This window comes from Loxodonta africana, chromosome 25 (genome assembly GCF_030014295.1).
Source record: "Loxodonta africana isolate mLoxAfr1 chromosome 25, mLoxAfr1.hap2, whole genome shotgun sequence".
NCBI classification, from domain to species: domain Eukaryota; kingdom Metazoa; phylum Chordata; class Mammalia; order Proboscidea; family Elephantidae; genus Loxodonta; species Loxodonta africana.
The window spans coordinates 37,813,732-37,916,495 of NC_087366.1; the positions used below are offsets into that span (position 1 = coordinate 37,813,732).

Sequence of the window (102,764 nt, forward strand, 5' to 3'; positions counted from 1 at the left end):
TTTGATACAGGCCTCAATCACTTTCTAATCAGATGGTGAAAATACTTTCCTACCTGTATTCTCTATAGATTCTATACCTAGTAATTGGTAGTATACATGGAGTTACTACATCAAACAGTTTCATCATGTTCAAATATAAATTTGATCATGCCACTCCCCTTTTAGAACCATATTATACCTTTAATAAATAACCAGTCCAGCTGATGTTGAGTCAGCCCTCACTCATGGTGGCTCATGGTGTGTCAGAATAGAACTGTGCTCCTTAGGGTTTTCAATGGCTGATTTTTCAGAAGTAGATTTTTTTTTTTTTTTTTAGATTGCTAGGCCTTTATTCCGAAGCACCAATACCAACCTTAAATTCTTTCTCTCTATATGTATATATATATATATATATATATATATTTATAACTTAAAAAATCTCTCCAGCAGTTGGCTCTATTTTACCTGACTCCTTTCATCTGTTTCTGCAACAAAATGGCCCCTTCTTCTTTGGGTTATTTCCAAGAACTCTCATTGCTGTTGTTAGTTGGCACCCCCATCTGGACACTTTATTTATAGATAACCTTGTTTGTTGCCATGAATCTGAGTCAACTCAAGGGGTTAAGTTTGTAACAGCAATAAGAAATGTCAGTAGAGGTATTTCAAAAACAAATGCATCAAACTGTAAGGTAGAGGTGGGGTTGGTTAAAAAGGAAGTTTACAAGGTGTTTTAGGAAACTGACAGCTATTACAAGTTTCAAGTATTTGCATAACTCGTTGTTAATTTGCTCTTAGCTAGTTTTTTTTTTTTTTTTTGGTGAAACACTGGAAACCCTGGTGGTATGGTGGTTAAGTGCTACGGCTAAGGGTTGACAGTTCGAATCCACCAGGTGCTCCTTAGAAACTCTGTGGGGCAGTTCTACTCTGTCCTATAGGGTCGCTATGACTCGACGGCACTGGGTTTGGTTTTAGTTTTTTTTTAGTCAAACACTTGTTGGCATACGAGAAAGCACAGTGATTTATGGTTCTCAGAGGCATCCCAGTGCAGAATCTCCTGGTCAGAGTAGAATCCACGAGGTCTGGATTCCAGCCACTTACTGAACAATTCTGAGATCTTTCAGTGATTCCATTTCCTCATCTGGAGGGGGCATCCCAAGCCCCCTCCACCTATATAACTAATGCGGTGATTCTCTGAGCCAGTTATAATTTTTGTTTAAACAGTCAATTATTTTTTAAAGGAATTTAAATCATCAGAAAATCTCATCTGTTTACAGATGTAGTTGCTGCCACCTTGAAACTGTCATTTTGACCCTCTCTGCTGATTAAAAATTCTCTCCAAAAGCTTCAATCAGTTGTTTGAAATATTTGCAGCATAAACATTTTTTTACATACAAAAAATTGGTTCACAAACTATATTTATAACTGGAATATTAAGATACCTGGGAAGAAATCTCAGGAACCTAAAAGAGTACCATTGCAGTTCATCCAATAGTTATTGAGTCTCTACTAAGTGCAAGATTCCAGGGCTTTAAAGCTGAAGGGGATGTTGGTGTTTTCCATCTTTTGCTACTGTACCCATTTCTCCATGACTCAGAGGGGCCTTCTTTGTAAAAGGACGTATTATCTGGCCTCTAAAATATTATAAAGCTGATATTAAACCTTGCCCCTTCATCTTCCATAAGGAAGACCAAAGGAGAATTGACACCTTCGAATTGCGGTTTTGGAGAAGAATATTGACTATACCATGGACTGCCAAAAGAATGAACAAATCTGCCTTGGAGGAAGTTAAAGAAGTACAGTCAGAATGCTCCTTAGAAGCAAAGACGGTGAGACTATGTCTCACTTACTTTCAGCATGTAATCAGGATGGATCAGTCCCTGGAGAAGGACATTATGCTTGGTAAATTAGAGGGTCAGTGAAAAAAGAGGAAGACTCTCAACCAGGTGGATTGACACAGTAGCTGCAACAATGGGCTCAAGCATAACAACAACTGTGAGAATGGTGCAGGAGCGGGCAGTGTTTCGTTCTGTTGTACGCAGGGTCATTATGAGTCGGAACCAACTGTTCGGCGCCTATCAACAACAACATCTAAAGCCAAGAAGCATCAAATGGAAAACACGTTTTGTTCCATCCTTTAGAGGGCACAGATGGCATTTTCATTTTAAATGCTTTATTTTCAAATTTTCACTATTATTTACTTCTTTGTGCATCTACTTTGAACAGATTAAAAACTATCATTAATGAAAATGTCAACTTCGTGCCCATGCGCAACCAAAAACCCCTAGGTGCACCTTACCCAATCTCTTTGTTCCTATTTAAAACATTTTTTCCTTGATCTGTGTTCTTTTTTTTTTTTCTGTCTTATAAAGTGTTGAGTAGTTGAGAGAAAAATAACTATTTTATTGTACTGATATGCTTTTCCAATTGTCATTAACGTGCCATAATTCAATGACTGTACTATTGAACATTCAGGTGCTACCACTCTCCCCTTATTTCTTATTCCTAGTTCAGCTAAAATAATCATCTGTGTGCATTTAAAATCATTCTGCCTTTGGATTATTTTCTTCTTATATTCAAAACCCAGATCTATAATCCTCAATCACAAATCATCAAAAACAAACAAACTACTATAGTATTAATGTATTGGATCCCTGGGGGAGGGGATCGATAGGGTTATCCTTTTTCTGCAGCTAAAAGTCTTTGAAGTGATTGAAACGGAAAATGTCTTTCTGACAAGAAAATGAGCACATAGGAAGTATCCTATTCAAAAAACTCATCATCCACTCTCCTGATAACAAAAAGAAAGAAAGTGGCCTCAAAACTGAAAAAGCTTTCACTGAAATACTGGTGATGGGCATTTCTCAAACCTGAGTTTTTAGTGATTACAAGAGAAAGGTGAATTTACTTCTGTTAACCTATGAAAAGTTATATTCCACAATATGTAACTTAAACTTCCCCTTCTGTTTCAACTGAATTAAACTTCTCTCCATTCTAATGGTGCCAGGTTTAACTTGCTGATGAGAAAGTATTACAGGCCTCCTCCGCTAAAACTGCTGTGTAACAGATGAGCTGTGTGGGTTGGAGCTGGTTTACGCACAGGTCCTCTGCACTATTGTTTGGCTTTGGTGCCCCCTACCTTCTCTTTTGGTTCTCTTTCATTATTTCCTGCATAATGCTCCAAAGCTCCCTAGAGAAAGTCTGATTGGATAAAAATAATTGGTGATAGCATAAGACTATCTGCATTTTAAAAGGGATCAAAATAGTGTGACAGAAAGGAATAAATTGCTAATGGTGTAATATCAGGTGGAACAAGTCTTAGATCACTCCAAATGTGCTAACTGCAACTTTTCATGTAAAAAACTAATTAATTATTACTTTCATATAGATTTGAGTATTTCATGGTCTGGAAAATGAGAACAATGAAGGAAAGTTCTCAGGTGACTACATCTTTGCAAACAGATCAGCCTCTGAAACGTTGGAGGAGAGAGGGTCGAGAATGGTTTAGCTAGCTAAGCAGGCACCTTTGTGCAAATCACTCCTAAATTAGTTACTTAAAATTTTTTAATTAAATAAGATATACATAAATTATTCATATATAAAATAAGATTGTTATGGACAAAGGTAAATTCCCCTTTAAGTATTACTTTCTCCTCATCCTGGCTCCTCCCCCATTGCCCATGGCATTATTCACCAGCCAATTGTTAATGAGTGTGGCCTGTACCCATTTAAAAAATAAAAAGCAATATTGAGGTATAATTGTCATACAATAAACTGCTAACATTTTAAATGCATAACTGAATAAGTTTTGCCATACATATACACTCATGAAATCATCACCACAATCAAGATGATAAACATATCCATCACTCCCCAAATTACCTACTGGAAATCCATCCTTTCTTCCTCATCCTCCGTCTCAGGTACCAGTTAATCAACCTTCTGTCACTATAGATTAGTTTGCAGTTTCAACAGGTTCATATAAGCGCAGTCATATATATAGGATGTACTCTTGTTTTTCTAGCCTCTGACTCAGCGTAACTGAGATTCATCCATCCTATTACGTGTGTCAGTAGTTTTCCTTTTTTTTTTTTTATTAACTTTTATTGAGCTTCAAGTGAAGGTTTACAAATCAAGTCAGTCTGTCACATATAAGTTTACATACATCTTACTCCGTACTCCCACTTGCTCTCCCCCTATTGAGTCAACCCTTCCAGTCTCTCCTTTCGTGACACTTTTGCCAGCTTCCCACTCTCTTTATCCTCCCATCCCCCCTCCAGACAGGAGATGCCAACACAATCTCAAGTGTCCACCTGATATAATTAGCTCACTCTTCATCAGCATCTCTCTCCCACCCACTGTCCAGTCCCTTTCATGTCTGATGAGTTGTCTTCGGGGATGGTTCCTGTCCTGTGCCAACAGAAGATCTGGGGACCATGGCCGCCGGGATTCCTCTAGTCTCAGTCAGACCATTAAGTATGATCTTTTTATGAGAATCTGGGGTCTGCATCCCACTGATCTCCTGCTCCCTCAGGAGTTCTCTGTTGTGCTCCCTGTCAGGGCAGTCGTCGATTGTGGCCGGGCACCAACTAGTTCTTCTGGTCTCAGGATGATGTAGGTCTCTGGTTCATGTGCCCCTTTCTGTCTCTTGGGCTCTTAGTTGTCGTGCGACCTTGGTGTTCTTCATTCTCCTTTGCTCCAGATGAGTTGAGACCAACTGATGCATCTTAGATGGCCGCTTGTTAGCATTTAAGACCCCAGGCGCCACATCTCAAAGTGGGATGCAGAATGTTTTCATAATAGAATTATTTTGCCAATTGACTTGGAAGTCCCCTTAAACCATGGTCCCCAAACCCCCGCCCTTGCTCCGCTGACCTTTGAAGCATTCATTTTATCCCGGAAACTTCTTTGCTTTTGGTCCAGTCCAATTGAGCTGACCTTCCATGTATTGAGTGTTGTCTTTCCCTTCACCTAAAGCAGTTCTTATCTACTAATTAATCAATAAAAAACCCTCTCCCTCCCTCCCTCCCTCCCTCCCCCCTTTGTAACCACAAAAGTATGTGTTCTTCTCAGTTTTTACTATTTCTCAAGATCTTATAATAGTGGTCTTATACAATATTTGTCCTTTTGCCTCTGACTAATTTCGCTCAGCATAATGCCTTCCAGGTTCCTCCATGTTATGAAATGTTTCAGAGATTCGTCACTGTTCTTTATCGATGCGTAGTATTCCATTGTGTGAATATACCACAATTTATTTACCCATTCATCTGTTGATGGACACCTTGGTTGCTTCCAGCTTTTTGCTATTGTAAACAGAGCTGCAATAAACATGGGTGTGCATATATCTGTTTGTGTGAAGGCTCTTGTTTCTCTAGGGTATATTCCGAGGAGTGGGATTTCTGGGTTGTATGGTAGTTCTATTTCTAACTGTTTAAGATAACGCCAGATAGATTTCCAAAGTGGTTGTACCATTTTCCATTCCCACCAGCAGTGTATAAGAGTTCCAATCTCTCCACAGCCTCTCCAACATTTATTATTTTGTGTTTTTTGGATTAATGCCAGCCTTGTTGGAGTGAGATGGAATCTCATCGTAGTTTTAATTTGCATTTCTCTAATGGCTAATGATCGAGAGCATTTTCTCATGTATCTGTTAGCTGCCTGAATATCTTCTTTAGTGAAGTGTGTGTTCATATCCTTTGCCCACTTCTTGATTGGGTTGTTTGTCTTTTTGTGGTTGAGTTTTGACAGAATCATGTAGATTTTAGAGATCAGGCGCTGGTCGGAGATGTCATAGCTGAAAATTCTTTCCCAGTCTGTAGGTGGTCTTTTTACTCTTTTGGTGAAGTCTTTAGATGAGCATAGGTGTTTGATTTTTAGGAGCTCCCAGTTATCGGGTTTCTCTTCGTCATTTTTGGTAATGTTTTGTCTTCTGTTTATGCCTTGTATTAGGGCTCCTAGAGTTGTCCCTATTTTTTCTTCCATGATCTTTATTGTTTCAGTCTTTATGTTTAGGTCTTTGATCCACTTGGAGTTAGTTTTTGTGCATGGTGTGAGGTATGGGTCCTGTTGCCTTCTTTTGCAAAGGATATCCAGTTATGCCAGCACCATTTGTTAAAAAGACTATCTTTTCCCCAATTAACTGACACTGGGCCTTTGTCAAATATCAGCTGCTCATACGTGGATGGATTTATATCTGGGTTCTCAATTCTGTTCCATTGGTCTATGTGCCTGTTGTTGTACCAGTACCAGGCTGTTTTGACTACTGTGGCTGTATAATAGCTTCTGAAGTCAGGTAGAGTGAGGCCTCCCACTTTCTTCTTCTTTTTCAGTAATGCTTTGCTTATCCGAGGCTTCTTTCCCTTCCATATGAAACTGGTCATTTGTTTCTCTATCACCTTAAAAAATGACATTGGAATTTGGATTGGAAGTACGTTATATGTATAGACGGCTTTTGGTAGAATAGACATTTTTACTATGTTAAGTCTTCCTATCCATGAGCAAGGTATGTTTTTCCACTTAAGTATGTCCTTTTGAATTTCTTGTAGTAGAGCTTTGTAGTTTTCTTTGTATAGGTCTTTTACATCCTTGGTATTTTATCTTCTTGGGGGCTACTGTGAATGGTATTGATTTGGTTATTTCCTCTTCGGTGTTCTTTTTGTTGATGTAGAGGAATCCAAGTGATTTTTGTATGTTTATTTTATAACCTGAGACTCTGCCAAAGTCTTCTATTAGTTTCAGTAGTTTTCTGGAGGATTCCTTAGGGTTTTCTGTGTATAAGATCATGTCATCTGCAGATAGGGATAATTTTACTTCCTCCTTGCCAATCTGGATGCCCTTTACTTCTTTGTCTAGCCTAATTGCCCTGGCTAGGACTTATAGCACGATGTTGAATAAGAGCGGTGATAAAGGGCATCCTTGTCTGGTTCCCGTTCTCAAGGGAAATGCTTTCAGGTTCTCTCCATTTAGAGTGATATTGGCTGTTGGCTTTGCATAGACGCCCTTTATTATGTTGAGGAATTTTCCTTCAATTCCTATTTTGCTGAGAGTTTTTATCATAAATGGGTGTTGGACTTTGTCAAATGCCTTTTCTGCATCAATTGATAAGATCATGTGGTTTTTGTCTTTTGTTTTATTTATGTGATGGATTACATTAATGGTTTTTCTGATATTAAACCAGCCTTGCATACCTGGTATAAATCCCACTTGATCGTGGTGAATTATTTTTTTGATATGTTGTTGAATTCTATTGGCTAGAATTTTGTTGAGGATTTTTGCATCAATGTTCATGAGGGATATAGGTCTATAATTTTCTTTTTTCGTAATGTCTTTACCTGGTTTTGGTATCAGGGAGATGGTGGCTTCATAGAGTGAGTTGCATAGTATTCCGTCATTTTCTATGCTTTGAAATACCTTCAGTAGTAGTGGTGTTAACTCTTCTCTGAAAGTTTGGTAGAACTCTGCAGTGAAGCTGTTCCGGGCCAGGGCTTTTTTTGTTGGGAGTTTTTTGATTACCGTTTCAATCTCTTTTTTTGTTATGGGTCCATTTAGTTGTTCTACTTCTGAATGTGTTAGTTTAGGTAGGTAGTGTTTTTCCAGGAATTCATCCATTTCTTCTAGGTTTGCAAATTTGTTAGAGTACAATTTTGCATAATAATCTGATATGATTCTTTCAATTTCAGTTGGGTCTGTTGTGATGTGGCCCTTCTCGTTTCTTATTTGGGTTATTTGTTTCCTTTCCTGTATTTCTTTAGTCAGTCTGGCCAATGGTTTATCAATTTTGTTAATTTTTTCAAAGAACCAGCTTTTGGCTTTGTTAATTCTTTCAATTGTTTTTCTGTTCTCTAATTCATTTAGTTCAGCTCTAATTTTTATTATTTGTTTTCTTCTGATGCCTGATGGATTCTTTTGTTGCTCACTTTCTATTTGTTCAAGTTGTAGGGACAGGTCTCTGATTTTGGCTCTTTCTTCTTTTTGTATGTGTGCATTTATTGATATAAATTGGCCTCTGAGCACTGCTTTTGCTGTGTCCCAGAGGTTTTGATAGGAAGTATTTTCATTCTCATTGCATTCTATGAATTTCCTTATTCCCTCCTTGATGTCTTCTATAACCCAGTCTTTTTTCAGGAGGGTATTGTTCATTTTCCAAGTATTTGATTTCTTTTCCCTAGTTTTTCTGTTATTGATTTCTAGTTTTATTGCCTTGTGGTCTGAGAAGATGCTTTGTAATATTTCGATGCTTTGGACTCTCTGCAAAGGTTTGTTTTATGACCTAATATGTGGTCTATTCTAGAGAATGTTCCATGTGCACTAGAAAAAAAAGTATACTTTGCAGCAGTCGGGTGGAGAGCTCTGTATAAGTCAATGAGGTCAAGTTGGTTGATTGTTGTAAGTAGGTCTTCCGTGTCTCTATTGAGCTTCTTACTGGATGTCCTGTCCTTCTCCGAAAGTGGTGTGTTGAAGTCTCCTACTATAATTGTGGAGGTATCTATCTCACTTTTCAATTCTGTTAAAATTTGATTTATGTATCTTGCAGCCCTGTCATTGGGTGCATAAATATTTAATATGGTTATGTCTTCCTGATCAATTGTCCCTTTTATCATTATGTAGTGTCCTTCTTTATCCTTTGTGGTAGATTTAAGTCTAAAGTCTATTTTGTCAGAAATTAATATTGCTACCACTGCTCTTTTTTGCTTATTGTTTGCTTGATATATTTTTTTCCATCCTTTGAGTTTTAGTTTGTTTGTGTCTCTAAGTCTAAGGTGTGTCTCTTGTAGGCAGCATATAGACGGATCGTGTTTCTTTATCCAGTCCGAGACTCTCTGTCTCTTTATTGGTGCATTTAGTCCATTTACATTCAGTGTAATTATAGATAAATAAGTGTTTAGTGTTGTCATTTTGATGCCTTTTTATGTGTGTTGTTGACAATTTCATTTTTCCACATACTTTTTTGTGCTGAGACGTTTTTCTTAGTAAATTGTGAGATCCTCATTTTCGTAGTGTTTGACTTTATGTTTCTTGAGTCGTTACGTTTTTCTTAGCTTTTATCTTGAGTTATGGAGTTGTTATACCTCTTTGTGGTTACCTTATTATTTACCCCTATTTTTCTAAGTAAAAACCTAACTTGTATTGTTCTATATCGCCTTGTATCACTCTCCATATGGCAGTTCTATGCCTCCTGTATTTAGTCCCTCTTTTTGATTATTGTGATCTTTTACATATTGACTTCCGTGATTCCCTGTTATGAGTATTTTTTTTTAATTAATCTTAATTTGTTTTTGTGATTTCCCTATTTGAGTTGATATCAGGATGTTCTGTTTTGTGACCTTGTGTTGTGCTGGTATCTGATGTTATTGGTTCTCTGACCAAACAATATCCTTTAGTATTTCTTGTAGCTTTGGTTTGGTTTTTGCAAATTCTCTAAACTTGTGTTTATCTGTAAATATCTTAATTTCGCCTTCATATTTCAGAGAGAGTTTTGCTGGTTATATGATCCTTGGCTGGCAGTTTTTCTCCTTCAGTGCTCTGTATATGTCGTCCCATTCCCTTCTTGCCTGCATGGTTTCTGCTGAGTAGTCTGAACTTATTAATTCTCCCTTGAAGGAAACCTTTCTTTTCTCCCTGGCTGCTTTTAAAATTTTCTGTTTATCTTTGGTTTTGGCGAGTTTGATGATAATATGTCTTGGTGTTTTTCTTTTTGGATCAATCCTAAATGGGGTTCGATGAGCATCTTGGATAGATATCATTTCGTCTTTCATGATGTCAGGGAAGTTTTCTGTCAGGAGTTCTTCAACTATTTTCTGTCTTCCCTCCCTGTTCTGGGACTCCAATCACACGCAAGTTATCCTTCTTAATAGAGTCCCACATAATTCTTAGGGTTTCTTCAATTTTTTTAATTCTTTTATCTGATTTTTTTTCAGCTATGTTGGTGTTAGTTCCCTGGTCCTCCAGATGTCCCAGTCTGCATTCTAATTGCTCGAGTCTGCTCCTCTGACTTTCTATTGCATTGTCTAATTCTGTAATTTTATTGTTAAACTTTTGGATTTCTACATGTTGTCTCTCTATGGATTCTTGCAACTTATTAATTTTTCCACTATGTTCTTGAATAATCTTTTTGAGTTCTTCAACAGTTTTATCAGTGTGTTCCTTGGCTTTTTCTGCAGTTTGCCTTATTTCATTTGTGATATCTTGAAGCATTCTGTAAATTAGTTTTTTATATTCTGTATCTGATAATTCCAGGATTGTATCTTCATTTGAGAAAGATTTTGATTCTTTTGTTTGGGGAGTTGGAGAAGCTGTCATGGTCTGCTTCTTTATGTGGTTTGATATGGACTGCTGTCTCCGAGCCATCACTGGGAAACTAGTTTTTCCAGAAAATCCGCTAAAAACAAATACAGTCAGATCCCTATCAGAATTGCCTTTGGATTATAACCGCCACCTTGTTCCCTGTAAGGATGAAAGTCTGAGATTTGGATCATATATGCTTGGCTGTAGCTGGTTCTGTGTTTTTAGTCCAATTAGGGGTGGATTTTTGGTCCCTGGGTTTTTTTTTTGTTGTTGTTGTTCCTTTTCTCAGGCCGAAAGAGTGGGTTAGGAAAAGACCAAAAGAAAAAAAAAAGGGGGGGGGGAAGGAGCAAAGCCGCAGTGGATCCGGAGCCGTTCTCCCTCTGGCTCAGGCAATTCCAATGTTAATGAAGCCGCCTGGGAAGGGTGGGGGAGGGATCAGAGAGATAGGAGAGTAGCACCTCAGAATATAGCCAGAGTTGCTTGTCTTGCTTGGAATGACTATTATATCTGAGATTCCCGCAGGGCGTGTCGCCTATGTGTGCTGGCTGTGTGGAGATTGCCCCCGGGGGTCTGGCCCTCTGAAGCCACCCGCTGCCAGTTCAAATCCTAGTGTCAAGGTTCCCCTGCTGGGACGCTTTACTCCTGGCTCCAAAATCAGTTGTTGCCTCCCAGGGACTTCTTGTCCCGCCAGCCGAGTTGCCGCTAGGCTGGGCCCCCTCCCGGGGTTAGTTCAGGGGAATGGAGCAGCTCTCCGTGCTTGTGCCATGCCAGCACCCAGTCAAAATCCCGGCAGGACGGTTCCCCGGCTGGGACGCTGCTCTCCCAGCTCCAAGACCAGTCACTGCCTCCCGGGGAGTTCTCCCACCGGCTGTGTCGCCACGCCGCCTGCGCGAACCGGCTGGGCCCCCTCCCGGGGTGAGTTCGGGGGGTAGGGCTGGGCCCCTTGTTTGCACCGTCAGCTCCCCTGGGCTTTGCCCTAAATCAGGAGCCAAAGGTTACCTGAGTGGGATGCTGGCTCCAGGCTCCGAAAACAATCGCTGCTTCCCCGTATTTGTTCGTTTTCCGTCTCTAAATCTGTGTTTGTTGTTCAGGGTTCGTAGATTGTTATGTACTTGATCGATTCACTTGTTTTTCCCAGTCTTTGTTGCAAGAGGGATCTGAGGTAGCGTCTACCTAGTCCGCCATCCTCCTCAACCTCCCAGTAGTTTTCCTTTTATTGCTGAATAGTATTCCATTGTAAACATATGTCACAGTTTATCCACTCACCTGTTGATGGACACTTGGGTTTTTTCTTTTTTTCAGTTTGGAAATACTACAAATAAAGCTGAGTGAACATTTGTATACAAGCCTATGTATGGACATAATGCTTTTTTAAATCCTGGGTAAATGCATAGAAATAGAATAGCAAGAACACATGGTAGGTGTATATTTATATTTTTAAGAAACTGCCAAATGGTTTTCCAAAGTGCTTGTACTCTTTAACATGGCAACCATTAAGTTATGGGAGTTCCAGTTCCTCCACATCTTTGCCAGCACTTGATATGGTTAGTCTTTTTAATTTTAGCCATTCAAATAAGTGTTTAGTAGCATTTTATTATGGTTTTAATTAGAATTTTCCAAAAGACTAGTGACGTTGAGCATCTATTCATGTGCTTATTTGCTATCTTCTTTGATGAAGTGTCTCTTCAAATGTTCTGTCCGTTTTTATTGGGTTACTCGAGTCCTTATAATTGAGTGTTGGGGGCTCATGTTTTGGATGAAAGTCCTTTGTCAGATATATGTTTTGCAAATATTTTTTCCCAGCAGTGGCTTGTCATGTCATTAACCTAACAGTTTCTCTAGAAAAGCAAAAGTTTTACAATTTGATGAAGCCCAATTTTTCAATGTTTTCCTTTAGGTATGGTATTTTTTAGTATTCTAAGAAATTTTTGCCAAACCTGCTATGGATTGAATTCTGTCCCCCCAAGGTGTGTATCAACTTGGCTAGGCCATGATTCCCAGTATTGTGTGACTGTCTACCATTTTGTCATCTAACGTGATTTTCCTATGTGTTGTAAATCCTACCTCTATCATGTTAATGAGGCAGATTAGAAGCAGTTATGTTAATGAGGCAAGAATCAATCTACAAGATTAGGTTGTATCTTGAGTCAATCTCTTTTGACATATAGGAGAGAAGTGAGCAGAGAAACAGGGGGACCTCACACCACCAAGGAACTAGTGCCAGGAGCAGAGCGTATCCTTTGGATCTGGGATTCCTGCACTGAGAAGCTCCTAGACCAGGAGAAGATTGATGACAAGAAACTTCTCCCAGAACCGACAGAAAGAGAAAGCATTCCCCTATAGCTCGCACCCTGAATTTGAACTTCTAACCTCCTAGACTGTGAGAGAAGAAATTTCTCTTGATTAAAGCCACCCAGTTGTGGTATTCTGTTATAGCAGCACTAGGTAACTAAGACAAAACCCAAAGTGACAAAAATTTTCTGTTTTCTTTTAGAAGTTTTATAGTTTTAGGTTATACAACTGTGTACAAGTCTTCATATGGACATATGTTTTCATTTCTCTTGGGTGAATAACTAAGAGTGAAATAGTTGGATTGTATGCTAGGTGTACATTCAGTTTTTAAGGAAACTGCCAAGCTGTATCATTTCTGATTTTGTCGTACCTCCTTCATTGGTTCATTAGCTATAACTCTTGGTTGTGTTATTTTGGCGGTAGCTTTAGAGTTTATTGTATATATCTTTAACACATCAGGGCCCAGCTTTGTGATATTATAACAATTCATGTGTAAGAACCCTAGAAGAGTATACTTACATTTCACCCCTCCAGGCTTTCGAACAATTGTCATAAATTTTACCTGTACATATGTTACAAACCCCACATACATTGTTATAATTTTTCCTTTTAAAATATAGTAGCTTTTAAGTAGAATTTAATAATAAGAAAATATCCCTTGTTATTTACCCATACATTTATCATTTCTGGTGCTCTTCATTCTTTTGTGTAAATCCAGATTTCCATCTGGTATAATTTTCTGTGGCCTTGAGGGACTTCTTTTAACATTTCTTATAGTGCAGTTCTGCTGGAGATTAATCGTTTCAACTTTCGTATGTTTGAAAAAAGTCTTCATTTTGTCTAAAGTTTTGAAAGATATTCCCACTGGATGTACAATTCTAGGTTAACAGTTTTGTTTTGTTTTTCCCCCGGTTCTTTAAAGATGTTGCCTCACTGTTTCTGATGAGAAATATGCTGTCATTCTCATTTTTGTCCTTCTATCCACAATGTGTCTTTTTTCCTCTGCCTTAAGATTTTCTTTTTAACACTGGTTTTGAGCAATTTAATTATGCTGTGCCTTCGTGAAGTTTTCTTCGTGTTTCATGTGTTTGGGATTCATTGAGCTTTTTGGATCTGTGCGTTTAGGGTTTTCATCAAATTAGGAAAACTTTCAGCCATTATTTCTTCAAGCATTTTTTTTGGCTCTCTCCCTTTTCTCACTTAGAGATTCCAGTTACATGGATATTTGGCTACTGGCTATTGTCCCATAGCTCTTTTTATTTTTAAAAATTCTTTTTTCCTAGTTTCAATTTCAATAGCTTCAATTACTATTTCTTCAAGTCACTAATCTTTTTTTCTGCAATGTCTTATCTGTCACACCCAGTGTATTATTATTTTTTTAATCTAAGGTATAATTTTAATCTCTAGAAGTTCTATTTTGGGTTTTTTTTTTCTTTTAAATCTTCCATGTCTATGCTTAGCTTGTTGAACACATGAAATACAGTTATAGTAAAGTTTTAATGTCCTTCTCTGCTGATCTTAATACCTCTGTCAGTTCTGGGTCAGTTTAAGCTAATTATTCTCCTCATTATGAGTCACATTTCCCTGCTTCTTGTGTGCCCAGTGATCTTTGTATCCCAGACTTTGTGAACTTACCAGTTTTAGAACTGCCTAACTTTTCATCATTTAAATGTCTCCATCATATATCGAATTCCAAAAAGATGCATGGGTCTATGTCTTGAATTTTTCTATTCCATTCATCTTTTTTACTTTTTTTGTGCCAATACTGTTTTAATTACTATTGCTTTATGTATATATGTAATATGTTGCTATCTACAAGGCAAACCCGCTCTCCTTGTTATTCTTTTTCAAAATTATCGTGAATTTACCCTTCCATATGAATTTTGCAATCAGCTTCATGTTCCAAGAACATGTTGTTAGTTTGATGGGGTTTGCAGCGAATCTATAGATTAGGGAATCGTGATGACCTTTACAATATTGAAACTTTCTATCCGCTAACCTTGTGGAGCTCTCCGTGGACTCAGGTCTCGATCTATGTTCAGGAAAGCTTTGTAGTTTTTGCAATAACGCTCTTGCACAGCCTCACTGAATTTATTTCTAAGTACTTTATAGCTTTATATGCTGCTTAAATAGGTTTTTTTTTTTCTAATTGGTTATAGTTGATGTATAAGAAAGCTATAGGTTTCTGATATGTTGAGCTTTTTTACTCTTTTTTGTAAATTGTGCTTTAAGTGAAAGTTTACCTTTCAAGTTAGTTTCTAACACAAAAATTTACACACACATTGTTACGTGACCCTAGTTGTTCTCCCGATAATGTGACAGCACACTCCTTTCCACCCTGGATTTCCTGTGTCCATTGAACCAGCTCCTGTCCGTTTTTGTCTTCTCATCTCGCCTCCATACAGGAGCTGCCCATTTACTCTCATGTATCTATCTGAGCTAAGAAGCACTTGTCTTCATGAGTGTCATGGATTGAATTATGTACCCCCCCCCCCAAAATGAGTGTATCAACTCGGTTAGGTGATGATTCCCAGTGTTCCGTGGTTGTCCTCCATTCTGTGATTGTAATTTTTGGTAAAGAAGATTAGGGTGGGATTGCAACTCCCTCACCAGGTCACATCCCTGATTCAATGTAAAAGGAGTTTCCCTTGGGTGTGGCCTGCACCATCGTTTATCACTTAAGAGATAAAAGGAAAGGGAAGCAAGCAGAGGGTGGGGAACCTAATACCACCAAGAAAGCAGTGCCAGGAGCAGAGTGCATCTTTTGGACCTGAGGTTTCTGTGCTGAGATACTCCCAAACCAAGGGAAGACTGATGCATCACAAGAACCTTCCTCCAGAGCTGACAGAGAGAAGAAGCCTGCCCCTGGAGCTGATGCCCTGAATTTGGACTTGTAGGCTACTAGACAGTGAGTGATAGAATAAATTTCTTTTTGTTAAAGCCACCCACTTGTGGTATTTCTGTTATAGCAGCACTAGATGACTAAGACAATGAGTATCGTTTCATGTTTTATAGTCCAGTCTAATCTTTGTCTGAAGAGTTGGCTTTGGGAATGGTTTCAGTTCTGCGCTAACAGAGAGTCCAGGGCCATGTCTTCTGGGGTCCCTCCAGTCTCAGTCAGACCATTAAGTCTGGCCTTTTTACTAGAATTTAGTTCTGCACCTCACTTTTCTCTTTCTCTCTCAGTGACTCTCTGTTGTGTTCCCTGTCAGAGTGGTCATTGGTGGTAGCTGGGCACCATCTAGTTCTTCTGGTTTCAGGCTGACAGAAACCCTTGTTATGTGGCTCTTTCTGTCTCTTGGGCTAATATTTTCCTTGTGTCTTTGGTGTTCTTCATTCTTCTTTGCTCCAGGTGGGTTGGGACCAATTGATGCATCTTAGATGGCCGCTTGCTAGCTTTTAAGACCCCAGACTCCACTCACCAAAGATGCATTGAGCTTTATTTCTCCACTAAGCTAAATTCTACTTGGATCCACAATCAACAGCCATGGAAGCAGCAGTAAAGAAATCAAAAGACGCATTGCATTGGGCAAATCTACTGCAAAGGACCTCTTTAAAGTGCTGAAAAGCAAAGATGTCATCTTGAAGACAAAGGTGCGGCTGACCCAAGCCATGGTATTTTCAATTGCGTCATATGCATGTGAAAGCTGGACAATGAATAAGGAGAACCAAAGAAGACTTGACACCTTTGAATTGTGGTGTTGGCAAAGAATATTGAATATACCATGGACTGCCAGAAGAACGAACAAATCTGTCTTGGAGGAAGTACAACCAGAAAGCTGCTTAGAAGCAAGGATGGTGAGACTGCGTCTTACATACTTTGGACGTGTTGTCAGGAGGGATCAGTCCCTGGAGAAGGACATCGTGCTTGGCAAAGTACAGGGTCAGCAGTAAAGTGGAAGACACTCAACTAGGTGGATTGACACAGTAGCTGCAATAGTGAGCTCTAGTATAACAATGATTGTAAGGATGGCACAAGACCGGGCAGTGTTTTGTTCTGTTTTGCATAGGGTCTCTATGAGTTGGAACCGACTTGACAGTACCTAACAACAACAAGCTAAATTCACTTATTAGTTCTAACAGTTCTCAGTTGACTCACTTGAATCTAAGTGCACGTTCTTGTTTTAGCTCAGAATAAGTTTGGAATCTCAATTGAATTGTTTTCTTTAAATGATGAATGACTTCATGGATTCCTGAATCACCAACCTGAGCCTGTGTTCTGCAATCTGGGGATCTAAAACACAGGAAACTATGCTGTCTTGGGTTGACTGTGCCATTTTTAATTGATCACTGATAACATCAGGTTTTCTCCTGATTTGCCCTTTTCCTCAAACAGCAAAAACCAAACAAAAACTCCCCTAGCTGACTTCAGTTAGTTAGGTTTCAGGATTTAATACATAAAGTTCATCTCTTCGACCACATTTGGTCTCAAAATCTGGAGCAAGATCTACACTGCTATATATGAAGGTATTCAGTAAGAAGGCGCTGGAAATGTACAATAGCACCTGAGATCCGGGCACCAGGATATACCTCCTAGTGGGTGGATGACTATCCTGAGGGTGGAGGAGGATCTCTAGAATAAGTGCTACCTGCACTGTGGCACCTTTCACCCTTTTACATTTCACAGTGGCACCTTTCACTGCCATTCCCACCCATGGCATTCTAAGTGTTTTTACCAATATACGATACTGAGAATCACCAACACTCTACCATTCTCTTTATGGGAAACCAAACATAGTACAAAAACTGTGGTTTTCTAGCTCATGCTTCTTTTTGTCTGTTTGATTCTGTTTTATGATACCCTCAAAAATGGCAAAACTATAGAGGCAGAAGATACATCAGTGGTTGCCAGGGACTAGGAGTGGAGGAAGGGATTGACTACAAAGGGCACAAAAGAATTGGGTAGGGGCTGAGAAAATGATTCTCTGTCTTGATTATGGTTTCATGGCTGTATGAGTTTGTCAAGGCTTATAGGGCTGCACACTAAATTGGCAAATTTTACAACGATAAACAAGATGGATACAACCCTCCCCTTTGGGACCTTATATTCTCATAGAGATGAATCCCAGCAAACTGGCATTGATGACCTTCAGTGGTAATCATTAAGAAAGTGCTAAGTGCAGGGGGAGATGGAAACTGAGGAAGGGCTTCCAAATTAGAGAGAGGCAGAGCAGACATTGTTTGGGTACTTACACTAGGGAAAGCCTCAGCCAAAGGTGTGAACTAAAGTGTCAAAGCCCCACAGCCACATGGCAGGTTAGCTGACTCCGCCTTACTTCAGGAAGTGTGCTCTGCCCAGGCTTAACTAAAGCTTAGCCTGAGAACCTGACTGAAAAGGGCTTGTGGGACCAGGAGTGTCCAGCAGTCTTGAGATGTGATGGGGTCCCGAGAGTGTATTTGTGGCCAGTGAGGAGGAAGACTGTCTTAGTCATCTAGCTCTGCTATAACAGAAATACCACAAGTGGATGGGTTTAACAAAGAGAAATTTATTCTCTCACAGTCCAGTAGGCTACAAGTCCAAATTGAGGGCGTCAGCTTCAGGGGGAGGCTTTCTCTCTGTCAGCTCTGGAGGAAGGTCCTTGTGATGCATCAGTCTTACCTTGGTCTGGGAGCATCTCAGCGCAGAAACCTCAGGTCCAAAGGACACGCTCTGCTCCTGGCACTGCTTTCTTGGTGGTATGAGGTCCCCCACTCTCTGCTTGCTTCCTTTTCCTGTTATCTCTTGTCAGATAAAAGATGGTGCAGGCCACACCCCAGGGAAACTCCCCTTAAATTGGATCAGGGAGGCGGCCTGATGAGGGTGTTATAATCCCACCCTAATCCTCTTTAACTTAAAATTACAATCACAAAATAAAGGACAGCCACAGAATACCAGGAATCATGGCCTAACCAAGTTAACACACACATTTGGCAGGGGTAGGGACATAATTCAATCCATGACAAAGACTGAGAAGTAATCCTGGCATCACAGGATTGCCAGAGTCCAGAGATATCATCCCTTTCAGCGGTTCCACCACCATCTTTGCATACACAGGACAACTAAGGTCTAGAGAGGGGCAGTGGCTTGTCCAAGGACAACTACAAAGGCACAGGAGTCCAGGTCTTCTGAGTGCTTCATGACTGCAAAAGGGTTTTTCTGAGGTTGGGAGCTGAGGGAAATTCAGCCAAGGGAAAGGAAGACATCAACTAAAGATTAATGAACTGGAGGCTCAGTTACAGACCAGGATCTTTCTCCCATGGAGTGGCTGGAAGGTTTGAACTGGCAACTTTTCCATTAGCAGCTGAGTGCTTTAACCACTGTGCCACCAGGACTCCTTAGGGAAAGATTAGACCAGACACAAAGATCTGAGGCTGTGGATAGAGCCTGACCCCCCTCTGTGAGCCTTAGGTACGTAGAGACCTTGTTGTGAGAAGAATACCAACACATTTTGCTTAGTGCTTGTCATGGATTGAATTGTGTCCCCCTAAAATATCTGTAAACTTGGCTAGGTCATGATTCCCTTGTATGATTGTATGATTGTCTACCTTTTTATCATCTGATGTGATTTCCCTATGTGTTATAAATCCCATCACTATGACGTAATAAGATAGATTAGCGGCAGTTATATTGATGAGGTCTACAAGATTAGATAGTGCCTTAAGCCAATCTCTTCTGAGATTAAAAGAGAGAAGTGAGCAGAGAGACAGGAGGACCTCATACCACCAAGAGAGCAGTGCCAGGAGCAGGGCATGTCCTTTGGACCTGAGGTTCCTGTGCTGAGATGCTCCCAGGCCAAGGGAAGACTGATGACAAGGACCTTCCTCCAGAGCTGACAGACAGAGAAAGCCTTCCCCTGGAGCCGGCACCCTAAATTTGGACTTGTAGCCTACTGAACTGTGAGAGAACAAATTTCTCTTTGTTAAAGCCATCCACTTGTGGTATTTCTGTTATAGCAGAACTAGATGACTAAGGCAGTGCTTTACCTAGGGAGACTGTACGTCTTTATGGTGAGCTATGTGATTTAACAGGCTCTCTTTTTTTCCCATATTTTTCTGTTTTTATCAGTTATACATGCACGAAGGCTAAGCAGTCACATAGTTTTACAAGACTTATGAAAAACAGCAGTTCTCTACCACCCTCCCCAGAGGAAATCACTTTTAGCTAATTATTCTGGCGTGTATCTCCCTGTCTCTAAGCTGATGTTGTTGTTGTTAGTTGCATCAAGTCAATTCCATCTCACAGTGAGCCCAAGTGTGCAGCGTAGAATGGCTCCTAGTTCATGCTTCTTAAGGGGTAAATAATTCAAAGTAAACTGCTGTGAGTAGGGAAGAGAGATTTAATCTTCTGTACGTAGATTTTTTTTTTTTTATGTAGAAGGGCATTGCATAAACAAGAAGTAGAGGAATCTTTAAGAATTATTCATGCTTAATATTTTTGGGTAATATTAAATATATCACCAGAATGCTATGCCTCTGTCAAACTGGAATCAAATTAGCAAAAAAGGTGTAAAATTTTACAATTTTTTTTTAGCCTCTCTGTTAATATTTTGAAACATACCATCCCAGGTTGTTTTTATGCATACAAGCAAATAAATCTATAAGGTAATCAGTTTTGTGTGTCTTAACAGACAATAAAAGAACCTTCTAAATTTTCAGATGTGATTTTCCCCCCCATTTGGACCAGGATGTAAATTCAGCTCTGTAAAAAATTACAGTGTAGTGTAAACATAAGATGGTCTCTCAGTCTGCAATCTCTTCTTGCTCAATTCTGTCCTACACACAGCTAGCTGCCAGGCCAGTAATCCCTCCAAAACACCAATTTTCTTACTCTACTTACTTTTTTTTTTTTTTTTTTTTTAAAAACTAGCTTCCTGGCTTCCTGTTGCCTAAAAACAGTTTAAAATGCTTTTGTCTGGCATTCAAGGCTCTCTATAATGTGGACCCTCCTAGACTCTTCACCCTGCCCCGTTTCTTGCACCATTTACCAGCTGTGTGATCTTGGGCTAGATCATTTCTGAAAAAAATTCCATGGCATCTCCTTGCCTTATTGGTTTATTCTAACAATGCTCTGGAAGTCCATTCTGGAGTCACATGCTAACCCCTGGAGTCAGGGTGACATTGCCACCATCTAATTGCATGAACTGAGAATGGTGGTTCTCCAGAAGAAAACTGGGGTGCTATTATGAGAAATTAAATGGCAAGACAACAGATATCCAACTACAGTTGCTTAGCACTTAACACACTCTGGATATCATTTAACAAACATTCGTTCCAAAAATGAGGAGACCTACTAACTGATCATTAGTTCTAATTTGGATCTCTTCTGCCACACACAATTCCATAGGGTATGTCAAGCAAATTCAACTGTAGGTACTGTCCCATTCTGGGACATTGAGCATCTCCTGTGTTTCTAAATCCATATGTTATCACTGCAGTTCTAGCCACTGTTAAGTAGGTGAGACCCAGACCCTGTCTGGGAATCCGATTTGCTGAGTTCATCTGTATACAACTTACACACCCTTTCAGATAAAGGAGTATGTGATTCAATACATAAGTTTTTATCTTAGATTACCAAAATTTAACTGTAGCTACCTAGCAAAATGGTATAAAAATGAACAAAAACAACATATTCCATAATGAATGAAGTAAAATATATTTTGAGTTTCTGTTTTCCACATGCAGTGCTGGTGGTGCAGTGGTTAAGAGCTCGGCTGCTAACCAAAAGGTCAGCAGTTTGAATCCACTAGCTGCTCCCTGGAAACCCTCTGGGGCAGTTCTACTCTGTCCTATAAGGTCGCTACGAGTCAGAATCGACTTGACAGAAGTGGGTTTGGTTTCCACATTTGAAGATGACATTTCTAATAAGTGTCATTATCTGTTTGTGAAAAGACATGAGACCAACAGTCTTTTCTGTGTTTAAGACTGTAGCCATGAATTAAGTTGTCAGTGTGCCCAAGAGTTTCCATGGCAAATTATTGGTCTGATGGTCATCACCATCAAGCCATTTTGCTTCCATACATCTTTAGTGCCTTCATCCCACACTCACCTCCTTCCTGGTTTACATTTTCATTATCCCAGCAGCAGTGGTGATTCAGTGGTAGAATCCTTGCCTTCCACTAGAGAGACCCAGGAATGCACCACGTGAGCAGCTACCACCCATATGTCAGTGGAGGCTTGCATGTTGCTATAATGGTGAATGGGTTTCAGTGGAGCTTTCAGAGTAAGGCAGACTAGGAAGGCATGGTGATCTAATTCCTAAAATCAGCCAAAACCCTATGAATCACAACAGTCCGATCCCATTGTTGCCATGAGTCAGGTGCCAACTCAACGGCAGCTAACAGCATAGTGAAACAAGATTTGCAAATCCCTCTTGACCATAAACTCCTAAGAGTCAGGAACTTCTCCCTTTGGTTTGTCCAGGGCTTGGCATTTTGTCTGGTGCATGGGGGAAAGGGGACCTAAAAAAATTACCTTAATGAGTGCTACCAACCAATCCCTTGATCCATGCTATGCACAAACACTGTAATAAATATTTATTGATTTCTTGTAACAGAAGCAGTAGAAGTTTCTCTCAATAGACTAAATTTACATAAAAGAATGAAGGTATGAAGGTAGCTGGTTTATTTGTGCCTGCTATATTGCAGCCGTGGATTAGCTATTTTTATTTACAAGTTATTTCATTGAATTCTGACAATCCTGAAAATTCTAATGGACTCACAGATACTTGGTGACTTGCTCAAAGTAACATAAAGTAGTGGTGACAGACCCACAAGTCAAAGCCAGCATGCCTGACTCCATCATTACCACGTCCCATTATTCTCACTTATTGAAAAAGAAAAAATGGCCATCACTCAAAGAGCAGTGTGGCAATGGAAGTATAAAATTTAACACATGACTTTGAAATTCATGAGTATTTGGGTACTAATAAGAAAGGTTGGAAATATGCATTTTAAAGAGTGTTTAAAACACACTTTGTGCAGCAATAGAAGCAAAAAAAAGGGTATAATGTGACAGCAAATTGAGTGCATGGGGGTCCTTTGGAAGCTCCAGTAGATGAGAATTAAAAAATATATATATACATATATATATGTTACAAAATAATTACCTTTTCTTATGGATTGAATTGTGTCCCCTCAAAATATGTGTTGTAAATTCTAATCCCTATACTTGTGGTTATAATCCCATTTGGGAATGGGTTTCCTTTACTATGTTAATGAGGCAGTATTGGTATAGGGTGTGTTTTAAATTAATCTCTTTTGAAATATAAAAGCAGATTAAGCAAGCAAGCACAAATGGTGAGGAAGATACATACCACACGATTGCCAAGGAATGGAATGGAAGCTAAAAAGAGGCAAGTACTTTCCTCGGAGTGAACAGAGAGAGTCTTCCCCTAGAACCAGTGTGGTAAATTCAGACTTCTAGCCACCAAACTGTAAGAAAATAAATTTGTTTGTTAAAGCCACCCACTTGCGGTATTTCTGTTATAGCAGCACTAGATAATTAAGACAGCATTTGGTACCAGAGAGTGGGGTGCTGCTCTAACAAATACCTAAAATGTGGAAATGATTTTGGAATTCGGTAATGGGCGGAGGCTAGAAGAGTTTTAAGGTGCCTACTAGTAAAAGTCTCAGAGAATATATATGGAGCCATCAACAGAATGCTGCTAGACATGTGGACATTAAATGTCCTTCTGGTGACGCTTTAAAAGGAAGTGAACATGTGACTGGACAGTGGATAACTTTGTACTGAGTCAATCTTCCTTTAAAAACAGTTAAGCTTAAAATGCATTTCTGCCACCCGTGTTGCATTTGATGTAATGAAGAATGGTATAGGGTTGCTATGAGTCCAAATCAACTCGAGGGCATTGAGTTTTTGTGTGTGTGTGTTAGTGGTACAGGTTTAAAGTAAACCAGTCTTAGAGCAATACTTGAGGTTGTGTTGCTAACCAGATAGTCCAACTTGACCTCTGGTTCCTGATGACCAATTTCAGAAATGATTCCATTTTCATGTAAAGTACAGAAAGAACCACAAAAAACAACCTCCAGATGGACTCAAGAGAAAGTACCCTTAAAAAAAAATTTCCGTTCCTATCAGAAGGCAGACCAAGAGGAAATTTATCCTCCCACCCACAAATTCCCCAGTAAGCTTTCATCTAGCGGTTTTCACTCTCTTTAGACAGGAAGCGGGCACCCTCTTCTCTGAACCACTTGTTTCTTCAATGGCACATTTCAGAGAATAAGACACCCATCTCAAGAGTGCCATGGGCCTCCGGACCACTAAACAAATGGGCAGGGGCACCAAGCAGCCCCCTGCTCACCAGGAGGGTAAGTAGTCATTTGCTAAGTGTTTCCATGCGTTTTCCAGAGCCGAGTTTTTAGCCAGAGGTACTCTTGAATGATACTGCTGCATTGTCCGCTAAAAGATGTCTCTTTCAGACTGATTTTTGTCCTTCTGTTCTTACCGAGGAAGGCAACAGATTATTTAAAAACATTTCAAAGATTCCCATTAAATTGCCTGTAACCCTTGTTTCTTAGACTTATGATTGACAATGGGCTTCGTTAAAATATAACAATTTAAAATGTATTCTTAATATATATAAATATAAATTCCGATCTATGCTCATTTAAATAATTGGTATAAAATCACTTTTAAATTAAACCTTCATTTTTTTTTTTTAAGACCAATTTTTCTTTTGGTTCCTCATTTCCGAAGAGAACCCAAAGCTGTTTTCTAGGGAGGCTGAGCATGCACCAGGCATCTTCTTTTCCACCCTCTTTGTGTAGCACTTACCCTGGAGGTCATGTAATAACTAATGCCAGAGAAAAATCAAAATAGAAATTATTAGCGTGTGCCATCATGCAGCGGCATACTCTCTGCCTAAAGATCAGGAAATCGTTTAAATATCAGATTGCCGGCGGGCATCTCAGCCCAGGCCTGTATACGTGAAGTTCAGGTGTCCTTGGCTGAGAGGGCGTGATTAGAAAGCCAGCAAAGCCACTCGCGGCTGCAGCAGTGTTTTGAGACCAGTAACTCCCTCGCAGCCGGTCCGGGGCTGTAACCGCCTGAACCCATCGGCGGGATCTGCCGCGGGGGACCTGGGCTTGGGGCAGGACGTGCGCCCCGGACACTGGGCAGCGGTCCCGCGCCCGGCCCGGGTCCTCCGCACCCGGCTCCCGCCCGCGCCTCTGGGGGAGGGACGGGGGGACACGCGGAGAGGGGCTTTGCTAATTGCCAAAGCAGGAAGTGAGAACGAGGAAGAAGCCGGCGGAGACGCAGGAAGGAGGAGCTGGAGCAGGAGGAGAGCGCAGAACCGCGGCGGTTTTCTCGGGCGCGTAGGGGAAGCAGGACTTTCCATCCCGGGCGCGCCGCTCTCCTCCCGCGTCCCGGAGGCCGCCCACCCCCGCTTGGGCGCTCGTCGGCTCCACCCCGCCCCCATGGCCTCTCCAGACGACCCTCTGCGCGCAGGTAAAGTGACACCGCGCCCTCCTCTGGAACAGGGACCGCGGGCCGAGAGCTGCGCCAGGCGCCCTGCGCCTGCGGCGGGGCTGTCGAGCCGAACCTCCGGGCCACCCGCGGGGACCCCGGGACGAGCTGGACCCCGGCCGCTCGAGGTGGGGCGGACTGGGGCAGCCGCGGTGCCCGGGCCCGTGAGCGCGGCGTGAGCCTTCCCACCCGCGAGCGGCCGCTGGTCACCGCCTCCGCCCCGCGCCCCCCGCAGTCCCTGCCCCTAGTCACCCCACTCGCGCCCAAGACGCCACTTCCCTTTTTTTCCACGCTGCGGCCTCAGCCGCTTTTGTTCTGGACCGGGGGTGCCAGGTTGAAACAAGTCCAGCAAACCTCTCTGGCAGAAAAGAACACAAGGGTTGGATTTCATTTTCTTTCTCCTGGGCTCTCTCACCATTCACATGCCTTATTTCTCCCTTCCACTCTCCTTTTTGTCACTTTTATTACATGGTTTTGTTATTCTGAATATTGGCCCTCGAAACTGTTTCATAAACTAACATCCACAGGACCAAAAGGCGGACCCCACCTATGGGATCCCACCTGTGGTGGCCTTTGATGAGAATGGCCTCAAGTTGCTGCCCTTATTTTAAAATATTGTTTGTTTGTACCTGAAGCTGGATTCAAGATTTTTCTTTAATCTCTCACCTGAACTTAAAATCCTTTTCAGATTTTGCCCTCCAGTAATTCTATATCCTTGCTCCCCCGTAGCCTAGGCCCCATACACACAGGTGGATGAATGATACATCTCCCAGAGGTCTTTTTTCTGGTTTTGTGGTGGTTGGAAACTAGGGAAAACTGTATAGAATGAGATATATCTGTGTAGAAAAATGTGTTTCCTCTTTCATTTCTTGGCCTTGGGCAGGGACAGAGCTTGAATGTTGCATAGCTAATTTGTGGCTTGAGCAGTTAGGCAAAGGGGTTGTGGCTGGAGGTGAGTTAAAAGACTAAATCAGTCAGCTAATTTGGTGCCCTGTGTTGGGTTTGAGGCAGTTTCCTAGAGACTTCAAAGAAAGATCTAAATGCTTCTTCAAATGGGGGATGGTAAACATTTTATCAGTTGGAGATGGAAAGTAAATTAACTGTCTGGGTATCTCCCTGCCCCCCACCCCTGCACCCATTGTTTGGAAAAATAGAAGGGGAGATAAAGGGAGAGTTTCTCCCCACTCCCACCCCTACTCTCACCCCCTCATCCACCTCCTCTTCTGAGAACCTAGTTGACAGGGTGCCAAGAGGTATTAGGCCAGATTTCATGTACAGTGCTCTCAGATTTCATTAACTGATGATGCTGGTGACGATTCAAAAATATTTCAATAGGGACATATTGAATGGGGAAAAAATGTGAAATCTTGTGCCTGGGCTCCCTGAAATCACACTGCACCAGAGAAGGTGGGGCAGGGAGACACAGCTTGGCAGCAAGACAATGTACAAAAAGCCTCTGTAAGTCACTAATGTGATGAGGCCCCATGTTGTGAGCTGCCCCCCATGGCAACCCTATGCACAATGAAAAGAAATGCTGCCTAGCCCCGTGCCATCCCCATGATGGGTTGGGGATTGAACCGCTGTGATCCATTGGCTGATTTTTGGAAGTAGATCTCCAGGGCTTTCTAGTCTGTCTTAGTCTGGAAGCTCTGCTGAAACCTGTTCAGCATCATAGCAACCTGCAGGACTCCATTGACAGATGGCTGTTCATGAGGTGCACTGGGTGGGAATTGAACCTGGGTCTCCCGCATGAACGGTGAGAATTCGACCACCAAACCACTGATATCCCGATGAGGCCCCCAGATGGGCTAATATGATCTCAGATGGCAGTGAGAATTACTGGCTGTGGAATTCAGGTGATGGCACTCTTAGTCTACTGTGCCCAGCCAGAACAGATGTACATTAAGTCTGGAATACATGGGCAACCTGGAACAAAGGAACTTACAAATCTCAGCATATGTGGAATAATGGAGAGAACAGAGGCTAAGATAATAGGGAGGGTGTCCTACAGAATGCGTTTGTCTCCTGGACTTTAAGGGGTGGAACTCAAACCAGTAGGTGTAATCTTTGGGGAGAGAGCGACTTTGGTTTCACACCAAGAGGAGGGAGGCCTCCTAAGGTTGTGATCTCCCATCCCTGGGCAGAGATGCTGAAGAACAAATTCAGGCGTCTGAAAAGATGAACACAAGGTCCGTTCCCACTCTGAGATTCTGTCAATAAAATGAGGGTTCCTTCATTAAAACAAAACCCAAAAACCCTTCCCCTTTCTAACATTTCACTCAGTTTCTGCAGCCTGCAGGACACACACACCAACACCTTCCATTCCTATCATGAAACCACAGATGATGCCAATGTGTGGAACATGTTAAATGCAATTTTTACTTCTCCACCTCAGACCCCAGACGCTCCTGATATCTTATACTCACCACCCAGTAGTTGTTTTCATGCCTGCTCTTGCCTTCTGCCTATCTGTTCTCCAGAAAGGTGGCCAGGGTGGTCTTTTTTAATTATGGTTAAGTACATTTAACAAAAAGTTTGTCCTTTTAACAGCTTTTAAGTGTACAATTCAGTGATGTTAGTTACATTCACCATGTTGTGCTACACCATCCGTTCCCAAAAGTTTTTCATCACTCCAAACAGAGACTCAGTACCCCTTAGTGATAACTCCCATTCCCTCCTCCCCCCAGCCCCTGGTAACCACTATTAAACTTAGGTCCATATGCATTTTTCTATTCTATATACTTCATGTAAGTGGGATCATACAATATTTGTCCTTTTGTGTCTGACTTATTTCACTCAGCATAATGTTTTCCAGCTTCATCCATATTGTGGCCAGTATCAGGACTTCATTCCTCTTTATGGCAGAGTAATATTCCATTGTGTGGATATACCACATTTTATTTATTCATTCATCTGTTGATGGACATTTGGGTTGTTTAAACCTTTTGGTTACTGTGAATAGTCCTGCAGTGAATATTGGTGTACACATACCTGTTTCATTCTCTGCTTTCAAGTCTTCAGGGTATATACCTAGGAGTGGGATTGCTGGGTCCAGAGTGATCTTTAAAAACAAGCCAGACCCTGTCATCCCTCCACTTAGAATCCTGCCCTGACTTTCCAACAAACTCTCAGTCTTTAAGTGGTTTCTATATTCTATAGGATTGAACCCTACTTATCTCTCCAACCAGCTCACACCCTATTCTGCTCACCGCCCTCTGCTCGGCAGCCACGCTTCCTCCTTTTGTCTGCTTGAAAGCCCTTGTACCCTCCTGCCCCTGGGCCTTTGCACCTCTCTCCCATCCCTCTTCCTCCCAGTTAATCCATACTTATCCTTCTGATTTCAGTTCAGAAGAGATCAGATCAAACTGCATGTTACACACTCTCAGTGTACCGTGTGCCTTTCCTTTTTAGCCCTTGTCACGATTTCTAGCCGTGATTACTTGATTAGTGTCTCTCTCCTCACTAGACTGTGAGCTCCTTGACATAGCCCATGTCTGTTTTGCTCAGCTGCACAGTAGACAGCATGTAGAAGTCCTGGGTAAATAGTATTATTTCAATAAATGAATGAAAGGTATAAAATACAAGCATGTATGCTTCTAAACTGTAGGCAAAAAAAAAAAAAGTTCTTCCCATGTTATTATCTTAGGAGCTTATTCATCAAGTCTGATGTGTTAACTGAGTTTACCTTGTAACATTAAAAAAAAGAGAAAAGATGTTTTTATCTCCACATACATATAATAAAGGTAAATGAACTATTATACTACGTTATGAGTTGTCTTAGTTATCTGGTGCTGCTGTAACAAAAATACCACAAGTGGATGGCTTTAACAAACAGATTTATTCTCTCATAGTCTAAGAGGCAAAAAGTATAAATTCAGGGTGCCAGTTCTAGGAGAAGGCTTTCTCTCTCTGTTGGCTCTGGGGGAAGGTCCTCATCATCAGTCTTCACCTGATCTAGGAGCTTCTCTACAGAGGGACCCCAGGTCCAAAGGACACGCTCTGCTCCTGGCAGTACTTTCTTGGTGGTATAAGATCCCTCTGTCTCTCTGCTCGCTTCTCTCTTTTATATCTCAAAGTGGTTGACTCAAGACACATCTAATCTTGTAGACCGAGTCCTGCCTCATTAACATGACTGCCTCTAATCCTGCCTCATCTTAGAGGTAGGATATACAACACATAGGAAAATCACATCAGATCACAAAATGGTGGCTAATCACACAATACTGGGAATTATGGCCTAGTCAAGTTGACACATTTTGGGGGGACACCGTTCAATCCATAACATGAGTTTAATATTAAAAAAAAAAAAACTTTTTCACATTATGAAAATAAACAGGACTGTGGAGGTCACATGGGAGGGAAAAAAACCAGTCATGCCAGGAACCGTGTAGCTGTCACTCTTTATCTTTACCACTAATAAACAATCTAACCTCGAATGAGCCAGAGTTGTCTGTCAAAAGCGAATACAATCTGGTTTGTGTTCAAACAAAGAAAGAGGCTTTAAAAGTCTAGGTTGAGGAGGTGGTACGATTTGTTGCTTCATTGCAATGAGCTAAACTGCCCATGGCCACAGAGCACACCAGGCCTGTTCTCCCTTTGTTCTGGCGATTGCTTGTTTTCCTGGTGCAGCAGTGCCGCTGTCTGGGAACCCTGGCCTTGGGGACAGCTGAGGACGGCCCCTTTGGTGGCATCTCCTCTCTAGCTGCCACTCCTAGCCCTCCTGACCTCCTGAGCACTGAGTGTTCAGACTGACCAGAGCAGCAGCCTGCCCCTAGTCAAACCGCAGGAGCACTGAGGGCAGTAACCCGGACCCAGCAGGGAACCACTTCCAGGAACACCCTTATTTTAAAAGCTGCACTGGTTAGGTTCTTTTTCCGCACCCACCAAGAGAGTGGGGGCAGTTTGTGGTTTTCCTTTCTCCCTTCTTCCCACTCTCCTTCTTTCTCTATGGGGTTTTCCAGTGCTTGCTTCTTTTCCTTGTATTATAATGCCTCTGCTTTCTCAGTTTTCTTCCATTTCCCTTTGTGTGGTCTCTTCCCTCCCTGCCCTTCCACTCTCCTCTGCAGTTCCACCCCCTTTGGAAAGGAACAACCCTGGCTGACCCTTCAGAAGCACCATTGGCCGCCCTCTGGAAGAGTCACGCTTGGGAGTGTGCTTTCTTGATCCCTGTGCCTTCCCCAGCTTTTTCAGCCCCTGCTCTGAGGCCTGAGGATGGCAGAGAGGGGCTGCTGCAGAAGACACTCGGCTGCCCTCTGCTCTGAGCAGAAGAACTAAATAATGTATCAGCACAGCCATGTGGCCCTGCTGTGGCTCCGCGAGCTTCTGTGATCCCGAATGTGGGCTTCTTTATCACCAGTAATAGAAACAGCTCTAGATCAAAAGAAAGCAATGGTACCAAAAAAAAAAAAGGAAAATGAAAAAAAAATTAACTCTGAAGTCAGTAGTTCGAAGAATTGCCTTTAACTCCTTACAGAAGGTACCAGGCCCTCCCGTTGTTGGCTCCTGATACCTGGGGAGCTGGGAAGCCCTGACAAGCTTCCCTCTTCGTTTTCTCTGAAAGGACATCTTTAGAGGAGACGTTTGAATTTCTTTTGAGAAGCTGCCACTAGAACTAAAACTGAACCAACTGCTGTTGAGTAGATTCTGACTCGTGGACACCCCAGGTGTGCCAGAGGAGTACTGTGCTCCAAAGGGTTTTCAATGGCTGTGATCTCTTAGAAATTAGATTGCCAGGTCTTTCTTCTGTAGTGCCACTGGGTAGACTCGAACCTCCAGCCTTTCAGTTAGCAGCTAAGTTAGTTAACCCGTTGTCCCACCAGGGGCTCCTAGGAACTAAAAAATACCTAGCCAATTACTGTTGATTTCTACTCGTGGCAACTCATGTGTGTCAGTAGAACTGTGCTCCGTAGGGTTTTCAGTGGTTGAATTTTTAGAAGCAGATTGCCAGACCTTTTTTCTGAGGAGCTTCTGGGTGGATTCAAACCACCAATCTTTCAGTTAATCGCCTAATTCTTAACTTGTTGCACCATCCAGGGACTCCCTCTAGGAACTACTGCCCCTTGTCTGCTGTGGCTAATAAAGGGAGACAAGAGAAAGTGACAGGCAGCTCCGGACACATGAACGTGTCTGTGTTGGACAATTGCTGACCATTCCTTCTGGGAAGGCTGCTGGCTGCAGTGCTGGGTTCCCAGCCCCTGTGAGGTCAGGCAAGCTTGCCCTCCCCCAGGAGTATCTGTCAGGTGGTCAGTGCGTGGGGCACACTTCGAGAACCTCGGGAGAGGAAAATATACACACTCTGAAGTCAGACCCAGATCCAAATTCTGGTGCTTCCAGTTACCGCATGACCTTGGGCACTCAGTATGTAAAAAGAGAATACTTACACCTTTGTCAGGGTTACCCTAAGGATGACCTGAGACTGTATCAGCCAGGTAGCACAAAGTAGGCACCAGGCAAGTGGGAGCTCTATTTGTTATATAAGATCGAAGTGCTATGGACCAGCCTGAAGATGTTCTTTTACCTCTGTGGCTGATACTGCTCACCACTCATGGACTTTTTTGGTTTGTTTTTTTGCTTAAAATAACTGAAACTTATTCTTTCACAGTTCCAGAGACTAGAAGTCCAAAACCAAGGGGTGAGCCAGGCCATGCTCCTTCCAAAGTCTCTAGGGGAGGATTCTTCCTTGTCTCTTCTAGCTTTGATAGCCCAGGTGTTCCTTGGCTTGTGACAGCATCACTTCAGTGTCTGCCTCTGTCTTCACATGGCCTCTTGCTCTCTGTGACTCTCTCTGTCACTTATAGACTTTTAAACCTGAGAGGAGGTATAGAGGCTCTCACTTCACCCCCCTTAATTACAGGTTAGGGCTTAAGGCCTAGAGTAACAAAATGATTTGTGCAGCCTGCCCAGCTTGCCGGCACCCTAGGCCTCAAGAGCCAGGGCAGGTGCCCTCTCCGTGGTGCATGCTGCCTCTGTTCACTTCCCATTTCTCTCGTGCCTTTTGAAGAACTCTCCAGAAGATGCTAATCCAGATCAAACGCCATTCTCACTGCCATAAAAGTAAATGGAATGCCAAAAGGCGGAAACAACATAAGTGTTCATCAACAGATGAATGGACGAACAAAATGTAACCTATCTATACAATGGAATAAAGAGAAATGAAGTACTGATTCATGTTATGACATGGATAAACCTTGAAAACATTATACTGAGTGAAGTAAGTCAGAGGCAAAAGGAAAATATTGTGTGATCTGACTTATGTTAAGTATAGAATAGGTAAGTGCATAGAGATAAAAGTTTATTAATAGCTAAATGCATAGAGACAAAACTTTATTATGAGGAGCCCTGGTGATGCAGTGGTTAAAGTGCTCAGCTGCTAAGCAAAAGGCCAGCAGTTCAAACCTACTAGCTGCTCCATGGGAGAAAGATGGGGCAGCCTGCTTCTGTAAAAATTGACAGCCTAGAAAACCTTATGGGGCAGTTCTACTCCATCCTAAAGGGTCACTATGAGTCAGAATTGACTGATGGCAGTGGGTTTGGTTTTTGGTTTTACCAAGGACTGATAGAAGAGAGAAATGGAGAGTTACTGTTTCATGAGTACAGAGTTTCTGTTTGGGGTGATGAAAAAGTTTTGGAAATAGACAAAACCAAATCAGTTGCTGTCGAGTAGAAATTGACTCATGGCAACTTCATGTGTCAGAGTAGAACTGTGCTCCATAGGGTTTTCAATGGCTGAGTTTTCAGAAGTAGATTGCCAGGCCTTTCTTGGGAGGCATCTCTAAGTGGGCTCGAACCACCAACCTTTTGGTTAGTAGTTGCTTGCTTAACGATTTACTCCACCTAGAGACTCCATTGGAAGTAGATTGTTGTTGTTGTTGAATCCTGTCGAGTGAATTGCAACTCATAGCAACCCCATGTGATAGAGCAGAACTGCCCCATGGGGTTTTCTAGGCTGTAATCTTTAAAGGAGCAGATAGCCAGGTTGTTTCACCTGTAGAGCTGCTGGGTGGGCTCGAACTGCCAGCGTTTTGATTAGCAGCCAAGTGCTTAACCTTTGCGCCACCAGGGTTCCTTGGAAATAGACAGTGGTGACTCAAAGAACAAGTTGTGTTTCCTCTTGATTCCTCTCTCACCTCACTGTCGTGCTTCAGAAGATAAAAACCCTAATTCTGTGTGTCTTTCCCTAAGTTTCATTTATTTTCAGAGATTTCAGACCAAAACAGGAGACTTTGTGCCTCCGAACCCCTGTTGTCTTCTGCCTTTCCCTTCCTGTTAGCCTTCTAGCTCTCTGGCCACGTTTAATTGTGTCAGAACTCTGTCAGATTCTGAGGGGAGCTTGACCTTCCTGCAGCCTGGTGTCAGAGTCGTTTAGAACCATCTCCCTCCCCGCTTCCCAGTCCTCCAAATCCTTCATAACCCATGAAACTCCGTTGTGTTGGTACCTGTTAAAATTCCACGCCCCTGGAGGGGATAACATTTTGAAGCATTGTCATTCAGGTACACTTGGTATAAACGAAATATTTGGGACTGGGCCCAGTGGGCCTAGGGCTGGTGTTACCCAGTGTGGTAATTCATGGCGTTACTCCCCCCATGCTAATTACTACAATGTTGTAGCTAAAATACCAGAAAATTTGACAAAATAAGCAGTTATAAAAACACAGGCAGCAACAAAAATAGCAGCACATGCTTGTAGCACGTGAAGACGAAACCACGGGATTTGAAGCATCACTGTAATTGGGTAATAATAACAGCCCTGACTAGAGCACATTAGAAGGTTCAAAAAGTAAATTAGCATAGAGTTTTAACCGTACAGGTATATTGATAATGTAAGCTGGGCTTGTGAAAAATGTTGTTGTTGTTATAACTAACTAGAGGGATATTTTTATAAAAAATAAATTTCTGCTGAAACACTGCACAAAAATTTTGTAGACATTTTGTAGACTCTGACAGTGTCACCCAGTGTGGTTTGCACCCCACACACCCCTCTAGTGATGCCACTGACTAGGTTTTGATAGGAGGGGGAAAGAAGGGATTTGAGGCTACTTAGTAATGGTTCTACCATTGCCCTTTCCCCAGCCAGGAACCAGAATGTGAGAGGGCGGGAAGGAAGGACTAGAACATCGAATGCAGGTGTGTTCTGGCTGAAAGGACCCATTTCAAGAACACTGATGTGTCAGGTTCTGTCTCATCTCTGAGCCTTTGCCTATACTATTCTGTCTGCCTGGAATTCTTTTCCCTCCTGACCCCTTCTCCTGGACAGCTTTAACTCATCCTTCCTGACTCAGACACGATTTTCCTCTGCAGGCTCTTCTCTGGCTGGTGTGTGCTCCTCCATGGGTTTCTGTATTCTCCTGACTCCCACTGTCATTACACTGAGTAGTTGGTATTGGCATTGCCTGTTTTTTGGGCAGCAGGTATGAAACCTCTTCTGCCAACTCAGAGGTGGAGTTAGCACCAATTTGATTGTTCATTTATATCTATTCGAAATGCAGTTCTGAGCCTGTACTTCACTGGGCTGGCAGGAAATTCCATTTCAGCCAGAATTGGGGCTCTGTTCTCCTCCTTCAGTCACAAGAGATTCGGAGAGGCTAATCTGGTGCTTGGAAAACTAGGGAGGGGCCATGCATTTTCAGTTCATTAGGATAAGCATGACATCCTTACTGTCCAAGCTGAGAAGTCCTTGAAGGTCCAGTGGCCCTGTGTTTCCATGCCAGACACAGGCACAGTATCTTTGCTGGAACGGAGAACCCTGGTGTCTAGGACCAGGTACCTATGTCCATTCCTCAATATTAGAGTGCCATCTCTGGGCTCTGCCACTCTGGGGCACAGTTCCCACTCACTGAACCTGCAGACACCTCCCCCCAGGCCCATTCACCCCCACTCCTCTGGGCCACCTAGGTTATTAATTCACATGAACCACGTTCAGAAGCTTAATATTTTGAAATGATAAAAAGCAGTTGCAGAAGAGTAGGAAAGAAGAGGCACAAATCAAAATTAAGTCATTCCTGCCCAAATCCAATATGCAAGAGTCATTAATATCGTGTCTGCATAATTTGTGACTATTTGTAACTCTGAGTATTTGTAGATATTTATAAGCAACTTATTCTAAATTTTTTTTTTTTTTCAAATGAAGTCCCTTTTTCTTAATCTCTTTCTTGATGCAGTTTGCACCTGTTGCTCTTATTTTGTCTCTACTGATGATTGCCGGTAAGCTTTTCTCCGATGTGGTTAAAATAGCTTGCGTCTATATGAGAACCGTCATCAAAGGACACATTGGAGCTTTTAATTTAAATTCTCTCTGTTTCTTTTCTACAGATCATGGGGCAAAGGAGCCAGTGGAGGATACAGATCCTAGCACTTTATCCTTTAACGTGGTAGGTTACAAATTTTATGTTAATGGTGACAAATCTTGGTTTTATTCTTTTTTACTTTGTTATTTTTTTTACATCTTTGTTACTCTGTATTTACTTGAGAACCAGAAATACCAAAATAAGATTTTTCCAAGATATACTTCCTTGTCATAGTATTCTCTGTGACAAGCTGTGGGTTTCCCCAGAATAAAAATGATGTTAGAGCCTGTGGTTTTGAACATATCATATTTTATCTTCTTAGATTATGTGAGGTTTTTGTCTATTCCTGATATCATCTGCCTATTTTTAACAACTCCTTCTTTGAAATATCTAACATGAGATGGAAGGAAAAAATAGAAAAAACTCCTTCTTTGAAATATCTAACATAAGATGGAAGGAAAAAATAGAACTACCTTGTAATTACTGAGAGTTGGTTATATGCCATGCGGCCACTCTATGTGATTTACCTCTGCTATCTTGTTTAATCCTTGCCACGACCCTATAATATATAAACTGCCCATTTTACAGATGAAGAACTGAGGCACCAGGGGGAAGTAAGTTGCCCAACTTGGAAGCAGGCGAGGCTTCTGAGCTCCACCCCATCCCACTGTTCCTTAACCACTCTACGGTTTCTCACCTGCTTTAAGGTTTACCAAAACTCACTTTTTTAAATCCTCCACATTATCCTGTGAAATGGTGGGGCAGGTATTTTTATTCCCATTCTACAGATTAGGAAATGGAAGTTAGTTGATTTCTTTAAAAGCACCCAACCTGGACCCCTGCTCTGCTCGGTGGTACTGCCCCTTGCTATGACCAAATAAATGCCTTTGACAACATTAAATGTGTTTCTATGCATATGGTGCTTGACAGTTTTCTTTAAAATGTTTGGAGGAGAGGGCCTGCTGAGTCATGAAATATTCTGATTAGCTAAGATTTGGCAACCGTGGAGTTCTAATTTAGCAAGAATAGTAGCAAATATACTTCAGAATGTAAGAAACTTCAGTGTCTTTAAACGTTTGGTAGTTCACGAGGCTTGAGTTTTAATTACCACTGCACGGTTCGGTAAATGTGGATCACGTAAGGGGCCAAGCCTTGACACACAGTGGACATTGATGTGGAAAAAAAAAAAAAAAAACTGTCTTTTCACTCTCATGAAAACAGAATGCAGAACGCCCCTGTGATCATTTTTCATTTTTCCCTCAAGTGTGATCTGTTACTAAATAAAGCCTTTGGCTTGGATGAAGTGTTACTCAATTCACCGTCTCCTCCCTGCTCCCGCCTCTGCTGCCTGTGGCTGTAGTGGCCTCCTACTCACTCTCCCGACTATTCTCCTTCCCTTGGAGCCATTCTTTCTTCCTACTGCTCCCTTTGGCCTTGGCTTCCTCTGATTGCTCCCTCACGCTGACAAACGGATCTTTGCCGAGCTTCCCGCTCCTTACAGGATTAAATGTATACTCATTGATATGGCAGACAAGACCCGCCGTGACCTTATCTCCATGGACTTATAGATTTTATCTCCAACCCCATTTTCCTCTATCTCCAATACACCTCTCTGCTTCAGGCTGATGAGACTTTCATACACTACTTGCCCCCACTTACCGTATGTGCCATGTATAGCTATTTCCTGCTCCTCAAATACCCCATGCCCTTGCATCAATAATGCTGTCCCTCTGGTAAGAAAAATCTCCCTGCTTCTTCACCTGCTGTCCTAGTTCAAGCATTCCCTGATCTATGTATGAAGCCTTTGCTGCCTGGCCCTGGGACCTTCAGGTATTCCCTTTGTCTTAGCCTAGTCCCTATTTTTTTTTTTTTAATTTTTAGTTTTTATTGTGCTTTAAGTGAACGTTTACAAATCAAGTCAGTCTCTCATACAAAAATTTATATACACCTTGCTATATACTACTCCTAGTTGCTCTCCCCCTAATGAGACAGCACACTCCTTCTCTCTACTCTGTATTCCCCGTGTCCATTCAGCCAGCTTCTGTCCCCCTCTGCCTTCTCATCTCCCCTCTAGACAGGAGCTGCCCACATAGTCTCTTGTGTCTACTTGATCCAAGAAGCTCATGTGTCTACTTGATCCGCACCAGTATCATTTTCTATTTTATAGTTCAGTCCAATCCCTGACTAAAGAGTTGGCTCTGGGAATGGTTCCAGTCTTGGGCTAACAGAAGGTCTGGGGACCATGACCTCTGGGGTCCTTCTAGTCTCAATCAGACCCTTAAGTCTGGTCTTTTTATGAGAATTTGAGGTCTGCATCCCACTGCCCTCCTCCATCAGGGATTCTCTGTTGTGTTCCCTGTCAGGGCAGTCATTGGTTGTAGCTGGGTACCATCTAGTTCTTCCAGTCTCGGGCTGATGTAGTCCCTGGTTTATGTGGCCCTTTCTGTCTCTTGCCATTCCCTATTTTTTATAGCATTGTGTTGTAATTATCTGCCTGAATGACTTTCCTCAAGACTGTGTTGGCCATCTTACCATATGTAGTACCTGCACAAGGCAGGTAGCAATAGATGTTGGATGAGCCAAGCTTCTCAAAAGCTTAGAGTGGCACCTCATTTAAATGTCTTTGCCTAACTTTCAAGGTCCTCCATGTAAACTGGCTCCATCATTTCATGTGCAACCCCATTTTTTCCTGTTCACCTCCAGTGCACAGCTCTGCTTCTGGCTGGCCCGTCTTCTGTATGCGGCACTCTTCTTACCACTGGGCCTTTGCTCCTGCTATGTCTGCCGTCTGCAGTCACCTTGCACCTCCCAAGTCCTGAATCCTCTAGGCCTAGATCAGACCTCAGTTTTTCTAGCTTGTTCTAGCCTGCTTGTTAATCCATGCAGGCTTTCATAGATGTTTAATTAACATGGTGTCAAAATCCGGAGATGCAAAGATCACAGTCCCATCTCTCAAAAATCTCGCTCTGAGGAAATAGACAAATACTTTTAAAACAGACTGATAGTTGTTACGGTACAGGTGTGTATGCCATGCTCTGAGGGGGCAGAGAGATGAGAAAGACTTAGTCTGGGAAAAAACTCGATTTGATTTTAAGTTCTCTGTCATTCATTGATTGATCTTTTGTGGGAAGGAGTCTGAGACTTTTAGAGGTTCTGAACCTTTACTACGGGCTCTAAAAAAAAAAAACCTCTCAGAGAAGGCCTTTAAAACAAAGCCTTTGATTCAACATTTGGTTCATTTTCTCTCTGTCAAAGAAGGTGTGAGCGAGACCCACGGGAAACTTGGAAAGTACAGCTTTGTTCAGGATGGTGGATAGCGGTCCTTAGGCCCAGATGGAGGGGACACTGGGGACAGGGGTGAGGGGATGGAATAAGGAAGGCGAGCATAGTTTCACTCCTCTCGTTTAAATCTTCAGAGAATGGCTACACTATTTAATCTGAAGAAAAGCTTATAGAATGTTAAAAATAAAAATAACAAACAAATAAAAAAACACAGTTGCTGTTGATTCTGACTCATGGCGACCCCACGTGTGTCAGAGTAGAATTGTAACCCATCATGTTTTCAATGGCTGATCTTTCGGAAGTAGATTGCCAGGCCTTTTTCCCAGATGTCTCTGGGTAGATTTGAACCCCCAACCTTTCAGTTAGAATACAAGCACTTAACCGCTTGTGCCACCCAGGGACTCCTGCAGAGCATTAGATACCTGCATATAGGTACAAACAAGTAAAACACAGATGTGATTATAAGAGCATTTGCTACTTTGAATTCCCTGTAACCATACTACCCCCAGCTAGTGCAGTTAATTAGGAACAGATTTTTAGATAGATCTTTGTGCAATCAGTGGGAGACTTCCTTTTTGAATCCTGTCCTGTTTAAGGCAGGACAGAGCAGCCCAGTAGTGAGTACTGCCCAGGGCACACACTTGTTGACCCAAATGATTTTTACACAGAAATAGGGAGAAGGAATGGGTTTGTCTCCATAATTCGTAAAAACAAATGCTCTTCAATTTTAAAGTACAGGAAATCAACAGCAGGATAGCACTGCAGAGAAGAGAGGAAGTCTGGTTTAGTGGTCAGAGCTGAGGAACTTTCATGTTCACGTTAACTTCTTGTCCACCTTGGTTTCATTTCTATAAATTGAGAATAAAAGCAATCAATGGGTCAGGCCTACTGAAAAATCCAAGGGTAAACACTTCTAAGGTTTTAAATTGAAACTGTGACTTTTCCCAAGGCAAAGCATTCTTTTCACTTTGATCTGATAATTGACTGTGGCGATTTAAAATAACTCTTCTCTTTTGTTGGTTTCTACAGTCAGACAAATATCCCATTCAAGATACCGGACTCCCTAAAGGTATGTACAAATATGACTATTTGAACATTGTGATTACTTTAATATCTTAAACAAAGCATTAGTCAAAGTAATTTTTTTATCGTTTAAAGTTGTAAAACAGAAACATACCTATAATTCAATTCATGACTTGTTATGTGATGGTCTCAGAAACGAAGTTTCCTATTAAAATTTATAAATGATTTGTAACAATGATGAATCAAATTCCTTTGTTTTTAAAATTATTTTTTATTGTGGAGAATATACATATATATGACAAAAAATTGCCATTTCAACAGTTTTTACATGTACAGTTGAGTGACTTACTTTCATCATGTTGTGCGACCATCACCAATATCCATTTCCAAATTTTTCCATCATCTATGGTGTTTTTAACACGCTAATACGTGCATAAATGAAGACAGCCAGGACTCTGGGTTGTAAGTGATGGAAACCTAACTCCAATTAGTTTTTCCCAAGAGGGGAGGGATTTATTTGCCTAGGGAATTTGGGGAGCTGCTGGATAATAATAAAACAAAAAAAGTGCCATCAAGTCAATTCCAACTCACAGGGACCCTATAGGACAAAGTAGAGCTGCCCCACAAAGTTTCCAAGGTTGTAATCGTTATGGCAGAGTGGCTTATGGGTTCAAATCTTAGACCATTTGGTTAGCAGTCAAGTGCGTCGCCAGGGCTCTTTTTAAAAGAGGGGAGGGATTTATTTGCCTAGGGAAATTTGGACATTGATGGATGCAGGCATTTAAATAGTGCTCTCGTGCTCAGTCTCTCCTTCCCTTGGCTCTTTTTGCCTCTGTGTTGACACTATTCTCAGGAAGGCTTTCCCCACATAGTGGGAAAGATAGCTCCCAGTGCCTTCAGCTTCCGCTCAAGATGGTGGAGTAAGAAGTAACCTTTCCCCTGTGTCTGTAGCACAGTTTTAGGGGAAATTGTGATTCAGACGGTTTGGGTCATGTGCCCATTCCTGAATCACTTATCGTCATCAGGCGGATGGAGAACTTTAGCCAGGTTTGAACCAGTGTCCCAGCCCTTGACACTGAGTGGTGGAGGGGTGGTGTCAGTTCTATCCAAACCATGGGAAGAGGGTCTGTTACTACGCAAAAGGGCAAGGGATGCTCGTCCAGCCCTGTCCCTGCCCCCCCAAAAAAAGCTTTTTTAAAAATATCCTATAAACTAATGTTTTAAGCATAATACAGGATATAAAGATAGCTAGACCTTAACCAGTTGCTACTGCATCAACTTTGACTCATGGCAACCCCACGCATGTCAGAGTAGAACTGTGCTCCATAGGGTTTTCAATGGCTGATTTTTGGGAAGTAGATCGCCAGGCCTTTCTTCCAAGGCACCTCAGTTTGGATTTGAACCACCAACCTTTTGGTTAGCAGCAGAGCATGTTAACCATTTGCACCATCCAGGGACTCCTAGCTAAGCCTTAAGCCCATTGCTGTCAAGTCAATTCCAACTCATAGTGACCTACAGGACAAACCCTGCCCCATAGGGTTTCCAACTGGTGGATTCAAACTGCCAACTTTTGGTTAGCAGCCGTAGCACTTAACCACTACGCCACCAGGGTTTCCTAGCTGAGCTTAAAAAAAAAAAAAAAATTTTTTTTTTTTTTTAAGCTTAGTCTGTTATAATCCGCATTGCAAAGCAGTCTGCAAGGCTGTGCTCCACTATTGAAGCCAGGCTGCGTGTGGGCTGTCAGAGTAGAGCAGTTATCTTGTACTGTGTTAACGATTCCAAGCCAAGGGGTAGGGTGGGGTGGGGGTGGGGAGCAGTCAGATCTGATCAGCTTCAGAAATGGCAGGGGTCGTGAGGACCTCTTCCTGCTCCCCACAAAGCACCTAGGCTTCCTCATTGCCATGAAGGGTTGGATTTCTCAGCCCACTTTAAGTCGGGTTTCCCCACAGTTGCTTAGTAGTAGGCAACCTTTAGGTCATCTGACTGGAGGGAGCTCCCCCCCAGGGCCAACCTGTTTTTATGTCTTGGGTTCTGCCAAAGCTCCCCTCCCCTCCCTTCCCTCTTTCCAGACTGTTCTCTGTGTTCCCTGAAATGACACCATTAGAGTTTCATTGCTTTTATCTCCTGGGCATTTCCCTGGAATGGCAGTGGTGTAGGCAAAAGAGCTTGAAGGCAGGGTTTGGGTCTAAATTCTGGCTGTTCTAGGGAAGGCTTTTGGGAAGCACCAACCTCCCTGGACCTCAGTTTCTCCTCACTTCCCCTCTTCCCCTCTCTATGAATGACCTCTAAGTCTCCCAAATCCCCAGATCTGTGATTCTCTATTTCAGCAAGAAGGTAAAAGGCCAGACCATAAGTAAAAGGCTGGGCAGTCTCAAGCAGTGGTTCTTAGGTTTTGGTGTACAGTAAGAATCTTCATCTGGGGAGCTTGTTCAAAATACAGATTCTGGGCCCCACTGCCCAGAAATCATATGCAGTAGTTCTGGGTCTGGCCTGGGAATCTGCATTTTCACATGTACCTGGGCAATTGGGATGCAGTCCATCCTTTGAGAGCCTACTTAAGAAGATTCAGGGATTTGGTGTACCCACTGGTGAGGCATACAGAATAGAGACCCAAAGTGCAGTCAAACTGCCCAGCTCTGGTGGGCTCAGCAAGTGATATCACCTCTCAGTGCCTCGGTTTCCTCTTTTGTAGAGTAGGGAGGACAGTGTTGGCATCCAGTTCCCAGGGGACTGTTGGGAGAATGCAGTGAAGCAAGTCTGGAATGGTGGCTGGCACACCGTGAGCACTATGCGGGGGTGACGGGAAACCTGGCAGAGAATAGGGGAAAGTCAGGGTCGAGCACTGTCAAAAGCTTTCACAGCAAAAGTGGAACTGTCCTGGAAAAAACAGAAGACTGAGCTGGCAGCGGCTCTGGGTAGTACAGTGCATGGGTCATGGTGCCATCTGGCTAAAGATTTTTTTTATCACCTTTGAATGTGATTTCCTGTTTTGAAAGAAAAAGATTAAGTGATTACAGTCACTGTACAATCAGATTTCTCCTAGAACCAGAGTTTAACAAAACCTTAATTAAAATTGTGATGAGTTTGCAAGTAACATGACTATGAAAACCACACCTTACACCTTTCCTTTGTCCTTATTCATGTTATTGAGTGCTGAATTTTTTTATTGTTCTTTAGGTGAAAGTTTACAGAACAAACTAGCTTCTCATTAAACAATACATGTATTGTTTTATGGCATTGGGTACCAACCCCACAACATGTCAGCACTCTCCCTTCTTGACCTTGAGTTCCCTATTACCGGCTTTCCTGCTCTCTCCTGCCTTTTAGTCCTTGTCCCTGGGCTGGTGTGCCCCTTTAGTCTCATTTTGGGCCTGTCTAATCTTTGGCTGAAGGGTGACCCTCAGGAGTGACATCATTACTGAGCTAAAAAGTGTCTGGGGGCCTTACTCCCGGGGTTTCTCCAGTCTTTGTGAGGCCACTAAATCTGGTCTTTTTTGTGTGTGTGTGAGTTAGGATTTTGTTCTACATTTTCCTCCAACTCTGTCTGGGACCCTCTATTGTGATCCCTGTCAAAGCAGTCAGTGGTGGTAGCCAGGCACCATCTAAGTGTACTGGACTCAGTCTGGTGGAGGCTGTAGTAGTTGTGGTTCATTAGTCCTTTGGACTAATCTTTCTCTTCTGCCTTTAGTTTTCTTCATTCCCCCTTGCTCCCAACAGGGTGAGACCAGTGGAATATCTTAGATGGCCCCTCACAGGCTTTTAAGACCCCAGATGCTAGTCACCGAAGTAGAATGTAGAGTATTTTCTTTATAAACTGTGCTGTGCCAATTGGGCTAGATGTTCACTGAAACCATGGTCCCCACAGCCCTCAGCCCAGTAATTTGGTCCCTCAAGGAGTTTGGATGTGTCCATGGAGCTTCCATGACCTTGCCTTGTACAGGTTGTGCTGGCTTCCCCAGTATTGTGTACTGTCTTACCCTTCACCAAAGTTACCACTTACCTATTGTCTGTTTAGTGTTTTTCTATTCCCACCCTTGCCATCCATTGTAACCATCAAAGGTTGTTTCTTTTTGTGTATAATCCTTTTTTTGATATTTTATAGTAATGGTCTCATACAGTATTTGTCCTTTTGTGATTGACTTATTCCACTCAGCATAATGCCCTCCAGATTCATCCATGTTGTGAGATGGTTCGCAGATTCATCATTGTTCTTTATCATTGCATAATAGTTCATTGCGTGTATGTACCATAGTTTGTTTCTCCATTCATCTGTTGATGGGCATCTAGGTTGTGCTTCCATCTTTTTGCTATTGTGAACAATGCTGCAGTGAACATGCGTGTGCGTATATCTGTCTATTCGTGTGATGGCTCTTATTCCTTTAGAATATATTCCTAGGAGTGGGATTGCTGGATCATATGGTATTTCTATTTCTAGCTTTCTGAGGAAGCACCGTATCATTTTCCAAAATGGTTGTATCATTTTGTATTCCCTCCAGCAGTGCGTAAGAGTTCCAATTTCTCTGCAGCCTTTCCAGCGTTTTTTTGTTTTGTGTTTTTTTTTTAATTTGTATTTTTGATTTGTGCCAGTAATGTCAGGGTGAGATGGTATCTCATTGTGGTTTTGATTTGCATTCCTTTTTTTTTAATGTCTAGTGATTGTGAGCATTTCCTCATATGTCCCTTAGATGCTTGAATGTCTTCTTTGGTGAAGTGTCTGCTCATTTCTTTTGCCCGTTTTTTAATAGGATTTTTTGTCTTTTTGTTGTAGAGGTGTAGATTTTCCTGTAGATTTCAGAGATTAGACCTTTGTCGGATTTGCCATAGTTGAAATTTTTTCCCCAGTCTGTAGGTTCCGTTTTTACTCTTTTGGTGAAGGTGTTTGATGAGCATTAGTGTTTAATTTTTAGAAGATCCCAGTTATCTAGCTTATCTTCTGGAATTTGTGTGTTGTTAGTCATGATTTGTATCCTGTTAATGCCGTGTGTCTTGGATTGAATTATGTCCCCTCCCCCCCCCAAAAATGTGTGTATTAACTTGGTAAGGCCATGATTCCCAGTATTATGTGGGTATCCTCCATTTTGTGATTGCAATTTTATGTTAAAGAGGATTAGGGTGGGATTGTAGCACCCTTACCAGGTCACATCTGTGATCCTATGTAAAGGGAGTTTCCCTGGGGTATGGCCTGCACCACCTTTTATCTCTCAAGAGATAAAACAAAAGGGACGCTAGCAGAGAGGGGAGACCTCATACCACCAAGAAAGCAGTGCCGGGAGCAGAGCATGTCCTTTGGACCTGAGGTTCCTGTGTTGAGATGCTCCCAGACCAACAGAAGACTGATGGCAAGGACCTTCCTCTAGAGCCGACAGAGAGGGAAAGCCTTCCCCTGGAGCCTATGCCCTGCTAGACTGTGAGAGAATAAATTTCTCTTTGTTAAAGCCATCACTTGTAGTATTTGTTATAGCAGCACTAGATGACTAAGACACCCTGTATTAGGGTCTCTAGCATTGATCCTATTTTTTCTTCTATGATCTTTATAGATTTTGGTTTTATACTTAGGCCTTTGATCCGTTTTGAATTAGTTTTTGTGTTGGTGTGAGGCATGGGTTTTGTTTTATTTTTTTACAGATGGACATCCAGTTTTGCCAGCACCATTTGTTGAAAAGACTGTCTTTTCCCTATTTGATGAACTTTGGGCCCTTGTCGAAGATCAGATGACCGTAGGTGGATGGATTTACATCTGGGTTCTCAATTCTGTTCCTTTGTTCAATTTATCAGTCACTTTATCAGTACCAGGCTGTTTTGACTACCATAGCTGTACAGTAGGTTCTGAGGTCAGGTAGAGTGAGTCCTCCTGCTTTGTTTATTCTTCTCCTTCAATAGTGCTTTACTTATCCAGGGCCTCTTCTCTTTCCATAAAAAGTTAATGATTAGTTTTTCCATCTCTTTAAAGATTGTTGTGGGTATTTGAATCAGAATTGCATGTGTTTGCAGATTGCTTTGAGTAGAACTGTCATTTTCACAATGTTGAGTCTACCTATCCATGAGCATATGTTTTTCCACTTATATAGATCTCTTTTGGTTTCTTGCAGTAGTGTTTTGTAGTTTTCTCTGTATAGGTCTTTTATATCCCTGGTTAGATTTATTCCTAAGTATTTTATTTAATTAGGGGCTATTATAAATGGTATTTTCCTGATTTCCTTTTCATTGTCCTATTTATTGGTATATAAGAATCCAACTGATTTTTTTTCTTTTTTTTTATTTTGCTTTAAGTGAAAGTTTACAATTCAGGTCAGTTTCTCACACAAAAACTTACACACAAATCGTTATGTGACCCTAGTTGCTCTCCCTATAATGTGACAGCACACTCCTTCCCTCTACCCTGTATTTCTCATGTCCATTCAACCAGTTCTTGTGCCCCCTACCTTCTCATCTCACCTCTGGACAGGAGCTGCCCACATAGCCTCGTGTGTCTACTTGAGCTAAGATGCACAGTCCTCACCAGTATCATTTTATGTCTTATAGTCCAGTCTAATCTTCATCTGAAGAGTTGGCTTTGGGAATGGTTTTAGTTTTGAGCTAACAGAGAGCCTGGAGGCCACGTCCTCTGGGGTCCCTCCAGTGTCAGTCGGACCATTAAGTCTGGTCTTTTTACTAAAATTTGAGCTCTGGATCCCACTTTTCTCCTGCTCCATCAGGGATTCTCTGTTGTGTTCTCTGTCTGGGCAGTCATTGGTGGTAGCCGGGCACTATCTAGTTCTTCCGGTCTCAGGCTGATGAAGTCTCTGGTTTATGTGGCCCTTTCTGTCTTTTGGGTTCTTATTTTCCTTGTGTCTTTGGTATTCTTCATTCTCCTTTGCTCCAGGTGGATTTAGACCAATAGATGCATTTTAGATGGCTGCTTGCTAGCTTTTAAGACCCCAGATGCCACTCACCAAAGTGGAATCCAACTGATTTTTTGTATGTTTATCTTACTTGCGGCTGCACTACCAAATCTATCAGTTCCAGTAGTTTTCTTGTAAAATCTTTTGGGTTTTTTATGTATAGTATCATATCATCAGCAAATAGGGGCAGTTTTACTTCTTCCTTACCAATTTGGATGCACTTTATTTCTTTTACTTGCCTTATTGCTCTAGCTAGGACTTCCAGCACAATGTTAAATAGGAGTGGTGATAAAGGGCATCCTTGTCTTATTTCTGTTCTCAAGGGGAATGTTTTCAACCTCTCTCTGTTAAGAGTGATGTTGGCTCTTGGTTTCGTGTAAATGCCTTTTATTATGTTGAGGAATTTCCCTTCTATATCTATGTTATAGAGAATTTTTATCAGGAATGGGTGTTGGACTTTGTCAAGTGCCTTTTCTTTGTCAATTGAGATGATCATGTGAGTCTTCGATTTATGTGGTGGATTACATTGATTGATTTTCTAATGTTGAAACTTTTTTCATACCTGGTATGAATCCTATCATGGTATATTATTTTTTTTTATATGATGCTGAATTCTATTGGCTAGAATTTTGTTGAGAATTTTGCATCTATATTCATGAAAGATATTGGTCTGTAATTTTCTTTTTTTGTGGTGTCTTTGTCTGGTTTTGGTATCAGGGTTATGCTGGTTCAATAGAATGAATTTGGAAGTATCCCTTCCTTTTCTATGTTCTGAAATAGTTTGAGTAGCACTGGTGTAAGCTCTTCTTCAAATGTTTGGTAGACTTCTCCAGTGAAGCTGTCTGGGCTAGGGCTCTTTTTTTGGGGGGGGGGGGGATGTTTTTTTAAATTATCTTTTCAATCTCTTCTCTTGTTATGGGTCTGTTCAGATTTTCAACATCATTTTGTGTTAGTTTGGGTAAGTAGTGTATTTCTAGAAATTTATCCATTTCCTCTAGGTTTTCAAATTTGTTGTAGTATAGGTTTTCATAATACTCTGTTATGATCTTTTTTATTTCAGTTAGGTCTGTTGGAATGTCCCCCATGTCATTTCTTATTTGGGTTATTTGTTTCCACTTCTGTTTTTCTTTGTCAGTTTGGCCGGTGATCTGTCAATTTTGTTGATCCTTTCAAAGAACCAACTTTTGGTTTTGTTGATTCTTTCTATTGTTTTTCTGTGCTCTATTTCATTTATTTATTCTCTGACCTTTATAATTTCCTTTCTTCTGGTGATTGTAGGCTTCTTTAGCTGTTCTCTTTCTATTTGTTCTAGTTGTGTAGCTAATGTTTTGATTTTGCCCCTTTCTTCTTTTTTGATGTGTGAATCTATTGCTATAAATTGACTTCTGAGCACTGTCTTTGCTGTGTCCCAAAGGTTTTGGTATGATGTGTTTTCATTCTCGTTTGATTCTAGGAATTTTTTTATTCCATCTTTGATTTCTTGAATTACCCGGTAGTTTTTAAGCAGGATGTTATTCAATTTCCATGTAATTGATTTTTTTTTTTCCTTGCTCTACCTGTTGTTAATTTCTGCTTTAATGGCATTGTGATCAGAGAAGATACCTTGTATTATCTCAATCTTTTGGATTTTGTTGAGGGTTGATTTGTGGCTTAAGATGTGATCTATTCTGGAGAACGTTCCATGTGCGTGGGAAAAGAATGTATACTTGCAGCTGTTGGGCGGAGTGTTCTGTATATCTCTAGGAGTTCAAGTTGCCTGATTGTGGCCTTTAGATATTCTGTATCTTTGTTGAGTTTCTTTCTAGATGTTCTGTCCTTTACCGAGAGTGGTGTGTTGAAGTTTCCTACTGTTATTGTAGAACTGTCAGTTTCTCTTTTCAGTGCTGTTAGAGTTTGTTTTATGTATTTTGGAGCCCTGTCATTGCATGCGTAGATACTTATTATGGTGATGTCTTCATGATGGATCATCCCTTTATTCATTATATAATGCCCTTCTTTGTCTTTTATGGTGGATTTTATTTTACAGTCTATTTTATCTGTGATTAGTATTGCCACTCCTGCTCTTTTTTGGTAGCTGTTTGGTTGATATATTTTTTACCATCCTTTGAGTTTTAATACATTTTTGTTTCTAAGGTGTGTCTCTTGTAGATAGCATATTGATGGGTCCTGTTTTTTTTATCCATTTTGGTACTCTCTGTCTCTTTATGGGTGCATTTAGGCCATTTAGGTTCAGTGTAATTATTGATAGGTGTGAGTTTATTGCTGTCGTTTTGTACTTTTTTTTTTTGGTGTTGACATTTTCTTTGTTCCTTTTGTTTGTGGATTTTTTTTTTTCATTTCTTTTGCTTTTGTAGGTTTTATTTTTCCTGAGACTTTTATGTTTTTCTTCTTTATTCTGATGAGTAGATTTGTTAACTTCCTTTTTGATTACCTTGAAATTTATCTTATTACGTTTGAACTAGTCTTTTATTACTTGGTATTGCCTTGCCTTCCTCTCCATTAGAAAGTTCTATACCTACACCATTTATTCCCTCTTTTATTGTTCTGACGTTGTTATTTACAGATTAACTTCTCTGGTTCCCTGTTGTAAATCTTTTAGTTTTGAATAATCTTTGAGAGTTCATTTCCTAGGTTAGTATCTGGGTGGTGTGATCTTGTGTCCTAGATCCAGGCTGTCTTCTGATGTTGTTTGTTCTCAGAGCAAAGAACTCCCTTTAATAATTCCTGTAAGTTTGGTTTGGTTTTTACATATTTCCTTAATTTCTGTTTATCTGGAAATGTCCTAGTTTCACCATCATATTTGAATGAGTGTTTTGTAGGGTATATTATTCTTGGTTGACAGTTTTTTTCTTTCATGGTTTTGTATATGTCCTCCCATTGCCTTCTTGCCTGCATGGTTTCTGCTGAGTAATCAGAGTTTAGTCTTATTGTTTCCCCTCTGTATGTGACTTCATTTTTATTGAGCTACTCTCAGGATTCTTTCTTTGTCTGTGGTTTTAGTGATTGTGATTATGACATGCCTTGGTGATTTTCTTTTGGGGTCAATCCTATATGGGGTTTATTGAGCTTCTTAGATGGTCGCCTTTTTGTCTTTCATGATATTAGGGATGTTTTCTGTCAGCAGTTTCTCAGTGATCCTCTCCATGTTTTCTGTTTTCTCCCCGTCTTCTGGAACTCCAATCACTCGTAAATTTTTGCTTTTTATTGTATCCCACATCATTCTCAGGGTTTTTCATTTTTCTTTGTTCTTTTCTCTGATTTTTCCTCAAAGTGGTATCAAAGTGTTTGTCTTCAGTTTTCCTGATCCTGTTTTCCATTGTTTCGAACCTACTCCTCAGACCTTCTACGACACTGTCCATTTCTGAAATCTTGTTGTTTATCTTTTGGATTACTAATTGTTGTTTTCATATGATTTCTAGTTGTGAATTTATTTTGATATTTTGTTCCTGTATTATTCTCCTGAATTCTTCCAGCATTTTGTCTGTTTTTCCATGAATTTGTCTATTTTTCCTCATTTTTGTCTGCTTTTTGCTTCAACTCTTGGATAGCTCTGAATATTAGAGATTTGAATTTCCTGTCAGGTAATTCCAGTGCCTTCTTTTCTACTGGAAAGTCATCTGGTGTTTTATTTTGGATGCCTACTGGAACCATCCTGCTGTGTTTTTTTAATATGTTTTGATATTGTGTGCTGTCTTTGGGATATTCAGTAGTTATTTTCCTTATTTATTGATTGTAGATTTGTTTGTTTCGTCCTAATTTTTTGTGTTATTTGGTTATGTCTGAGCAGGTGAGCTGTAACGTTCTTTGCTGTTTGCTCGTCTGTGGGCATTGTACTTTTCACCTCCTTGCCCGGTGGGCAGGGCCAGTTGCTCAAGCTATGGTGCAGTAGGGCAGGTCCAGCTGAAGGGGAGGGGCTGGGATGGGTTGTTTGTGACTTGTACTGGGGATGACAGTGTGGACCAGGGGTCAGTGCAGGGCAGGTTCTGGTATGCTGTGCCTGTGCTGCTCGAGGGTTTGATGTTCAGCGTACAGTGCAGACAGACTGGGCAGTGGGTGGGGGGGACAGACAGGGGTTGTGATGTGTGAAGTTAAGTGGGTACTGTAAAGAAGAGAAAGATGAGAGAGAAACAGGAGCCAAAAAACAAAAAGTGCTGAGGGAGCCTGTTGTTGTAGTGGAAAGACAAGAAAATGAGAAATGAAGAAAAACAAAAAGGAAAAAAGAAAATGGGGAAAATAAATAAAAATTGAAAAAAAAAAAAGAAATGCCCCCAGGGATCCCACCAGGGACTGGGGAAGTGGCTCCCATGCCTCAGGGCACACCCCATCTAGAAGGGGCAGAGATGGCACATAGTGCCAGGTATTCAGGAGACAGGAAAAGAAGGGAAATAGAGAGAGGTGAGAAACTGAGAAATGAAGAAAAACAAAAAAGGAGAAAAGAAAATGGGAAAAATAAATAAAAATTAAAAAAGAAATGCCCCCAGGGATCTCACTGGTGACCAGGGAAGTGGCTCCCAGGTCTCAGGGCACAGCCTGTCTAAAAGGAGTGGAGATGGCACACAGGACCAGGCATTCAGGAGACAGGAAAAGATGGAAAGTAAAGAAAGGTGAGAAACTGAGAAATGAAGAAAAACAGAAAGGAAAAAAGAAAACAAACAAGGAAACCCACAGGGATCCCACCAGTGTGGTGTCATGGACTGGGAAAGTAGTTCCCCCAGACAAGTATTACTTCACAGCCTGTCAAGAATAAGCAGAGATGGCACATGGAGCCAGGCGTTTGAGAGAAAGGAAGGGGAGGAGGTGAGAGAGAGAAGAAACCAAGAGAAGCCGAAAAAAGCAACACTCACAACAAAGAAATGGCAATGAAGGAGCTAGCTGGCGTGGGTGCGGCAAATCCAAGTGGCACGGAGCGGTGCCTCCTGGGTGATGAGTGACCACAGCCCACCAGGAAGTGGCAGAGGCTAAGCAGGGGAAAGAAGGGTGAGGGGTGGGAAAGTGCATATGGTAGGTTACCAGGTGCTCTGTCTCCTGCTGGAAGCTCCCTGAAGCTGCTTTCCCATACTTCTGTCCACCAATCTCCAACAGGAGTCCAAGATGGTCAATCTGTGCTGTTTTAGCTGAGAAGGGACCACCACTCCGTATTTCTTCTCGCTATCTGTTCTCTGTCAGTTTCTTACTCCATTTGGTGCTTGGTTGAGTTCTTTATCTCTTCATTTGACACTTTGGTTTCCAGGATTGAGGTTTATCTCAGTTTTACTTAGTTTTTCAGACCTTTGCTGTGGAGGGACGGCGTGGTGCTTCTGTTTATAGTGCCATGTTGGCTTCACCTTATGTGCTGTATTTCTTATCTCCAAATAAACATGCATTTCATGTGTAATTGAATCCTGTCCATAAAATTTACTCCAACATTTGCATTCGGTAATATAATATTGCTAGTATTTTTTAACATAATCAGTGGGGCCAATATCATCATTACATTCTTACGGTGATTTTCTCATTGAAGTTATTTTTAGAGAAAGAAAACCCATGTGAATTAATAAAGAGACTAATTTATAAACTTAAAAGCAAATACTGTCTAGTTCTATTTAAGCACAAACTAGGACTCCAGCGTTAAGTGAATTGGCGGGGGTGCGGGGGCTACTTTATTTAATGGGAGTACCTGGGTGGTACAAATGGTTAGCACTTGACTACTAGCTGAAAGGTTGGTGGTTCAAACCCACCAGAGATAGGCCTGGCAGTCTACTTTTGAAAGATCACAGCCTTTGAAAACTCTACAGAGCAGTTGTACTCTGCAACACACGGGTCGTTATAAGTTGCAGTCAACTCGATGGAAACTAATAATTGCTTCTTTATTAAATAAGGAGTTATTTGTAATTAGCTTTAACAATTTCCATATGGTTAAAATTCTAAAGTTGTCAAAATTTATGTTCTTAAAGAGATTAAACGTATGTCACAAAATTTGTGTTATCCTACTAGCATGTTACTAATTTATTCATAGACACTATAAAGCTGTTCTTCAACCCAGCCCAAACTAGAGCCGTTCTAAATAATGTGGTTTTACCACAAATCAACTGTGGAAATCTAGTGACATGTCAGTGATTGGCATGTGTTTTTGAGGCAGAACTGTTTTATCTGTTTTCTCATAGTTTAAAAAGCCTTAAATGCATAACTTTTGCCTAACTCAGCTAACTCATGCTTTTAGAGATTTCGAGGAGAGTGTTCTGTCAGGCCCCTTTTCTGATAGGTGTTCTGGGAGAGTCTGTAGGCACTAAACTCAGGACTGGCAGAAGAGTGGATTTTATTTTTATCACATAATTTCTGATACCTCATAGGAGCTGCCGGCTTGAGTGTCCTGAAGAGAATATGACTCACTGCATTTTGAGAGAAAGTGTCTTTGGAAAAAGAATTCTGAGTTTTGAGCCCCTCAGTATGGGGAAAAAACTGCACATAGATAAGTCACATCATAAGTCAGCCAAGATTTTATCATCTCCACTTTCTTTGGTATTCCTGCTCTTCTTTTAAGATTGTTCAAAAAACTTCTAGAGTAAATAGGAGTAAAGTAGACTGATTCTATTGGTAGTAATTTTGAGAAATTTAAACTTAAGCATAGCTTCTATTTTGGGAGCCTTCTAGAACAATTTGTTAATAACTAAATGTAGAAGTAGTTGTTCAGTTTAAAAAAAGTTAGGACAAAAGAAGTAAGGATATGAACAGACACTTCACCAAAGAAGACATTGAGGTAGCTAATAGGCACCTGAGGAAATGCTGGTGATCATTAGCCATCAGAAAAATACAAATCAAAACTACAATGAGATACCATCTTACTCTGACAATACTGGCACTAATAAAAATAGAAAATAACAAAAGAAATAAGCACTTTGGAAACCACTAAAATAGTTCAAAAGTAAAAATTTCTCCTTAAAACTAGCAAGCCAATATGTTATATTTTATATACTTGCCTACCTTGTAGATTAACATTGTGTTAATAGGTGGCCTCATCTAACAGGAAGCTAAACATCCCTCCTACCTGCATTATTTTCTGTGTGTCTGCATCCTATTCTTTTCATAAATACACCCCCTCCCTTCCCACCTTAACAGAGACCCTCTTGAGAATCTCCTGTTGCAAAAAAAAAAGAAAGAAAAAGTCAGACCCCACTCACCTAACATTACAACAAGAACCCAAAGGTGACCATTATTCAAAAATACTTTCTTCTTTTATGTATAGGTAGGCAGAGGAGAGGAAAAAGGATATAAATACATGAGTGTTTGGAGTACCACATAAGAAAGGTTGCTACCTTCAATTCCAATTTTATTGTATTTAAAAAATAAAAATGCTGTGTTGACAGTTATGACATTAGTCACTGTGAGAATATGTGTGACTGAAATCATACGTCCATTGCTTTTTGCTGTGAAGAATCAAACTTTAGTGTGCATCAGAATTATGTGGGGTATTTGGTAATAATGCAGATTGCTGGACGCCCTGAGATTCCAGTTAAGGAGGCCTGGAGAGCAGATGATTCAGATGCAGGAGAACTGGCCACCGGCAGACATAGGCAAGATCTACTGCTCTAGCTTTGTTGTTATTGTTAGCTGCCACCCAGTCAGCCCCCAACACAACCCCATGCGCCACCGAATGAAGCGCTACCCGCTCCTGCACCATCCCCATGACGGACTGTGTATTGGACCTTGTGATCCATAGAGCTTTCACTGGCTGATTTTCAGAAGTAGGTCACCAGGCCTTTCTTCCTAATCTGTCTTAGTCTGGAAGCTCTGCTGAAAACCGCTCAGCATTGTAGCAGCACCGCAGGGCTCCACTGACAGAAGGGTGGTGTCCACACATGAGGTGCATTGGCCGGGAATCAAACCCGAGTCTCCCGCATGGAAGGTGAGAATTCTACCACTGAACCACTGAGCCCCCATTGCTCTAGCTTTAAAAGATACCATGTTAGAACTTTAGTAAAAGATCTTGCTTTTCAACGTCCCTTGGTCTTTTAAACTATTAAGTTTAAATTTCTGAGTAATACTGTTAAGGAAAAAAATCTGCTCTGTTCCAGTCAGAGTTGTGTAGGAGGCAATGAATACAGTTCCTTATTTGAACAAATTTAGCAACTTAACATAGGTGAATGAGTGTTAATGAATGTAAGAAACAAATGAATCAATCAGTCTCACTCCTGACCTTTGAGCACTGAGTTAAATGATTCTCTTTTTAAAGCTTTGTAACACTAAAATTTTACATGGCACTAAATATTTCCTTTATAACATTGTATATTTCTAATGGCTTTTAAGTTTAAGAGTGTGACGTTGGATTCTGTGGTTAAAGATTCAAATCAATGAAACAAAATCAGTTTTTAACACATTTTGTCCTGTCTTCACCATGAATGGGAGAGCAGTGAAATTAACACACATGTAAGACAACTTAAGAATGGAAATGCCTTCCTACAAGTTAATTTTGTAAGGGGTTAAATATTTAACATGCGTTTCCTTTTACTTTGACTTCCACTGGCAATCCCCACTTTACTGACAGAACTGAAATGGTTTGGGTTTAACTTTTAGGAGGGTTAGCTCTTGGGACAAGTATAATCCCAGTCTCTGTTGTCTGAAAGGTTTAGTAAAATGTCAGATGAATGAATACAGTGGAATTTGATGCAATGTAAATGAGAGTGTGTTTTGATCATCCCCTTGTTCATTCTCTAGGATTATGGGGATGCCAGCACTGGACAGATGAGATTGACAGCAGTGTATTAGTCACATACACGCACAGCTGGGCCACATGAGCTGCACTTGAGAGCAGAGTGAACAACTGTGGGAAGCAGGCTTTGTAGTATCAAGAGGGTGGGGTGGCCTCTGGTTCCTGCAGGAAGATGTGGTAGTCTTGTTGGAATAATTCTGTGGGCTGGCAGAGAACTGAAACCCACTGTTCAAGGATAAGCAGGTATTTAGTTTAGCCCTGGTGGCACAATGGCAAGAGATCAGCTGCTTAACCAAAGGTCAGCAGTTCAAATCCACCAGCCACTCCTTGAAAACCCTATGGGGCAGTTCTACTCTATCCTATAGGGTCACTATGAGTCAAAATCAACTCAACGCAATGAGTTTGGTTTCATTTTTTGTTATTTGCAGGAACAGAGTGGGGAGGGGAACTTTTAGTTAGGCCATTTGAGCCCCTCCCAATTTTACCAGATGCCCAGGCAGCATGTAATTAATATTGAGTCTTAATTTTAGGTCTTAAACTATGATTGGCTGCTTGATGCTTTGATGTCAATTTAAACTTTGGTGATGACTGAGACTTCTAGGGAGTAAGAGAAGTACCTCCCTAGTGAGTGAAGTAGGCACTTGACTGGAAGGGAGAGGGCCACCTGGTGAGGTGGTGGTCAACGATATGAACTTTACAGGTGTCCCCCTTTATAGCCAATAAAGGCAATTGTGGAACCTGTCTGGCATTGGTATAGGGAACGCAAGTCCCTAAAAAAGGGTGTGAATTTAGACTAATCAATGCCTATGGCAATAGGGACACCCAGCAGGGGGTCAATTTGTCACTTTGTAACTTAAATAGGAATGCTTTGAGGAGCCCCTTGGAGCCCTGGTGGCACATAGTTTAAACACTCGGCTGCTAACTGAAGGGTCAGCAGTTTGAACACCACAGGAGAAAGTTGTGGCAGTATGCCTCTGTAAAGATGAAAGGGCCTTGGAAACCCTATGGGGCAGTTCTGCCCTGTTCTATAGGGTTGCTAGGAGTTGGAATTGACTCAACAGCAACAGGTTTGATTTTGTGGAGCCCGTTATGCCTCAAAATTAAACCGGCTGCCTGGAGTTTATAGGGAGGGTGGGAGTTCCACTGAATGCCTTCTTTAAGAGCCCAGCATTGTGTATCCTGAGAAATGAAATGTGTGCCTTGGTCACTATAGTAGAGCCTTTTATCGTGGCCTTAGTATGTGTAGAGACATCTGTCAACTTGATTTATATTTTGGATATCTGTGGGGCAAGAAGTTCCCAGAGCTCTTTACCCTGAAGGGGGCAGCTTTTAGGCATTGCCCAAGAGTTTGTAAAAAATATGCAGATGGGACCATTTGTTGGCCAGAGCACCCAGTCTAAGGTAACTGCCTAAAGTTTAGACAGTTGTTCTGACCCTTGGATCATGTCCTTTATCAGGAACATTCTGTTAAGGAATGGAAAACAGCAATCCTCCATTGAGCTTCACCGTGTATGATGGTGATAGCGATGCTCTCATGAAGTCTATGAACTCCCATTGCTGTTTACTCAGTTGATCCCAAGGTGTCTTTGAGAGGGGTGACCTCTTCCTGCACCATGTCATCTGGCAAGGGACTGAGGACAGGGGAGGTAACCACCTCCTGTGGTGGGATATGCCAAAGGATCCAGATTTGTTTCCTTCCTGTAGCAAGGCCTGTAGCCATGCAGAGTTTGCAGGGTGCTGCTTCCATGACTGAAGGCATAGTGGGTGGCCGGGCACAGAGGGTCACAGGCTCAGGGTAGGTGAGAACCCCTGTGTCCAGGAGAACCCTATATGTAGCCAGTAATTGCTACTTTAATGGTGTATAGAGTGGGGCCTAGGAGGACAGTTCCTTGCATCAGAAACCTATGGACAACTTATGGCGATCGTGGGAGGTCCAGAAATTCCAGGAGGTGTGAGAGTAGTTTGCTAAAGCTCCTGCAGTGGAGGAGTCTCTGGGGTACTAATGAGAGTGCCTGTGGTAACCTTCTGCTGGAGTGGGCCAGTTGGCAAGTAACAGCCTTAGTGAGATTAAGTAAAATCTGTGAATGAGGAGTATGATGCCTCCATGACCCAAAAAGGACTAAAAGATGTTGGACGTATATATTAATACTGTGGATGCTGAGAGGGTCAACAGCTGTTTCTTAGCAGTGTCGGATAGAGCAGCCCTTGGTTTACCAAATCTTTGGTAATTTAACCAAGGTGGCTGCGCCTTGCACTATGGGTGGGGTAATGGCCCATCCCCTTTTTGTGAACTCCTTTGTGAGTATTTGTATGTCCTGGATGAGTGTGTCAAATGAATGTCCTCAGAAGAGGATGTTATCAGTGGAGCGTCATACATGTGCTCCTGGAGATAGATGGATGCAGTTAAGATCTTGCCTGCAAAGATTATGTGTGACGACAAGGCTGCTGAGGTGCCCCCTGGGTATATCATGTCCCTTCAGAGGTGAAGGCAAACTGCAGCTGAGAGGCTGCTGAAATAGGCACCGAGCAGAACATATTAGCCGAATTTATAATAGCAAAATACTTACCGGTTGCTGATTGGACAGAGCCAGTAATTTCAGTAATATTGGGTATGGGGTATGGAGACCTTAATGGATGAGAACTCAGAAGTAAGATTGCAGTAATCCACCATGAGGTGCCCTTCATTTTTTCCACGTTTAAGAATAAGCCAAATTGGGCTGTTTAGTGGAGAAGCAGTGGAGATGACCACCCCTTCACCCATTAGGTCTTATAGAGTAAGTGTCAATCCTTGAAGGCCCTGTTTTAATTAACAGTAGGCCACATTAACTATTTTAACTGGGGGTGGGAGATTGTGGGGTCCCATTTTGCCAAGCCCGTTTGACAAAAGTGACAAAGGCTTAATTTATTACTCATTGGGTAATGCCTACTGTGGGATAGCTTAGGGCAATGAGTGCAATCACCATGGGGAATTTAGGCAAGATAAGCATTCTGATGGTTAAAGTGAGGCATACCTATTGTTTCTTGTTCTGTATTCAACAACTCCTCTAAGATTATAGGGGGTACAGTGTTTAAATTTGGTGGGATCTCTAGGGGTAGCTGTAATTTGAGTACCAGTATTAAGTTCATCAAAGTTTGCTAATTGTTGCATTCCAGTCGTAGAGGCAGAAAAAACCAATTAGTGCTCTTTTATCTTTTTGTTGTATGAATTATTTTAGTAAATTTTGGATTTCCAATTGGGTCAACTCGTGGACTTCTGCTTCAGTTTTTTTTTTTTTTTTTTTTTCATTTCCTACCCTTATATCCAGCTTTCTTTCTAGTCCTTTTTTTTCTTTTTTTGGTCACTAGATATACTTTAGTAGGGAGGACGAGTCCTATCTACCCTGCTTGTATTTATAAGCTCCCCCCTACAAAAAAAAGAAAACAAAAACCAAACCCAGTGCCGCCGAGTTGATTCCGACTCATAGCAACTCTATAGGACAGAGTAGAACTGCCCCATAGAGTTTCCAAGGAGAGCCTGGCGGATTTGAACTGCCAACCCTTTGGTGAGCAGCCCGTAGCACTTAACCACTATGCCACCAGAGTTTCCTTTTTTTTCTGGCCAGAGAGCCTCAAATCAGTATTGGTAGGAGTAGGGGCCTCCCCCATGGCAGTGGTTGGTTTCATATAGCTTAAGTACCCCTGCTTAAGTCAAGTTTGAATTAACCCCTTTGCTGTGCTACAGGGTGCCATGGGTTTTCCCTGTAACACTAAGGCTCAGGATCTTTGTTGCATCCAATGGAGAGGCAGCAGGGTGGTACAGCGGAAGAATGCTGGGCCTATCCATAAACCTGAGGTTGGAGGATTGAAACCAACCTCTGCTACAGCTCTGCCTTCTCCACCAGGCAGGCAGCTTCTTCTCCTCCTCCTCCTTCTCCTTTTTCTTCCTTCCCTCCCTCCCTCCCTCCCTCTGGAATCTCTCTGAATATTTTATATCTCTAGCTGTGTAAAGTTTCAGCTTTCAGTTTTTGGTCTTCGTCCAGTCACCCATGATTTGGACCTTCTAGGCGGTTATGGGGAAAGGTTGGGATCCTGGTGGTCCCCCTAGTAGCTGGCCACCTTTTTTTCCAGGGAGTGCTGGTCAGTCTTCCCAGGTTGGGGTCTGTATCCAATAAGGGCATTTTGTCTACGGCCCTGATGGAGATCACAGCAGTGCTGAGCAAACCCAGGTGCACCAGCTAGAGGTTTTGCACGCGGAGAACAGCTGAGCACCAAATGCTCCTTCCCCTTTTCTTTTTCATCAGCACCTGGGCCATGGGCTGCATAGACACGCACCTCAGTATCCTTGGGGATCAGGAGAGCAGGTGTGACAGCAGCAAGGGAAGCGGGAGCACAGGAGATGGGCAAGGTCACCACCTTTGCCTGAACAACAACAATAACAGGGTGCCATGTTTATATTCTCCCTGGGTGATGGTCTCCTTCCTTTCTACAGCCCCCACAAAGGCCGTCCCCAGGCCTGTCCCAAAGGTGCACAGTCACAAACAATATCCATATGGCTGCCCCAGGCAGCCAAAGACAGTCACCAGGGTAGACAGAGTTCTAGGCTGACCCTTGGTAAGTGGGACTTAAGTGTCAACCAACTAGGGTGCTGTGTTGTCAGCACCCTTACAGGTGATAGCCTCAGAGACACAGATTGGACCCAACAGTGTGACACACTGAGTATAGTCAATTAACAATTTTCATCTTGGGGACAGAGCATTTTTAGGATGGAAAGGATGGCAGACAGGTAACAAAGACAACATGGGCCAGTGCACAAGCTCACTAGTAATTGACAGTTGCCTCCCAGGTGGCCTTCACTGTATCATGGAACCAGCTAATTAGCCAAGTGCAGTTAGTTAAATCTGACCAGGTATCTTTGGTCATGGCTGGGCCATTCTGTTTGTGACTCCAGTTGTTTCAATCACCTGTTGGTAAGGGAGGGAGTCTCGCTTTAGGGTTATGGGGATGGCTGAACACACAACACCCAACACTGGACAGATGAGATTGTCAGCAGTTTATCAATCACGTGTACTCACAGCTTGGGGGAGGAGGCCACCCCACACCACACAGGGCCACATGAGCTGTACTCAAGAGCAGCATGAACAACTGTGGGAGGCAGACCTTGTAGTATCAAGAGGGTGGGGTGCCCTCTGGTTCCTGTGGGAGGATCTGATTGGCTTGTTGGAATAGTTCTGTGGGCTGGCAGGGAACTTAAACCCATTGCTCAGGGATGAGCAGGCACTGTCCCCAGTCCCTTGATAAGAAGCATTGTTTTGCTAGGGGACCTTATTCATGGGAACAGAGTGGGGAGGGAACTTGTGGTTAAGCCATTGAAGGCCGTCTTGGTTTTACCAGATGTTAAGACCTCACATAATATTAAATCTTAAGTCTTACATCACAGAGTGGGTGCTGCCTATATCAAGCTTTGTGTGAATTTTTTTTTTCTAGCCGAGGAGTGTGATACACTTACTTCCGACTGCCCACCGAATTCTGATGAGCATCATCAGGTAAGAATGATAATTTCAACTATATTTTTATCCTTAGGTATGTGCTAATCTAGCTGAAATTGTTTTAGGAATTATACAGCTTTAAAAATGAAGAATGAAGTGCAGGGTTTCTGGATAATAAGTTTAAAAATGGTCTTTATGCATACCAGTAATGTAGCCCATCTATGCAACTTCTATGACTTCTAGTAACTGGTAGCTTTAGTCCATTGTTTGAAATAAATCTTTATCTACATGCCAAGAACAGACAAGCAATCTCTTAGCGAGTTAGAAAGGGCTGTTGCTTTCCTTCTCATGTAACTGGTATGCTGTGGAAGGGAATTATTACTATTTTTTAGCTACAACAAACCTGATAGTCTAATAACAGTTCTGTAATGTTTTATAAAGCTTTTTCCTTTTTCAGATATCAGAAATCCAACTTTTGCATAATTATTTTTATTGTCTGTTTCCAAAGAGCAAATATGTTTATTGTTTTCTATGTATAAAAGAATGTTTATTATTTTAAAATTCAGGGTAGTATAGAAAGTAGACAGAAAACAATGAGAATTGCCTGTCATTGCACTGTTCACCTTTAGATGTACATCCTTCCAGGGGTTTCCTTGTGTCACTGTGTGCTTTAGCTACCGTTGTACTGTCGAGTCCATCTCCTTTCACGTACTTAAAGCTCGTGAACAAAACTGCACAATCCCTCACACCTGCTAAGCTATATTTAGAGCATTAAATGTCTCAAAAAGCCTGTCTTGCCTCAAGATATGCTGGTTGGATCCTGCTCCTTCTCTACCACCAAGTTAATTTTTAACAAGTCAGATTCGAAGTTTTCTTTAGTCTTGCTTTAGAAACATCAGTCTGTAATAAATCTTCAATGGTGGTATTCTCGGGTAGCTCAAAACACATTTGCAGTAAAGCAAAGTTATGCCTTAGTTGATAAAATAAGACATTTTAGTCATGAAGCAGAGCTCTTGAAAATGACCAGTGGAGCTACTTTAAATGTTCATTTGTGGAATAGTTTATTTAATAAAACAAGGAATCTTTAATCATTGGCTGTCGTGATACTCAGCATTTTCTTTGGAATTACAATCTAATGGTTGACTTCTGTGCTCACTGAATATAAAATATTTTACTGCACCTAAAATATACTTTTTTTTTTTCTCGCAATCCTTAATTTGTTTAACAAAATTTTTCTCTTCTATATGATAGACTCCCTTGACGTTAAAAGAACACTATGTTGTTTGTTTAATTTGCTTTTAGGGATTTTCCAAAACCATTTTAGGTTAGGTACAGAATATGTATTAGTAATACTGTTCAGCACTTTTTCCATTTTAAGTGTTATAGTTCTGGTCATATCAAGTAAAGACTATTCCAAAAGATGAAGATATAGTTATCAACTAAAAAAACGGGGAGAAAGCCTATTAAAGTTTTTTTTTTTTTAAGTTCTGTTGTGAAAACGGAATGTGTTATATTCCCATAGCTACTTCAGCTGGTTATTTCTTTGTATAATCTATAGGATTTTTCTTAACTGAGAGATGTCCAGAAAGATTCTTTGAAATCAACTTGGCAGGTAAAACAAAGACAACTCATTAGGGGAGAATGTTTAAAAAAAAAAAAAAAAAACCCACACCATTTTCTATAGTTCAGACATTAAAAGTAAGCTGGAAATATGTCCTTTAGGAGATTTAATATCTGAGTTTTTGTGAGTTTTATAATTCAAAAACAAAGATCTGCTTCTACTGGGGTTTAATTTTAACTGCCTTTGAATGCATGATGCGAAAGAAAACACTGTGGTGTCCTGGTGTCAAAAATTAAAGTCTGGTCTCTCAGAATTTTATAAAGAACTCTTTACTTTTAGTAATTTAAAAATCAGTACTCCATCTATGAGGGACAGCCTCCTGCAATTTATTACAGCTGGTATTTACTGAGCGTATACTCTGAGACCAGATCTGGGTTTTTATGTTAGACATAAAAAGGCTGGGGGCATGAAGGAATGGAGTGGGTGGGTGAATAAGACCACAGGCAGAGCCTACAAGCTTGTTGGAAAGTTGTCACTCACACAATTAGATTTTAGGGTGGGTATGGTTCATATATTTGTGTGGGTATGGTTAATATGTTTAAATAATTTCCGTGGTATTTTATGTCAAAGAAAACATTTCCCAGAACTGTTATCAAATAGTACAGTTTTAACTACATGCACCAACATATGCCAAATGATGGGAAGCAAAATTTATTCCAATTTGTAGCCAAGGATCCATGCCAAGAGAAGTCTGAAATAATAATAAAAATATGGAAAATGGTAAATATTAGGAGGCTAAGTTGGGATTAGAGGTTATGGAAAGAATGACGTTTTCCTTTATGTTGTTTATTTGTATTTTTTTTTATTTTAAAAACCACATTAAATTATTAGTTTATTATTTGTGATAAAAGTACCACACTAACATATGATGTGAATAATAGAGAAAGCTGGGTGTAGGTTTATATAAAAAAAAAACTTTTTTTTGTGTGTGTAAACAGGCACTCTCTGTATTATCTTCATGACTTTTTTTGTAAATCTAAAACTGTTCTAAAATAAAAAGCTTATTTTAAAAAACCACATGAAATAAAATTTAGAGTCTAGAAAAGTGAAGAAACTCATCCACAGTCCACTTTTGTAATACTCCAATTTTTTTTGTCCTTTCAGTTTATTCCCTTATACATTTTCCATATGCATAATTATAAAAACTCTTTTCTTATAATTTTATATCTTGCTTTTGTGATTTAATATTATCTCATAAATATTTTATCCAGTTTGCTACATGATCTTGCCATCTGTTTGAATGGCTGTATGATATTATCACCTCTGACACAAAAATAGATTCTAGGATGTGTGTCTGAGGGGAAGATGAGAGCATTCCTGGTAGAAGGAATGGTATAAGCAATGGCTCAAAGGAGAGAGTCTGTGACAAAGAGTGAATTTCATCTGGAGATGAAGCTATGGATGGGAAATATTAGCTGATGAGGCCAAACAAGGCCCAGAGCCTTGAATGCTGGAGAGGAAGGCCTAGAGAGTTTTAAGTGATAATCATCTGACCATACCTGAGACCCTGGATGGATTGGAGAGAAGACAAGATTAGACGTTAAGCCTGTGACTACCAGATGGTTGCTACTAACAATAAAAAAAAAGAGAGAATTCAGGGAGAAGAGCAGATTTGCATCTTGTTAGGATTGAATTTTGTTTGTTTGTGGGTTAGGAAAGAGGAGACAAGGGTTGGTAGAATTTGGGGTATGTGAGATTTGTGATACCAGTGAGACATGGTGTGAAAATGCCCAAGAAGCGGTAGAAAATGCAGCACTAGATGATGACTTAGGGTTGAAGCACAAGAGGCTGGTTGAAGCCCAAGGAGTGGGTGAGATTGTCAAGGGAAAGAGTTCTTATGGAAAAACAAAGAAGAGAGCCAAGGATGGTGCTCTGAGGGACACATCATTTTGAGTACAGAGAAGGAAAAGGAGCTCAGGAACAGATAGAGAAGTAGCTGGAGAATGAAGTTATCTGTTGTCATGGCAACTATGCTTTTCTTCATAACACTCACCCCAGTCTATAGTTATATGGTTTGCTGATTATTTAATTGCTGTCTCTCCCACTGATTAGACTATGTTCCACGAGGGCAGAGGCTACTGTATCTTTTTGCTCATAATTGTATCCTTAATGCCTAGTATGTATTGAATAAATAGAAAAAAGCCAGGAGAGGGCATTGCCTCAAGTGCCAAGAAAGGGATGGTCAATGTTATCAGGAGGTTCAGGGTAGTCAGGGTGAGGCCTACTGAGACATCACTGAATTTATCCATTCAGATATAACTGGGACCCTTTAGGAAGAGAATCTGTCCTGTGGACAGAAATTCAATTACAAGGAGTTAAAGAGTGAGAGGGTGCTAAGAAAGTTTATGCAGTTCTGCCAAGAAATTCATTAAAATAACAAAGAAAAATATTGAGGATATTGAGAAAAGTAGAGAAAAAGGCTTCTATGTTTTTAGGATTGGAATCAAAGATTTTATAAGGATAATGAATCAGCAGGAGTAGAGAGATTGAAAAATAAGGGATAGGGAGAGGGAGGAGAGAGAGAGGTAGAATAGTAAATGGAATTTGTTTTCCCCATGGACAGTCCAAAAAACACCATAGTGACCCACAGGACAGAGTAGAACTGCCCCATAGAGTTTCCACGGAGCACCTGGTGGATTCAAACTGCTGACCTTTTTGGTTAGCAGCCGTAGCTCTTAACCACTACACCAAAGGTAAAGGAGATTTATTTTTTAAGCAAATGTTTATTGATAACATTCTTTGCAATGTACTGTGAAGAACGCATATCAGAATTTTTAATCTGATAAAAAATCTGATAGGGAAGGTAAAATATATGCACAAATAATTTTGGTAAACACAGCTATCAGAAGCACAGATAGATGAGTTACCATGTTAAAAGTAAGAGCTCTCAGAGGAAGGGCTAAAAGAAGGTTGGATGGGGAACAACATGAACATTTTTTCCCATGTAAAGATAACAAGTTGAATTAGTTGTCAAATTTGAGTTGTGCCTTGAATGGTGACATTCTGAAGGGTTAAGAAGGGAGGAAATCTAGCAGAGGCATTAGGGGACAAAAGAGTTTGTTCCTGGGGACAAGAGCTGGTTGAGTGGATGCAGGAAATACAGGGTAGAGAGAAAGAGTGTGCCGTCACATTGTAGAGAGAGCAACTAGGGTCATATAACAATGTGTGTGTAAGTTTTTATATAAGGAACTGACTTAAACTGTAAACTTTCACTTAAAGCACAATAATTTAAAAAAAAAAAAAAAAGTTGAGCATAGAACTACGTATGACCCAGCAATCCCAGTCCTAGATATCCAGAAGAGGTGAAGGCAGAAACGCAAACAGAAACCTGTACACCAATGTTCACGGCAGCACTTTTCACAATACCCAAAAGGTGGAAACAACCGAGATGTCCATCAGCAGATGAATGTGTAAACAAGATGTAGTATATACATATAATGGAATATTAGTCATCTATAAAGAGAAATGAAGTCCCGATGCATGCCACAACAAGTCAAAAGGGCAAATACTGTATGATTTCACTTTTATGAGATAAGCAAATATATAGAAACCAAAGATTATTAGCGGTTATGGGGGAGGGGGCAGGAAGGGGGAGTTTTTGTTTGGGGAGTGTTGCGTTTCTGAGTGTTGAGTTTTTGTTAAAGGTGGTGGAATAATTTGGAAAAGGATAGTGATAGTGGTTGTACAACATGAAGAATGTAAGCAATGTCACTGAATTATACATGTACAAATTGTTGAATTAGCAGATGTTTTCTTGTGTATATTTTCACCACAATAAAAAAAGCATACTATTAAAAAAAAAAAAAGAGTTTGTTTCTTGAGTCTATCCACCACCCGTCTGTCAGTTTGTCATACTGTGGTAGCTTGTGTATTGCTCTGATGCTGGGCACGATACCACCGATATTTCAAATACTAGCAGGGTCACGCATGGTGAACAGTTTTCAGCAGAGCTTCCAGAATAAGATAGACTAGGAAGAAAAGTCTGGTGATCTACTTCCAAAAGTTAACCAGTGAAAACCCCGTGGATCACAACAGTGTATTTTCCGGTACAGTGCTGAAAGATGAGCCACCTACGTTGGAAGGAACTCAAAATACACAGTGGCCGCAACAATGGACTCGTGCATGCTGCTGATCATGAAGATAGTGCAGGACTGGACAATGTTTCCTTCTGTTGTATGTGGGGTCACCATAAGTTGGACCTGCCATGACAACAGCAACAGAGAGTCCGTAGGCCTGCATGAAATAGACAGTGGTGTCCTAGTGTGTGATAAAGTTGAAATAGATTGCAAGAAGGTAGATGATGAAACATTCATTCCTTCATCTATTACGTATTTAAAGAGTGCCAGGGTTGTATGATCATCACTCTCTTAGGTGCTGGACACAATGGTGACCACTTAGAGCTTACAGCCAAATGTAACTCGTGAATGCTCTAGCCAGGACAGCCAAATAGGAATGTTAATGGCTGCTTTAAAAACAGGCTCCACAGGCAAGCTCGCTATGAAAATCCCCCTTAGAGAACCTCAGTACACATACAAAATTCAAAAAGGGGAGAAGAGACGTAAGGCGCCTGATTGAGTTCACTTAACAGGTAACCAAACTTACTGAACGAGAAACAAGTGTTTCTCCCACCACCAGCACGTACCTCCATCCAGTGTTTCCTTTGAACTCCACTTTGGGAAAGGCTGCCCTAGTGGAAGTTGTGAGTGCCAGGAGAGAGAGTGGACTTGGGGAGGTCATGGGGAAGGAATTCACAAAAAGATTCTGACTGTGGAATGCTGGAATAAATATAGTTTTAGAAGCATTATCCTAGGATTGGCTTGTCCAGCGGCTGGGTAAGAGGAAAGGCTAAGGTGAGAAGATTCTCCAGGGGCTGTTACAAGCATCCAGGAATGTAATCATGGGGGTCTGAATTTGGGGTGTGGTAGGGAGAATGAGGAGGGGAGTGCAACTCAAAAACATTTGAAAACAAAATATTTTAAAGGCCATCAAAAGAGTTTGGTCACTGATAGGACAGGGGACTGAAGAAGAGGGAAACATTAAAGATCTGTTTTAGAGAATCCCAGCTGGTGACCTTTTGCTGGCAAAAATAGGAAAAAAAATTTAAAAAAAAAAGATATAGCCTATCTGGTTTATCTGGGCAGTGGAAAAAAAGCAGGCTCATAGTCTGGGCTCAACAGACATTGAAGACTCCATGTCCTCATACCCTCTAAGGACTAATTATGTAGTTGGTAAGTTATCTAACACCATCCTTTTTTCTGCTCCCTCCAATACCCCATAAGCGATCTTTATGGCTGCCATCTACCCCTGAGGATGAGATAGGCAGCAAGGAGAGAAAAAAATCAAGCAGTGACCTTGACTGTGGTAAAAGGGTAGGAGGAGAAAGTTGAAGAGGAAAAACTGAGAATTAGTGACCTTTGTCACACGCCCTCACTTTTTTTTTTAAGAGCAGTTTTAGAATTCTGGAAAGTACAGAGAACTCCCATATGCCTCCTTTCCCCCACTGCATGCTGGATTCTATGATTAACATCTTCCATCAGTGTGGTACATTTGTTACAGTTAAGGAACCAATATGCATATATTATTAACTAAAGCCCATAGTTTTTGTTAGAGTTCACTCTTCCTGTTGAACAACCCTGTGGGTTTTGACAGATGCATAATGTCATGTATCCACGATTACAGTGTCATACAGAATAGTTGAACTGCCCTTAAATGTCTTGTGCTTCACCTGTTCATCCCTGCCCCCTTCCTCTAACTGCTGACAAACACTGATGTCTTTACAGTCTCCATAGTTTTGCCTTTTCCAGAATGTCCTATAAGTGGAATCACACAGTACGCAGTTTTTTCCAACTGGCTTCATTTCACATACCACTATGCATTTAAGTTTCCTCCATGTCTTTTTGTAACTTCATAGCTCATTTCTTTTTTTCACTGAATGGGTATTTCATTGAATGGATGTACCACAGTTTGTTTATCCATTCGCCTAGTGAATGGATTTCCGGAATAAGAGTTTGCGCTATTTCAGGTTAGTTCTTCACCTGACTAATATGTGTTTCTGACACAGAGATTTAGCAGACGTACACGACATTAGAGGTGGAAAGGGATGGATCCTTGGTCTCACTTTCTCACTTTGCAGATATGAAAACAGAGACCCAGAGATATTTTCTCCTTTTTTGGAAGCAGTTAGCATAACACATGCAATATCTTGGTGTTTGTTATATTGCAGCATTTATCTCAGAATCTGGTACTTAGTAGGCATCTGGCACATGGAGTGGGTGGATGAATACACACAGCATAACATCCTAGGTATTGTGAGTGCTGGAAGCTGAAGCTGTGTCAGAAAACAGACATGTGATTATTTATCTTCTCTGAGACAGGTGCCAGGATTTTCCCAGCTAACCTTGACTCTCGTGAATAATTCAGTTTATCATTTGTTCTCACCAGAAGGGTCATATTTACTTCTTTTCCTATGCAGTCTCTTAGGTATACTTCCCATCTCGGATACAGTTCTATATGTTTCCCTGTCTTTTGCCAAATCATGATACCTTAGGCTATTTGTTAAAGAAAGTTAAATGTAACTGAAAGCTAGGAGTATAAAATTTCTCTCTTTTAAATGATTACTTTTCCATAGTGAAAGTAATGTGCTTAAACTCATGAAAACGAAAAAAAAAAAAAAGAGAGGGAGAGAAAATGGTAGGGAAGTAGTTCCACCTTTTTTCTTTTCCGTGGGCGTAACTATTTTTTGCATAGTTGTAATCACACTGTATACACAATTGAATGTCTTCCTTTCTTCACTTAACACAATATCATAGGCATTTTGAATAGAGTTAACTGGAGGTAATCAAAAGAATATTAAGTATAGTTCCCATTTTTAAAGCCCAGCACTTTTTTAAGCACTTTATCTGTCAGCTCATTTAATTTTTAAAACAACCCTGAGGGATGCGCTGTTATTATGCCCATTTTACAGGTGCAGAAACTGAGGCATAGAGAGGTTAAATAACTTGTTCAAGGTCACACAGCTACTGAGTAGTAGAGCCAAGAATTGAACAATCCAGGCAGTCTGACTCCAGAGCCCATGCTTGTAGATATACGGGTTTGCCATAGGCTAATCATTTAAAAAAAAAAAAAAAAATTTTTTTTTTTTTTTAATCAGACCTACTAGGTCCCGATTATAGCTTTGACACTTAGCTGTGTCATCTAACCTCCCTCAGTCATTTTCCTCATCTGTAAAATGGATATAATAATACCAATCTCCTAGCACACAGTAGGTATTCAATAAGTATTGGTTAGTATTATATTTAAATAAAACAAACAGTTCAAAGCTTCTCTTCCCACTTCCAACTCAGGCCTGATCTGAAACTCTGAGGCACAAAGAAGAGGCAGGTGGACCTGGTTCTCCCCTTCCTCCCGACTCACTTTAAGGGGTCAGGGGAGGGATAGGGAATGGCCCAAAGTCTTGACACTGTGCTGCCGTTGTATGGTGATCCTGGGCTCACATGGCCAGCGGGGCCTTCAGACATCAAAATGCTGGTGCACTCTCTTGGGAAGTAGGAGATTGTACCTAATGAGGTATTTCAAGTACACCCCTATCTCCCCCCACCCCCCCACCCCCCCATATGAGAATTCAGCACTGCCCCATTACCTGGTATGGGTGTGCACCCTCAGCTGAATTTTTACATCTTCCCCCAACCACCAACCCCGTTTTCTTCTAGTGGGACACCATGTACATTTGGCCTGAGCAGGTGGACTTCTGGGCAGGCTCCTTTCAAGATGGCCCCAGACCACTTGGCCCATGGACACATGCACATGTCCCTCCATCAGGGGCATCTCCAGCAGCTTCTCCCTTCTCCACACACAGGTTAGGGTCTCTCACCAGTGGAAGGGCTGGGCCTGTGCGTATCTGCAGGTCAGCGCGCATCCAACTGGGGAGTGAGAGGCTGGTCACCCCTTCTGGCCAGCAACTCTCCAACAAGTCATGATCTTGAAGCCTCTCGCACTTGGCTTGGTGGGTAGAGGGCAGCCCCTTTCTTCCTCATGGAGAGAGGAAGAGGAACAGCCCCAGCTGTTGCTTCTACCAAGTCCTTCCAAGAAGTCTCCTCCCACACAACAGAGAGTCCCTGATGGAGCAGGAGAAAAGTGGGGTGCAGAACTCAAATTCTAGTAAAAAGACAAGACTTAATGGTCTGACTGAGATTGGAAGAACCCAAGAAGACATGGCCCCCAGACTCTCTGATAACCCAGAACTAAAACCATTCCCGAAGCCAACTCTGGAGACAAAGAATAGACCAGATTATAAGACAAGATGATAGTTGTGAAGAGTGTGCTTCTTAGTTCAAGTAGATAATGAGACTTAATGGGGCAGCACTTGTCTGGAGACAAGATAAGAAGGCAGAAAGGGATAGATGCTGGTTTAATGGATGTGGGAAATCTGGGGTGGAAAGGAGGAATGTGTGGTCATATTATAGGGATAGCAACTAGGGTCACATAACAATGTGTGTATAAATTTTTGTGTGAGAAACGAACTTGAGCTGTAAACTTTCAGCTAAAGCACAAAAAAGGAGAAGTCTCCCTTTCCTCATATAAGCTGAAGGGTGTGGGGCAGGGTCATGCCACCACTTTGGTCCTCTCTTAGCTGCTCCATAGAGGTTTAGCCTTACCAGGATTTAGCCTACCTCTCAGTAGAACGTTTGCATGCCATGGTCTTCAACTTGGAGCCTCGGTCATAACTCTTAAGACACTGGAAAGACATCCCATCTCATACTCTGGTGCCACAGTGGTAAAGAGCTATGGCTGCTAACCAAGAGGCCAGCAGTTCGGATCTACCAGGTGCTCCTTGGAAACTCTATGGGGCAGTTCTACTCGGTCGTATAGGGTTGCTATGAGTTGTAATTGACTTGATGGCAACGAGTTTTTGTTTTTTTAAATATTTACACCTGCATTTACAGACTAGGCCTGATAGATCAGACTAACAGTTTGTATTCTGTTAAGCAAGCTAGGAGAGTTCAAAGTACATTACTAATGATAAATATCACCAAATGAAAAAAAAAGTGCTGTCTTACCTGTTAAATGCCTAGTAACAACTAATTGATTTCTTTGAAATTAAACCAGTCATTCAAAAGTGAAGTTCCAGATTATCTTACTCAGAGTAAATGGGGGCGGGGGCACACACATGCAGTGTTTTTAAGCCCCGTATCCCCAAGCATGCTAGAATTTTGATAGTATTACAGAAAGGACAGGATGGTGGCCTAGATTGAAGTTTTCAATCCATTGTAAACCAGAGATCTTAGTTAATGATTATTTAAAGTAGTAGTCCAAGAATTTGTGACTAATTTCGTGCCTTGTTGATTCTCCAAAAAGAGCCCTGGTGGTGCAATGGTTAAGTACTCAGCTGCTAACTAAAAGGTCGGCAGTTCGAACCTACCAACTGCCCTGTGGGAGAAAGATGTGGTAGTCTGCTTCCGTAAAGACTACAGCCTTGGAAACCCTATGAGGCAGCTCTACCCTGTCCTGTAGGGTTCTTATGAGTTGGAATCAACCTGACAATAACGGGTATGGGTGATTCTCCAAAAAAACAGAAGTCTTAGGTTTCAAAGGCCACATATTTTCTGTCTTAAATGTGACCCTCACCTGTGACCTTGACTTCTCACATACTACCTGCCCCTTCCTCTCCTGCCGCTGTTGTTGTGATGCCTGAACACCCTGCCCCTCAGACCCTGTCTTTTTGGCCTTATTTCCTAAGGTCCTTTACTATTTCAGACAGATGGCTTGGTATTGCTGGTCCTGACAATTTAAGAAGTGGGCCTGGGTCCCAGACCCCCAGTTTGACCACCTGGCATGTTTAGAGCTGAAAAGGGCCTTGGAAATCATTTTGTTTAGCACCTTGTTTCACAGAGGAGAGAACCTGAGACGGTGCTGAGTGGCAGAATTAGAACCTGGGCTTCGACCAGTGTCCCTGCCCTCCATTCCACAGAATACCCAGCATTTCTGCTGTGGTAGCAATCATTGTCACCAGTTACTGGGGGGCCTCCTTCTTGCCTTGTCTAAATCCAGGAAGATTTTGGCTTTTCTACAGTTCTAAGTGATAGCAGTCTAGCTGAATGTTGTTGTTAACTGCCGCCCAGTTGACCCCCAACTCATGGCAACCCCATACACAACAGAACAAAACGCTTCCCAGTCCTGCGCCATCCCCATGATCACTTGTGGAATGGACCAGTGTGATCCATAGGGTTTTCATTGGCTGGTTTTGGCAGTAGATCGCCAGACGTTTCTTCCTAGTCCGTCTTAGTCTGGAAGCTCCACTGAAACCCATTCAGCATCGTAACAACATGCAGATCTCCACCAACACACAGGTGTTGGCTGTGCAGGAGGTGCATCGGCCAGGAATTAAACCTGGGTCTCCTGCATGGATAGCATGAGTAAAAGCTACTGGACTATAATTGGTAAATGGAGAGGTTGCTTCTTTCTTTAAATTGGGCTGAGAAGCAGTTGGCAAAATCCCATCCAACAGCCTCATTGCCTTGGCAGAGGAACTATCCCACTAAACTGTCTGCAAACCTCAAGTAATTAAGTGCATTATAATAACAGGGAACGGACCCGCTGCACTTGCTGTAGATGATATCTTATGTGAATCAACCCAGCAGGCCTCTACCTGCTCTCCTTGATAGGCAACAATCCTTTCAAGCTCCAACAAGATCTGTTTAATAGATTAATGAGTCCTTTTAGTTTCTCCTCTAAAGAAAAATCAGATAGTTCTGGTTTCAGGAAATATTTGGTAGCTCCTTACTTCATCTCTGATGTGAAGTTCAGAGAACGAGGAACCCATACCACTGGGTAAAACTAGAAGGTGGGAAGAATAGAGATTCCCTACAGCTTCCCAGCCATTAGCTACCAGTCCAAACGGACTGCACTTTCTTGAAACAGGCCATGACAGAGTCCTTGATACAGAGTTGCCTGAGAATTTAGAGAAGGACTTCCAAGGGTTGGCACCACTGGAATGGAAATAACTTGTTCTATCCCGGGAGCTTAAACATCACTAAGTTCTCGTGGACTTGGGGCCCTCACTTTCCCTACTCCCTCTTTTCTCTTTCACTTATCTACCTTCCACATCAGACTGTAGAGGTGACCATGACACCTGTAGTCAGGTGATCTAGGATACTGGATTAGAATAGATATACTAACCCCTGACAAGTTAAAAATAAATGAATAAGCACTATGCTGAGTGAAATAAGTCAGTCACAAAAGGACAAATATTGTATGACCCCACTTGTATGAAATATCTAGAATAAGCAAGTATATAGAGATCCAAGTTTATTAGTGATTACCAAAGAAGGGGTGGGCAGGAGGGAGGGAGAGAGGAAGACACAACGCTTAGGAGATGCTGAGCTTCTGTTAAGGGTATGGAAAAATTCAGAAACAGCTAAGGGTGATGGTTAAACAATGTAATAAATGTAATTAATATCACTATCTGTACATGTGAAGATTATTGAAATGGCAAATGTTTTGTTACCTCTATATTTACAGAGTTAAAAAAAAAAAAAAAGAAGAAGAAGAACCAGGCAAAGTTGGTTAAGGTTTTTAAAAGCCGTAGAACTTTTGCTTCTGTCTTTTGATACCCTATACAATTTTTCCCAAAACAAATAGTGGTCAGATTCTATTTCCTGTTGGTACTTGTTATTGTTGTTGACTTTGGCTTATGGTGACTTATATACAAGAGAAGAACAGTTGCCTGGTTCTGTGTCATTCTCAAAATCACTGGCAAGTTCGAGACCTTTGCTGCATCTATTGTGCCAGTCCATCTCACCAAGGTCTCCCTCACCCTCGCTGGCACTCTGCTTCACCAAACACGATGTTCTCCTGTAACAACTGATGCCTCCTGATGACATGTCCATGCAAGTCAGAAAATGTTCTGTCGTGATCCACGGGCTTCTCGTTGGCTAATTTTCAGCAGTAGAACACCAGAGTTTTCTTCGTAGTCTTTCTTAGTCTGAAAGCTCCTCTGAAACCTGTCCACCACAGGTGACCCTGCTGGTATTTGAAATACCGGTGGCGTAGTTTCCAGCATCACAGCAACATGCAAGCCACCACAGTACCACAAGCTGACAGTTGGGTGGTGACCGCTCTGTCATCTAACTTTTCCTAGGCTAAAATAAGTTGTCCAGGACTGTGACCTTCCAGTGACCTTCCTCCCCACTGTGCTTGCCCGCCCATGAGAATGATCACATCTGGGATCACACTGTCCGCTGGCCTGGGATGTGTGAATGAAATAAATAGAACCAAGAAATGCACTGCTTCTATGAAGCATACATACCCTCGTCGTCTGCTTGTATTTGCACGTACAGACCATAATCTTCTATAAAGCACTAATGATGTTCCGAACAATCAACTCTACTTCATACGCACAGGGGAAACCCCTGCGTCTTCCACCGTTGTGACCACACACAGGATGAATTTACACCAAAGCGTCCACAGCCCCAGAGCCACAGCAGCAGCTCCTAGTCTTTGACCCCCACTTCCACCCCAGAGCCAGCAGCTCTTCCTTGGAACTGGATAGAAAACTCACTAAAGTGAAGAATTAACATACACTACAGCTTTGCTCTTATCAAAGCAGAGCACAGCATCATTTATTTAAACGCCCCTTCTTCCATATTTAGTTCTTTCATCCTCAACGAAACTGTCCCTGTTGCCCGAAGTCTCCCTGAAATTCTCGCCCACTTTTGTGCTCCCTTGGCATTCCACTTGTGCCTTTTGAACCCGTTATTTGTTGTGGTATCGTATTTTTGCACATGTCTTTGTTCTGTTGCTGGGTTATAACCTTGAGGCAGCAGGGATGCGTCGCCTTTGTCTCTATATTCTGGGACCTGGTCTCATATTTAGTAGGTGCTTAATAAATGTTGCTTTTTTTTTTTTTTTTTTTTTAATAAATGCATCTTGAATTAAACACATTTTTTAAAGCCAGTTTCTGGAATATACTTTCAAATAAATGGAAATGTGTGTACTGTATGTACATGTGTGTATGTGTGTGTGTAAAAACCTGTTGCCATTGAATAGATTCCAACTCATAGCAACCCTGTAGGATGGAGTAGAACTGCCCCATAAGGTTTACAAGGAGCAGCTGGTGGATTCGAACTGCTGACCTTTTGGTTAGCAGCCATGCTCGTAACCACTGTCCCACCAGGGGTCCAATATATTTCAATAAAAAGTAAATATCAATAAATAAATGCAAACAATTATTACAATAATAGTAATTAATTTGCAGGGGAGGGGGAACTGAGTACAACTTGGCTTTTTAGAAAAAACTCAAAAGGAGATTCATAGTCTAGTACTAATGTTTAAAAGTAGATAATTGATAAATGTATTCAGGATAGTTACACAGATACTGGATCCATCTTAAGAATTCACACCACTGAAAGCTGCTTGAATTTCACTGGCACATAAAGTCAGAATGTTTTAAACTGTCTAAATCTATGCTTTATACACCCTTTTACCCTTGTACATCCAAGTGTTTCAAATCGTATTTTCAAAGCCGTTTACCTAAGATATTTTTTTAAAGAAGAGAGCAAACTTTAACATTGGTCGTACTCCCCCAAAGAAGCTAGTTAGGTATCTGACTGAACTGGTCCTTGAATGAGGAGCCCTGGTGGTATACTGGTTAAGTGGTTGGGCGCCAACTGAAAAGTTGGCAGTTCAAACCCACCAACCACTCTGCAGGACAAAGACATAGCAGTCTGCTCCTGTAAAGATTTATAGCCTTGGAAACCCCATGGGGCAATTCTACTCTGTCCTGTAGGGTCACAATTACTCAGAATCCACTCTGCAGCAGTGGGTTTTGGTTTTTGGCTGGACCTTGAATTATCATAAGCATTGGAATCATTTCTTCTCAAGTTTTTTGCCTGCAATTTAGATGTGCTACCACCAGGTCGTGGTCTTCATGGTCATTTCCAGCCAGACTCAAGCTATAATCAGGTTAACCATACTTTTGCATGCCTTTCCACTCAATTACCCAGCCCTTAGTTTGCAAAATAATGAAAATGGAACTCTTTATTAATTAGCTAAGCAAAAACATTTGAAGATCTACCTAGATGGCCCTGAAGAGATTGTTTCACAGAAGACTAGCCTCTAGGTACCAGTTTCTCCACCCATCGGTCAGATTGTATACTGGGGTGGATTGTGTGTTGTTATGATGCTGGAACCTATACCACCAATATTTCAAAAACCACCCATCTGGACAGGTTTCAGTAGAGCTTCCAGAATAAGACAGACTAGGAAGAAAGGCCTGGTGATCTAATTCCGAAAATTGGCTAACGAAAACCCTGTGGATCACAACAGAATATTGTCTGGTTTATTGCTGGAAGATGAGCCTCCTAGGTTGGAAGGCACTCAAAATACACAGTGGCAGCAACAGGAAGGCACTCAAAATAGACAGTGGCTGCAACAATGAACTTGAGCACACCAACAATTTTGAAGATGATGGAGAACCAGTCAAGATTTCATTCTGTTGTACATGGGGTCATCATGAGTCAGAGCCAACTTCATAGCAACTAACCACAACAACAACCAGCTGGTCCCTTGGCCATCAGTCAGTCCATCCCTAGGTGCCTTCAACTTGCCTTACAAATTCATCTCCAAGGGGTGGGCTTTTTCCAGGGCATGTTGGTGGCCTTGGTGTTTCTGCTGCTTGGAACCAGTGTAAAGTCATCAGGAATAAATCTCCAGAGGGACTCTGTTCTGCGCTCAGTGCTTTCAACTGAGTAGAAATGGGACCTGGCTATAGGCCTATAAACCACCAAAGCACAAAATTAGTGTACCTTTGCCAACTTGCGTTCTGCTCAAGGAATTCTTGGCAGCAGTTAACACATAAACACAAACACAAAGTGATTCCCCCGTATTCACAGGGATGAGGTTTTACAAAATGGGGGTTTTCATTAGCCTTTTTGAATATATAAAACATTGATGATCAACGCTGTGGTGCCTTAAAAGTTCCTGGAGGGGAGGGACTAGACATGTAAAGGAGACCCAGAGGGGGAGTATTTTAAGCCCACATCTTCTCTCTCCCTGCTCCCTGGGGATTCTCCCAGCCCAGCCCACTGCTGCTCTGACCCACGGACTTTTCTTCTGTGTTCCTGAATTAGTTTGGGTTTTTTTTTGTGTGTGTGGTTAAAATACATACAAAAAACTTTCACCAATTCAACAATTTCTACTTGTATAGTTCAGTGACATTGATTACATTCTTCACGTTGTGCAGCCATTATCGCTGTTCTTTTCCAGATTATTCTACCACCCTCAGCATAAACTCAATGCACTCTGAGGAAAGCTCCCCCTTTCCCTCTCCTTCCCGCCCTTGTTAACCACTCATAATCTTTGGTTTCTGTATATTTGCTTATTTCATATATGTGAGACCATACAGTATTTTTCCTTTGATAATGACTGACTTCACTCAATGTAATGTTTTCAGGGTTCAGCCATGTTGTGGTATGTATCAGGACTTCGTTTCTCTATGGCGGAGTAACATTCCATTGTATGTGTATGGCACATTTTGTTTATCCACTCACCTATTGATAGACACTTGCATTGTTTCCACATTTTTCCTATTATGAAAAGTCCTTCAAAGGACATTAGTATATAGGTTTCCATTTGTGTTCCTGCTTTCACTTCTTCTGGGTATATATCTAAGATTAGGATTGCTGGGCTATGTGGTAATTTTATGTTCAACTTTTGGAGGAAACACCAGACTGTTTTCCGCAGTGGCTGTATCATTTGTATTCCCACCAGCAGTGGATGAGGGCTCCAGTTTCTCCACAACCTCACCAATACCTGTTATTCATTTATTTTTGACCTTTGCCATTCTAATAGGCATGAGGTGGTATCTCATTGTGGTTTTGATTGGCACCCTCCCTAATGGCTAATGTGGCACAGTGGTTAGGTGATTCAGCTGCTAAGTAAAAGGTCAGTGGCACTTCAGATCCACCAGCTGCTCCTTGGAAATCCCATGAGGCAGTTCTACTCTGTCCTCTGTGGTCGCTATTGGTTGGAATAGTCTGGATGGCAACAGATTTTTTGTTTTGTTTTGTTTTAATGGCTAATGGGGAGAAACGCCTGGTGATCTATTTGTGAAAATCAATCAGTGAAAACCCTGTAGATCACATCAGTCAGATCCCATTTTGCATAGGGTCACCATGAGTCCGGAAGTGACTCAGTGGAGGATAACAACAATGGCTAATGACATTGAACATCTTTTTATGTGCTCGTTGGCCATTTGAATATCCTCTTTGGTGATATGTCTGTTCAAGTCCTTTGCTTATTTTTTGATTGGGTTGTTTGTCTTTTTGTTGTTCAGTTGTAGAAGTTTTTTAAAAATATATTTTGGATATTAGACCCTAATTGGATGTATGGGTCCCAAAAAATTTCTCCCAATCTGTAGATTGTCTCTTCACTTTGCTAATAAAGCCCTTTGATGAACAGAAATCTTTCATTTTTATGAGGTCTCATTGATCTGTTTTGTCTTTTGCTGCTTGAGCTTTATCAGTTTGAACAGAGGCAGTAAGTGCTGAAGCCGCAGCCCTTGGCTTGTGGAGCTGACCACCTCCCGTTCTCTCAGCCCCAGAGCCAGGATCCCAGGGAAGCCACAGGGCTGGGTCTCCATTCCTCCAGCTCCTTCGGGCCTCTGAACTCCAGTTCCTACAACTGGGCTTATCTGAGTTCCCACTACCCTTCTGAGGATTGTTACTGGCCCTGGGAGACATCCTCCTGGATGCCAAGAGCCATCTGCTTCCATTCCCTAGTGTTATGCCCCACCCCTCTGAGTAACGGATTGCAGCTTACAATCTCTGATTGGAAATTCCCACACCAGGTGCTTCTAGAACCATCACAAAACTTGCCCCATCCGGTGCACACTGTGCCTTGTTCATGAGCTAGACCTCTGTCCCCATGCCCCTCTCAGACCACTCCTCAGTGCTGATCTGCTCCTGGAGGCAAGACTTGGGCCAAGCTGCAAGTATCCCATATTATGTTGAGAGACTGCCTTTCAATGATTCTGAGTTCAGTTAATTTGAATATTTTTGAACACAACTGAGCTCACTGCTGGGCATATAAAGATGAATAAGGAACCACCTGTCATTTGGCACTGTGGTTGTCATTAGGTACCATCGAGTCGGTTCCAACTTATAGCAACTCTGTATACAACAGAACAAAACACTGCCTGGTTCTGTGCCATCCTCACAATCATTGCGGTGTTTGAGCCCATTGTTGCAGCAAGTGTCAGCCCATCTTGTTGACGGCCTTCCTCTTTTCGCTGACCCTCTACTTTACCAAGCATGATGTCCTTCTCCAGGGACTGGTCCCTCCTAATAACATGTCCAAAGAACACGAGATGAATTCTCACCATCCTCACTTCTAAGGACCGTGCTGGCTATACTTCTTCCAAGATAGACTTGTTCATTCTTCTGGCAGCCTGTGATACATTCAGTATTCTTGGCCAACACCATAATTAAAAGGCATCAATTCTTCCTTATTCATTGTCCAGCTTTCATATGCGTACAAGGTGATTGGAAATACCTTGGCTTGGGTAAGGTGCACCTTAGTCCTCAAGGTGACATCTTTGCTTTTTAAAGAGGTCTTTTGCAGCAGATTTGCCCATGGGAATACGTCATTTGACTTCTTGACTGCTTCTTCCATGGGCATTGAGTGTGGATCCAAATAAAATGAAAACCTTGGCAACTTCAGTCTTTTCTCCAGCAGCAAGGCTATGTCATCCACATATCGCAGGTAATGAGTCTTCCTCCAATCCTGATGCTGTGTTCTTCATATAGTCCAGATTCTTGGATTATTTGCTCAGCATACGAATTGAATAAGTATGGTGAAAGGACACAACCCTGACATGCACCTTTCTGACTTTAAAGCATTCAGTATACCCTTGTTTTGTTCAAATGACTGCCTCTTGGTCTATGTACAGGTTCTTCGTGAGCACAGTTAAGTGTTCCGGAATTCCCATTCTTCTCAGTGTTATCCATAAATGGTTATAATTCACACAGTCGAATGCCTTTGCATAGTCAGTAAAACACAGGTAAACATCTTTCTGGTATTCTCTACTTTCAACCAAGATCTATCTGACATCAGCAATGATGTCCCTCATTCCACATCCTTTTCTGGATCTGGCTTGACTTTCTGGCAGTTTTCTGTTGTTGTATTGCTACAACCCTTTTTGAATTATCTTCACCAAAATTTTACTTATGTGTGATATTAATGATATTGTTTGATAATTTCCATGTTCCTTTGGATTATCTTTCTTTGAAATGGTCACATATATGTATTTCTTTCAGTCGGTTGGCCAGGTAAGTCATCTTCCAAATTTCTTGGCATAGACAAATGAGTGCTTCCAGCGTTGCATCCGTTTGTTGAAACATCTCAGTTGGTATTCTGCCAATTCCTGGAGCCATGTTTTTCCCCAGTGCCTTCAGTGCAGCTTGGGCTTCTTCCTTCAGCACCATTGGTCTTGATCATATGCTACCTCCTGAAATGGTTGAATGTCGACCAATTGTTTTTGGTACAGTGACTCTGTGTCCGTGGACCTCTGACCAAAAGCCTTTGCCTCCAAGTCCCATCTCATCAAACTCTTAGCAAGGCTGTATTGAAGAAACCGCCTCTGATTTTTTTGTTGTTGTTGTTGGTCTGAAGAAACCTCTTCCCTCCGACATTATTGTACCTCCCTGATGGAACCTACCATTTTTGTTTTATATTTTAGTTGAGTGTGTCTATATTCCCCTGGCATATCTGAAGACAGGCCTTGAGGTCAAGGGTTGAGGCCATTTTGTCTTTGTATACAGGTTCCAACATGGGGGCTTGTACATATTTTTCTTTTCTTTTTTCCAGTTGCCTTGGCACCAACTCCAACTCATGGCGACCCCATTGGTTTCAGAATAGAAATGTGCTCCATAGGGCTTTTAATGGCTAATTTTTCAGAAGTAGAGATCCAGGCCTTTCTTCTGAGGCACCTCTGGATGGACTCAAACCTCCAACCTTTTTGTTAGTGGCTGAGCATCTTAACCGTTTGCACCACCCAAGGACTCATTGAAATAGTGTTAAATAAATGCATGAATGTCATTTCAGTAAGACCATAATAACCACAAAAATAAGTCTGTCCTGATTTCACTCTTGGAAAACTAACATAAAAAATAGTGTGATATAATAATCAGAGCCAAGAACAAAGGTGACAGATATTAATCCAAATTGTGCCTTCATCAGCCTTCACAAATAATGCTCAGTCTTGGCCCCTGTCTACATCATAGGCATAATTCTGACTAGACAAGGGCTTTGGTAAAATTTTCTCCAGAGAGTGAGAAATCAGATCAAATATGCCATGGAATGTAGTCTTTCTTAAAAGATAAGTTCATGTTTTAGCCGGGTCCTCATTCTTGCCACGAAATCTGTCAAGTCCTAACACTGTGTCTGAAGTACCTGTTCCTGTCTCTTCAGCACAAGTTTCCAACTCAGCGAGGGAACCGTGCGTCTGTTGATAAAAGAGCATGCTTGTGTGATCCTGCCCAAGGCCTGCAGATGTGAAAAGGCAGGTCTCCACATGACCTGCTGAATAGTGACTAGTGTCCCTAACAGTTTGGAGCAGCTGTGTTGAGCCTTGTAAAAGTAAACGGTTGCATAGAGGGGAGATTCTTGTTCTTTCAGAGATTTCCTATAATCTTACATGCAAACTATCACTCATTCTTTCAGTCTGTCTGTCTTTCTGTCTCTCACACACACACACCCCTAAATGAGCGAGGAAAATGTGAGAGGAAAGTAAATTAAAATAAATGGATTATGGTGAACAGGTTGGTTTTTGTTCCAGTGATGGCAGGGCAAGGAAGAGAACGCAAACAGAAGAACTATTCAGATTAGTTAGGGAAAAAGTCTAGCTGTTAAGACATGGGACTGCTTCCTGTGTGGAAAAAAATTAGGTTTATGATTAGACAAATCTATATCCACTGCTGAGACTTGGGAATTCGTGAGCTTGGAGCAAGGAGAAAGGGTTTTCAGAAGACTAAGTGGAAAAGGCTGTTTAAAACACGGTGAAACCCTGGAGTTAGGACATCTTTAAGGGTGAAACTCAGACACCTGAGGACACAGAGGCACCTGAGAGATAAGCTAATCCAACAGCCCTTGTACAAACAAGGCCTCCAAGACCCAGTGTTGCTAAGTGACTGCCTAAGGTTATTAGTGCAGCTGGGCTAAAACCAGGGGCTTTTGACCCAAGTCTAGTGCTTCTTCTGCAATACTGTTGTATATTAGCTGCTGAGAGAGATTTCAGCTGTATAAAGATGGAGTTAACGTAAACAAACATATACGGGAATGATCTCGTTGGCCGACTTAATTGAAAACACACACACACGCCCTCCAAGCAGATTGAATTCCTCTAAGTCACATATATGACACCATAATGTTGGTTGTTAAAGAGAATGTGAACATCTCTAATCTCAGTTGGATGGGCTGCTTCTCTGATGTTCCTGGGGCAGAAACCGAATTACCTGTCAAGAGATTTGGACACTTCTCTTGAGCAGTTTGTTTTTGCTGTTTTATAATATATACTTAAATGAATAAATACAATAAATAAGGAAAAGAATGATAACCTAGCTTGACAAGTAACAATCAAAAGTAGATAAGGAATTAAATACAGAAAATTATCTGTAATGTAAAATAAAAATAATGCAGCAGCACCTTGCTTTATACACTGATACATATTCTAATATTGTTGTTAGATGCCATTGAGTTAGTTCCAACTCGTAGTGACCCTGAGTACCACAGAAAGAAACATTGCCCGATCTTGCACCATTCTCACAATCTTGCTATGTTTGATCCCATTGTTGCAGCCACTGTGTCAATCCATCTCATTGAGAGTCTTCCTCTTCTTTGCCGACCCTCTGCTTTGCCAAGCATGATGTCCTTCTCTGGGGACTGGTCTCTCCTGATAACGAGTCCAAAATACATAAGATGAAGTCTTGTCATTCTCATTTCTAAGGAACATTCTGGCTGTATTTCCAAGACAGATTTGTTCGTTCTTCTGGCAGTCTATGGTATATTCAGTATTCTTCACCAAACACCATAATTCAAAGACATCAATTCTTCTTTGGTCTTCCTTATTCGTTGTCCAGCTTTCACATGCATATAAGGTGATTGAAAACACCATGGCTTGGACCAGGTGCACCTTAGTCCTCAAAGTGACGTCTTTGTTTTTGAACACTTTAAAAAGGTTTTTTTGCACCAGATTTGCCCAGTGCAATACATCATTTGATTTCTTGACTGCTGCTCCCACAGGCGTTGATTGTAGATCCAAGTGAAATTAAATCCTTGACAACTTCAGTATTTTCTCCGTTTATCACGATGTTGCTTACTGGTCCAGTTGTAAGGACTTTTGTTTTCTTTATGTTGGGTGAAATCCATACTGAAGGCTTCAGTCTTTGATCTTCATCAGTAAGTGCTTTAAGTCCTGTTCAGTTTCAGCAAGCAAGGTTGTGTCATCTGCATATCACAGGTTATTAATGGGTCTTCATCCAATCCTAATGCTGCGTTCTTCTTCCTATAGTCCATCTTCTCAGATTATTTGCTCAGCATATAGGTCAAGTACGGTGAAAGGATATAACCCTGACACATACTTTCCTGACTTTAAACCACACAATACCCCCTTGTTCTGTTCACATAACTGCCTCTTGGTACAAGTTCCAGATGAGCAAAATTAAGTGTTCTGGAATTACCATTCTTCTCAATGTCATCCATAATTTTTTATGATCCACACAGTTGAATACCTTTACATAGTCAATAAAACACAGGTAAACATCTTTCTGGAATTTTCTGCTTTCATCCAAGATTCGTTTTCTAGGAGGGACCCTAATTCATTTAACAAGTATTTATTGCATGTCAAATGTGTGCCAGGCACTGTTCTGGGCACGAGGGACACACCACAGTGAGCGAATGGACAAAAGCCCCACCTGCCATGCAGCCAGTGTTCTAGGCGGAGCCACGGAACTCACTACCCATTACACTACTAGTCCTAGAACCCATTTTCCACAGGTTTTGGCAGATATTTAATTCAGTCGGAAAACTGATGATGTTTGTATTCTCATGTGGGTATGATTTTAATGAAGGTTGCTTTTTGGTTTTTAGGGAGAAGAAAATGGCTTTCCAGACAGTACTGGAGATCCCCTTTCAGGTAACTGATTGACTTGAATGGCACCTGGGCTTCAGTAATAACTTTTTTTTTTTTTTTTATAATTAACAGGGCTAAATTAAAGAAAATTGCTTTATCATTAACTTTAAAAATCTGTATTACATAGTAGAACAACTTTCTAACTTTGTGCTATGGTGAGCTGGAAGAAAGCCTGTATCTTAGAAGATTTCACAAAAGCCTTCAAGGATTATTTTCTCTGCTAACCATATGTTGCTTGTGAGGGGCACAGCAGGGTTCTGAATCGGACAGGCTTAGGGCTGTGCCACCGTCAGAACTGAGCAGACCCTCCATCAAGTTTTGAGAGCCATAGTGTTGGCAGAGAGAGTAGGTTCAGGTGGAAGAAGGAAGAGTGGCTGCCTTTGTACTTAGGCAGACTGAGGTAGCATGAGAAGGGCCAGCTTGTCCATATCCATCTCTTTCTTCCTCTGTGCTCCAGTCAGCTAGGTAGCCAATCACTTACTCACTTACCTATTGTCGTTGAGTCGACTCCAACTCATGGCAACCCCATATGTCTCAGAGTAGAACTGTGCTCCATAGGGTTTTCAGTGACTGATTTTTCAGAAATAAATCACCAGGCCTTTCTTCCGAGGCACCTCTGGGTAGACTCAAACCTCCAACCATTCAGTTAGCAGCCGAGCACACTAACCATTTGCACAACTGAGGGACTCCTCCTCCGGATATTAAGCGAGGTATTATCCCCCTTCTCCTTTTTTTGCTTTTAGTGTTTTTAACTAAAGAAACTTGGAAGTTTGCTTCTATCCCCTTGCCCCTTTATTTATCAGAAGACCCAGAAACTTTGGCAATTTTTAGATTTCTTATTAATTAATCTTTTTTTTTAATCATGCAGTGGGGGTTTGAAACAAGGTATACAATCGAAGGAGAAATTAAAAAAGAAAAATCCCACCAACAGTGTCTACATCTTTTAAAACATATTGAATGACCTGAATCATCAGGGTTTTGTTTGCTTCTTTCATTTTTCTAAGGGAGTGGGGGAGACCAATAAAACCCTCAGGAGCAGTTATAATCTGTCATCAACCCAGACTGTGCCAGGTACCCATGCTTAAGATCAGAACACACAGTGTTACTCAACTTTTCTTTCCCTTAGAAACATGGTGGTGAGAAGACACACCAGTATGCTAACAGCAGTGATCTCTGGGTGGTAAGGTTCTAAGTGACTGGTTTTCATGCAAAAGATTTTTATTTATTAAGGACCCTCTGTGCACCAGGCTTTCTAAGGAAGCCACGGGGCAAAAGTATAGCTCTAAGAGGTGGAAGTTGGGTTTCTGGTGCCAGTTCAGCTACCCCTCCACCATAGTAAGACACATGTAAAGGAAATTTCTGGAGCCCTGGTAGTGTAGTGGTTAAGTGCTTAGCTGTGAACCGAAAGGTCAATGGTTCAAACCCACCAGCTGCTCCTCGGGGAAAAGATGTGGCAGTCTGCTTCCATAGAGATTTACAGCCTTGGAAATCCCATGGGGCAGTTCCACTATGTCCTATAGGGTCACTATGAGTTGGAAAAAACTGGATGGCAACAGGTTTGGGTTTTTTTGGAAGGAGAATTTGGGCCAGGCAGGCTTTGGGTGGTGCCTTCCCATCCAGGTTTCATGCGACATGCTCCAATTTCCAGGGTCCCATCCAGCCCTCCCAATGGAGCACTCTCCTTCCTTTGACAATACCCCACCCCACCCCTGCCAGAGTCTGGGACCACTGGCTAATAAGGAATTCCTCTTTTACAAATGCTGCAGCAGGGACAGGCTCAAATTTGAAGCCCGTAATGGACAATGGGAGGTGGGAAATCATCCTTGCATACAAGTAGAGGCAATTTTTATTTTCTTCCCACTAGCCTATATTTCTAAAATTTCTAACATGAGTATCTCAGAAAAATTCAAAAAAAAAGTTGTAATCTGTATATAACCTATAACCAGTTGCTGTTGAGTTAGCTCCAATTCATGGCAATCCCATGTGTGTCAGAGTAGAGCTGTGCGCATTAGGGTTTTCAGTGGCTGATTTTTCAGGAGCAGATCGCCTGGCCTTTCTGCCAAGGCACTTCAGGGTGGACTTGAACCACCAACATCTTAGTTAGCATCCAAGTGTGTTAACTGTTTGCACTATGCAGGGACAAGGGTATATTTGACAAATGACCAGATGTAGGCAAATACACTCACGTGCATGGTAAAATAACCAAGGATGTCTCCAAAATGCTGTGGTTGCCCTGGGTAGTAAGAGCATGATTTTTTTTTTTTTTTCCCATGTGCTTATCTGAAGTTTCAGATTCTCTATGACAAGCATGTATTTCTTTTGTGATAAATGAACAACTGTATTTAAACTTTGTATGGGCTAAAGCCCCACACGCTAATCTGGAATGTCAACTAAAATAAGAATAAACTTGTTTAGGAATATCTATAAACCCTTCAGAATCGACTCGATGGCCTTGGTTTTGTTTATAAACCGTTCAAGGAATAAACTTTTCACACGAATAACAGGTAATATTATGGTATGTTATGTACCCACCAGTGGACTCTTCTCAAGAACAGAAATTGTGCTGGTCAAGTCAGTATCTTTGGCACCTAGTATGGTGCCTGGCACAAAGGGTATTGGGTTACTGTTGTTCTTCCATTAACAACAAATGATAGATGTTGGAATCATGGCTTTGTTCTTGGAGGAACAACTGGCAAAAGCAGATATGTTTTGTTTTTGAATGGGAGTGGCAACTTAACTAAGATTTATTTTATTTTGGCAACCATTAATTTAGCATTTACTGTATACCAGGCCTTTTCTGAAGAGTCCCTTGGTAGTGCAAATTGTTATGTGCTTGACTTCTAGCCAAAAAGTTGGTGGTTTGAACACACCCAGAAGACAGGCCTACTGATCTGCTTCCAAAGGGTCACAGCCTTGAAAACCCTGTGGAGCAGTTCTGCTCTGCGCATGTGGGTCGCCAGGAGTCGATAGTCAACAACAGTCCTCTTCGAGTCGATAGTCAACAACAAGCCTCTTCGAAGCACTTTACAAATGTGGCTGTGTAGATGCTGTGACAAGGCAGAGAGAGGTTAAGTGACGTGGGCTGGGGCACACAGGTGGTGGGCGAATGCAGGCCCTAGTGGGCCGGCCTGAGCACCTCCCACCCATGGCACCAGGGTGCCTCTGGGAGGCATGAATGCATCTCCTGTGTAGCACATACATTGCACAGGTCATCGTCATCCAGGAGGCTCAAGGCAGACTTCCAGCTCTCTCAAAGAGCTAGGGCCTTAAGCTGGAACAAAGCTAAAGTGCCCCCCCGCCCACCTCTCAAAAATTATAGTCCAACTCAGAGCAGTTGAAATACCTTTCACAAAAAGCTGCACTTACTCCCTGGATAAGCCCCTCAGACCTTAACTCAGAGCCTGGTTTTTACTGAATTCTTGTCATTTCAAAGCCTTAGTTATCTGTGATCCAGCCTCACAAAAAAACCCAAAACCAAACGCATTGCCATGGAGTCGATACTGACTCATAGCGACCCTGTAGGACAAAGTAGAACTGGAGTGGCTGGTGCATTCAAACTGCCGACCTTTTGGTTAGCAGCCAAGCTCTTAACCACTGTACCACGAGGGCTCACAGCTGATTTAAATAAGCAGTATCAGTAGGGTAGAGGGCCCCACTCCAGAAGGGACGTGAACAGGAGTGAGGACAGTTTGAAATCAAGAAAAGGGAAAATAAAATACAGAATCAGGTGCCACTAGAAACCTAAGCCCCTGGTGGCTATCACCCAGGGGCGGGGCGGGGGGGGGTGGGGAGTGCAGAGCACAAGAAAGTAATGGATATTTATAATGATGCCGTATATTAAAAAATAGGAAAAAGAACAACTAAGTTGTGTTTAGTTTACCATGTTAAAGGAGGTGTTAAAGTTTTTACTGTTTTTATTCAAATTTTCAAAATTAAGAACATTTGAGCATTAAAGGAGGAAGGCTCAGTTATCAAAAAACTGGCAAATCCCCTTTCTCCAACCTGCCCAATAAATAGAAACATTATCCTTATATTTAAATTTTTTTAATATTCAAGAACAAACCCTGCCTCTTATACACCCTTCTAGCGACGGTAGATATGACATACAGAGTGACACTTTGCACACTCCTTCTCATCGGTCGCCAGCTTTATGAGGATGGATTTCCGAAGACCTCGAATGACTCAAAACTTGCCTAATACAAAGCTAACGTCCCTCATTGAAATGAATGTAGAATAAGATTTTCTATTTTTCCAATTAGGCACATAAAGTGAGACTTTGTTAATAGTTTTGTGTCACATTATTTGAGAACCATGTGATTTAAATTCACGTAAAATTGTACAGTGCTGAATTTTAACCCGGGTCCTTTCTTATGGAAGAGCTTTTTTCTTTTTTTCACGGGTCCTTTACAAGAAGTTGATAACAACAGAAACCGCCCCAAAATTTTGTTGCATGACAGAATTGAGGCCAAAGTGATTTGCTTGCCTAAACCCATCCAATTTGTTGTTGAGACTCCCTAGTCCTGTCTCCTTAACAGGGTGTTTTAGAAAAAGAAAATCAAATCATGTTGTTTCCCTTTGGTTAAGAGATCAAACACCCACTAAAAGCCCTTGGGTCAGTTTCTTAGTACATAAAAATAATTCTTCATCACTTTCCAGCACATAGCATATAAGTACATCTACCCCAAGGATTTATCAAAGCTATAAATTGGCGTTTTAAGTATATAATTTCCAACCACATTGGAAACCACACACAGAAAAAGCATGCATTTACACCCTTAGTAAATATAACTGCAGAAGTGTTTGACTCTACTTTGACACTTGTTGGTAATTTATAGATTCCAAATCTGATAATTTATAGACACCTGGGATAAAGTTATTTGATTTCATAACCATAATACTTTGCTGTAGCCAAAATTGCCAATATAAAATGTTTACTGTTTAATCGTTTTGAACTAACTCAAGACTTAGTCATCCTGATGAGCATCATTATAAACTATCTGAGAGCTAACAGTTGTCCTGGAGTGCATTGGAGGGAAACAGCTATGCGGTAATTGCCCCCCTGAAAAGCCAGAGTGAGCAAGATAAAACAGCACCTCACCTGCAGGTAGACACATTAGTCAATCTGTGATCCACTGCCAACCTCTTGGCTGGAGCCATTTTCTAGGCTCAACTAATAATGACTTTGGCGGATTCTAAATCTTGTTCCAATTCACAATTACCTGTTAACTGACTGGTATTTTATAACCTGCCAGCCCCCACCGTGAGTTAGACATGCTGCCATTGGACATTAACTCTTTCTTTCAATGACATACACATGCCCTTCCGATGAACACACTTGATTCCAGAACTCTTCTTTAAATGTGTCTTTTTTTGTTGTTGTTTCCTGTCTAGTGTGTGTGAAAGAGAGGATGAGGAGCAGTGAGATGGGTCAGGGAGAGAAATACCCCATAGGAAATTCCATTCCTCTACTTTTGAGTGTAGGAAAACAATATTTATCCCCAAACTCTTTTAATCACTGAACAAGCCTGGTAGCCCTCAAAGAGAAGTGGCTATAATTCTAAAATCTAATTTTGGTAGGTTCCTCTGATAAATAATACTCTGTAGAAGTCTTGAAGGCAGTGGTTCTCAGCACTGGCCTTATGGTGGAATTCCTGGAGGGCTTTGAAAAGTTCCTATGTCCTGCCTGCACCCCAGACTAATTAAATAAGACTCTTTAGGGGTGGGGCCCAGATATTAGTATTTTGTAAATCTCTCAGGTGATTCCCATAGGTGGCCAGGGCCGAGCACCACTGCTCTGAAGCCTGTAGGTTATTCTCTCTCACCCAACAGTAGCTATTCTTTGTTGAGTGCTTACTGTGTGCTAGGACAAGGCTGTAAGAGATTATCTCATTTAATCCTCACAACAACCTTGTAAAATAGCTGTCATTATCTCTGTTGGAAGAGCGAAGAGATGGGCTCAGCAAGCTCAGAAACCTGCCCAAGCTGCACATCTGCACAGTGTTAGCTGGTACTGATATTCGGTCTGCGTGAGTCTGAAGCTGTGTTATTAACCACGACGGTGCACAGTGTACTTCTCCATAGCAACCAGTACACGTTCTTCTGCCTCGTACAGGCTCAAAAGAAGTTTCAGTTATTTTTTTTTTTTAATTTCTAGATCTATTCTCATGGGCTGCCCAGAGGTTTCTAATTTAACTATTTCTTTAACAATTTACCACTTTTCATTCATTTGATTTACTGTGTGTCTGGCATACAGCAGTGACATCAAATGTGAAAGTCCCTTTCCTCTTGGAGCTTATATCTTAGGTGGAAGAGGCAGACAGTAAACACAAAACAAGTAATTTCGTTTGATGTTGAAGCCAAGTCAAACCAGTAGCCATCAAGTTGATTCTGACTCATGGCGACCCCCTATGTGCAGAGTAGAACTGTGGTCCACAGGGTTTTCAAGGCTGTGACTTTTCTGAAGTAGATTGCCCAGCCTTTCTCCTGAGGTGCCCCTGGGCGGGTTCAAACTACCAACCTTTTGGCTGGTAGTCTGGTGCTTTACCAGCGAGACTTCTCACATAATGTTAGACGCCTTGTAAAAAATAAAACAGTAATGAAATTGTGTCTCACAGGGGAAGGGTTATACTTTAGCTAAGATGGTGCACCGAGAACTAAATAATGAAAAGGAGCCAACGATATAGAGATTTGGTGGAAGAGGACTCCAGGGAGAGGAACTAGCTGGTGCAGAGGCCCTGTGGTAGGACTGAGCTTAGTGTCCTACAGACAGGTGTGGGCAGTAAAGAACAGTAGAGGAGGAACTGAAGTGGGAGATACAAGCAGAGGCCAGACTACATAGAGCATCTTTCTTCCCTGTCTTCTTAAAAAAACAGACTTGGGGAAAAAAAAATGATTTCACATTCATTACCTCATTTAATCCATGAGATACAAGAATTTTATCAAATCTGTTTTACAGATGAGGAATCTGAATTCCACAGGGGTTAAATGCCTCGAGAAGTCAAGTCTGTAGGAAGCTGGAGTGCTGGGATTGGATAAGCCCCATCCAGGGCAGATCCGGAATCATTGTGGTGATTCAGGATTATATATGTAAGGCACTCGGTGCAGTGCTTGGTGTATACGAAACCCTCGATAAATGACAGTTACTGTGATGATGAAAAGGAGCTCTGGTGGTGCAGTGGTTAAGACCTTGGCTGCTAACCAAAAGGTCAGCAATTCGAACCCACCAATTGCTCCTTGGAAACCCAATGGGCCATTTTTTCTCTGTCCTATAGGGTCACTGTGAGTCAGAATTGACTTGACAGCAGTGGGTTTGGTGATGATGAAAAGCCACTGAGAAACCAGACCATTGCTCCTCTGACAGATTCTTCCCTTATCTGAGCCAGTATTCAAACTAGACGTACACATCTTCCTGGGTTCTTGGTCTTTAAAATAAGTCATCATAAATTAATGGTGTGTTCCATTCTAGCTTTCTGTGAATGGACAATGCACAAGTCAGGTGTCAAAACATGGCAAGTGAGGACCCTAATTATTAGGAATCTAAGTGAATTCTTATACGTGATTAACATTTCTTTCAACAACCCTCTCTTTCCCTCCCCAAATCTAGAATTGACCCATCTTTTTGTATTTTAAGATCAATTTCCTATTTGGTCTTCCTAATTTTCATTTTCTTTTTTTGCTTTTCTATTTATATTTCTAACTACTATTTTCCACCAATACTTGTTTATTGTCAGCAGGCCCTAGCTACGTGCTCTTTCCTTTACTATAAATTCTCTCTTCAGATTCTAACACGTTGTCAAACAATAATAACAAATCTGTCTTGTCTCCAGTGGAGAAAGCACAATTCTCATTCTTTCATTCATTAAACTAACAATTTTTGAACATCTACTTTATAGCAACCCTGTGCGTGTCATTTGAGAAGCATCAAATAATAATCCCATTTTTTTGGTTTGCATTTCTGATTAAAACATCTTTGGTCCTAAGCATTTCTCTCCCCAGAATGGCTTCTTCCCCAAGGCATCAACTAGTCTACCCTTTCATGTACAATATCACGTGATAGGTTTTTAAAATATGGCAGGACAAAATGAGTTGATAGGAATAAACACGTTTCCCCCGCTTCAGGCCCCTAGAAAGCTAATTACAGCTTGTGGTTCTATAAGGCAGCTTTAAACCCACTAGCCGTGGCAGTTCACGTGGATTCCAGTTCAGTGAATGGCTTGTCATTTGTGTTGTTGAACATACCAAAGAAAACATCAGTAGATCATTTGGCATATCATTTATTTTAAAATAAATTGATATACATATATGTCTGTGATATATATATATATTTGATATCATTGTTCAAATAAATAAAAGCTTCTCATACACTAGAAGGTTTAAAGGAGCTTCACGGAAGCCTTAATGGTGTTTTTATTCTTCTTCTTGACACTAAATGAGAAAACATTGCCAGCACCGAATCTTTCCAAGGTTTGACTACAGAAGAACCTCTTCAGACATAAAATTCTGGACTTAAGGTTTAAATCCTACTTTATTTTCCTAGGACATTAAAAAATATATATATTTTAAAATATCCAAACAAACACAATAATTATAGGAAATTAGGAAATATCCATAATCAAATAGAAAATGAATGTCACCTGAGTTCTCCCTACAGAATCAACTCTTTTTAACATTTTTTCTTATACATCCTTCCAGACTTTTCCCCATGCTTTTGCATGTGTGTATAATATATGATTTGCCTGGATATAAATGACTATTTGTTTTTATAAAAACTGAATTAGACATACTCTTTGGTAGCCTGCTTTCTTTTCTATTTTCTTTCCCACTTGACAGAATATTGCTAATTTAACCCTACCTTTAAACAACAAAGGAAATTCCAGCATTTACTTTAGTATCTCTCTTTTTTTTAATATATAACTAAGCTTATGCCCCGCCATGCAGCTAAAGTCTTATTTCATTATGTACCATATTTAACGTAGCTGAAGAATAACTCTCACTGTATTCCCTGGCCAGTGTACCTCGTGCAGCCGCCACCCCAACGTCAGTGGAGGCTTGCATGTTGCTATGATACTGAACAGGTTTCAGCAAAGCTTCCAGACTAAGATGGACTAGAAAGAAGGGCTGGCGATCTGCTTCTGAAAATCAGGCAGTGAAAACCCTATGGATCACAGCAATCTGAGATCCACAACTGATCATGGGGATGGCGCAGGACCCTGACGCTGTTTCGTTCCGTTGTGCGTGGGGTCACCATGAGTTGGCATGACTCGACAACAGCTAACAATAACAACAGTATTACATAGAGACTACTCAGCATTTTTAATCTCTAAGATGTGAGACACAATGCAGAGGGACATGGATCTGTTCTCAGAGAATTCGAGGGTAGTGAGGAACAAGAAAGGCAGGCAGGTGATCTCACTGCCAGGTGGCAGAGTCAGGAGATGCCACCAAGGTGATGTGGGGATTCAGGTGAGACGGCGTTCGGAGGAGGGCAGACAGGTGTTGTCCAATAGGGTGAGTCTGGGGTTGGCTTAGAGGGTGGATGAAGTGCAGTGGAGGAAGCTGAGTGAGAGGGAGAAGCCCTCTATGATTCTTGGTCATAGAAAGCACAGGAAAGGCATGGAGGTAGGAAACTGTAAGGTATAATTGTTTAACCTAGGAAACAAAGATTTTTTAAACTAACATTTAGTGCTTATAAAGGAGAAGTGAGATAACATCACTATTCTCTAAGCCAAACCAAACCCACTACCCTCAAGTCAGTTTCAACTCACAGTGACCCCATAGTGTTTCCAAGGCTGTAGTCTCTATGGAGGCAAACTGCCACGTCTTTCTCCCGTGGAGCAACTAGTGGTTTGGAACCACCAACCCTTTGGTTAGCAGTCAATCACTTTAACCACTGCACCACCAGGGACACTACACTCTGGGGAGGGTGTAAGTCGGCACAGCGTTCATTTCCAAGGAAAGCAATTTGAGGCATATATACCAATAGCCTCTAGAACGTTCATATTCTTTACCTAATAGTCCCATTACTGGTAAGATAATTAAAGATGCGGTCAAAAGCTCATATGCAGGGGTCCGCATTGCATTATTGCATTATTATTGCATTATATCATAGTCGTGAAAATTTGGGGAAACCCTAAAAGTCTGATAAGTTTATCCAAAATCTTTAATTGTATATATTTTCTAAATTTTCTACACTGAGCTTATATTCATTTTTTTTTTTAATTAATTAAATTTTTTGAAAAAGAGAATGCCAGATTATCTGTCCAGGCAACTGAGTAGTCCAGTTTGGCTGCAGGACAGGCTATGTTTAAGGGAGTCATGGGAAGTGAGAGTAGCATGGAGTAACTTTGTATGGAAGGCTGGGCCTTGGCCTCTGGTTGGATGCAGTGAAAAAGTCTGAAAGGACTCTAGGAACCCTAAGCACAAATAGGGAATTAGGGTATTTTTGGTACCTAGGGAAAGAAACTTTAAGCAGAGTTTTAGGTCCACTGAGCTGGAGATGTCATGTGGACATCAAAAGGAACTTTCTAGTAGTTAGTCCTAGAGCCCAGGAGAGTGAGTGGGGCTCATCATTCATTTACTCACTCATGCATTCACTCACTCATTTATCCAATAAATGTTAATTAAGCATTTACTTATCTACCAGGGACTGTGCTAGTCCTGCTGACGACAACAGAAGGAGCCTTACGTTCTAGTGGGAGGGCCTTGTAGAGGTGACTGATAAAGTTGTGAGAGTGGAGAAGACCAACAGGGGGAGAAAATGTGGACAGAGGAAGGCTTAGGGCTAAGGACAGAAGGAGGGCATCTCTTTCTAGCACCCAAGGACTAGCTATGCGGCAGGATCTCGGCATTGCAGGCAGATGAGTGAAGGAACGGCCAGGACATGGTGGGACTTGCCTGGGGAGATACTGAGCATGGCTGTAAGCAGGAATCCTAAGGAGGACCAGCCTGCTGTTCAAATGCACTGTCCAGAGGGGCAGAGAAGCTCTGGGCCCAGTTCCAGGAGTACAAGTATTCAAGGGGAGCAGATATGATGGGAGCAGCAGGAAGTTTGGGCATCCAGTGACCCTCAGAGTCTGGTGGGGATCTGCTTCCCTGTTCTAGACTCCCTGTCCAATCAGAACTGGACTCTGGCTAGCAGTTAGGGTGCGGGGAACTGGGTCCAGTCTCCACAAGGAGTTTGGAGGGAAGGAGGCTGGGTCGGGCGCTGCTCAGAGCTAAAGGGGATGAAAATGAAGAGTATGATGAGGAATTGGAGACAGTGGATTTTTAGTACTTATTCTAGAAGTTTAATGGTGAATAAAAGAAGAGAAAGCAAAAGTGACTTCTGAAAGATATAAATCCAGAGAAGACGAGGTGGTTGTTTTTTAGGATAGAGGACCCCATACATATTTGTAAGTAGCCCTGGTGGTACAGTGGTTAAGTGCTAGGCTGCTAACCAGCTGCTCCACAGGAGAAAGATGCAGCAACCTGCTCCCGTAAAGATTTATAGGCTTGGAAACCCTATGGGGCAGTTCTGCTGTGTCCCATAGGGTCACTGTGAGTTGGAATGAACTTGACGGCAACTGGTTTGGTTTGGTTTGTACGTATTTGTAAGGAGTCCCTGGGTGCTGCAGACTGTTAAGTGCTCGACTGCTTGCCAAAAGGTGAACGGTTCAAATCCATCCAGATGTGCCGCAGAAGACAGGCCTGGTGATCTGTTTCTGAAAGCTCACAGCCTTGAAACCCCTACGGACCAGTTCTGCTGTGCACACATGAGTCAGAACTGACTTGATGGCAGTGAACAACAACATACACATTTGTAGGTAAAGGAGAGAGACTCAGTAGAGGTGAGTGGCTGAAGATGAGGGGAAAGAGACACAGTAACTAGAGAGAGAAGTCACAGAAAATGTAGGAAGGGGTGGGCTCAAAGGTATAAGTGAAGCTGGGCCAAGAGGAGGGCTGTTTCACTGATGACTGTCCTCTGTGCAAAGCTAAATAATATATTTGTTAATGTAATGCATTGTTTTAGTTATCACAGAAATACACCACCACTAGAGAAAGTTTGGAAAATAGACAATCCTGCCAAGTTAACACAATAGCTATTCTTGTACATGTCCTCAGTAATATTGACAGCTTTCACATAGTTGTAATCATAGAGTGTATATGTTCTTCATGTCCTACATTTTTCACTGAACATTATAACACAAACGTTTTCTAGGTTGCTGCATAATTATTTAAATAATATTCCATCAAGTAGTAAGTAGTGCACTATTTTACTTCACTATTCACTGTATTCACTGTAGGGTCGCTATGAGTCGGAATTGATGTGATGACATGTTTGGCTTTTTTGGTTTTATTCCCCTAGCTTTTGACATTTCCATTGTTTTGAAAAGTGCTAATATAAGTAACACTGTAGAAAACATTTTTCATATATATACATATTTTGGATTAACTCTTCAGGTGAGATTGTCAGAAATCATATTAGTAGGTCAAAAGGTATAAGTGTAATTATGACTCTTGTTTTATCTTTATATTTGTGTTTGCCTCAGACTTGATGGTTCTCAACCTTTTGATCACCAAAGTTACTCCCCCTTTCCAAATTCTTTAATTTCCTAAATTGGGAAGCCCAGGACTCCATTAAGGAGCCCTGGTGGTGCAATGGTTTAAGCACTCGGCTGCTAACCAGAAGGTCAGCAGTTCAAGCCCACCCAGCAGCTCCACGGAAGAGAGACCTGGTGATCTGGTTCTGTAAAGATCACAGCCTAGAAAACCTCATGGGGCAGTTCTGCTCTGTCACATAGGGTCACTACGAGTCGGAATCGACTCCACGGCGATGGCTTTGGTTTGGGTTTGGATAGTAAAAGTCATCAGAACCTTCCCTAGGATTGAACACGCCAGTGATCTCTAAAGTAGCTGGGTTAAAATCCAAGGTCAGAGGGACCCAGAGGCTCAGTATTGCTGAAGAATTTAAGGCATTCAGGTCGCCATGTTGTACAGCCACGGCTTAATAACATTATAAATTACTTGCCAACACCTCTTACCTACGGACTTCATTCTCCCACTAATAAAATGGGGCAAAAGATGATTGGATGTAAGAATGTTGTCCTCCCCCTGGGCTGGGAGGCTGCTCTTCATGGTGAGAGCTCAATTCAGACGCCTCCTGCTCATCCTCCAGCCTGGTTTCTGCCCCACCGAGCAGACCTCTGGGTGTTGGCCCCACTTCAAAGGGAGCCCCATGGGTGAAGAACAGACAGATAAAGGCAGAAGGATGATAAGGTGGCCATAAATCTAAAAAGTAATTTTATGGCATTATCAATTATCACTCATTTTCAAATATGCGTACGGAGTGGATATTCCAGTTTGGGTTTTGTTTTTTTTTTTTAAAGACCTTTTAAAGAATTGTGCAGTGCTTTACACCCTGACGTGTTGTGTTTGGTGTTAAAAAGCTGTCAGGCTTGACTTGAAACTTGGAAAGGGTAAGGGCTGGAGTTTGTGCAAGTATGGGCTGGTTTCTCGGCGGGCACAGCAGTGTGCTGTCAGGGGGAAGTGTCTGACCCCGCTGGACTGGTTATCTGCACACAGAGAGACCTCTGTTCCTGGGAGCCCTCATCGTTGGCCAGCAGCCCCACAAATGCACATTATCATACATAGAGAGCCTCAGGAAGAAAGTGAAACTCGTTTTATAAAAACCCACTGCTGATGCCAGCAAAACCATCCATCTTTGGCTAAAAAGAATAACATGTTATTATGTGAGTCTATACAGATGAGCGTTCGGAAATATTCCACTGTAAAATATGCTGTTATGTTTAGAGATCCCTGGTGGCACAGTGGTTAAGCGCTTGCCTACTAACAAAAGGTCAGGAGTTTGAGCCCACCAGCGGCTCCATGGGAGAAAGACCTGGCAATCTTCTCCCATAAAAATTAGAGCCTAGGAAACCCTATGGGGCAGTTCTACCCTGTCCTGTAGGGTCAACATGAGTTGGCATCGACTCAATGGCACACAACAACGTTACGCTTACACTGATGCTATTGACCGTTCAGGTCCCTGAGTGCCACAAATGATTCAGGCCCCACTGCTGACCTAAAGGTTGGCAGTTTGAACCCACCTGGCGGTGCCGTGAAAGAAAGGCCCGGCAATCTGCTTCTCTAAAGATAACAGCCGAGAAAACCCTGTGGAGCAGTTCTACTCTGTAACACACAGAGTCAGCATGGCAGCAGTTTGGTTTTGGTTTGGGTTGACCCTTCAGAAGAGAAATAAAGGTGATAAGGAATGAATGCATATTATAAGCCTCTTGTTGACATGTTGGAATATTCTGTTTCCCCCTACAGATTTAAGCAAGGACATATCTTGTAAAGAAAATTGTACATGTTCCTCATGCTCGCTCCGGGCCCCCAACATAAGTGACTTGCTCAATGACCAGGACGTATTAGACGTGATTAGGATAAAGCTGGATCCCTGTCACCCGACAGTAAAGAACTGGAGGAATTTTGCGAGCAAATGGGGCATGCCTTATGACGAACTGTGCTTCCTGGAGCAGAGGCCCCAGAGCCCCACGTTGGAGTTCCTGCTTCGGAACAGTCAGAGGACGGTGGACCAGCTGATAGAGCTCTGCAGGCTTTACCACCGGGCTGACGTGGAGAAGGTCCTGCGGAGCTGGGTGGAGGAGGAGTGGCCCAAGAGGGGCCGCGGAAACCACCCCCAGCACTTCTAGAGTCCTCCTCCTTCCTTCCTTGGCCTCTGCGGACATTGAAACCACCACGGGTCAAGGAGAAATGTTAATCTGTTCTTTTTTACGAGTTGAGGATAAAAGGACGTGGAACAGAGGACATTTGTTTTCCCCAAGCAGGTGGTTTTGTGGAGGGTAGGCTGTGATTTGGTGGTGGATTTTTGTTTGTTTTTGCACATCTGTTTTTATTTAATATTTGAATCTAGAATTGAGAAGAAAAAAAACATATTTTGTTGGCTCATGTAGGAGCCAGAGCTTACAATCAGAATGGATTCATGCCAACATGAACATAAAATGATCCTCTCCCTTAAGTACTGCTAGAGATTTCAACAAAATAGGACCTGGAATTGTTGATGGTCTCCCAACAGTCATCATACACAGACTCTCCGTGATCAACGGCGTTCCCACCACTTAGAAGAAAACAACACTGAGAAACCTATTTTGTTTGTTGCTTTTTTTTTATTGTAAAGTACTTATGTGATGTTGGTATTATGTGATGATTACCTTCATAACACATGTGCCATCTTTTTTATTCAAATGCTTTTTATAACCTGTGCATGATCAAAAATGGCATTTGCTCAAGCGTTTCTAAAAGAAATACAAAAATCAGTGGTTATTGATTGGGAGGATACAGTCGTGGGAATGGTGTTGACAGAGTACTCAAAATGCCTTCGTTTATGCGTGATTTATTTTCAATATAGCTTAGTATTTACTTTTACATCTTTTATATAAGGTGGGGTGCTTCACTCCTGAGGTGAGAGGTGAATCTCAGTTAGGCTAATGAATAAGAATCAGCTGCCCTGTTGGTAAACGGTAACCACCTCTAGCACCTGCTATCCGAGCTTGAAACTGGACCCAGTAACACTAAAGAACAGTTCAGGGAAAAAGGAAAAATCTGTAATGGTAGGGAAAGTACGCATAAAATCCAAATTTTCAGTAATTTTAAACTAAATGAAAAATGTGGTTTGAAGAATATCTCAGTTCTTCTTTGATGGTTTGAAGGGGAAGTGTGGTGAAGGAAGGCTCATTACTAGAGAGATCAGATTTTCCAGGTGTTCTCTTGGGGGAAAAAGAGAGAAAGCAAAGTTTTGGTTTAGTTCACAATTCCACTAAAGTTTTGGCAACAGAAGGAGCCCTGGTGGTGCAGTGGTTAAGTGCTCAGCCGCTAACCGAAAGGTCAAGGGTTCGAACCCACCAGCCACTCTACAGGAGAAAGATGTGGCAGTCTGCTTCCATAAAGATTGTTGTTGTGTTGTTGTTAGGTGCCGTCGAGTCGGTTCCGACTCATAGTGACCCTGTGCACAACAGAACGAAACACTGTCCAGTCCTGAGCCATCCTTAACAATCGTTCTTATGCTTGAGCTTACTGTTGCAGCCACTGTGTCAATCCACCTCGTTGAGGGTCTTCCTCTTTTCATGGACCCTGTACTCTGCCAAGCATGATGTCCTTCTCTAGGGACTGATCCCTCCTGACAACATGTCCAAAGTATATAAGATGCAGCCTCACCATCCTTGCCTCTAAGGAGCATTCTGGCTGTACTTCTCCTAAGACAGATTTGTTCGTTCTTTTGGCAGTCCATGTTATATTCAGTATTCTTCGCCAGCACCACAATTCAAAGGCATCAGTTCTTCTTCTGTCTTCCTTATTCATTGTCCAGCTTTCACATGCATATGATGCGATTGGAAATACCATGGCTTGGGTCAGGTGCACCTTAGTCTTCAAGGTGACGTTTTTGCTTTTCAACACTTTAAAGAGGTCCTTTGCGGCAGATTTGCCCAATGCAATGCGCCTTTTGATTTCTTGACTCTTGCTTCCACGGATGTTGATTATGGATCCAAGTAAAATGAAATCCTTGACAACTTCAATCTTTTCTCCGTTTATCATGATGTTGCTCATTGGTCCTGTTGTGAGGATTTTTGCTTTATGTTGAGGCGTAATCCATACTGAAGGCTGTGGTCTTTGATCTTCATTAGTAAGTGCTTCAAGTCCACTTTACTTTCAGTAAGTAAGGTTGTGTCATCTGCATAATGCAGGTTGTTAATGAGTCTTCCTCCAATCCTGATGCCCCGTTCTTCTTCATATAGTCCAGCTTCTCAGATTATTTGCTCAGCATACAGACTGAATAGGTATAGTGATAGAATACAACCCTGACGCACACCTTTCCTGACTTTAAACCAATTGGTATCCCCTTGTTCTGTCCAAACAACTGCCCCTTGATCTATGTAAAGGTTCCTCATGAGCATAATTAAGTGTTCTGGGATTCCTATTCTTTGCAACGTTATCCATAATTTGTTATGATCCACACAGTCGAATGCCTTTGCATAGTCAATAAAACCTAGGTAAACATCTTTCTGGTATTCTCTGCCTTCAGCCAGGATCCGTCTGACATCAGCAATGATATCCCTGGTTCCACGTCCTCTTCTGAAACCAGCGTGAATTCCTGGCCTTAGAAACCCTATGGGGGCAAGTCTACACTGTCCTATAGGGTCGCTCTGAGTTGGAATTGACTCAACAGCAACGGGTTTTTTTTTTTTTTTTTTTGAAGGGGTGGGCAACAGATTAGGAGGTTAAGGTACTTGTTCAATTTGGACAGATTCTGTATAAATTCCTGATTGAAATAAGCAAAAATGATGAATAACACTGAGTACACCAGAAAGATTAGAATTAACTCTCAAGAAAGTTATTGTCTAAACCACCACATTTTTTCCATTAACACTGACAATGGTTTTCATTAGGCGGCTGCTAAATAAAATCTGCTTCACCATCAAATGTAAACTTTAGCAAAATCTATGCAGAGATTTACTCCTCACTTCTGATTCAATATTAATCACACCCGGTTTGTCTTACCCTGTCAGTATATCATAAGATGTACTTAAAATACCAGCCGGTAATAAAATGTCAAGACTTTTAAAAATAGATTGCAAATTATTGTTCAGTGAGGTATCTAATGTTTACAGCCAGCTACCACCTAAGCACTGAACAGAATTTGTAGGGAGAGTTCTAGTCCTCTGCCGGCTGCTGGTGGAGTTGACGCCCACTTATGGAGACCCCATGTGTGTCATAGTAGTATTGTGCTCCAGGGCTTTTCAATGACTCATTTTTCAGCAGTAGATTGCCAGGCCTTTCTTCCAAGTGCTTCTGGGTAGACTTGAACCTCCAAACTTTTGGTTAGCAGCCAAGCACCTAATCATTTGTGCCACCCAGGGACTCCTCTAGTCCTCTAGGAATTTAAATTTACATCCCATGTTCTCATTTATTTACCCAAAATTTACAGTGGTGAAATATGAGTCTGACATTCACGATAGACATTTTAGAGAAATGAAACTAAGGAGGTGGTGACTGCTTAGGGATGTGTGGCACCACACCCCAGAAGCCCCATGGTCCTCAGTCCTTGTACTTGGGCAGCCTATCCTTTTGGGGTGTAGGAGTGAGCCCCAGCCTGATGAATGCCAACCTAAAAGGGCCACCGGAAACCCCCTTTCCTCCCTCCCCACGCTGCGGGTGAACTCCTGCTTTCCCTTCAGTCTGGCAGGTTTGTCACGTCAGCTGTATACCAGCCAGGTGCAGGCACTGGGAGGGAGGAAAGGGAGGAGGGTGAAGGGAAACCCCTTCCTGCTCTC

At 41.7% G+C, this 102,764-nt stretch overlaps 1 protein-coding gene across 4 annotated transcripts; it reads left to right on the forward strand.

Moving 5' to 3' along the window:
• The first annotated feature begins 22,734 nt into the window (after nucleotides 1-22,734).
• On the forward strand, nucleotides 22,735-101,492 carry EDARADD (EDAR associated via death domain). Of its 4 annotated transcripts, XM_064276708.1 has the most exons (9): nucleotides 22,735-23,855; nucleotides 24,772-24,996; nucleotides 35,323-35,381; nucleotides 39,609-39,648; nucleotides 45,228-45,319; nucleotides 60,633-60,691; nucleotides 84,396-84,441; nucleotides 85,565-85,618; nucleotides 98,746-98,854. In XM_064276708.1, the coding sequence occupies exons 1-9, from the start codon at nucleotides 23,792-23,794 to the stop codon at nucleotides 98,749-98,751; spliced, it is 645 nt and encodes a 214-aa protein (XP_064132778.1). In that variant the 5' UTR covers nucleotides 22,735-23,791; the 3' UTR covers nucleotides 98,752-98,854. The 4 variants fall into 4 exon arrangements, with proteins under 4 accessions (XP_064132778.1, XP_064132779.1, XP_064132777.1 ...); XM_064276709.1 differs by lacking the exon at nucleotides 85,565-85,618 and having other exon boundaries at nucleotides 22,753-23,855; nucleotides 98,746-98,857; XM_064276707.1 differs by lacking the exons at nucleotides 45,228-45,319; nucleotides 85,565-85,618 and having other exon boundaries at nucleotides 23,374-23,855; nucleotides 98,746-101,492.
• Nucleotides 101,493-102,764: the final 1,272 nt, after the last annotated feature.

What these genes read in the sequence shown, in the direction of transcription:
- EDARADD (XM_064276707.1), top strand. Translation starts at nt 23,792, where the DNA reads ATGGGCCTCCGGACCACTAAACAAATGGGCAGGGGCACCAAGCAGCCC. An exon ending in GCACTTTATCCTTTAACGTG is followed by an intron (nt 35,382 to 39,608) that starts GTAGGTTACAAA and finishes TGGTTTCTACAG; the next exon opens with TCAGACAAATATCCCATTCA. An exon ending in AGATACCGGACTCCCTAAAG is followed by an intron (nt 39,649 to 60,632) that starts GTATGTACAAAT and finishes TTTTTTTTCTAG; the next exon opens with CCGAGGAGTGTGATACACTT.